General features: G+C 38.3%; 1 protein-coding gene and 2 non-coding genes across 4 annotated transcripts; 1 reads left to right on the top strand and 2 right to left on the bottom strand.

Moving 5' to 3' along the window:
- Nucleotides 1-1,351: 1,351 nt before the first annotated feature.
- RAB3GAP1 (RAB3 GTPase activating protein catalytic subunit 1) lies at nt 1,352-79,913 on the bottom strand. 2 transcript variants are annotated; one of them, XM_049773625.1, is made up of 25 exons: nt 79,885-79,913; nt 79,740-79,795; nt 76,754-76,829; nt 62,861-62,993; nt 59,164-59,242; nt 54,995-55,114; nt 54,010-54,175; nt 52,107-52,206; nt 46,259-46,340; nt 45,390-45,458; nt 39,182-39,255; nt 37,323-37,415; nt 36,325-36,494; nt 33,422-33,511; nt 32,449-32,621; nt 30,322-30,376; nt 29,719-30,087; nt 23,157-23,294; nt 19,694-19,921; nt 13,771-13,867; nt 13,567-13,670; nt 13,294-13,409; nt 7,019-7,121; nt 3,064-3,084; nt 1,352-2,230 (listed from the first exon to the last, which is right to left on the bottom strand). In XM_049773625.1, exons 1-25 carry the CDS (start codon nt 79,900-79,902, stop codon nt 1,994-1,996), a joined length of 2,967 nt encoding a protein of 988 aa, XP_049629582.1. In that variant the 5' UTR covers nt 79,903-79,913; the 3' UTR covers nt 1,352-1,993. The 2 variants fall into 2 exon arrangements, with proteins under 2 accessions (XP_049629582.1, XP_049629583.1); XM_049773626.1 differs by lacking the exon at nt 3,064-3,084.
- LOC126010689 (U6 spliceosomal RNA) lies at nt 24,235-24,341 on the bottom strand. The gene has a single exon (XR_007496704.1). It is a non-coding gene; the product is annotated as a U6 spliceosomal RNA (small nuclear RNA).
- On the top strand, nt 27,367-27,495 carry LOC126010173 (small nucleolar RNA SNORA51). Its single transcript, XR_007496303.1, has one exon. It is a non-coding gene; the product is annotated as a small nucleolar RNA SNORA51 (small nucleolar RNA).
- Nucleotides 79,914-121,896: the final 41,983 nt, after the last annotated feature.

The raw sequence follows: 121,896 nt of genomic DNA, 5'->3' as shown, positions 1-121,896 counted from the left end.
ACGGGCCCTATTTTCCCAATTCTTTAACAGTGTTGACCTATCTTCTGCTCCTAACCTAGAAATTCCTAGAATTATTTTTGATTCCTAAAGAATGAATGAAAAGCCTCATACACACTAGTACAGCATTTGATGAATAAATGAGAGTGAACTTACACAATAAATATTCAATGTCCATATCATAGTCAACTATATTCTTCATTTGATAGCTATGTAAAGGTCACTTATTTTATCTGGCAGGAAGGCCTGTCAGGGCAGACTTCATGTAATTCTAATTTTTTAAATTCACTGCCTAGACCAGGACTTGATGTAATGTACTTAAAAACACTATAATGAAAGTAAAATTAAATGGGTCAATTTCCTTCCAAAATAGATGCAGAAAGTGTTCCTGGGATCCCTGCAAAAGCAGCAGGCTGCAAATATTTAGGAAGAGTAGAAACAACAGAAAACTGATAAAAACAAAATGTCCAGCAGAGGACAGGAAGTTAGTAAGAGAAAGCAGCACTTTTTCTGTTTATTAGATTCTTAACATCTTTCTTAAAGTCCAGCTTCTTTTGGCTAAGGTTTTACTTTTTGGTTATTAACTTTCTCATCAGAAAACAGACAAAATAATATCCTTGAATGTACATCTTCCGCTTGGAAGTAAATCCATCCTGAGCCCGCAAGTTTATGGCTTACCAGCAGCAATTAGAGTCCAGCAACTGAGAGAAAAGCACGAGGAAGACCTAAGGCCGTCAGCCAGGGCTGCCTCGACTTCAAAGATATATAAGTACATGTGAATACACATAAATCTTAAATTTCTTTTTACAAAAATAATGTAACAGAACTACACAGCTTTAAAGATACACAGGCAAGGTCAAAGTGTATGCTACAAATTAGCCATTGTTGAAGTCTAGGTCAAAGTTTGAATTTTAGACCTGAAAATATTTGATTATTGAATGAAGACCACATAGCAACATGTAATAGATCTCAATAATCACATAAACAGAATTACGTTGCTATTATCTTTAGCTAGATGTCACACATCCCATCAATTATTTTAAAATACAAAAGTAAGTATTGGCCTGGAATAAACTTTCAATTCATTACACTAGCACATGTGTATATATATATATATATATATATATATATATATATATATATATATATATATGTATATATATTTACAAGAAGTACAGTATAGGTACTACCAGTTATTAGTCTTTTAACAAGTTTTTTTTTTGGCTTCATTAAGCAGAACTCCTAGTTAGCAACCACCAAACATGGTACACGCACAACAAGGGTGAACAACGCCTTATCTTTTTACATGGCAATCAAAAAACAACAACAAAAGAAGCAAACATTACAATGAAAGTTTTATATTTATATAATAGTTTTTTTATAATATTTAATAGTTTAATCAGAAGATATACATGTGTCTGTATCACATTTACAGGAAAGAACATGAAAACTTAGACTCTCTCTTAGGATATTCAAAATGCACATCAAATTTTAGTTGGTACAATAGAAAGAACCAATAGCTGATTGAAGATACCATGTCACTTAGTATTTTAAAAACACAGATTCTGGGATGAGAAGCTACCACCAAAATATCCAGAAATCTGAATTAACAGGTAACTAGAGCTGGCATACTACTAAATATGACAATTAAATGTTTACTAAGACTACAAATGCAAGGCAACAGCCTAAGAGATAGTCGAGGAAGAGTATAAAACGAATAATTCTGCCAGAATGCGTGAAGCTTCACTAGATTTTTCTGCTGTTTACTATTCCTGGATCCTGCTTTCACATTAAGTCACGTTTAAAGGACAGAAATCTTTCAACAATCCCAGTCTATTTCTTTCTACCCCACCAGATGCGTTAGAGCCCAAGCTTGGTTCTAGAGAATCTTTCAATGCTGGTATGATTCTGGATCATTTAATTGCATAGCCCCTTCAGGTTCTGGCATGCATAACCTCCCTCCCACCTTGGGTGGCCACAGTGGTGGTAACCAGAGTCAGAAGAAGGAGGTATCCGATGAGAAGGCACCTGCAAGGCGGAAATCCTCTTTGGTTAGCACACTGTACATGCGCTGGGGGAGAGCCCGTGAATAGGGCGCCGGTCGGGGCACAGTGGTGCGCAGGATGAGTTCCCGACCTGCAGGAGGAGGGAAGTCGGACACAGCGCTCTGTCTTCGCTCTTCCGATGGGCCAGATCTCTTTGATTCCTCCTCCGGTGGAACCATGGCTGCAGCCTTGAATAGAATCAAAGGCTAAATTCAAAAGCAAGTCAAATGCTAAGCCTCAGATCAGTTAAAGAACAGATGAGTAGACATGATAAATACATATGAATGTTCTACATTAGTCAATAATTCAGTCAACTGTTATGAGAAAAAAAATCTCAACAAGAAAAATGTAAAAAGCAGTGGCACAAGCAGCCAGAGACTACAAATAAATTAGTAGAGTCAGAGGGATAATGACTGTCAATCTGCTCTGAGAAATGGGGGCTGGACAAAGACATCTGATGAGGAGAGAAATGGTGCTATCATTATGGTTTTCATATGTTTCTCCTAGTAATGACCCATGTCCAAGTCAGATGTTCTCAGTAAAGAGCCACTTCTCTCCACAATTTGAAAAGATGTTTTTTATTTATTCTTATTTTTCTTACTAATGTTCAGTTGCTAGATTAAAACTGATAATACTAGCTTTGTTTGCTTGGAGGTCAAATGTGATACAGATGTGACAAGAGATCCATGTTGCAATGGCCACAAAATAGAAGTTCTCAATAGTAAAAGCATCATTATTTTTCCCACAAAAATGGTAATGAAATACATATCCTAGTAGAACCTTCATTTTGAACTCTTGATTACTATACTTTGATTTCTCAATCACCAATTCTTTGAAAGTACCATTAATTTGGGAAAAAGTATTTGGGCATGAAAATACGAAAATCATGGTACGCAAGAAAGCATTGAGCAAGTAAGATAAGCCAAATCCAGGCTGTTCAAGAGGTAAAGGTTAATCTTAATGACCATATGAAGTTAGAAAGATGGGAAGAAACAATGAGGGACAAAGGCTATGTTGTTACCTCATCAGAAGATTCAGTCAGCTTGAGAAAGGGTGAGAAAAGAAACAGTGATGAAAAGGAAACAAGCAAGATGGTTTAAAAAGAGCTAGACAGGAAATTTAAAAATTATTTCAGAGACAGCATGAACTACATCAGGGAAAATGATCCTTTCAAAAGAATACCAAGACGAACACACTACATACAACACAGCCAGCCATCAAATGGAGCAGCCATGTCTCACGGCTCCTGCATCTGAGGGTTCCCAGGTGACTCAAGTTCAGTGTCATTTGCCTGAGGAAATGAGTCCACAAAAATCTAGTTCATATGAAAGTCAGATGCTAAAAAAGTGCTTATGATTAAACAAAAAGATAACTTCAATGATTTTCAGAATGGGAAGTCAGAATTATTCAATTTATAGTAAGGCTGAAGCACAAACAAATCAATTTTTCCATTTGTTAAATTCCATTTAAAGATATTTAACATATAAAACTTATTAAAATGTATACTATTAATGTAAAATTTAAATATAATTACATGCAATAAAAATTAGTGCTAGTTCACATAATTTACAAATGTTGACATTTTAATAAAATATCAACTCTAAAAAATAAATTAATTAAAAATATCAACTCTGAAAAAAATTACAAAAATGAACCTGAGAAGTTTAACTTTAGTCGAACATTTAGGGACTGAGTTTTATTTTATTTTATTTTATTTTTGGTTTTTGGGCCACACCCGGAGGCGCTCAGGGCTATTCCTTGCTCTGTGCTCAGAAATCGGTCCTGGCAGGCTCCGAGACCATATGAATGCAGAGATTCGAACCACCATCCGTCCTGGGTCTGCTAGATGCAAGGCAAACGCCCTACTTCCATGCTATCTCTCCAGCACTAGAAACTGAGTTTTAAAATGAACCATCGAGGCAACTGTAATATGTTTACATAGTCTAACAATTACCTGAAATAATTGCTTAAAAGATTTGATAGTATGAAATATTTCAAAACTCAATCATGAAAAACTCTGCAATTGTGAAATTAACACACAAACCCAACTGTACTATGAACAGCCTTGTAATCATGGTGTTCAAACAAAGTAATTATAAAAAAAAGTGTGAACGATAAAAAAAATTACATGACTGGGACAAATGTGCAAGTTTAAAGAAAATCAAGTATGCAATAGGATCACTGAAAAAGAACTTATTAATGTAGAATTATACTATATGAAAAAATAAAAATAAATCAATTATATAATATCCTATTTTATAAAAAGATACATTATTTGTTTATTCTAAACATTAACCATTAACAGTGGCAATCAGAGCTAATAAGGCTATTATTCATTTAATTTATATACATTTTTTTATCATCCAAATTTTTACTTCAGCCTTGAAGGCCGAGGAGGGAAGGCTAATTTTTACTTTAGGGAAAATAATAGTGTGTAAATATTCAAAATAAGTAAATGTTCTCAGGACTAGACATAAAAATCTTCCTTTATTATATACTTAACATATGTTTTGAAAAATAAGGGAGGAAAGATTTTGCAATATGAGTGAAATTCGGATAGCTTCCAACAAAGAAATGTCCTTAGAGGCTTCTAGCTGTTGAGCTAGTGAAGATGTCACGGATGTAAAAGCAAACTCAACTCTTGGTTTCATGCCAATAACAAAATCAAAATAAATCAAAGTATCTATTGTTTCTAAAGCTCTAATAAGGAAAATGATGTATTAAAGTTTTTACTTAAAATTATCCCTTTTGGGGGCTGAAGTGATAGTGCAGGATAGGGCATTTGTCTTTTAGGCAGCTAACCCAGGATGGACCTCGGTTCGATCCCCTGGAGTTCCATACGGTCCTCCAAGCCAGAAGTGATTTCTGAGCGCATAACCAGGAGTAACTCCCAAGTGGCACCAGGTGTGGCTCCCAAAATAAAAATTGTCTCTTTTTTTGTGCACACCTGGCAATGCTCAGGGATTCCTGGCTCTGCACTCAGGAATCACTCCTGGTGATGCCTTACCTGTTGTACTATCTTTCTAGCATCTCACTTAAAATTCTTATATTTAGGAAGTCATTCCGTAAGTAACTTAATGTTAAGTTCTTTTTGGGGGAGAAGCTGAGGGTTGATTGGGGTTACATGCAGTGGTGTAGTCATTTGCAGAATCAGGGATAGAACTGGAATCAAACTACATGCAAGACAAGCAAGTTAGACCCTGTACTCTCTTTCTCAAGCCTCAGCTTTCAGTTCTTGCTAAAAATTCAATAAGTATATTTGATTATAAATTTGCAAATATTAACTAGATGTGCTTCTGATGAACTCAAGGGAGTTAATAAAGCTGTTACTCCATGTTTTAGACCCACCTATGAAAAAGTTTTTTTATCTCACTTGATTCTGAGAATGATTTTCAAAATTGTCATAGGGGCATATGGATTAAGACATTTTCCTTGTAAGCACCCAACCTTGGAGAACCCTGAGCACCCTCAGATGTTCTCTTAGCAATACTTGGGTAATCCAGGTAATCCCTGGCACTGTGAAAACCAATTATCACCTCATTCTAGGTTGCTAGCATGGAACTGATGGCCCCGGTGGGATGAAAACTTCCCTTTGCCTCCTGAGTATCACCTGAGAGAAACCAAGTCACTACCACTAACCAAAAAAATTTCAGATGATGAACCTTTGAGCCAGAGAGAGAGAGACAGAGAGACAGAGCTCAACAAGTTGAGTACATGCTTTCCTTACAGAGAGCAGATCCCTGGGTTCAACCCTGGCAATGCACGATCCCCTTAGTACCACCAGGAACATCCTGAAGCATAAAGCCAGGAGCAGCTATCAAGTAAAACCTGGTGTGGCCTCAAAACAAGAAACAAAGCTGGGACATCCTCTGGTGATCACACTAAAAAGAAGGCTCCAATGTGGTAATCAATCACTTCAGATATTACGAAGCCCTGATAGGAAACTCTGCAGCAAGCCCTCTTTACCAATACAGAGTAGCAACTCAAAATATTACTAATACCACTTTCATGGAAATCAGATTCAATCTTCATAATGTTCTTTATAATTTTTAAAACATTACTTTCATTATATTTTAGTGTCATAATTTGTCCAACTGGGTTTATATCTGTAATAAAACCTAAATTTCTAATTTGAAAATATGAACTCTTGTTTATTCTGTTTTCCTAAGAAATCTCTAATGTTAGATTTCTCCACTATTATAGAACTGATTAGTTTTCCTCACTTCACAAGCTATGAATTCAGTTATAAAACTGGTAAAGTTGAACTTCATTTTATTTTATTTTATTTTATTTTTGGTTTTTGGGCCACACCTAATGGTGCTCAGTGATTACTCCTGGCTGCTGCTGCTGGTGGTGGTGTGGGAACCACATGGAGTGCTAGGGATCAAACCCAGGTCAAAGTTGTGCAAGGCAAGAGCCCCAGCCAATGTACTCTCTCTCTCTCTCTGAATCCAACTAACGTTGAATTTTAATTTGAACATGCTCACCCCCATTTTTTGCTAGACAACAGCACCGGCCACTGCTAACAGAGTCCCCCCCCCCCCCCATCAGATTCTGTAACCATATGTTTTACACCTTTCAAATTTCTAAAAATTACTTACCATTTTACTTAAATAAGTAAGAAAACAAGTGGATTTCAAAGTCTCAGAAGTCACTAGTATCTGAGTGCAAATCTTTTACCCCACATTTTATTCAATTAACAGCTGTCCCAGCAGCCAAGTGGAGGAATCAAAACAGCCTCTTGGGGCCAGAGGTAGGGCATTTGCCTGCATGCAGAAGGACGGTGGTTCGAATCCTGGCATCCCATATGGTCCCCTGAGCCTGCCAGGTGAGATTTTTCTGAGTGTAGACCCAGGAGGAATCCCTGAGCGCTGCCGGGTATGACCCAAAAACCAAAAAAATAAAAAAAGAAACAGCTTCTTACTGGGTAGAGATCTGGAGAGCTTGTGATCCAGTAAACAGGGGCTCACACTTACCCGCTGGGCATTTGCAAACAGCTTGCGAATGATCCTGCCAGCATGTCCTCTTCCGGCACCCAGGACCAACACTTCAGGCTGCTCTAAAAGGCAACTCACGAACCTAGGAAAGAGAAGTAATCAAAGGACAGGGAGTAGGGAAACTGATTAGTTCACATGTGTCACTCCTTCCCAATAAATTTAATGACAAGCCCTGTAAACTGATACCAACTAAACCTCCAAAATTGGAGTGGAAATTTTGTAACAGGATAGATTGACACTCAAGAATTAAAAACCACTCAGCCCAACAGTTTCACTTCCTTTTTCACAAAAAATTTTCGAAGTGGTGTTTGTTCTGAACACCTATCTCGCTTGTTTCCTTAATTGCTTATTTATTCTCAGGAGAAGCTGATGTTCTTTCACATATATTTTCATATATATTTCATATACATATATATATATATACCTCTTTCTCTTCTCAGACATCTAAGTAAGTTTTGTTCAATTAGCACTATCTTGCTGCACAAAAATAACAGTAACAACAAACTTTTCAAAGTTTATTCTGTGAAATGTAACAAAACACTCTATTCCCTACCTTAGTTTTGATAAATGGTATAGTAAAGAGAAAACAAAATGCATTTGAAAACAAAACCAACTTTTATTTATGTACATTAATAATGATCCATATTTCTCTTGATTTTTTGTTTGATTTTGAGCCACATCTGGCAGCACTCAGGGGTTACTCCTGGCTCTGCTCAGAAATCGCTCCTGGCAGGCATGGGGGAAGGCAAACGCCCTACCTCTGTACTATCTCTCCAGCCCTTTTGATTTTTTTTAAGTTGTGTGTCTGCATGTGCCTGCATGTTTGTGTGCTGCAGCACTTAAAATGTATGTTTTTCTGAAATAAAGTTGCAATTTTTAAATTATGCTATTATTAACTGAATACACAAGCTGCATTGCTATATGCATACAGTGTATGCTAGAACTAAAATCAGAGGCAGAGTCACTGTATCATGAGCACTGCATGCTCACTAATCTATACTATTGTTTTTATTTTGTTTTAGGGCCACACCCAGCAGTGCTCAGAGTTGTTATTCCTGGCTCTGCAAGTCTCAGGAATTACTCCTAGCTGCCTTGGAGGAACACATGAGGTGCTAGATATCGAACCTGAGTCAACTACATATAAGTCAAATACCTTACCCAATGGTACTATTGTTCCCTTCCTTCCATACTGCTGTTTTATAAATAAATCCCTTATTTATTTATTTTTTGTTTTGTTTTTTTTTTTGGTTTTGGGCCACACCCGGCGATGCTCAGGGGTGACTCCTGGCTGTCTGCTCAGAAATAGCTCCTGGCAGGCACAGGGGACCATATGGGACACCGGGATTCGAACCAACCACCTTTGGTCCTGGATTGGCTACTTGCAAGGCAAACGCCACTGTGCTATCTCTCCGGGCCCACAAATCCCTTATTTAGACCTTATTCCTACTACTTAAAAGGAAGCAATTTTGGGGCCGGAGAGATAGCATGGAGGTAAGGCACTTGCCTTTCATGCAGGAGGTCATCGGGTCAAATCCCGGCATCCCATATGGTCCCCCGTGCCTGCCAAGAGCAATTTCTGAGCCTGGAGCCAGGAATAACCCCTGAGCACTGCCGGGTGTGACCCAAAAACCACAAAAAAAAAAAAAAAAAAAAAAGGAAGCAATTTTAAACAATAATATAGGCTGGAAAAAATTTTTTCAATTGAAAGATATGAAATTCAAATAAAAACTTATGAAAGGGATAACTAAAGCCTTGTCATATATTATTTAGCATCAATAATGCCAGATATTGTGGAAAAGCTGATGAAAATATTCTAGTTTTGACAAATACAAATTGAATTATTACATATTTTAAATAACAATGTCATTTCAAGGGCCTTGGGCCACATAGTGGTGGTATTCATCCTGTTAGTCTCTGATTACTGGCAGTCTCAAAAGAGTGCCCTGGTCACTTGCCTCATGTGGCAGAAACCAATTGGCCATATTTCCAACATATTAACAAGTGGCATGTAATGTGCACTTTTGTTATCACAAATCTTGTGGGTTTCATCAGATAAGGGGCTAATATCTAAGATATACTAGGTACTGACAGAACTTAACAAGGAAAAAACCCCATCTAACCTCATCAAAAAATGGGGAGAAGAAATGAACAGACATTTCCTCCAAGAAGAAATACAAATGGCCAAAAGACACATGAAAAAATGCTCCACATCACTAATCATCAGGGAGATGCAAATCAAGACAATGAGGTTCCATCTCACGTCTCAGATACTGGCACACATCACAAAGAACAAGAACAATATGTGGTGGCAGGGATGTTGGGAGAAAGGGACTCTCATTCACTGCTGGTGGGAATGCTGTCTAGTCCAGCCTTTGTGGACAACAATATGAATATTCCTCAAAACACTGGATGTTGAGCTACCATAAGATCCAGCTATACCACTCCTAGGGATATACCGTAGAAACACAAAACACAATACAAAAATGCCTTCTGCAGACCTATATTGATTGCAGCACTATTTGCCAGGAGCCCTTATAACAGGCAGAGAAATTAGCTAAAAAGCAGGGCCTTGTGACAAGCACTTTTTTTTAAGAGTGGGAAAAGGATTTCAGATCCAAATCCAATTTCGTTTATTGAAACTCAAGGTCCAGCTTATATACTTTTTGCGCGCAGTTCCGCTTGTAAATATATCTATAGGGAATAGGTACATTGAACAGGCCAGATTGTCCAGGTAACAGGACCCACTGGCAAGTGGGATAAAATGTACAGACAATCAGATTCATTTCCATCAGGTCGGGGTGCACTGATAATGGAACCCATCTCCGGCAGGTCAGAATTCCAGATAACGAGGACTTCGTAATTTAGACTCAGTTTCCCAGGACCAAAATTCTGTGCCTTCTTTGTTTCTGTACAAGCCTTAAATATTAAATGTTTATTTATTCCTCAAGGCTGCCTGCTTTTAGCACAATTCTCTGCTTGTTATGCCTTTCTGTGCCTTACAAGCCTTAAATCTTAAATGTTTATATTTATTTCTCAAGGCTGCCTGCTTTTAGCAAAGTTCTGTGCCTGTTAATCAAGGCCTTGAATTTCAGCTAAGTTTTCTGCCTATTATAAGGGCTCCTGGCAGCTATTTACAATAGCCAGAATCTGAAAACAACCCAGATGCCTGACAACAAATGAATGCCCAAAGACACTGTGTTACATATACACAATGGAATACAATGCTACTGTCAGGAAAAATGAAATTATAAAATTTTCCTATATGGATGGACATGGAAACTATTATGCTGAGTAAAATAAGTCAGAGGGGGAGAGAGACACAAAATAGTCTCATCTATTGGGTTGGTTTTTTTTTTTTCTTTTTTGGTTTTTCGGGCCACACCCATTTGATGCTCAGGGGTTTCTCCTAGCTAAGCGCTCAGAAATTGCCCCTGGCTTGTGGGGACCATATGGACGCTGGGGGATCGAACCACCATCCTTCCTTGGCTAGCACTTGCAAGGCAGACACCTTACCTCTAACACCACTTCATCTATGGGTTTTAAGAAAAATAAAAGACATTTTATTGTAATAACACCCAGAGACAAAAGAGATAAGGGATGGAAGGACGGACCACAATATGAAGCTTACCACAAAGAGTGATGAGTGCAGTTAGAGAAATAATCCACTAACAACTATCATGACAATATAGTAAGCAAGAGAAGTAGTATGGCTGTCTTAAATACAGGCAAGGGTTGGGGGAGGAGCCATTGGTGGTGGGAATGTTGCACTAGTGAAAGGGGGTGTTCATTTTTTATAACTGAAACCTATCTACAAACATGTTTGTAATCATGGTGCTTAAATAAAAAAAATAAATACATAAAAATAAACCAAACAAATCATGTAAGGTTTTGTTTGGTTGGTTTTGGGAGCCATAGCTGGCATCACTCAGGGGTTACTACTGGCTCTGTGCTCAGAAATCACTCCTGGCAGGCTTGGGGGACCAAATGGGATGCTGGGGATAGAACCCAGGTTGGCCATGTGCAAGACACTTGATGTGCTATTACTTCACTCCTCACACCATCAAATCTTATTTAAAGTGAAATGGGGGTAGGGGATAGGAAAGATGGTTAGGGGAAACCCTGGTGGATAGAAGATGACACTGGTGGTGAGACTGATAATGGAACATAGTATGTCTAAAATCCAACTATAAATCACTTTGTAAATCATGGAACTTTATAAAAAACTTTGAGGGAGGAGGATATGGGAGGTAGGATTGGAACAGAGGTGTAGGGAGGATAATTCGGTGATGGGAATCCCCCTGATATTATGTTAATATGTACCTAAAATATTGTCAACAATATGCAAGCCACTATGATCAAAATAAAAAAAATACAAAATAAAAATTTAACTGGGGAATGGAGAGATGGCAAAGAACTTGTCTTGCATGTAGCCCTTGCTAGCACAGAATTGAGATCCTTGGCATCACATAGACTCCCCAAGCACTGTGAGGAGTTACTCCTGAGCAGAGCCAATAAGAAGCCTAAGCACCCCAAGATGCTCAGCCCCCTAATAATGAAATAAAATAAATATTAAGTTAGTGGAAATAATGAGCAAAAATACAGTTTCAGAACAGTCTGACTATGGTAATGAAACAGTGAGAGAAAACAACAAAGTGGGGCACTTTAACAAAAAGTGGATATGCTCTGCCATAAGAAACTATAGATAGCATATTTCCAAGAGCAAATAAGGTTATTCTTATGGGACATAAAAGTCCTTGTAGACTTGTTTCTAAAAGTGGGGGGAAAATGGGACTGAAGCAATAGCACAGCAAGTAGGATGTTTTGCCTTGCATGCTGGCCCATCTGAGTTTGATCCTTGGCATCCCAATATGGTCTCCTGAGTCTGCCAGGAGTAACCCCTGAGCACCACCACTGTGCCTCCCCCACCCCCAACAAAAACAAAAAAATGTGGAGTAATGAACACACCGGGCCATCCTCAGAAAAGCAGAAGAGGACCCCCCCCCCCCCCAGAGGTAGCACAGCAGGAGGGTGTTTGCCTTGCACACAGCTAACCCAGGATGGATGGTGGTTCAAATCCCAACATCCCATATGGTCCCCTGAGCCTACCAGTAGCAATTTCTGACCTCAGAGCCAGGAGTAATCCCTGAGCGCTGCTGTGTGTGACCCAAAAACAAAAACAAAAACAAAACAAAAAGAAATTCAGAAGAGGTCAAATCCAATGACAATTTTTTCTATCTCCACTCAACATGTTACTGAATAATACAAGCGCACCAGAAAAGAATCTCATCATTTAGGGGATGGAGATGGTACAGCCTTGCATGAGGATGACTCGTATTTTATCCCCAGCATTCTATATGACACCCTGAAAACCTCCAGAAGTGATCCGTAAGTGCATAGTCAGGAATAAGATCTGAACACAGCTTAGTATGGCCCTCAAACAAAAACAAAAACAAAAATAATCACTTGATTAAAATTTTTCTCAACTCACTTTTTTCTCGAAAGAGATGCAAACCAAGCCATGAAAAAGCATGGGTACATCAGCTGCACAACTAAAAGCTGGCAATCTTGGGAGGAGAGGGCAGACCAATACCAGCCCTGCAGAAGACATACCTGCTGCATCCATCACCCACAATTACCACTTCACCAATGACCCTGCCTCATTACTCTTACCTACAGCTCTCTGCAGAGACACCAATATGACCAGGTATTCCAGTATTTGGGCGGATATCACCGACACTTTCTTGGAGTGAGTGTAGGGTACCCTCTCCCCACATTCTCTTTCTTCCAGGAGACCTGGCAGCTGAGAACATGCCCCACAAGTGCCACATTATCAGATTTAGTGCTGATATTGCAAATGCAAATAGTGTATTTGTTTCGTGCTATCATTCCCATAGAGTATTCCTAATTAGATGCCACTATGTAGGTCACTTAATGTTTGGAAACAAATGAAATAAAAGAATGGTCAGCTAGCAACAAGAACTTACTAAACCTTCTTCTGTCAATGTCTTAATGACCTCATTGAAGATACAATTATTTTCACAAATTTGCTTGTTGCTGTACTTCTTTATTTTTTTAATTTTCTTTCTTCTCTTCCTTTTTTTTCTATTCTTTTAAAAATAATTTTGCTCTCCCTTATCTGGAAACAAATATGGTACAGTCAACTATGTCAACTATGTAGTGTATGGTCTTTAAATAAAGTAAAAGACTGGTGCTTTACAGATGAAAACAAAAGGAGTTATTCAAATAGAAATTACCTTTCAAGATCTTCCTTTTCCTCCCCTTGTTCACATTTCTCAGTTCCAAACTTGGCTTTCAGTGATCGGGATCTTGCAATGATCGCTTCCACATTAGTAATTTGATGGATGATTTCCTAACAGTGCAAAAGGAAAAGAAACATTGACTGAAAATTGCAGAGGAGAGGGAGAGGATCTAGTCCTATATGAGTGCAATTTTAAAGTAGTTGTTGCCAACTAGGCAGAAAATAAAGAACACTTTGAGGAAAGATATTGATACTACTCTCAACTTACTTCCAACTTCTTATCTTCTGGATTGGGGAAGTGCAAAACTTTACTGGAATGGGATATAATCTGCTTTATGATCTTCTTAACTGAAGAAATGTTTTCTAGATTTTCTATTTTGAAAAAAGATCAAAGCCATTGTTAAATAAGATAGGTAATAATACATGGTTTTGTTTGAAAATGAACTAAAAACAAATCAAGTAAGATATTTACCTTCTTCCTTTACCTTGAGTACAGCTGCATGGATTACACAAGGTAACAGGTGTCGAGCAAGATCTGCAGGTTTCTGGACAGCTAAATAGTGTAGCACCTGAAGGAGGCAAAGTCATACAAATGGTCAACACAGGATGTTAAGTCAAGCAGCTTTTTGCAAAAACAACAAATCTCTGAATCACTGGACTCACAGATATAATAAAAGGAAAGAGGAACAGAGTCTAGAAAGAAAGATAGTAAACAGATAAGACACTTGCCTTGCACACACTAACTGGGCTTTAATACCCAGAACCGCTTATTGTCTTCTGAGCCTGCCAGGAGTAATTACTGAGTGCAGAGTCAGAAGTAGTCCCTAACACCCTTACTGCTTGTGCCACTGCTCTGGCCCTGATGTGTTAAATATTTCTTAGAAACTCCTGTAGTCTTTGTTTTACATTTAGGTGTTAGCGTGCTAATATTTAGCACATAAATTTAAAAAAATTCTAAAATTTTATATCATAAAGCATCCTTATTTATCTCACTTAGTGATTTTTCTGTTTTATCAACTTGGTGTCAGGATCAGAACAATCAGGATCATACCACCTGTAAAATATTGATTATTGTGTTCTCCCCATGACTTCTTTAAAAACTTTAGGAGTGAAACTGCTAAGTCCAAAGATACAGACCATTTTAATAAGGTTTTTGAGATTTTATTAGTGAATCTTTTACAATAAGTAAACATGTTGTGATCAGGAGTGTGTAGACACCCAGAGTGCCTTCCTTGAAGGCAAGAACCATGACTTTGGATCCATGGCACTGCCATTTGTCAGCCCCAGTGCTATAAAGTCCAGACACCAGCATCCTGCAACCAGAAATGTATGAGTACTACAACTAAACCATCTGACCCTTGGTCTTTACAATAACAACAATAAAGAAAAGGGAGGGTGGTTTCTCTAAAAACAATCTAATAAATATAAATATTTAAATAATACATGTAGGGGTCAGGAGATCATAGAAGTTACGATGTCTGTCCAGCAGGGACAGATGTCATGCCAGGGCATGAGCAGCACCACACACTCAGTAAACCGTTTCTATTTATTTTGGGGGGAGGGCACACTTGGCAGTGCTCAGGTGTTATCCTGGCTCTGAACTCAGGAATCACTCCTGGCAGTGCTCAGACAACAATACAGGATACCAGGGATTGAATTTACATTGTCTGTCTGTACCCAGCCCGCTCTCCTCTCTCTCTGGACCCAGGTCTAGTATTAAATACCAGAGTATTGCCAGGAATGGTTCTCAGAGCTCCCTGAACATGGTTTGAAAACCTCAACCTCAGAATATTAAAATAAAAATATTTGTAAAAAAATAAAACAGCGGCTGAACTCTGTTAGAACTCAGATGCCAACACCCCTCTCTGCCTGTCTTTTATGCTGTGCTCCATTTTCGGCCTGATTTCATCCTGTGTGAGGCTCATCTACGGACAGCTCGCCTTCCCTGGAGCCTTCCCTAGAGGTGACCCAGAAAAGGGAAGCCACTGAACTCTGCTGGAACTCAGATGCCAGCACTCCTATCTGCCTGTCTTCTGTGCTGTGCTCCATTTTCGGCCTGATTTCATCCTGTGTGTGGCTCACCTGAGGATGGCTCACCTTCCCTGGAGGTGAGTTTACAAGCCCAGAAAGGGTGGAGCCAGAGGAGCACAGCCCGCACGGCCTTGCATGTCATTTAGCCAATTAATACAACCATAACACGAAAAAAAAAACCACAATATAAGTGTGACAATGGGGAAACAATGCAGGCCAGCGCCAGACATAGAGAATGACAATGGCAACTCTGATGACTTGAACATGACCAACCAACTAGTCAGTCTCTCAGATAAGGAGTTTAGAGTCGCAATATGGAAGATGTTCAAAGAACTCAAAGAAAGTATAGAAGAGAACACTAATAAGAATCAAGAGAATATGAAAATAGAAATCAGAAAACTCCAAACTGAAATTTCAGGTCAAACAACAGGTCAGAAAAACTCAGTAGATGAATTGAAGAAAATTGAGCTTTCCCATGGGTTAACAGCAGCTGAGGATAGAATTAGTACACTGGAAGATGAGATGAATAACAATTCCATACAGTAGAAGAAATTGGAAAAAAGCCTTAAAGCAAATGATCAAACAATGGAAAAATTACTCAAAGAATGGGAACAGATGGAAATAGAAGTCTATGATAAGCTCAACAGAAACAACTTAAGAATCATTGGAGACCTAGAGACCCAGGAAGAATCAACGGTCAAGAACATCATTAAAGAGAAACTTCCAGAGCTAATGAATATATGCGATCAAATCCTGCATGCCCAAAGAATATCAACTAAAAGAGACCCCAGAAAAAACACCCCAAGACACATCCTAGTCACAATGACAAATCCCACAGATAGAGACAGAATTCTGAAAGCAGCAAGATCGAAAAGAGAAATTACATTCAAGGGAACATCCTTTAGATTTACTGCAGAACTGTCACAGGAAACACTCAAGGCCAGAAGGCAGTGGTGGGACATAGTGACAAAACTCAATGAAATAAATGCTTCGCCTAGAATACTGCACCCAGCAAAACTCATTTTCAGGTTTGAAGGAACAATAACATGGTTTCACAGACAAACAACAGCTCAGAAACTTTACAGACTCAAAACCATTCTTTTTCTTTCTTTTTTTTTGGTTTTTGGGCCACACCCACGGTGCTCAGGAGTTACTCCTCACTGTCTGCTCAGAAATAGCTCCTGGCAGGCATGGGGAACCATATGGGCACCGGGAATTGAACCAACCACCTTTGGTCCTGGATCGGCTGCTTGCAAGGCAAACGCCACTGTGCTATCTCTCCAGGCCCTCAAAACCAATACCATGCTGTTTTGATAACTAATGCTTTGTAGTAACCCTAACCCCAACCCTAACTCCAACCCCAACCCTAACCCTAACCCCAACCCTAACCCCAACCCCAACCCCAAATATACAAAGAAAACTATAAAACTCTGCTCCAAGAAATAAGAGAGGACACGCGGAAATGGAAGCACATACCCTGCTCATGGATTGGCAGGATTAACATCATTAAAATGGCAATACTCCCCAAAGCATTGTACAGATTTAATAAGATCCCTTTAAAGATACCCTGACATTCTTCAAAGAAGTGGATCAGGCACTTTTGAAATTCGTTTGGAACAATAAACACCCTAGAATAGCTAAAGCAATCATTGGGAAAAAGAATATGGGAGGAATTACTTTCCCCAACTTTAAACTGTACTACAAAGCAGTAGTTATCAAAACAGCATGGTACTGGAATAAAGACAGGCCCTCAGATCAGTGGAATAGGCTTGAATACTCAGAGAATGTTCTGCAGACATACAATCACCTAATTTTTGATAAAGGAGCAAGAAATCCTAAATGGAGCAAAGAAAGCCTCTTCAACAAGTGGTGTTAGCATAACTGGCTAGCCACTTGCAAAAAATTGAACTTAGACCCCCAGCTAATATCATGTACGAAGGTTAAATTCAAATGGATGAAAGACCTCGATATCAGACCCGAAACCATAAGATATATAGGTAAAAAAAAAAAAAAAAAAACCCCATAAGATATATAGGTAAAACACTCCAGGACATTGAGACTAAAGACATCTTCAGGGAGGAAACTGCACTCTCCAAGCAAGTGAAAGCAGACATTAACAGAATGGAATATATTAAACTGAGAAGCTTCTGTACCTCAAAAGAAATAGCGCCCAGGATACAAGAGCCCCCCCACTGAGTGGGAGAAACTATTCACCCAATACCCATCAGACAAGGGGCTAATCTCCAAAATATACAAGGCACTGACAGAAATTTACAAGAGTAAAACATCTAATCCCATCAAAAAATGGGGAGAAGAAATGGATAGACACTTTGACAAAGAAGAAATACAAATGGCCAAAAGACACATGAAAAAATGCTCCACATCACTAATCATCAGGGAGATGCAAATCAATACAACTATGAGGTACCACCTCATACCCCAGAGATTGGCACACATCACAAAGAATGAGAACAAGCAGTGTTGGCAGGGATGTGAAGAGAAAGGAACTCTTATCCACTGCTGGTGGGAATGCTGTCTAGTTCAACCTTTATGGAAAGCGATATGGAGATTCCTCCAGAAACTGGAAATCAAGCTCCCATACGACCCAGCTATACCACTCCTAGGAATATACCCTAGGAACACAAAAATACAATACAAAAATCCCTTCCTTACACCTATATTCATTGCAGCACTATTTACCATAGCAAGACTCTGGAAACAGCCAAGATACCCTTCAACAGATGAATGGCTAAAGAAACTGTGGTACATATACACAATGAAATATTATGCAGCTGTCAGGAAAGATGAAGTCATGAAATTTTCCTATACATGCATGTACATGGAACCTATTATGCTAAGTGAAATAAGTCAGAGAGAGAGAGAAAGATGCAGAATGGCCTCACTCATCTATGGGTTTTAAGAAAAATGAAAGACATTCTTGCAATAATAACTTTCAGACACAAAAGAGAAAAGAGCTGGAAGTTACAGCACCTCATGAAGCTCACCACAAACAGGGATGAGTTTAGTTAGAGAAATAACTAAGTTTCAAACTATCCTAATAATGAGAATGTACAAGGGAAATAGAAAGCCTGTCTAGAGTACAGGCGGGGGTTGGGTGGGGAGGAGGGAGATTTGGGACATTGGTGATGGGAATGTTGCATTGGTGATGGGTGTTCTTTACATGAGTGAAACCCAAACACAATCATGTATGTAATAAAGTTGTTTAAATAAAAAAAATTTTTAAAAATGGCAGAATGCAAAATTCTCTCAGCTGTTTACTGAGCTAACTGGTTTCATAGGCCCCTTACCTCACTGTCTTCCCAGCACACATTTGAGACTTATTCTTAAGGGAATGTGATGATAATTCCTGGCTGGGTCTTCTGAGATTCTATTACTAAGAGTGGTGAGTGCAGTTAGAGAAATGACTACATTAAACAACTATCATGACAATGGTAATGAGTGAGAGTAATAGAAGGCCTGTCTGGAATACAGACAGGAGGTTGGGGAGGAAGTAGATGGGGGGCATTGATGGTGGGAAGGTTGCACTGGTGAAGGAGGGGTTTCTTTTTTATAACTGAAACTCAACTACAAACACGTTTGTTATCATGGTGCTTAATTATTGAAAAATCAAAAAAAAAAACAGCTTATCTAATTATTTAGTCTATTTGTAATTCATTTTAAATCTTAAAATGTAAATAGCAGACCTAAAAAGATATATTAAAATTTCAATGTGTTTTTTTTTTTTTTTTTTTTTTTGGTTTTTGGGTCACACCCAGCGGTGCTCAGGGGTTACTCCTGGCTGTCTGCTCAGAAATAGCTCCTAGCAGGCACGGAGGACCATATGGGACACCGGGATTTGAACCAACCACCTTTGGTCCTGGATCGGCTGCTTGCAAGGCAAATGCAGCTGTGCTATCTCTCCGGGCCCAAAATTTCAATGTTTTTAAGGCCAGAGTGATAGCACTGCCTCGCACAAAGCAGACCTGGATTCGATCCCAGCATCACATATGATTCCCCAGACCTGCCATGAGTAATTTCTGAGTGCAGAGCCAGGAGTAAACCCTACGCACCACTGGGTGTGGCCCCAAAACAGAAGCAATTTTATGCTTTTCTTTTCAAGTATGTTCAAAATTTTCATGTCTAGGTTAGTTAAAAAATTATAGTAGACAGGGCTAAAGGGAAAATACAGTGGCTAGACCAGTTTGCCTTGTACATTGTCAACCAGATTTCAATTACCAGCATTCCACATAGTCCCCTGAGGTCACCAGGAGTGGCTAAGCACTAAAGGGTGTGACACTAAAACAAAAATAATAGAATTAGAACAAAAACTGGTATTTTAGTATTAGATACTACAATTCAGTTACCTTTTCTGCTTCCCGTGTATCATCGAAGAGTCTTCTTTGCCTTCTAGCAGGAATTGGCTTAGCTGTTTCCCATGCTTCTACCCACATATTGCTTGGAATCTTCATTCTGGCACTTAGTTCTCCTTTCACAACTGTGTTGCCCTTTTCATCAACCACTTCCTCTTCAATATAATCCCGGGGTGAGTACCATCTCACAAAATCTTCCAAGGAACAGCCTGGATTAGCTGCCTAAGTATAACAAAAATCAATCTAAAATCAGCAATTATTGACAAACACATGTATAAAATCATACATTTTCTTTACAAAATCTAAGCAATGATATGGGGTAGGGTATAGCCTTTATGACAAATTTTGCACAAAGGTGCAAAAAGTGGGGGATATTTTTTGCTTGCTGTTTCATAGAAGAAAAAAATTTTTTTTTATTTTTGGGAGGGGGGTTGGGTCACATCCAGTGACGCTCAGGGGTTACTACTGGTTATGCGCTCAGAAATCGCTCCTGGCTTGGGACATCGGGGGATCGAACCCCGGATAGAATCGATATCTGTCCTAAGTCAGTGTGTGCAGGGTGCCCTACCACTTGCACCACCACTCTGGCCCCGAACATTTTTATATGATGAATTTTAGAATAAAAACTTGATGGAAGATAAAATTTTCCTAAACAAGTTATAAGCTATTACATATTTCAAATTAAAGTATAATAACAATCCAATATTTAGAAAAGTATCAAGCCAAGTAAACTAAAATATGCAACTTGACCAGAATAATAATATAGTGATGTAAAGCTCTACTCTTTTTTTACTGCAAGAAATCAATACTGGTACTGCAATAAATATCAGCTAACCTCAAATTTTTTCTATCCAGCCATCATTAATGTGCTTATGAAACAAATAACCATCAGATGAATTTTTTTGAGTGTGCTGTTAAGAAATTGGAACACATACAATTGACTTTCAGGATTCTAAAACCATACCAATTTAAATTTTACTTAGTGGGTAATTCTTTTTTTTTTTTTTTTTGGTTTTTGGGCCACACCCGGCGGTGCTCAGGGGTTACTCCTGGCTATCTGCTCAGAAATAGCTCCTGGCAGGCACGGGGACCATATGGGACACCGGGATTCGAACCAACCACCTTTGGTCCTGGATCGGCTGCTTGCAAGGCAAACGCTGCTGTGCTATCTCTCCGGGCCCACTTAGTGGGTAATTCTATAGAACAATTATTTTGTACACCAAATTCTTTAAGTTCATTTCCTCCTGTATGTGCATCTGTAAGCACACTGGAGCAGGACAAGAACAGATGAGAATGAAGGCTGATGGGGTCAGATGAACATCAATTGTTGAGGACACCAGTGCTTCCTACTGTGCCCACATAGCCTAATCCAATGCTTTTCCTATCTCTCTGATTTAGCATATGATCTGAAGTTAAAGTGGTTCTTCTTTATTTACTGTACCAACTATGTATTTTAAAACAACATATCTCCGTCTCCTAGACAGACATTTGAATACTGCTCTTCAGAGAAGATTTATCAAAGGATTTTTTCCTTTTAGTTTAAAGACAGGGAAAATAATCTGGGAATGAAAAAGCTTCCTTTTGTTTTTAACTCAATTCTAATAACAGGGAAGATGGAAGTAGTTTAGGGTTTTCCTGGGTTGTTTACATAGCAAAACAGTAGGACTGACATGGGAACCATCATGGGCAGCAGACTATAGGGGAAAGTGTAGACCTTGCAAATGAAGGGAGAGGAACTGGAATCCAAGCTCCCTGAATCTGAGGAGTGGGGGGTAAAATTCACCAGGAGAGGAAGGAGGTTTAGGAGAATAAAGGTTGAAAAGGGCACTTGCCTTGCACATGGCCAAATCAGATTCAATACCCAGCATCCCAAATGGTGCCCTGAGAAATGCCAGGACAGATTCCTAAGTACAAAGCCAGGAGTAACCTCTAAGCATCAGTGGGTGTGCTCCCAAAACAAAAAACAAAGAAAAAAAAAAACAGTTTATTAAAAGAATACACTGTTATAATTAATTAATAAAACTGAGGACTGTAAAGACTTGCAAAGCATGGTCTTGGAAAATCTTTAATTGTGGATCTCTTGGCTGCTTAAGCAGGAACTTTCTGCTTTCTATAGATTAATTCTGGGAGATGAGTAAGCAAGAGACTTGTAGCTAATTCCGGGAAGTGAGTTGTATATAAAATGTTCTGAACAAATCATGAGAAAAGAATAAAGAAACCAATCCTAGGAAGGGAGTGACTAGGCCAATTCTAGGAATTTAAGCAGCAGAACTGAGCGACAATGGGGCACTTAGAGAATCTCCTGAGCCCAATTATCTTGGTAAGGACAGCACAGCTGACTATTCTACCGGGGTCTCTGACTATCAGTATTTTAGATATAGAAATTTAGCTAATCATGTTTTTGTGTTTGTTTTTTGTTTTGGAGCCTATCTAGCAATACTCAGGGATTACTCCTGGCTCTGCCCTTGGGAATCATTGAACTTTTTCAGGAGATTTATGCTAAACCACTTTAGAAGACAACTGAGAAAAGTATCAACAAGGGCCTACACACTTGAGCTTTTGCTCTGTTCTACTTTAATTTAATTTAATTAATTAATTCTTGTTTGGTTTTGGGTCACACCTATTGGTGCTCAGGGGATACTCCTGGCTCTGCATTCGAGTATTACTCTTGGCAGGCTTAGTGGGCCATATGGATTGCTGGGGATTGAACCAGGATTGGCTGCATGCAAAGTAAGCACCATACCTGCTGTATCCCTCTGTTCTGTTTTTAATACTGATAAAGTTACCTCTGAATTTACATGAGTCATTAAAAAAAAAAGTCCTGACTTCATTCCTGTATTAATAAGTCAAATGTTACCATTCTCTAGACACAAGCCTATATGAAAATCTACAATATTCTCCTATTGGCAGCAATTATCTATTCATTCTGAATGCCACTGCCTCAGAGAAATCAGAACATAATCAGTAGAGTAAATCATGTTTCTGACCTTGCATTGATGAGAACTCAAAATACAATTCTGATTTGTTTGCCTCAATCTCAGTATTCAGTAGCCGAAGATAAATACTGAATTTCTTACTTACTAACCATAGCCCAAGTCACAAAGTCACTCAAAGACTTGTTGAAACAATCTATGCTAAATCCTGAAGATTTCCTGAAAGCCTTGCAGTAAATATTTTAATTTATTAAGCACACCAAGAAAGAATCCCAACGAAGAAATCCCAAGGAAGAAACATTAAAGTGCACAACTCTCAAAGATTGTTTTTTTGTTTTTTGTCTTTAAACTTATTTTTGACTACCACCTTTAAAGAATGGAGGTAGGATATTGTAAGGACTAATAAAAATCAGCATTTTTAATACAAAGACATTCAGCATTTACACAACTTTACAAAGTGGTTTTCACAGCTTCATCCCAGAATAGATTAAAATAGATCCCAAAGCTTTGACACTCTGACCCACCTTGAAAGACTCCATGTCTGAGAGCAGACAGGCACTCTGCATGCGAGCTCGGAGGTGAGCCCCTTCTGCTGATGTACCTAATTTAGCCAGAACCTCTGACTGCTCTTCTAGCAGATCTTCTGTCATAGGTGCTGGTTCCTGTGGAGCACAAAAGGACAAAGCCCAGAAATAGCTTTTTTTAGACAAAGCAAAACTATAAAACAGAATAAAGACAGCAATTATTTCAACCCCAACAGTCACAAGGTATGTTTTTGAAGTATTCACAACCTATATAAAAAGGTAACAAATGAAGAAGACATGACTCTCAGCATCCCTGCGCCCCAGTAGGTACAATTAGGATTTCCTCGATCAAGACTGATAACAAAATACAGAGGAATTTGGGGGCACTTAGACATTTTCCTTCCTACTAATAAGAACTAAAGTCCTAATAATATATATGCATGGATATCTATGTTATATACGTTGTTTTATATATTTTCATATATATGTAATATGTAATATAAATATAAATATATATATATATAAAGTATTATATATAAAACCCAGCAATGCTCAGGGGTAACTCCTGGATCTGCACTCAGGAATTACTCCTGGTTGTGCATGGGGTACCATATGGGATGCCAGGGATCAAACCTGTGATAAGTCATGTGCATAAATAATACTGATATTTTATGGGTAATATATAATGATATAATATGTAATACTGATAAATCAGAATAATACTGATATATATATATAAATAAGGACATGCAAACTTGAATTCCAATAAAAAGCCTCCAAATAAATTTTACTTTGGGAGATTTATTTTGCACTTATGTTAAAAATACTCTACCAATTTCTCTAAGCAGTTGACTTTTTTTTTTGTCTTGGAAATAAAAGACACTAATTATTTTCCAAAGTTTTTTTTTTTAAGTTTTCATTTTTAATTGAAATGACTGGAAATAACATACATTTTCATGACACCCATACTACAGTGTTTGGAGTCACAGTAAGATACACAGAATTACATCCGTAATTATGATAAAGACCAACATTTCAGGCAGTAATTTTTGTTACATGGCAAACAAAATCAAGAAAGAAAAATATGGAACACGTCACGAATTTGCATGTCATCCTTGTGCAGGGGTCATGTTAATCTGCTCTGTATCGTTCCACTTTCAGTTTATGTGCTGCTGAAGCAAGCACTCCAAAGTTTATTTTTATTTATATCTTTCTGGTGATGCTTGGGGTTTAGGCCATACCTGGCAGTGCTAAGAACTTAAATTGGGATCTGCTGCCTGAAACCAAGTGCCTTCCATCCTGTATCCTTAAAGCCCTGGTAATCCCAAAGTTTAAAGCTGCTAAAGCTAATCAAAGGAAGATATAACTAGAGAATCATAAAGACAAATGATTTTTCATAGCAGAAAACATTTCAAAACTATTTGGAGGGGCTAAAAGTAATAGTCTGATAATTGATTCTACTACATTTTATACTTGAAATAAGATCTTAACCCCACGTAACATTGCATGCCTGTTAAAACCAGCAAAACAAAAGTTTTCCCCTAGATATTTGGAAAAGACATAGCAGAGATATTTAAAGCAACTTGTCAGTAAATAGATTTTCATTAGACTGGAAGAGCTGACTCTAAATCCCATGTATTATAGATGCCCGGCTGAATCTGAGCCCCATCTACTTGGTCCTGCAGCAATTCTCCATCTAATAATAAACACAAAACCTAAACCAGACACTTTGATTGCTGAAGAGAATATAAATGATCTTGTCCAGACAACACTTTGGCTATAATTCATGGCAAGCATTTATGACCAGAGCCTTATATCCAAGTAATTCCAAATATTCCACAAATATCATTGTAGATTATTTCAAACAAGACTGGAAAGAATGTTTCATAGTAGGAAAACGGTCTCATCTAGGGCAAATGGGAGGGAACTACTGTAATAATAATAATTACCTTTTTGCTTATGGATTTGAGTTTTTGCTTCCTTTAAAAAGTATCTAGTTTCCTTTTCTTTTTTTGTTTGTTTGTATGTTTTTGGGCAACACCTGGTGATGCTCAGGGGTTGCTCCTGGCTCTACACTCAGAAATGATTCCGGGCTCTAAAAGCAATGTGCCTGTTTTGCAATCTCAACTCCATAACCTTAGGTAAAGTTTTCTGTAACTCAGTGATGAGAGAAAAATCCTAGCATGTGCTCAACAAGTGTTACCAATTCAAGACAAAATACATAGATTACATTGAAAGCGCCATACTCTACTTTCTCTGGACATCAACATACTTTAGTTACTAAGTTTAATGCTATATAAATTTCTAATGAAACAGAGCAGAGGGCTTTATACTTTTTTACTAAGAAGTCCTGAAATCATAGGAAGGAAAGAAAGAAAATCAAGATGTTTAAATAAAATATTAATTAAAAAAAAGAAAAATGTCTGCCACAAAGACAGGAATAGGGGACTTACAGAGAAGGATAATAAGGAAAATGGGGTCATAGGTAGAGGGAAATGTACACTGGTGAAGGGTATTGGACACTGTATGACTGAAACTCAATCAAGAACAACTTTATAATGCTGTCTCTCACAGTGATTCAATTAAAGAATTAATTTTTTAGAAAAAATACTAAAGCAAAATAATGTAGCATTAAGCAGTTAAAAAAGACTGTGATCTCATAAAGTACACTTTGCAAAGAAAGAAAATTAAGCATGCACAATAAAATTCAAAATCTATGTTGAAATTCATCAAACTGAAGGAAACTGGTAATTCAACAAATTCATACCAATTAAAAGAGATTTTCATGTATAATGTATTTATGAAAAACATCCCACTGCAGAGTATGAAATATCACAAAATTTTTAAGGTTTAGAAAGTACAGAAAAGCACTCCATGACATTGAGACTAAAGGTATCTTTAAAGAGGGAACAATACTCTCCAAACAAGTGAAAGCAGAAATAAATAGATGGGACTATATTAAGCTGAGAAGCTTCTGCACCTCAAAGGAAATAGTGCCCAGAATACAAGAGCCACCCACTGAGTGGGAGAAACTATTCACCCAATACCTATCAGATAAGGGGTTAATCTACAAAATATACAAGGCACTGACAGAACTTTACAAGAAAAGAACACCTAATCCCATCAAAAAATGGGGAAAAGAAATGAACAGACACTTTGACAAAAAAGAAATACAAATGGCTAAAAGGCACACAAAAAAATGCTCCACATCACTAATCATCAGGGAGGTGCAAATCAAAACAACTATGAGGTACCACCTCATGCCACAGAGATTGGCACACATCAGGAAAAATGATAACAAGCAGTGCTGGCGGGGATGTGGAGAGAAAAGAACTCTTATTCACTGCTGGTGGGAATGCCGTCTGGTCCCACCTTTGTGGAAAGTGATATGGAGATTTCTCCAAAAGCTGAAAGTTGAGCTCCCATACGATCCAGCTATACCACTCCTAGGGATATATCCTAGGAACATAAAAATACAATACAAAAATCCCTTTCTCACACCTATATTCATTGCAGCATTGTTTACAATAGCCAGACTCTGGAAACAGCCTAGATGCCCCTCAATAGATGAATGGTTAAAGAAACTATGGTACATATACACAATGGAATATTATGCAGCCATCAGAAGAGATGAAGTCATGAAATTTTCCTATATATGGATGTACATGGAATCTATTATGCTGAGTGAAATAAGTCAGAGGGAGAGAGATAAACACAGAATGATCTCCCTCATATATAGGTTTTGAGAAAAATGAAAAACATTTGTGTAATGATTCTCAGAGACAAAATAGAGGTGGACTGGAGAGTCTAGCTCCTGACATGAAGCTCACACAACAGGGATCATTTAGTGCAGTCACAGAAATAATTACACTGAGAACTATCATAACAAAATGTGACTGAATAAAGGAAGTAGAAAGCCTGTCTAGAGTACAGGCCGGTGTGGGTGGGGAGGAAGGACACTTGGGATACTGGTCATGGGAATGTTGCACTGGTGAAGGATATATAATATTTATATATATTTATATATATATAAAATTAAAGAATTTAAAAAAAATTAACTTAAAAAAAAGACAGGTTTTGGACACTGCATGACTGAAACTCCATCCTGAGCAGCTTTGTAACTTTGTAACTTTGCACCTCACAGTGATTCCATAAATAAAAATATATTTTAAATTAAAAAAAATCAAAAACGTCAAAAAAAAAAAAAAAAGGCCTCCCAATTCTTACCACAGGCTGTGCTCTTTACACTGTATAGAAAGAGGAGGTACAGTAAATGCACCCCATATACACTTCAACCCAGCCCCTTTGCCTGGTCTGTATTGGGAATTGGGGGACAAAAAAAAAGTACAGAAAAGCAGTACAATAAATCTTCAGAGGAATAAAATTTGAGCTTTCAGGCAGGGGATGTGGCTTATAATTTGAAAGCATTTAGAAAAACATTTCAGACATGAGAAAGGCTTTGAAATAAATCTAATAGAACATCAAAATACAAAACTATTAATATATGTGGAACTGATAAACTGATTCTCAATTTACACAAAAAGTAAAATATAGTCCCAACAATCCAGATCATCTTCAAGAATAAAATCAGAAGACTAGTACAAGATAGACGAATAAAGCTATAATAGCATATTATTAGTACAAGGACAAACTAATGGAACAAGATTAACAGACCAATATAAATATAGTTACATGATTTCTTTTTGGTTTTTGGGCCACACCCAGCTGCACTCAGGGTTTACTCCTGGTTCTGCACTAAGAAATCGCCTCTGGCAGGCTGAGGGGACCAGATGGGATGCCGGGAATGAACCTGGGTCCATCCTATGTTGGCCACGTGCAAGGCAAATGCTCTACCGCTGTGTTATCACTCTGGCCCCAGTTACATGATTTCTTTTTTTTTTTTTTTTTTTGGTTTTTCGGGCCACACCCCTTTGATGCTCAGGGGTTACTCCCGGCTAAGCGCTCAGAAATTGCCCCTGGCTTTGGGGGGACCATATGGGACACCGGGGGATCGAATCTTGGTTCTTCGTTGGCTAGCACTTGCAAGGCAGACACCTTACCTCTAGCACCACCTCGCTGGCCCCTCAACTTTATATTCATAAAGATTAAAAAAAAAAAGAATCTCAACTTCTTTCTCATGCAAACATGGCACAGTACTGTACAACAGTTAAAAACAACAATAATTTATAGAACTATATCATATGCATACACACATATGTTAATGCATAGAAATTATAACCCTTACAGAGTAATATTACAATATAAAAATATTTATATTACAGCAGTAAGGCACTTTGACTGATATGCAGCCAACCTGGGTTTGATCCCCCGGCATGAAATGTAGTCCCTGAGCACCACCAGAAATAATTCCTGTGTGCAGAGCCAAGAAGAACACATTAATATTAAGAACACATTAATATTGCCAGGTACAGTCAAATAAGTTATAGAGATTGCATCTAGGAATAAGAGTTCAATTAGTGAGTGGTAACTTTTACTTTTTTTGGATTTGATCTATCACAATAAACACTCTCAGACATTACTCATACGAAAACAATCCAATCAAACTAATATTCCTGAATCATTGTTGTTCTATTCCTTACTAGTAAAAATGGACTCTAACCTACAATTTTTTTTGTTTTGTTTTGGTTTGATTTTTGGGTCACACCCAGCAGTGCTCAGGGGCTACTCCTGGCTCTACGCTCAGAAATCATTCCTGGCAGGCTCAGGGAACCATATGGGATGCCAGGATTCGAACATCTGTCCTTCTGCATGCAAGGCAAACGCCCTACCTCCAAGCTATCTCTCTGGCCAGAGGGACGATTTTGAAAAATACAATTTTCAAAAAATAACAATATTATTATGAATTTTAAAAGAACTTACTTTTGTTCTTTCCCCTCCATAGTTTGAATTTTTTTAAAAATACACAACTATTCACCACGCAGTTTATTTCATTTTACTCAATTTCTTTGAGGGGTTTTGGTAAGACCTAGATAGTTCAGTGGCTATCCAAGGCTCTCTGCTCGGGGGATATGTAGTTCTAGCAACTCAAATTAGGGTAGGTAAAACGCAAGATAAGTGTCTGGCCCCATACCATTCAATTTCTTATTTAAAAAGAAGGCTAATATTATCAATTTAAACAAAACATTTTTTATCTTCAGAAATAGTGACCCTAGGGCCCGGAGAGATAGCACAGCGGTGTTTGCTTTGCAAGCAGCCGATCCAGGACCAAAGGTGATTGGTTCGAATCCCGGTGTCCCATATGGACCCCGTGCCTGCCAGGAGCTATTTCTGAGCAGAGAGCCAGGAGTAACCCCTGAGCACTGCCGGGTGTGGCCCAAAAACCAAAAAAAAAAAAAAGAAATAGTGATCCTAAATTAACCACCAATATTTTAGATTTCAAATCTGTAAGGAATTTGAAAGAATTCCCCATACAGTCATTACAGAAACTAATATAGTTTCTCAAAAAAAAAAAAAAAAAAAAGAATTCACACACAATGCAATTGTGTCCAATTGTACAATGAATTTTTTCAAATTAGAACTTAAAGACCAGACTGTGACCTACCTGGGTTATAGGAATGTACAGAGGTTCTCCATTATGTAGCAATGTGAGTTTCCCATGTTGACGAAGGCACCCTTCTGGCTTTAAGTTTGCCATCTCCTTAGGTCCTTTCTTGACACTCTCTTGTCCATTTCCCTTCAGATCTTCAGTATCACTTAGGCATTCAAAAAACTCTTCTTCACTGTCACTCCAAGAATCCCAAGACTTTCCCACTTCTCCCTTTTCTTTATCTGTGTCTTTTAGATTATCAAGCCTCATTTGATCTCCAGCTCTTCCAGCACCCCCTGAGTATGTTGGAAAAACATTATCTGAAGCATTTGCCTTTCTTCCATCATCACGGGTCCTCTTTCTTTCAATACAACAATTTAACATCTTTAAGAAAACATATAACATTTATATTTAGTTACAGTAAAATAAAAAATCTATTTATAATTTAAATATTTAACTTTAATACTTAGACCTTTCTTCAGACCTTATTATAAAAAGAGACTATAAATTAGTGAAAGCACAATAAGATGAGCCTATAAATTATTACATTTCATACTTTAGAATAAAATTGAATTAAATCAGTAGCCAATTTGAACACTGTCATTGGGAAATCTTTACCTGTAGTTTCTGATGCAGTAAACAACATCTTAGATCTGGGGGTCCACTTGCTAACCTACCAAAGGAAAAGGAAACAAGAGATTTTAATAAAATTGCTTTAGATGTGCCTATTTTTATACCATAAAGTCTAAGCCAGACCGCAGGGAAATAAAAAGAGAACTTTTTTATTTCATAATTACTTATAGCAATTTTGTAAAGCAGTGATAGCTCTCAAGTAAATAGAATATAAAGATAAAAGTTCTCTAAAATCAGGGGTCATGTAGATAGCATAAGAGGCTAGAGCATATGCTTTGTGTATGCAGGAAGATTGTGTCTGATCACTGGCATCACAGTTACCTAAATATCAAGCTACAAATAGCTCCTGAACACTTGGTAGGTATGGCCACAAAAAAAAAACAAACCAAAAAAGGAAATCTTTTACTCTACCATAGAAAATAGCACACATACAGCAGCATTTCTTTGTTTTCATTTCTTTTCCTTTTTTTTTTTTTTTTTTTTTGGGGGGGAGGGGGGACGGGGTTGTTTTTGGGCCATACCTGATGGTGCTCAGAAATTACTACTGGCAGGTGCTGGGGAGGGGGGGAACACAGTTGAAAATCAAAGCCGGGTCAGCTGTACAAGGCAAACACCTTCCCTATTGGCCTATCACTCTGACCCCTTTATTTTATTTATTTTTTTAAGTGAAACAAGTTTATTCAGGAAATAAAGGGAGGAAAGAAGAGAGGTAGACAAAGAGAGAACAGGAACAGGGTCTTTTCCAGAGTAGGAAAAACAGTACATACATTTGAATTTCACATCGTGAAAAACAGACTATACATCCTTTTTTTTTTTTTTTTTTTGGTTTTTTGGGCCACACCCGTTTGATGCTCAGAGGTTACTTCTGGCTAAGCACTCAGAAATTGCCCCTGGCTTGGGGGGACCATATGGGATGCCGGGGGATCAAACCACTGTCCTTCCTTGGCTAGCGCTTGCAAGGCAGATGCCTTACCTCTAGCGCCACCTCGCCGGCCCCTATACATCCATTTTTCAATTGTAAAGATGGACTTTCAACATAAAAAATTTAAGTTGCCCATCTCTATTTTATCAAGGGGAAGCTAGGATTTTCTTCAGTTCAAAACCAGTAGAGCTCTTGGTAAGCAAAGAAACTCACATTGAGTAGTATATAACTACATTCAGTAGTTATAGAGCAAACTGGTTATAAGGAGAAAATCCAGCTAAGCAGAGACTAAAATATAAAAGACTAATATACATTTTTCTTTGTTCTTTTTTTTTTTCTTTCTTTTGCAGTGCTGAAGATAAAACCCAGGGCCTCACACATGAAAGGTATTGCCCTACTACAGGGCCAAAGATTTGGTATTTAAAGTAAACCCATCTAACCAATCACTGTTCTGTTTTACTAATATACTGATGGAAGAATAGCAACATATACAATATGACATAAGGTGTATAATAACTAAGCTCTTCTACTTAAGTGAAATGTCAATATAAATTATGCCAAAATTTTCTATCACTCTTAGTATCTAAGGTTAAATAAATCTCTAAAGAGATTTTACCTATAACTACAAAAATAAACTATAAAAGATTATAAAATATACAGAAGTATAAAAAAATGAATAATTATATGCCTGGAAAAAACTATGAACAGCTAGCTATATTGTTTCCACTATTTTCCAATATCTATATTTGGATAGCTAAAAATTTGTAATACCAGGGGCAAGAGAGATTGTACAGAAGTTAAGGTGCTTGTCTTGCACATGACCCATACCAGTTTAAACCTAACACAGCAATATGGTGCCCTGAGCACTAGCAGGAGAAATCCCTGAGTTCAGAGCCAGGAGTAAATATTGATCACTCTTGGGTGTGGCCCAAATACTCTCTCATTCCTCATCTCAAATGCAATGCCATCATATATCTTTTAACCATTCCTTTAATTTGATCCTTAGGCTAGATTTCCTTTACCCTTCTTCCAAATATAGATTTCCTACAGAGAATACCTCTATACCTCCGAATTCACTATGTCCAGCTTACCTTCTTAGGTAAGCTTAGATTTCCTAAACAAGGTGAATTAATGACTCTAAACACTTAAAACAAAATCTCTGTCTATACACTGGACACTGAAATCATTACCCTGGAATCATAAAGTTGTTTTCCCATCTGAAACGCATTTCAAGAACAAATTCCTGCCAGAGGTGTGCCACTCCTTTCAATCCCCCATGGTAGAAGTTGATCATACAAAGGCACAAAGCCAACTTATATGTTAAACTGTCAGATGGTGCAGATTTGAATTGATTGTAGAGAGTCTAAATTTGACAAAATAGAGACAAAGCAAAATGTATTAACATATTTATATCTATAATCAGAAATGGTACAGAGATTTTAAAACTTAAACCCTGCCTACCAAAAGTAAGAAAGGTCTAATAAATTGCTGCCAAAATGCACTTTAACGTTCAATTTCAAAATTTTTAAAAGACTATAGAAAGGATAGAGTTTTGCAAGACTAAGCTTTTACTTTCTTTGTGGAATTTTTCCAAACGTTCCATGCTGCTTAATATTTTACTTCACTTTATACATGGTTGCTGCACTAAAGAATTTCCCATTCATAATAAATTCATAATAAAACTAATTTTGAAATACAGAGTATTTGTTGCAAAATTTAACAAGATTTCAATAAAAGTCTAAGATGAGGAAAAAATGTAAAATATATCTACACTTTTTTTTGGGGGGGGGGGGCCCACACCCGGCAGTACTCAGGGGTTACTCCTGGCTGTCTACTCAGAAATAGCTCCTGGCAGGCACGGGGGACCATATGGGACACCGGGATTCGAACCAACCACCTTAGGTCCTGGATTGGCTGCTTGCAAGGCAAACACCGCTGTGTTTCTCCAGGCCCATATCTACACTTTTAAAAACTGATTCCATAAAAGTATTTGCAATCCAAAATACATAAAACATGTCTAGACTCTTTAGTAGGCCATTATATGTGTATAAGGCAATGTTGTCTAAGGTGTTTCTAAATTCATAAGCATTTTACTATCAAACTAGATATATAGCAAGCTTCTATAAATTTAATACATCATAGATATTTTGCTTTTGAACTTACATAATCCTCGCCATCTGATGGAGGGTTACTGTTGTCTATGTAGGGTGTTCCATCTAATGGTTTCTCAGAAGCAGCATCAGGAAATAAGAACTTAGATGAAAAAAAGAATATCACATTTTAAAAAATAAATTTCCTATTTTGTCAAAGTTTTTTCCCTCACCACCCTCCCTCACCTATGTTGTTAAATTTTTTAACCCTAGTTTTTATGACTATAAAACTGTATCTGTGATTTTTTTTAACTTATGTAGACACCAGGTACCTTTATGCTTTTACCAATAAAATTCTGGGAATGTCCTTGTTTCTTTTTTCTTCAAAAATATCCAATACAGTGTTTCAATGACTAGCCAAATTCAGAACTCAAGCTTTTTTAAAAACCTGTTTCTGTGAGCCAAAAAGAATACAAAATCTCTTTTCTATTGTTTTAGGAGTTTTCTATGCCATTGGCTCGTTTTAAAAGTTTTATTATGAAAGTTTTATCATAAATAATCTATTATAAAATAAAATTTAATTATATGTATAATCATAAGACTCTGCAAGTGTTTATATATGAAATCTTTCTTTTCTTTTGGCCCACAGCCAGCAATTTTAAGGGCTTACACCTGGCTCTGCACTCAGAAATCACTCCTAGTAGGGTCCAGAATGATAGCACAGTGGTAGGGTGTTTGTCTTGCTCACTGCCAACCCAGGATGGACCCAGTTAGATCCTCAGCATCCCATAGGGCCCCCCCAAGCCTGACGGAGCGATTTCTGAGTGCAGAGACAGGAGTAATACCTGAGCACCAACAGTTGTTACCCTAACACCCCCCCCCCCAAAAAAAAAGAAAGAAATCACTCCTAGTAGTGCTCAGAAATGCAGAGATCAAACCTAGGTCAGGTCTTGAGCAAAGCAAGCATCCTACCTCCTGTGCTATCTCTCCAGCCCCTAAAAATACTGTTTCAGATAAATTATTTTACTAGAAACCACAAGAAAATGCATTTTAAACTTTAAATGACTGGTATCCTTTTTCTAAAATAACTGTGTGTATGTGTGGTCAAGCACTGGTTAAGAAAAATATGTGACAATCAAAAAAATAAAAAGAAAAAAAGAAAAAAGAAAAAAAAGAAAATATATGACATTCTAATCTTGTAACAGGAATAAAATCTGAGGAGTCTTCTCTATAGAAATTTATTTTAAGTCCTTTTATCACTGTTCCACGTTTTTTTTAAGTGTATGGTATTACTAACTTATAATTCCTCTTCATTTTATTCTTTTTATTTTGTTATAAAACATATTCAAGCTTTTGAAAAATCAGAGGTAATAATATGCACCAAATGCCACTACTAGCCACACATTCACACATACTACAAATATTATTTTCATACTTATGAGCTAATCTCACTATGTATGTCTTACAGAAACTCAACCTAAAAATCTGATGGAGTTTTGTTTCAAATAAATGACAAGGATAAAACTAATATCAAGTCTCCAAAACCAGTATTTTTTTCCCTCCCTCCCTCCGTCTCTCTTAGCAACAATCAGTGGCACTAGTGGTTACGCGTGGAGGTGCTGGGGGACCATGCCATACTGAGGATTGAACACAGGTCTGCAAAAGCAAGGCAAAGGTAGGTGAAGGTGCACACCTGCCAGAGGTGTTACCTAGTGTGTACAGTCCCCAGTATCCTTTTCATTGCACTCTGCTCTTGAAATTTTTCTCCATGATTATCTTAATGCACCAAGTCTCAGACATATACTTATAGGTAAATTTATGGTAAAAATTACTATTTTCTGGGGCCGGAGAGATAGCACACTGGTGGTGTTTGCCTTGCACACAGCCGATACAGGACGGACGGTGGTTCGAATCCCAGCATCCCATATGGTCCCCCAAGCCTGCCAGGAGCGATTTCTGAACACAGAGCCAGGAGAAACCCCTGAGTGCCGTCAGGTGTGGCCCCCCAAACCAAAAAGAATTACTATCTTCTATCAGTTTCATAATATGCCACATAGTGTGTTGTAGAAGTCCTTTAGTCCTCAAAATAATCTTACCAGGTTAAATCAATTGCATTTATAAGATGAAGAAACTGTTATAAAATGATTTGTTCCTAATCATATGTCAGAATTACACTTTGGTGTATGTGAGTCCCACATTATTTATTTCATCACTCTACACATATAAGCCATCTAGCCTCCAAAGCCTTCTTTGGGCTTTCTTTTCTTTTTCTTTTACATTTTTTTTCTCTTTTTGGTTTTGGGGCCACACCCAGCAGTGATCAGAAATAGCTCCTGGCAGGCTCAAGGAATCATATGGGATGCTGAGGATCGAGCCCAGGTCCGTCCCAGGTTAACCACGTGCCAAATGCCCTACTGCTATGTTACTGCTCTGTACCCCTGAACATTTTTTTTCCCTTTGGAAAATCAGTTTTAAAAATATAATTCTGATCATGTTGACCTACTTAAGACAGTATTAAGATGTGGGATAAAGTTTAGGGCTTCAGCACCTCAAGTTACCTGACATTTCTCCATGATCATGTTTGGCCCTTTGAACTAATTTGCAACACATTAAATTCTTCAGCTCCTTTCTTAGGCTACTATTCCTTGGCTTCTAAAACCCTGTCCTCAAGATGCAGTTAAATGTCTCTCTTTATCAAATCTTCCTGATACTTACTACCTCCTGCTTCCTACTTCTGGATTCCTATTTCTTACAAAGATAGATGCATCTTCTGCTGTGTTCTCACATGCCAGGTGGGACTGAAACTATTGTTTACTTACCTTCTTCCCACTATACTGACAAAATTTCTCTGAATGTGAAGACTATTTGTTTCACTCATTTTAGTTCATTTCACTCATTTCACCAATCTAATGCCTGCACATTGAAAGGACTGACTATATAATGAATATGAGTACGCAGAGACATGTCTTTAGTTACCAAAAGAATAGTATTAAGGACATCATTATTCAGTGGTGACTCTTCTGCACCTCTGTGTTTTCTTATCTTCTTCTTTGCAGTATGGACCATGTTTGAAACTGACAATTTATGAATCGGAACCGGTGCTGGCTCTGTCAACTTTGACAAAGCATGAGTTATATCACCAGTGTCTATAAAAAAGAATAGAAATGAATGGAAATTATATCACTATTAGGTTAGACATTAGGAATAAACTGACGATGATACAGCTAGAGACTCCACTAGTATTATAAGTAATCACAAAAAATTCACTGGTATTACAAAAAATAAAGATCACAAAAATTAGCAGTTATTAGCTTTATATGCCCAAATACTAACAAAAAGTGTAGCAAATGATTTCTTCCCAGACTTCAAAGATCACTTCCTTTTTTTTTTTGGTTTTTGGGTCACATTCAGTGACGCTAAGGGGTTACTCCTGCTACCTACACAGAAATCGCTCCTGGCTTAGGGGACCATATGGGACACTGAGGATCAAACCCAGGCCCATCCTGGGTCACCTGCGTGCGTGCAAGGCAAATGGCCTCCTGCTGCACTATCGCTCCGGCCCATCAAGATCACTTCTAATTTGGTTATCAAACTAACATTTTATTTTAATATTTTATTTTTTTTGAACTAACTGCAACAATGATCAGGGGTTATTCCTGAGCTGTGCTCAGGAGTGACCCCAGTATTGGTGTGGATATAATATACAGTGTGAAGAAAGTGGTGGGGGCCAGAGGCAGGGATGAATAAAACCAGTCTGGAGGCAAGGCAAGTACTTGAATTCCTCTAGTCCTCAAAGATATTTTCTAAATACACCTAATGTTTTAAGACTAGGATTTGGCTTGAGGAGAAACAGAAAGCTATCTAGTCCACCAAAACTAACTTCTCCAAATTAATTCAAATAAGAAAACTAACCAAAATATGCTATACAATATGTAGAGAATGGTTTAGACATTTGAAAATAACTTTTAAGTTACCTCTCCCTTCTTCCTCAAATGTGGATCGTCCAAGAATCTCATCGGTTGATTCCTTTCGACGGCAAATTTTAAAAAATTCAGTGACAAAATCACCTAAATTGAAAAAATTGTTATTCATTTTACCCTTAAATCATCCTATAAAGCACATGTTATTTCACAAATGCTATTAACTAAGGTATGTTAGAAAGATAAAACCATTCAGTACTCCTACCCCAGACAAAACTTAATCCTATTTTGAAGGTAGCCTTGCTCTTTATTTCTGTCCCAGAATATAATTTGCCTTAATAATCTCTAAAAACAATGATCTGCAAAAACTACTGTACCTAATAGTACTGACTAATTACTATGTGCTTCAATAGGACAAATAATAATCTATTTTCATTTAATTATTTAAGTAATATTACTATATTTATGCTGTAATCTATTACCCTAACTGCTACTCACTGGAATTCTGAATTCCTTAAAAATATAATTTTAAAAGATTAAGAAATCACAGAGAGAAAGTGCACCCTATCAATATAATAGTCATGTCTACATTAGTCCAGCTTCACAGATGCAAAAGACATGTAAACCAAATTGTGAAAAATTATGGGTAAACTGGTCACACAACTGAAAGCTGGCAGTATCTGAAGGGCGGGCCAAGTCCCTGATCTGCTAAAGCAACACCAGCTGCACCCATCACCCACAAGCACCACTTTGTCAATGGCCCTGCCTCATCATTCTCATCTGCAAAGACACCAATCTGATCGAAACTCCAAGTATGCCGGTATCTGGGCTGATAAAAGTAGGCCATTTATGGAGCGAGTATAGGCACTCCTCCTTCCGCCTTCTCATAGTTTTGGAAGGCCTGGCAGCCTAGATCATGCCCCACAAAAGCAGCAGTAAATAGCAATAATGCTTGGAATTCCTGGACAACTCCTGCTTTATTTTTAATACTGTCATTCCCATGGGAATAGACCAATTTAGACCCAATGGGTACTTGACGCTATCTGCCGAAACAGAAGAGAAACCTTAATAAACCTTCTGACAAAGACTTAATGATGTCATTGTGAGATACAATAAATTTCACCAATTTTCTTGTTGCTATACTCTTTTTTTTTTTTTTTAGTAATTTCACTCCCACTTACCTAGGAAAAAAATGTTTTATGATCAACTATGAGATATAAATGGTCTTTAAATAAAGCAATTTATGTAAAAAAAAAAAAAAAAAACAAAAGAAATCATGAAAAATAAAGTACTTCAGTTTCTATTGTATATTAGTAGCATGCATTCCTTTATTATAACAGAAAAAATTACTGTATTTTCACAACAGGGTTAACTCAGTGGAGTACCTACCATAAAACCACAAAGTCACGTTTGATTCCCAACATCATCCCACATATCAAGAGCAATCTAGATGGCACTAACATCTGGGATCCCTCAAGACTACCAACAAAGCATGAGATCTCAGGCACATAAAAAACAAAGTGTGCTGGGAACCAGAATAATAGAACAGCAGGGAGGGTTTAACCATGACATCCTATATGGTGTGATTTCTGAGTGCAGAGCCAGGAATAACCCGAGGGAGGTTATTTTCCATTTAATTAATTAATTTGATGAAAATTGGTGTACATTGGATGACTGAAACACAACTACAAATATTTTCGTAACAACTGTGCTTAAATAAATTACTATCAAAAAAGAAATAAATGGGAACATTGATGGTGGGGAATAATTAAACTTTAACTTAGGAAAAGAAATAAATGCAAACTACATTAAAAAATTAATGCTTTTTGCATAAATTAAATAAAATATAAAGAATATATTTAATATTCTGGTTTGGAAGGAAGGTTTTTAGAAAGGATCATAAAAGATCTTACCTAGCAAACACTGAGGATTATCAGCTTTTCGAACTCTAACAGACCAATGAGGAGCCTGAAGAGGATCCAGATCCCTAAAATTAAAACAATTAACATAAGATTCTAATTATAATAATCCCAGGATTCATAAATTTATCAGTCTAATTTAAACATATATAATAAAACAATCTACTCGGCCTCCTAAACTTGCTGATGATTTTCAAATACATAAAAATATCTAGTAAAAACAAATTTTTTAATTTAAAAAGTATGGGAGGTGTTAGGAATGAAACTCAGTGTCTACCCATATGTGAGACATGTGTTCGCTCTACTATTGAGCCACATCCATAACTCCTACAAAATTTAATCCTGAAAAGTCAAAGCACTTTAAAACTTAAAGACGTTGGACGATTAAGTCTACATTCCCACCCAGAGTAAATGAAAGTCCATTTTGACTTGCATCCACAACAGCACTGGTCTTGTTCTTGATGTGTGCTAGTCCGTGATGTGAGATGCTATCTCCTTATTGCTTTGATTTGCATCTCCCTGATGCTTAATGATGTGAAGTATTTTTTTCATGTGCTTTTTGGTCACCTGTATTTCTTCTTTGAGGAAGTTTCTGTTCCTCTCTTCTTCCCATTTTTTGACGGGGTCATATTTTTTTTCCTGTTAAACTCTACTAGTGTCTTAGATATCTTAAATAATAATTCCTTATCAGATGGGTATTGAGTAAATATTCCCAATCCATGGGCATTCTTTGTATCCTAGTCACTGTTTTCTTTGAGATGCAAAGCACTTTTCTGGAAAACAATATGGACATCTCCAAAAAATACTAAAAATTGAGCTCCAGGGCCAGAGAGATAGCATAGAGGTAAGGAATTTGCCTTGCATGCAGAAGGATGGTGGTTCGAATGCCGGCATCCCATATGGTCCCATGAGCCTGCCAAGAGCAACTTCTGAGTGTGGAGCCAGAAGTAACCCCTGAGCGCTGCTGGTTGTGACACACACACACACACACACACACACACACACACACACACACAAATAAAAATTGAGCTCCATATGGCTCAGTAATACTGCTCCTGGGAATATATACTATGGACCCCAAAAAAAATGCAGAAAAGGCATCTGCACTCCTATGTTCACAGCAGCACTATTCACAATAACCAGAATCTAGAAATAAATCAAGTGCCTGGGAACAGAAGACTGGATAAAGAAATTGTGGTACATCTCCACAATGGAACACTATGTAGCTGTGGATATGGAGAATATTATGCTGAGCAAAATAAATCAGAAGGAGAGGGATAGACATAGAATGATAGCACTCATTTTTGAAATTTATATATAAAAAGAAAGCATAGTAATGGTACCCAGACAACAAAAATGATGGCCAGGAGGACTGCTCCACGGTAGGTAGCTTGCCACAAAGGAGGGAGTTTAGTTATGGCAGAGAAGGGACCACTATGACATTGATAGTTGGAAATTATCACTCTGGACAAAAACTGGGTACTGAAAGAATGTAGAGTGACATGCATGATACCCCTTCAGTAACAATATTGAAATCTACAGTATCTAAAAGGAAAAAAATTGAGAAAGAGAGAGAAAATGTGTCTGCTATATAGAGGCAAGTGGAAAGAAGGTGGCAGGGAAATATTGGGGACATTGGTGCAGTGGTGGTGAGAAATGTGCATTGGTGAAGGAATAGGCACTGAAATACTAAATGACTAAAACATGAACAACTTTCTGACTGTGTATCTCATCGTGATTCCATTAAAAAAAGTTGGGCCTGAGAGATAGCATGGAGGTAAGGGCTTTTGCCTTACATCCAGAAGGATGGTGGTTTGAATCCTGGCATCCCATTATGGTCCCCCATGCCTGCCAGAGGCGTTTTGAGCACAGAGCCAGGAGTAACCCCTGAGCGCTGCTGGATGTGACCCAAAAACCATAAAAATATATATATATATTGGTTAAAATATTTAAAAAGGGGGGCCGGGCGGTGGCGCTGGAGGTAAGGTGCCTGCCTTGCCTGCGCTAGCCTAGGACGGACCGCGGTTCGATCCCCCGGCGTCCCATATGGTCCCCCAAGAAGCCAGGAGCAACTTCTGAGCGCATAGCCAGGAGTAACCCCTGAGCGTCACAGGGTGTGGCCCAAAAACAAAAACAAACAAAAAAAAATATTTAAAAAGTACAAGATAAAAAAACAAAAGAACAAAAGTAATAAAATATATACAAAAATTACTTTGAATAGGTTTTGTACACTAATATAAAATTATATTTTAAGAATTAATTAAAAAAGAATTAATTAAAATTAAATTAAAAGGAATTAGAATAAAAAGCATAATAATTTTACTTTTTATAGCATTAATAAAAAACCCAAAATTTACATATCAATAATACCTTACTATCAATTTAACAGAATTTCTGCAGCAATTTTTAAATGACAATACAAATATACATTTATTGGAATAAAATATATTCTATATAAGGTGAATAAAATAATATATTTTAGATCCCACAAATTGTAACAATTGTTACAAATTATTGTAACAATCTTTTAAATCTATAAATGATCTTATTAGGAAAAGTCATGTTCTTTTACTATTAATTAACAGTAGTCTTAAATATAAAAAGATTTATTCCTCCCTATTCTGCATTAAAAATTGAAATAACATTGTGTTACTATCTTCAGTCTTTCTCAATACTTACAACAATTTTAAAGTTTTTCTCACTGCACAACAATATACAATAGAGATGTTCTTATTTAAATTTAACTATCAAATTATTCTCATACATCCTAATGTACATCTTCTCTTCAATGCACTTCATGAAGATGCCTTCCATTAAAAAATTAACTGTGTACTGAATCCCAAATAAACTACTCATAGCTAATTTGCTAAAACCATTATCCCTGAACTAGTATTCATATCCTCAAAGTCAGAAATCTAAAAACACATCTCTAATATCTATTACTCAGTATTAAATATTATCCTTAAAATTAGAAAAATCAGGGGCTGGAGCAGTGGCACAGTGGTAGGGTACTTGCCGTGCATGTGGCTGACCTATGACAGACCAGGGTTCGATTCCCCAGTGTCCCATATGATCCCCTAAGCCAGGAGTGATTTCTGAGTGCAGAGCAGGAGTAACCCCTGAGCATCATCAGGTGTGGCCCAAAAAAACAAAAAACAAAAACAAAAAAAAAAGAAAAGAAAAGAAAAAAGAAAAATCAAATCTTCTGCCTGCTGTTTCAGGTAAAACCAACCTTTGGCTGGCATCACTGACCATATGAGAGATAAGAGGCCCTGCCTTCCAGCTGGCTCCCAGCAGCCTCTACACCTAACCAGGATTGTATAATGGCCCCACCCTACAGCTACTGAAGCATGCAACAGATTTACTCAACAGCTTACACACTGTCCAAGTTTGTCTTCTTGGCATTTGTTGTACACAGGCAGAGAAGAAAAAGAGCAACCTCAGCTTAAATCCTTCAGTATCTTCCAGAAGGGTCTATCTACAAAGACTCACCCCAGCAAAGCAAGAACACTAGAAAATCAATGTTGGGAAAACACATAGGAAACCAACAAAGTTCAATGAGCAGAAAAATATCACTGAAGATGTAAACAGCAGTAAATCCTCAGACATTATCTTTTTTAGCACTATGATGAGGAAGTTCAAGTTCAAAGAAATGATTGCATAAGTAGGCAGCAAAGAGCAAGAAAGAATGATCAAAATGAAAAAACTACTACAGTCAGAAATGAAGGATACTGTAGATGATATAAAAAGTCAGTAGAAGCTCTGAACAGTAGAATAACAGATGTTGAGCAAAACATTGAGGAGCTATAAGATGAGAATGAAGAAAACTGTAGGAAATAGCAGAAGGTGGAAAAAATCTGAAAAGAAATTAATAGCATACCAAAGAACTACAGGACAATATAAGAATTATCAAAATCACTGAAGAAGGCAAATATGATTGGAGAGAAAATAGTTAAAAAAAATCACTGGAGCACAATGTGTACTGCCAATCCAAGCATATGGCGCCCTCGTGCACAGATTGCATCCATCTCTTTTCTTGAGATGTGTACTTTCATGCTGGGATGTGCACTGGCACACAGGAGTGTTACTCTCTCTAACCTACCACTCCCCACCTTAGAACCTCCAAATAAAACCTGTTTTTATCATTGATTAGGATTTCCCAGAGTTAAGAATTATAGGCACCTGAGATCCAAGAAGTCCGAAGGGTCAAAAATAGAATCAAGTAAAAAAATTCCAAGACACACTATATTCAAAATCACAAAATCCAAAGATAGAGACAGAATACTGAAAACAAGATCTAAAAGGAAAGCCCCAAAGATAGTTTATCTATCAAATGATACTCTGCAAGATAGATGAATATGAAAAGATACAGTAAAAGACTCAACAAAATTAACACCTCATCAAGAATACTCTATGCATCTAGATTACCATTCATATTTGAAAGAATAATACAGAGAGCTTCATGAAGAGGCAAAAGCTTAGAAAATTCATATCTTGAAACCAATTTTGCAGGAAGCATTAAACGAGTTTCTCTAGGGGCTGGAGAAATAGTATAATAGGTAGGACCTATTATAGATAGGCCTGACATTGCACTGACCTGGGTTCAAACCTGAGCATTCCATATGGTTCAGGTACTACCAGGAGTAATTCCTAAATAGGAGTAATTAGTGAGAATTGCTGATTGTGGCCCTGCCCTGCCAAAAACAAAAAAACAAAAAAACAATTAAAATAAAAGCCCTTCTCTAAAGGGACATGACAAACCTCTCAACATGTGGCATTGAATATGGCGTTCAATAATGGTACATATGGTTGCTCTCTACTAGATTTAGAAAGGTATGGTTACTCCTAGCTTGCTAAAGAATTTTATACATTTCCAGTAATAAATTAATCTAAGTGTAGTGAAATCACTTAGCACTCATTCATCATAAATTGACTTTTATTGATTTATTTTCTGTAATTCCATCTGCCATTCTTTTAAGTTTTGTTAGAGTAAGTAATATGAAATTAATTTATCATTGCCTGCCAACAGGAACAGGCTTGTGATTGGGAGAGAACCTAGGGAATTGACAGGAGGGGGTCATAGGGAGGTGGGACTTGTATTAGAACACTGCATGCCTGAAATAACTCTATAAACTATAGTCATTTTTTGTGTGTGTTTGTTTGTTTGTGTCTCAACCAGCAGTACTCAAAGGTTATTTCTGGCTCTGCATTCAGAAATCACTCCTGGCAAGCTCGGTGGACTGTATGAGATGCCTGAGATAGAACCCAGGTTGTTTTTGAGCAAAGCAAGCACCTTACCCACTATACTATCTCTCCGACCCCTAAATCATGGTCTCTTAATAAGAATTAAAGGAATATCTAAAATATCCTAGTCCTAAAAGTCCAGGAATTGATTTCATTTGACCCAGAAACTCCACTTTTTGGAATATACCCCAAGAGCCCAAAAGCTAAAATGCGATAAAAGCATTTGCACCCCTATGTCTCTTGCAGCACTATCAGATGCAATAGCCAAAACACGGAAAAAAATCCAAGTGTTCAAGATTAGGTGACTGGATAAAGAAACTACACACATAAGAAAAGATAAAGTTTTGTAACTTACTGCTACATAGAGTGACACAGAGAGTACCATGCAGAATGAAGTTAGTCCAAGTGACACAAAATGACCTCTATTGAATAAGGGATATAAGGAAACATAATGAGTATCCAAAGACAACAGAAACAAAGAACGCAGAAAGTAGTCTTCAATAGTTAGGAGATAGGATGAGGGGGCAATGCCTATGAAAGAGAAGAGTTCAACTGGAAGGTGAGGTGGTGCTGAAAGGTAGTGAAAGGTGGTGCTGAAAGGTTGTATGAAAACCTATCAGCAAGATTCTTACCCTATCAGTAAGCCACAGTGCAAAAAATATATATCTATATAAAGATAGATGTATGTACGTGTGTGTAAAAAGCGCCTTTCATAGAAGCAGACTGGTAATTGGGACCATTAGTGGAAGAAAGTAGACACTGGGGAAGAAACACTGTATGTCTGAAACTCAACTATGAATAACTAATAACTTATTAGTGACTAAATAAAAACATTTAAGGAAAAATATAGAAAAATCAACCAACTATATCAGTTACTGACAGAAAAAAATGCTAACAAGTTGGCAGTTAATTTATTCTACTAGAAAAAAATTGAATGCATTTCTCTTAACATACTTACGAATAAACATCATTATCCACGATGATACCTTCAGTCAGGTCAGACCAGGTAGTAGCTAAATGGAGTTCACTAAAACAAACAAAACATAAAATATATCTCAAAGTTTGTAATACTTTATATAACAACTAATTCAGCAATTTGGCTGTTATAAATGACTCATAATTGAAAAATCAGAGATGTATGTACGGGTAAGTGCATCTAAATGTGTTACCTAAATCTTTATCAGTTGAAGAATGAATAATAGTAATTTTATCTATACATAGGCAAATTATTCAGCTCTAAAAAAGCAATGGAGAATTGACTGATAATCCCAGTGTCAAGGGGACCTGAGGCCACTCAATACGATATTACACCTACATCAAGGATCTAGGCTAGAGGGAACAGGAAGTGCTAATGATTGAACCCAGAGCCTCCACATGCCAGGCAGTTTCCCTATACCTTTGAGTTATTTACTAGCTGAAAATGTAAACTTTGTTTTGTTTTGTTTTGGGCCACTCCCAGCAAAGCTCAGGGGTTACTACTGGCTCTGCGCTCAAAAATTTCTCCTGCCAGGATCAGAGGACTATATGGGATGATGGGAATCGAACCCAGGGATCATTCCTGGCACTGTTCAGGGGAATATATGTGGTGCTGGGGATCAAATAAGGGTCAGCTACATTAAAGGAAAGTGCCTTACATCAATACTAGCTCTTTACCCCTATAGTCTCTTATTTCTTATTAAAGTAACAGGAAAAAAACAGATGACAGATTATTAGATGCATATATCTGGTAGACCAGGAGGCGGTGAAATTAATTCTAAAGGACAGGAAAGCCACTATCATAGTTAAAGAATAAAATCCCATAGTTCAAATAATAGATGAAATTCTCACCTAATAGGATCTTCACAAGCACCAAAAGGTAACTTGCCAAATTCCAAACCTCCAACTTCTCCTCCTACAAGAGCATCTATATCTAAAAAGAAAGAAAGGTTTCCCCCATTAGTAGCAAAAATAAAAAAGGAAAAAAGAATTTAACCTTGCTATGTTAGTCTTTTGAAAACATTATGAATTTTAAGTGGTAACATCAAAAATATATACAGCAAATCAACAAATTTTTAGGATCTAAAGACTTCTTCCCAAAAATATCATTGTAAAAATTCCTAATTGACACAGTGGTTCATTCAAATAGTAATTCTAATTTTACCCAAGAGAACATTATTCCTCTATATATTTTTGAATAACCTCTGAAAATATAAACTAAAAAAATTACACACATTTAAAATTTTTAATTGCCGAGACTGGAGAGAGTACAGAAAAATAGGTGCCTTACATGTGGCCAATCCCAGTCGGAATCCCCAGTATCACCTATGTTCCCCTGTGCTGGGCCAGGCATCATGCCTAAGCACAGAGCAAATAATAGTACTGAGCACCACCAAATATAGCCCCACAAACAGAACACAACCAAAAAAATTTAATCACCAACCTACATTCAACAGTTCTGGTGACAGAAGATGGAAACATTAAAGTTTAGAAAATAAACTAATAAATAAAATAAAGCCTAGAAAAGAATTTCCTTTTCATTGCTGATGGTATCTAAGGACACTGTTCCATTCACTAAGAAGAATAAGCACTTTTAAAAGACTCAAAAGGATTTATTTCTCTTTCAAATAATACAGATTATTGTTTTAAATTATTCACCAATACACTGGATTCTCAAAGTCTATTGCTCAGTTATGCACACTCTCCAGATTTGTTAAATCATGCTTGACAGCGATCTTAACTCCAACTAAATTATTAAAATAAGTGATTAAGTATGACTCACTTTCTTGACTCAGTACATTTGCAAGTCGTTGTTTTATTTTCTAACTAAAAAATGCTTACAACAACAAATATTACAATGATTGGTATATTTAAAATATAAATTTTTAAGAGCCTCAAAATGTATAAGCACATTATTACTACATAATAACTATACAAAGGTTTTAACTGACTTTATTTGGGGGGATGGTCACACCCAGCAGTGCTCAGGACTAATACCAAGCTCTGTGTTCATGTACTATACTCCTCCTGGTTGGCTCAGGAAACTATGTGGGATGCCTGGAATCAAACTCAAGTTGGCCATGTGCAAGGTAAATTTCCTACCAATTACTAATGCTCCAGTACCAACTGGCTTTAAAGTTGAGAAGCAATAGAAAGATCTAGAGTTTTTGAGATTCAGAAGTATCTAAATTCAAACTTTACCATGTAGTGCTTAAGCCTTGTGTGTGTTATTTATGTTCTCCAACAGTTAAATTCTCTAAGACATAAAATAACACTTAGATAAAGGTGAATTTTATGAAATGTACTATAAAGTGGAAAACACAGTCACTTGCCCTTCTTACACATTGAATCCCTTCCTTTTATAAGAAAAGGAATACTAAAAACCTATAAGGCTTTAAATCAGGGGTCTCAAACTCACGGGCCGTTTGTGGCCCTCCGTACAGCATTTTGTGGCCCTGCCCTAGAGGAATCTTTTTTTGTTTTGTTTTGTTTTGTTCTAGTTGTTTGGGTCACACCCCCCCAATGTTCAAGGCTTACTACTGACTTTGCACTCAAGGATCACCCCGACTTTGCCTCCTGCAGCCCGCTGGTAAATTGAGTTTGAGACCCCTCCTTTAAATCATTATTTACAGCAGCAACACCTAACATCAAACTCAAAGGTGAAAAGTAGAAAACCACCTCTAAGATCAGAAACAAAAAATGATTCTCAGACCAGACATATAGTGCAGAGAAAGGGAACACGGGAACATTGGTAGAGGGAAGTACACAGATGGTGGGATCTGGGCCAAACAGAGAGAGTTCAGGAGTGTGGCACCCTTATATGAAGCCAGCCATTCCTGGCTTGATCCCAGGCACTGCATGGTCCCCCAACAACCCTTTCTGCTAACCCTGGAAGCCCCGGGCACTGCTAGGGTTGTCCAAGTAATCCCCACCACCCAATCAATACTTTATCCTTGGGTCCTGGCATTAAACAGGCATTCTTCAGAGAAGACATACAGATGGCCAACAAGTACATGAAAAAATGTTCAATATCACTAATCAGGAAATTATAAAACCAAACCATAGACCAAGTGCATGATCCCTTGGGAATATATAAAACCAAGTCTACATGCATTGCAATCAAAGAGGAGTTACCCCAGTCATATAAAACAACAACAAAAACCAAAGGCAAACAGAAAACAAGTGAAAAATCTGCATAGAGATACTGAAAATAGATTAATATTACACTAATATTAATCAATATGGAATAAAAAGTGGCAGAATGGTGAAGGGGGTCACGTTTACAGCAAACTCCCACTTTCAAAATAACTTAGTCATAGAAATAAAATCTAGACCATGGTAGTTATAGTTAATACTACTGTACTTGAGAATCTGAAGGCCTCGGGAAGAAATCCTCAAACTTTTTAAACAGGGAGCCAGTTCACCGTCCCTCGGACTGCTGGAGGGTCTGATGATAGTTTAAATAAAAACTATGAACAAACTTCTATGCACGCTGCAAATATCTTACTTTGGAGTACACAAACAAAAAATGAGAACAAATCCAATATTTAAAATGAAGAACAAGTAAAGTTAAAACAACAAATTTACCACTATTTCAATGGGAACTATGGGCCTGCTTTTGGTGAACCTAGTTTGAGGACCCCTGCCAGACACTAAGAGGAGGACTCAAGGACGAAGAGAAGGAGGGGAGTCAGTGAGTGCAGTGCACATCCTACACATGCAGTAGCATAATCAACCAGTGGGCCAAACAAATGTCCTTGATAGGCAGCACGTGGCCCACAGGCCATAGTTTGAGGACCCCAGAGAGCAACAGTACAGTGGGCAGGACTTGCAGATGGCCAATCCTGGTTCGATCCCAGGTATCCCACATGGTCCCTTGAGCACTGAGAGGAGTGATTCTTGAGTGTAGAGCTAGAAATAACCCGAGCATCACTGGGTGTGGCACCAAAAAAGTGAAAGCTGTTAAGAGCATAGACTGTAAAACCTCACCACAAGAAAAAAACTTTATAACTGTATGAATCTGGACACTAGCTAGATTTACCGGATCATTACACAATACAAACATTTAATCGTTTTGTTGCATATCTGAAACTAGGAGTCAAATAAACCTCATTACTACTATAGATCAACTAAATAAGGAACACAACATACAAAAATAAAAACCTGTAACTATGGACCAGAACTTAGAGTCATGCCATAGATGGAGAAGAAACTCTTGCTGGATACAGGTATCAAATGCAAAGAGCTACAAAATTGATAATGACGTGAAAGCTCACCCCTAAAGATCTTACTAGAGGTTACTTCTAGTAGTAAATTGATAAATTAGCCTGAAGAAAAGAGAGTGACCAGGAAATCTACGGTTCTGGAAGCTATGCACATAGCACTAAAGGAACAGTGTGGAGGGGCAGTCTGTATTGTGAACAATGATCTTTGCCCTGCACAACTCAATCTTTTCATATCCTAAATACACAATAAAAGATGATTTCCTTAAATATTACAAAGCCCCCCAATTTTATGTCTTTACCTTTACTAAGAAAGGTCAATATATTGATCCCCATTTAAAAATATTGGCAATAGAATATTAGTAAAGATTGAGTTGGTATTAATAATTATATTGCTAATATTTTGCTTCTTTTTTTTGGGGGGGGAGCTCACACCCGGCTCAGGGATTAGTTACTCCTGGCTCTGCTCTTGGCAGGCACAGGGGACAATATGGGATGCCGGGATTCGAACCACTGTCCATTCTGAATCAGCTGCATGCAAGGCAAATGCCCTACTGCATGCAGTGCTATCTCTCTGGCCCCAAGATTTTGCTTCTGGCCTTTTAAGATTATCAACAGACCATACCACCTTGGAAAAACTTTTAAAACAGACTAATAAATAAAGTGGCTTTTAAAAAAAAGAAAAGGAGAGGGGCTGGGAAGGTGGCGCTAAAGGTAAGGTGACTGTCTTGCAAGCGCTAGCATAGAATGGACCATGGTTCAATCCCCCTGTGTCCCATATGGTCCCCCCAAGCCAGGAGCGATTTCTGAGCACATAGTCAGGAGTAACCCCTGAGTGTCAAAACAGGTGTGGCCCAAAAACCAAAAAAAAAAAAAAAAAAGGAAAGGAAAGGAGGATAAGAAACTACTTTCAAACTAGAGGATGATGACAGTTATTTAGTGAATATGGTTATATGGGAACTAAAATAATAAAAACCTTTAAAATCTTTTAAATAATATAAATTTCAGTTTACTTTTTAATTTCCTTGGATATAATTTAGAGAATACTCTTTTCTTATATATTACAAATTCAAATTGTTCAGTGTTACAAAATCACAGTATATATAACAAAATATAAGCATATACTATTTAAGTTTTAATATTATTCCAACATTAGCAATTTATTATTTCAATCCTATAAAAACTATATGGAGAAAAAATAATTTGTAGAGATTATTTCATTCTAATTTATTTCTCTTTAATAAAAGATTTAATAAAAGCCTCAATTATTTATAAATAATAAATTTATAAATGCAGTATATTTCTTATTAAATGTATTTGAAATGAGTTGTATGTGAGTAAAAATATCGAGAAACTATAATATCTCATAATGGGCTTTAAGTTCATAAGGCTGTGATTTTCTAAAACACAAAATCCTATTTTACTTAAGTTCTGGCAGTGTGAACTAATAATTATACCAATAATTAAGATTGTTGAATGCAGGGCCCGGAGAGATAGCACAGCGGCATTTGCCTTGCAAGCAGCCGATCCAGGAGCGGCATTTGCCTTGCAAGCAGCCGATCCAGGACCAAAGGTGGTTGGTTTGAATCCCGGTGTCCTATATGGTCCCCTGTGCCTGCCAGGAGCTATTTCGAGAGCAGACAGCCAGGAGTAACCCCTGAGCACCGCCGGGTGTTGCCCAAAAACCCCCCCAAAAAAAAAGATTGTTGAATGGATCACAATAGCTACGTAAGCAAACTGATTTAGATAAAAGTAAAAATTATTTTTAATAAATAGTATATTAATACAGTTTTTTTTCATTTTCAATATTTATCCTCTTGTCTATAAAAATTTAGTATATTCCATATTATATTCTTATTTTGATATAAAAATAGACATTTTAACCATTAACATGCTGCAGTTACAGCCCATGATGATTCATATATTTTTTGTAATACCAGTTGCCAAAAATAAATGATCGAAGACAGTGCAATACTGTCTCTAGAACAATCTACAGGGATTTATTTTTTTAAAGAAAAAATACAATAGGTTGTGGATGTAACTCTATGGGAAAACAAATCCTTGCAGAATAGGATCCTGGATTCTCTAGAAAAATATATAAGGCTGCTTTAAAGGAGGAAACAATGGGCCAGAAATGTACCCCTGTGTTCAATTCATAGCACCACACCATCAAAAGTGGAGGGGGGGGAGTGATAAAGGTATATAATATTTGAAACAGCAAATTTCAATTTTTGAATATTTTCTCCATTCAATTTCTTTTTTTTTTTTAGTTTTTGGGTCACACCAGGCAGTGCTCAGGGGTTATTCCTGGCTCCAGGCTCAGAAATTGCTCCTGGCAGGCACGGGGGACCATATGGGACGCCGGGATTTGAACCGATGACCTCCTGCATGAAAGGCAAACGCTTTACCTCCATGCTATCTCTCCGGCCCCTCCATTCAATTTCTACACTAAATACAGTTTTAATGAATTATCTCACCTGGAGGTTGTTGAGGCCAAAAATATTGCTGCCAATCCTGAAGTACGTAAGTAAACCGAATAGCAATACTAACTGGAGGCAGTGGTGTTAAAGGACATCCCTAAAGAAAACAAATGCAAACAGAACATTACATACATACATACATACATACATACATACATACATACATATATATACATACATACATACGTACATACTCAACAGCAAAATTTCAAACTATTAGAATGGAAATAACAGATTTTCAAAGATGAATTTCAAAGTGACAAGTAACAGTATACCTATTCTAGCCATGTAAAATTTATACTAAACCTAGTCATTAAAAAGTCACAGTCATAACCAATGTCACTTGGACACCTTACTAACCTCTACTTCAATCACATAAAAATGCAGAAAGATAATAAAAAAAATAGCAAGAATAAAACACATCTGTTGACTCCAGCAAAGTATAAGTGATAGATAGGGTTCAAGGTACACACATGCTGAGCTCCAGATGCACAAAAAACTGATAGCCTAGGACAGTGTAATGTTACGGACACATTAAGTAGAATGAAAAGATTAGTTTAGAGCTAACAAAGAGGGAAGGGCACTTTGGCTTATACACTGGCATATTAAATGCTATGGTGCTGTGGCTTTGTGCAAAGGGGAGAACATTCTACTGTCATGACCTGAATAAGCAGCCAAGTGTTTCTAAGACTAGATATTTATAATAACCCTCATTAGCACCATAGCAAGAGGTTCTAAGTGGAATTTTAAAACCCAGTTCTAAAATATGCCACAGGGTGGGAAACATAACACTGCAACAATACCACTACTGAAAATGAGAAAGCTAAAATTCACCTCATGATCCTGAAAAACAAAATAGTCCCCAAACATAAAACACTTTCCTTGGGGGTGGAGGGGTGGGGAAAGGAGACACCAGAGTTCTCAGAGGTTACTACTGGCTCTGCACTCAGGAATCATTTCTGGCATATGGGGGCCATATGGGATGTCGGGAATCCAACTGGATCAGTCAAGGCAAATGCCCTATCTACTGTACTATCCAGCCTGAAACGCTATTCTTTTGGGAGCTACACCAAGGGCTACTCAGGGCTTACTCCTGGTTCTGCACTCAGCAATTATTCCTGGATGGCGAGGAGGCCATAAGGGGTATCAGGGATCAAACCCAAGTCAGCCATATGCAAGTCAAATGTCCTACTCACTGTATTATCACTCCAGTGTAAAACACTATTCTAAAATAGAAGAACATCAAATTAGTTAAAATATTAAAACCAGAAAATATGATTTTATATAATTCTAAAGGCAAAAAATGGCCCCCATAAGAAATCTTTTCCTAATAAATAAAACTACATGAAAAAGAAACCACTAATGAATACCTGGCATAAATTCAAGTGGATGCTAAGGAATGATTGTATTTCTTTTTCAATTTGGAGTTGCACCTCAATTTGAGGTGCTCAGGGATTACTCCTGGCTCTGCACTCAGTGATCATTTCTGGAGGGCTCTTTGGACAGCATGGGGTGCTGGGGATCAAACCCATGTCTTCCATATGCAAGGTAACTATATAAATATTAACAAACTGAAAAAATTAAAATTAGTTGAACTAATTTTTGGGGGGGTTTGGGCCACACCCAGTGACGCTTAGGGGTTACTCCTGGCTTGGGGAACCATATGGGACACCAGGGGATGAAACCATGGTCTGTCCTAGGCTAGCGTGGGCAAGGCAGATGCCCCTAGTTTAATTTTTTAAGCATTAGTTCACTAAAATTCCAACTAAATATTTTTTCCTTTAAATCTACATAGTAATTTCCTCTAAGAAATTAAATTATCAATACCATTATGTTTTTATATGCTCAAATTGATACTTTTACTTGCAGAATAAAACTAGTTACATCAATGTAAACTCACAATTTTTGATTTGAAGACATCCAGCAGACCCGATAAATGAGTATACTGATTTGGTACTTTCCGAAGATGAACCATTTCAAAATCAGTTCGAACACCAGGACCTTGACATTCTCCTACATACATCCTTCGCCATTTGTGATGAATTTGAACGAAGAGTGGTACCTGGCTACAGGACATAATAAAGAGGAACAAACTCATTAGCATTAAGTAATTCCTAATTTCAACATTTTCCAACATAACATTACTTTTAAATATTTCTTCACCCAGACTTAGACTTACAATGAAGACACTCGCAGGTCCTTTTACTCCCTTTATTTCTTACACTAATAATAAACTGAAGAAACTCATCTTTGTAGTCAAAACTTTATTTTTAAAGGATTGAAAGTCATGAAAAAAGAATATGAAAATTTCCTTGAGAAAAAGCAAACATACTATGTAAACCCTTATAATGCTTTACTAAAACCTGGATTCATAGTTATTAAATTATACAAATCAATGTTTTTCCTTCAAAAATCATAATATAAAAGTTATTAATTCACTCTTTTTTTTTTTTTTTTTTGGTTTTTGGGCCACACCCGGCGTTGCTCAGGGGTTACTCCTGGCTGTCTGCTCAGAAATAGCTCCTGGCAGGCACGGGGGACCATATGGGACACCGGGATTCGAACCAACCACCTTAGGTCCTGGATCGGCTGCTTGCAAGGCAAACACCGTTGTGCTATCTCCCGAGCCCTATTAATTCACTCTTAAGATGGCATGTTCTAAGAGCCGGAGAGATAGCACAGAGGTAAGGCATTTGCCTTGCATGCAGCCAACCTGAGTCTGACCCGGTTCAATTCCAAGCATCCTATATGTTCCCCAAGCTTGACAGGAGCCATTTCTGAGCACTGAGCCATCAACGGGTGTGGCCCCCAAACCAGTCAATTAATAAATATTAAATTGCCTTAAAAATTAAAAAAAAAAAAAAAAAGACTGCATGTTCTCCTACCAGCCAGTGTTTCCCAAAGCAATAGAAACAGAACTCAGAAGAAGATTGCACTTAGATTCACTGAGAACAGCATCACTGTTTGCAGCAGGGGCTATCACCACGAACTCCCGAAGTCCATACCTATTGGAGAAAAATAGACAATACTGAAAAGAAGGGGAAATTTTAGAAAACAAAACTTCATTTAAAACAAACAAAAACCAACAAGAAAACATTCTCTAAAGAAAAAGTCACTTCAAGTCAACTCAGATCTACAAATGCATGTGTTTTTCACTGCACGTGTCTTTCCTTCAGTTCTATACAACGTCAATTTCTCCAGTAAAATACTTTCATTATTCATCCACTATTCCCTGCTGGATCCTTAACCCCATTCTTTACAAACTGCTGAAATCCATGATGAATAGTATATAACACTTTTGCCTTAAAAGGTTCCAGGGGCCAGAACAATAGAAGATGGTTAGGGCACTGGCCTTGATTCCTGAGTACCACTAGGCATAATTCCTCACTACAGAGCCAGGAGTTATCCCTGAGGATCTCCAGGTGTGGCACCCAAACAAATTAAACAAAAAATTTGTTTCCACCTGCCTTATACCTGGCTGACCTGGCACCACATCTGAACTCCCAAGCCCACCAAAAGATCCCTGAGTGTAGAACTGGAGATACACCCTAAATTTACATCAGGTGTGGCTCAATGAAAAGAAGAAAAAGGTAGTTTCCAAGATAAAAGATATAAAATTCAGCAATGAAATACTATTTTAACTAACTGATAATAAATCCATTAATTTGGAAAGATAAAGTTTAATAGATTAATGGCAGAAAATAATTATGAATCAAGATGTATTTATAGACTAACAATGAAGACATGGTTCAAGTTAAATATTCTAATAAATATTTTTATACATTCTTTTAGTTAGCAGCCCATATCAGGTAATAGTCACAAAATTATCAGACACATAACTATTATGAATTATTAGAATGAAAATTCATTAAGTTGTCAAATCTCCTAAAAAGAAATCACAAATTTGCGGCCAAATTTAAGTTACAAGGCCATGTTGGTAGTCATGGCTACTGAAGTTTACTAACCATTTCTCTTAATGCATTTCTATTTAGTATTTTAAAATAAAATAATTTATGAAAGACATTAGTTTTCCTCACTATCATCAACATATGTAGAATTATAAGTATCTTTTCCTAATAGCAGTAAAGATGACAACATTTTATGGTTCCAAAAATTAGCTAAAAAGGATGAATGAATATTTTCCATGCAGAAGCATGGGTTTGATCCCTGCACCACTCTTTTGAGCACAGGCACTGCTAAGACTTTCTTAAATCCAGTCCATAATCTTTTCATTGCTTAAATGACATCATGCCTCAAACAGTCTACCCCGAAATAAAAATAATTATGTCAATGCAACAGTAAATAATAGGAAAAACATCAGAGGTGTGGATTTTAACACCCAGAGATATTCAGGTGTTACACCTGAGTCTGAAGAATCATTTCTGGCAGTGTTCAGGGGACTATGTGGGGTGCTGGGGATTGAACCTGGGTTGGTCATGTGCAAGGCAAATGCACTATGAACTGTACTACTATTCCAACCCCTAAGCTTTAACTGGTTTTTGTTTGTTTTTTGTTTTGCTTTTTGGGCCACACCCTGTGACGCTCAGGGGTTACTCCTAGCTATGCGCTCAGAAATCGCTTCAGGCTCGGGGAACCATATGGGCCACCAGAGATCGAACCAAGGTCCATCCTGGATCGAACGTGTGCACACATAGGGTAGCACACCCTACCGCTGTGCTCAGCTTTAACTGTCTTTTAAAAAAAGAGTTTCTGTGACCATCGTAACAGTACAGCAGTTAGAGTGCTTGCCTTGCAAATGACCACCCCAGGTTCGATTCCTGGTACCCCATATAGTTCTCCTGCCCACCAGGAGTGATTCCTGTGCACAGAGACAAGAGTAAGATCTGGTATCAAAAGGTATGGCCCCAAAACTATATCTCCCTGCTCCAAAGATTTTTGCTCATTCCTTAAATGTATTTCAAGAAAGAAAATATAACAAGTGAACCTTTCCTCAAGGCAATCTCCAACATAAGAGTGAAATGACTGACATTTCCTTTGTTATTTATTCAGAATATTTCTATCTTGGGACTGGAACGGTGGTGATAAAGGTAAGGTGTCTGCCTTGCAAGCGCTAGCCTAGGACGGACTGTGGTTCAATCCCCTGGTCCCAAATCAGGAGCTATTTCTGAACGCATAACCAGGAGTAACCCTTGAGTGTCAAACAGGTGTGCCCCCCCCCAAAAAAAAGGGAAAATAAAGAATATTTCTATCTATACATGTACTTAGCCAACTCACAAAACATACACACACACACACACACACACACACACACACAAACACACACACCCTCTTTACAAAGTTAAACCCCTACTCCTTGGGACTTTGTTTCTAGTTTTATAATGTTATAATACTAAAATTCCACTTCTGGGTACATATCTCTGCAAAAGCAGAAATTCAAACTATAAAGCTCTTGCAGTGGGAAAAACCACCACCACCACCACTAAACAAAGACGATCCTACAGAATAGAATGTGAGGAAAATATTTACTCATCAGATGATCTGACAAGTGCTAATATTCAAGGTATATGAAGAACTCCAAAAACTCAGTAACATAAAAAGAAAGCCCATAAGAAAATGGGCACAAGAGATGTCACCATTTGTTACAAATAGGTGGAATTGGAGTTAGAAGATGTTTGTTATGCCAAAGCAAAATAAGTCAGGAGAAAGACAAGTATCCAACGATCTCAGTCACAGGTGATCTATTAAGCAAGCAAGCAAGCAAGGAAACAGAGAAAACCAAACTAAAACTAACCCTTGGATTCACACCATGGAATTGAGGTTGACAGAGTGGAAGGACACTGGGAACAGAAACAGGGGGGGGGGGGGGGGTGGGAGTGGTAAGTAGTAAGATGTGGAAGAATAGTCTCACCATGTTGATGGAGCCTGGTGTGACAACTTAGGTCACCTCAATTTCTTTAGAATCTGTCTTTAGTATACATTCTTCGTATTATAGCATCAGATGAAAAATTAGCTACTCCCCCCAAAAAACAAAGTTTAGTGACACCAGTAATTGAAAAAGACAGACCTTTTAAGTATGATGTATCTCTTTCATTTGTGTTCTGCACTTATAACAGAGGATTGATATTGTAACTAAGACAAGCAATCCATTTCAATTCAATTCTAACAAAAACATACTGTTTTCTATAACAATTTAAATGCCTTTTACTGTCATGAGAATTATCTTTAGGCACTTCCATCATTGTGACACCTTAGTGTAGAAAACAGAAACAGCACATTTAATGATTACTATGAATTTATCACTTAATTGAGTATGGTTCTTTATTATTAGTGAAGAAAAATAATTATTTTTGTGTGTGAGGTTTTTGGGTCACACCCGGCAGTGCTCAGGGGTTATTCCTGGCTCCAGGCTCAGAAATTGCTCCTGGCAGGCACGGGGGACCATATGGGACGCCGGGATTCGAATCGATGACCTCTTGCATGAAAGGCAAACGCCTTACCTCCATGCTATCTCTCCGGCCCCAAGAAAAATAAATTTTAGTTAAAGAAATTAAAAATGTGATGAAGGGAATAAAGGAAAGGAGAGAAGGGAAGCAGAAAGTGGGGAGGTGAAGGAGAGGAGGGAGGAAAGAAGGAAAGGAGGAAAAGAAGAGGAAAGAGACTGAGAATGAGAAAGTGAGAGTGAGAGAAAGCTAGAGAGAACACAAAGAGGGTTCTTGCACTGCCAGATGGCTAAGAGTTACTATGCCTAACTTGTACCATTAAAATTGTACAAATTACATTTAACACCTTTCTTCATGGAAATCGGAAATTATGTGCCTATCCTATCTGAGTCTTTAGCAAGATTCCCTCCTAAATATTACATTTGTATTGTACAATAAGTGTGCTTTGTGTAATTATTCCATCAGGAAATACTGAGAGTACATCAAACTTTGCGCTAAAGCAACTTTCCCTACAGTTGATGTTTCTCTGAATACAGACTTTATGATAAATAGCACAAAGGACAACTACATGCTGAGCTCTATATATCCTCCTAGCATATAACAAATTAGGGACAATCTCATACTAAGGTAACCTGAGTAAAATATATACATACCATCTTACTAAGCAATGTGCTCTTGGAGGAAAATCATTGTTCATACACAGCAAATCTTGCATAGACTGTGGTATAACATCTACAAAAAAAATTTGACAATAGAAAAATTAGTGTGTTAATAAAAAAATCAGAATTTTATATGATTTAAACAAGTCATATTATATGAAATTTCTTGCTAGCCCATGAAACTTAGCAATTGCTTAAATATTTAGATCTGGACTTAGAGCTAACATTTAGTGAATGGGGGAGGTCTCTTCATCTAATCTTTACCAAAAAAGCAATATATTTTAAAAGACTCTATGGGGGTGCTGGAGAGGCAGAGAGTACAGTGAATAAGGCACTTATCTTGCTAACCCTAGTTCAATCCCCGGCTTTCCATATAGTCCTCCAAGCACTGCCAGGAGTGATGCCAGGAGTGCAGAGCCAGAAACAACCCATGATCACAGCTGGGTGTTGTCCAAATATTTATTTTATTGTATAAAATAATATTTTATAAAAAAATTTCATCTAAATTCAAAATTATCAAAAATAACATAAAATAGCCATACATATTTATTATTCCTGTGTGTTAATATTTTATTTCTAATAATTTATGACTCAATTATTCATTTTTAACATATGACCTTGTTTTATTTATTGTTCGTGCCTATTCTTTCTTCAAAATTCTAGCCAGAGTCTTATGTACCCATATCATTTCATGGGTAGTCTTTGTTGGCCTCTGGCCATCTTGTGTTCTTATAAGACCAATAACCAGTTTTATGCCTATTATCAATATATCTTTAAGCAACTGAACTGTTATCTATTTTAAAGATACTAGTGTCAATAACCATTATATATAGCCACATACCGAGTGAATTCAAAGCATGAATAAAATAGTTCATTTTTATTTTGTAATATTTAGCAGTTATATTTGTTCATTTTTAATAGTCATTTGTTGATACTCCACTTAAAGAAGTCATTCCAATTAAGAAAAAAAAAATCAATGCTCCAATCTTTTGATGTCTCACAATTCAGGTTTAAAAATGTAACTTGAAAATAATAATTGTTGGCTTGCTGGTGACTTATAACTTTAAAATTAGTTACAGCCTCAGAACCAAATTGAAAACACACCTTACATCTACAGAAATAAAAAAAAAGAGTCTTAAACTTTTTTTTTTTTTTTTTTTGCGAGGGGGCTCTTAGCATTATTCAGAGATCTGGTGGACCCACAGTTTGGCGCTTGAGCCCAGTGATGGTGAGAACTACCAAAATTACAACCAAAGGTGCTCTGGGAACCACTTGAAAAAGGGGATCAAACTCGGCCATCCTTTGATCTATGCCCCACACCCAGCACTTTAACTATCTTAATTCCACCTATTCTCATGAAAAAGTAGAGACCACAATCTCAAAAACACTGAATCAAAACCTCCTTATACTAGCTTTTCCTAGATATTCCCATTTATCTTAAAATCACCTTTTTAAGATTTCCTTTATCTTAAATACATTTAAGTTAAAACAGCATTTAAACTTGACCTTCAATACTTCCTTTCACTGGAGCTGGAGCAGATAGGTAGGGTGCCTACATTGCAAATTGCAAGCCAGGTTTGGATAACCATCAACATCACATGGTCCCAGAGCACCAGGAGTGATTCCTGAGTACAGACCCAGGAGTTAGCCCTGAGCACAGCTGAGTGTGGCCCCAAAATAAAATAAAATAAAAACCCTTTCCTCCATTAATCAGCAAAACACATTAGAACTAGAAATGTCTGGCTATTCTTAGACTTCCTCCAGTTGCATATCTTTCTTTCTCTTTACTGTAAGCCTAGTTTCTTAAACCATAGTAGACCACAACTCCATAAAGCAATGTGGAGATGGCAAAAAAAATTGACAATAAAAGATTTCTGAACCACAATGATCTACAATCAATCCAAAATCAAGTGCATAATAAAACAGGTGCTTCTGGCAGTGCTTACCCATGATGCACTGCATAACTCAAGAAGGGGCAGCAAGTGGAAAAGGTTAAAGAGTCAAGCTCTAAGGTACAGATATTATTATTCTGGCTTAATTATTGTCAATTTATAAGCATACACACATTCAATGTTATCTGTCCTTTTTTATAAATCTGAATACATACTCTAATCATAGTCTTTGTAAGAAGTTTAATAGAAAACATAGTTGTATTCCTATATCAGAAAAGCCACAAATATTTCAGATCTATGCTTACAAATCATAATATGTTTTGATTCTTGATTATTTATTTTCTGAATGCAGGCATCTGACAGATCCAAAATTCTAACGGTTTAATACTATGCTCACTGTTAGATACTAGTATATCTCAGGACAAAGTATTATATATGATTTGACCTACTGAACACTAAACACACTGCTTATTAAATACTTAGCATAAGCCAGGTACATAACTTTCTCTGTTGCTTGGCATGATATATAATCTTTTTCTCCCCCATTATTATTATTACTTATACAATTATTTCTTCTATAAGAATATAAATTCCTTTAAAGTTAGGGTTCACCATTGACATAAAGACCTGGCACAGGCCTCAGAAGAATGGGCATTCTCCATTCACCCCTGATCTAGAGAAGACATCTACAAAACATCCAAGGTTGTCTATAACATCACCTGGAGGCAATCCTCTACCAGGGAAGACCCTACAGCTGCTCTGACATCGATCTACTCAAAAGAGACTTCCCTTAACACTGAGAAGACTTAACAAGAACAATGACCTGCTTACTGGACAGGGCTTGCTGTATTGCCCCTTAATTGTGAGGTGAAACTAGAGGATACTCCACACCAGCCTGACTTCAATGTAGGATGTGCAGATTCCAAGATCTTTAATACAGAAACCTGATGCCAACAATAGGACTGTGTGAAAAATAAAACTGTATTGGCACTACAGACAATGACTTGGATTGAATAAACTAGTTTGCCTGGAGCCTAGAGTTGGTCTTATGCCAGGAAACTTCAGGGGTAGTGGTCGCCTTGTATTTAGACCAAGGCTATTCCTTTCTATGACCCCCATATTTTGGTGGGCCTATGCAAACAATATTTGCCACTCTAACACCGTTTTTACCGTGCCCTTTTGACTAACCCTTAAAAAAAACCTCAAACTTTTGATGTTAACTTAAACTAATATGTATGTGCATGAATATATAAAAATACTATGCCTTCAAAGTTAAGGAGTCACATAAATCTCATGGCTTTAGGTTGCTTTGTATACTGCTAAGAAATGTTATAATGTACTACAATCTGGGGACTTGTGGACAAAGTAATTGTACATGGGTTCTGCCTATTTTTCTTAATGTTTTTTTGACTGTAAGTTCAATATTTAGGCATCAGCAAGGCAATTGTTCTTTCACTGTAACTTTACCTTGTCCTCTTTGCATCATTGTTCTCATAATTAAAAATAAAAAATTAAAATACAAAAATAAAACTAAAAAATATGGCAAATAAAAAAAAAGTTAGGGTTCACTAGGTTTGTAGTATACTTAACATATTTAGGTGCTAAATATTTTGATTTAATTAATTGAAATATGAATACTATGATTTTTCCTCTACATGATCATACTCTGCTTCAGAAGTGGTAAAGCAACTATGCATATGTAAAACATTTCCAGAGTAACTAGTGAAGAGAATTAATCACAATTCAAAATTAAAATTATTCTTAAGAGTCAATATTTAAAAGATCTAGTAAGAATTTACCTTCTAATAATTCATCCTTCCCTTCTTTATCAATGGACTCTTGCACAAGATAATGATGAGTGACTGAGAACTTAAAGTCAGCAAAGAAAATTTCATCTGATTTTTCTTCCCATGTGCCAGAAGTAAATATACCCTGTATTTAAGAGTAAAAGAAAAAACATCCATTGTTAAGTAGTCAGTAGTTAATTATGTTTATTAGCTATAGGGTTTTTTGTTTTGGTTTTTGGGCCATACCTGGCAGCAATGCAGGCAGTGCATAGGGGTCCATATGGAATGCTGGGGAATCAAATTTAAGTCAGTCACATGCAAAGCAAGCATCCTGGCAACTGTACTATCTCTCAGGTCCAGCTACAAAACATTTCTCCCTTCTGCACACTAAAAGTTTCATCCTACAGTTATTCTTCATATAAGAAAAGGAAAAGGAAATATGAACAAGAGAATGACACTAAGACATTACCTTGTAAATAATTTATCATAGTATTCCTTTAAAAAAGAAAATTCTGGGGGCAGGGGAGGTAATAAAAGGATTAGACCATCTGCTTTGCATATGACTGATCCAGATTCCATCCCTGGCACCATAAAGAATATTGAGCATTGCTAAGTAACATTGCTCAAGCAATACCAGAGACTCTTAAATTTCTTAGATATTATTACCATTGTAAAGCTATTTGGTCATGATAATATAATGCCACCATAAGGCAACAAAGACCAATCCTAAAACCTATCAAGAACAGAGTCCTAACCTAGATAGAAAATGACAACTCTGATAAATTCTGAGGGGTGTGTGTGTATATGTGTGTGTGTTTTAAAGTCTTCATGATCATATCTTACTTATAACAACCAAATATTTTATATTTGGTTTTTGTAAGGTATTTATAATAATGTTTGTATTATTATTATATATATAAATAATTTTTGTTGTGGAGGAATACACCTGGCAGTGTTCAGGAAGCTACTCGTGGTGATGCCTGGGACCATGCAGTGCCAAGGTTCAAACCTAGGCTTAGTCTGCTGAGCTATCTCTTAAATCCAGTATTCATTCCGAATTGAATATATCAATTATCATTTAAACATCAAAAATCTACAATAACTCCTCACTCCCCAGTCCCTAATAATCATAAAAGAGGGAAGATGGAAGGGAAAAAAGAAAGGAAAGAAAGAGAAGGAGGATGAAGAAAAGAGAAGAATAACATTATGTAACCCAATTCTGGATACTCTTGTCAATCAACAGCCATTTCAAGAAAAATCTGGCTGAATCAAATGAGAAGACAATCAGTTTTAGTCTCTAAATAAATTTTATAGAAGACACAAGAAAATGAAGACATATAACCTGTTCATGGATTGGGAGGATCAACATCATTAAAATGGCAATACTCCACAAAGCATTGTACAAATTTAATGCAATTCCCACGACATTCTTCAAAGAAGTGGATCCTGAAATTCATTTGGAACAATAAACACCGAAGAACAACTAAAGCAACACTTATGGAAAAAAAAAAAGATGGGAGGCATCACTTTCCTCAACTTTAAATTGTACTACAAAAAAATAATCATTAAAACAGCATAGATCTGGAATAAAGACAGACCCTCAGATCAGTGGAATAGACTTGAGTATTCAGAGAATGACTCCCAGATATACAATCAATTAATGTTTGACAAAGGGGCAAGAAATAAAAAAATGGAGCAAGGAAAGCCTCCACAACAATTGGTGCTGAGACAACTGGTCAGTCACATGCAAAAAAGTGAACTCAACCCTCCACCTAACACCATGTGTAAAGGTCAAATCAAAATGGATTAAAGAGCTTGATATCTGATCTGACACTCAGTATACAGAAGAAACCGTAGGCAAAACAGTCCATGACTTTGAAACTAAAGGCATCATCTAGGAGAAAACACCACTGTCCAAACAAGTGGAAGAAGAGACAAGCAAATGTGATTACATCAAACTGAGAAGTTTCTGCACTTCATACGAAACAGTGACTAAGGTAAAAAGGTCATCCAGGAAATGGAAGAAACTATTCACCCAATATCCATCAGAAAGAGGCTAATATCTAAGATATACAAGGAACTGACAGAATTTAACAAGAAAAAAACATCTAACCCCATCAAAACATGGGGAGAAGAAATGAACAGACATTTCTTCAAAGAAATACAGATGGTCAGGAGGCACGTGAAAAAAAATGTTCCATATCACTAATAATCAGGGAAATGCAAATCAAAATAACAATGATATATCATCGCACACCACAGAGACTGGAACACATCATAGTAAACAAGAACAACCTCTGCAGGCACAGATGTGGGAAGAGAAAGGAACTCTCACTCACTGCTGGAGGGAATGCCGTTTAGTTCAGCCTATCTGGAAAACAATATGGATAGGATATTTCTTAAAAACTGGACACTGAGCAATTTCTGAGCCTGGAGCCAGGAATAACCCCTGAGCACTGCCGGTGTGACCCAAAAACCACAAAAAAAAAAAAAAAAAAAAAAAAACTGGACACTGACCTCTCATGTGATCCAGCAATACCACTCTTACGACCACAAAAGCACAATACAATAATACCCATCAACATATAAGGGGCTAAAGAAACTGTGTTATATCTGTATAATGGAATACTATGCAGCTGTTAGAAAAATGAAGTCATGAAATTTTTCTATACATAGATGGACATAGAGACTATTAAGTTGAGTGAAGTAGAGGGAGAGAGATAACCACAGAATAATCTCACTCATCTGTGTGATTAAGAAAAATACAAGATAGGGGCCGGAACAGAGGCACAAGCGGTAAGCCGTCTGCTTTGCCCGAGCTAGCCTAGGACGGACGGAGGTTCCATCCACCAGCATCCCATATGAGCGATTTCTGAGCGCATAGCCAGGAGTAACCAGCATATATGTCTGAGGAAAATATAAAAGGTAGGATGAGAAGATGATCTTTTCTTGTAAAGCAGGGGTCTCAAACTCGCGGCCCTCCGTACAACATTTTGTGGCCCGCAGCCGGCCTACAAATATCACACATTAGTAAGAAAAAAAATCTCATTAAACATTAGCATACCCCGAGCAGTTCCGTTCGGGGTATGCAAATGCTTAATGAGATTTCTTGCGATTTTTTTTCTTACTAATGCGATTTTTTATTGCGAATATTCGGTAAGCGAAATCCCTTATGCAGCCCTGCCTCACCCCCACTTTGCCTCCTGCGGCCCCCAGGTAAATTGAGTTTGAGACCCCTGTTGTAAAGAGAAGATAATGGGCGCCGGGCGGTGGCGCTGGAGGTAAGGTGCCTGCGCTAGCCTAGGACGGACCACGGAGGAGTAACCCCTGAGCATCACAGGGTGTGGCCCAAAAACCAAAAAAAAAAAAAAAAGAGAAGATAATGGCAATTATGCAGGAAAAATGTACCAACAACCAATATTTTTCAATTTACTCAGTAAACTTCAGCATCTAAAGTATATTCTGAGCCAAAATTCTGGAGGACCCAAGACCTCTCAAGCACATGAAGATCAACCAATTAGTTGCGTCTTTTTCAACAGATGGTCCAGATAGCTTTCCACTCACAAGTCTCCTTTTCTCTCCCCCATAATCCTACCTTTAAATATTTATCTTCCTTATACACAATCCAGACACTGTTCCCTCCTCCATCTAAAATATTTACCAAAACCCAGAAACATCCAGAGGTTTCTAATCATGTGTTTATCAGAGAAATTTGACTATGATTTCTATATATGTATATTTAATTATAAATTATTTATTAATACATTATGCATATAATGCAAAGACTGTATTAAAAAGGGATAGAAAGTCCATATTCTGGCTTACAGCTACTTTGCATCTATTTAAGACACTTCCCTTACATTTACACCTCATTACTTTTATTTCCATCAGGTGTGATGTTTCATCTCTATCTAGATTATTCATTTTGTTATTTTCTATTTTGTCTAAGTAATTTTAATTATTTATTCATCAAAACTCACCCTAAGAGTTAACTCCTGAAAATAGACGATTTAATTTGCTTTATTTCATTATCCTTTTCCAGTATCTTTTTGTTTTTGTTTTTGTTTTGTTTTGGGGCCACACCTGGCGGTGCACAGGGGTTACTCCTGGCTGTCTGCTCAGAAATAGCTCCTGGCAGGCACGTGGGACCAATGGGACACCGGGATTCAAACCAACCACCTTTGGTCCTGGATCGGCTGCTTGCAAGGCAAACGCCGCTGTGCTATCTCTCCGGGATTTTCCAGTATCTTAAATTATTATAAGAACACTTAATTTTTGTTTTGGGGCCACACTCAAACGTGCTCAAGGGCTCATTCTTGGCTATGAACTCAAATATCACTTCTGGTGGGCTCCAGGGGCCATCTGGGGTGCTAGGGATCAAGTCTGAGCTGGTCACATGCAAGGCAAACAAACACAAGGCAAAACATGCCCCAGCCCCCAAGGGCACCTTATTCTAATCATTTACTTTATATACCTATTTTTCCAGTAAGCTGTGAAGATAAAGACTATATTTTATTCTTTTCAGTCTCGAATGTAAAAGTTCATGTATGATTATTACATATCTCTTTCAATATTTATGATGACCTCCATATGATGCAAGAGCACAATATTATCAAGAATACAGTATTATCAAAATACCTTATATATATTTTAGTCATATACTCTAACAACCTGAGACAGCACACAACTCAATCCAAACAATGTTTTCACAGGCCAGAGAGACAGTATAGGGCTTAAGGTGCTTGCCTTGCATGCAGCCATTCCAGATCACTGAAGTCCTTCAAGCACAACCAAGAACAAAACCTAGGTAAAGTGCCAGGAATAACCACCAGCACTTCCAGGTATTGCCCAAACCATTCCCCCAAGACAGTATTTTCTCTGACTTTAACTTGTACATCAGTGTCATCTATTTGTTTAGTTCTCACTGAAATTTATTTCCTTATTACATACATTTAACAGGAATTATTACATTTTCCATAACACCTAAGAAGCATGACATTTTTAGGACTGGCTAACTACCAGAATCAAATTTCACATTTCGGGGAGGTGGGGGATTGGGTCACACCCAGCAGCTCTCAGGGGTTACTCCTGGCTCCTGGAAGGCTCCTGGGGGACCATATGGAATGCTGGGATTCGAATCACCGTCCTTCTGTATGCAAGGCAAAGGCCCTACCTCCATGCTATCTTTCCGGCCCTCAAATTTCACATTTTAAACAACCTACCATGAAAAAATGATGTTCTATTGAAAATATATAAATTTGGACCCGGAGAGATAACACTGCTTGCCTTGCAAGCAGCCAATCCAGGACCTAAGGTGGTTGGTTCGAATCCTGGTGTCCCATATGGTCCCCCGTGCCTGCCAGGAGCTATTTCTGAGCAGACAGCCAGGAGTAACCCCTGAGCACCGCTGGGTGTGGCCCAAACCCCCCCCAAAAAATATATATGTATAAATTTAACGTTTTACAAATTAACAAAATGTTTCTTTTGGGGGGGACTCAGGAGGTACTCAGGGGTTACTCCTGGCTCTGCACTCAGAAACCACTTCTGGCAGGCTCAGAGGACCGTGTGGGATGCCAGGAATAGAACCTGAGTCGGTCCTGAGTCAGTTGCGTTTAAGTCAAACGTGCTAGCACTGTGCTATCACTCCAGCCCCCAAAATGTTTCTTCTAATCACAGGAGCAGCACTGTTAAAAAGGAGGAACATATAAGACATAAAATGGTGTCTCTCCCCCCACCTTTTTTGAACACAAAGAGTTATGGTTCTCAAACTATTAGCTTTATAATCAAGTAAGAGGTCTTAAAAAATGTACTGATTGCCTTGCACTGGGTCGACCTGAGCGTCCCAAATGATATTCCAAGCACTGCCACCGCAAGCACCACAGAGTGATCCCTGAGCAGAGCCAAAAGACATCCCTGAACATCGCGTAGTATGGCCCAAACCATTGGGGGGAGAGGGTTATACTAAAATCTAGGCTCCACAATTAACCAATTAAATCAGAATCTGAGACTGTTTCCTTAAATATCAGTTTTCCAAAGCTCCTAGTGATTCTTATATGCCATCAGAACAGAAAATGTGGTGTAGATAAAAATTGAAAGTTTTCATTAACTTGTGGAAGAAAACTTCTTGACCATTTGTAATATTGAAATATAAAAATTGAAAAGCTATCTATGTCCATGTAAAAGAAAGACAAATTGGACACTTTTCTAAACTAAACATCAAACTAATTCAAAATGGAATCCCAAGCCTAAATGTAGGACCAAGATCTAGAAGTAACATCAAGAAAATGAAGACAATATACAATAATATCAGGTATATGTGAGTATGGGAAAAACCATTTGTAAGTCATGTATTAAAATTACATATAGAAATCTTATAGTTAGGGGCTAGAGCGATAGCACAGTGGTAAGGTGTTTGCCTTATATGAGGCCAACACAGGATAGACCCCAGTTCAAATCCCGGCATCCCATATGGTCTCCTGAGCCTACCAGGAGCAACTTCTGAGTGGACAACCAGGAGGTTAACCCCTGAGAGTTGCCGTATGTGACCCCGCCCCATAAAGAAATGTTATACCTAAAGAATAAAAATGTTTAGGAAATACATATCAAAACCATGAGATATCACTAATCCATCACAGGAATATTACTTTGTTGCTGAAAGCAGGGAGTAAATGGGAAATGACTCTTATCTTATGGAGGTAATTAAGATGTTCTATAGTTGTGATTACACAAATCTGTTAATATTAAAAACTACTATATTATATGCCTTAAATTGGTCAATTACATGGTGCATAAATTAACTAAAATGTATCTACTTCTTTATTTACCTACTTGTCTGAAAAACATCCCAGGCTATTTCAAATGGAAATATATAGGAATCATTTAAAAGTAATATCCTTTTTTTTTTTTTGGTTTTTTGGGCCACACCTGGCGGTGCTCAGGGGTTACTCCTGGCTATCTGCTCAGAAATAGCTCCTGGCAGGCACGGGGGACCATATGGGACACCGGGATTCGAACCAACCACCTTTGGTCCTGGATCGGCTGCTTGCAAGGCAAACGCTGCTGTGCTATCTCTCCGGGCCCTATCTTTTTTAAAAGATACTCCTATACTCAGATGATGGCTTAAAATGCTGTAGAGTACATGCCTGTATACCCAAACCCCAACTTCAAGCCTGTACTGCATTGTCTCCCACCTCCCACAGCACCAATAGCTGTAGCCTCTGAGGCCCTCAACCCCACCAGGCCTAAGCATCAAACCATCTGAACCATCTGGTCCACATAGGCTGAATATAATAATGTTATAACGTAAAAATGTTCACTGTAGTCAGAGAAATGATTGCCTGAGTTGGAAATTTTGCCCACAGAACTGAGATTACATGGGATGGATGAGGAGGGAGAAACTTTGAGATTCTGGAAGGAGACAGGCACATCTCTGGAGATGGCTAATGTATTTGAATTATACATGCAAAAAAATGTATAATTAATTAGAGGCCAGAGCAATAACACAGTGTGTAGGGCATTTGCCTTGCACATGGCCAACTCAGTTTTGATCCCTGACCTTCCATATCGTCCCCCAAGCCTGCCAAGTCTGTCTGAGCCCAGAGCCAGAAGTAATCCTTGAGTGTCAGATGTGGCCCCAAAGCAAACAAAAAAAGTATAATTAACAACATTGTAAAATCTTAAACCTCAATTAAAATAGTACAACATAGTGCCAGAAAGGATATGCTTTAAGGCTGGTTTCTTGGATTTACCTACTAGCAAAGAAATATTTGCCAAGTTACTTTCATGTTTCAATTTTGTTGGTTTTTTTTTTTTTTTTTTTTTGGGGGGGTCACACCCAGCAGCACTCAGGTATTACTCCTGGCTCTGTGCTCAGAATCAACCCTGGCAGGCACAGAGGACCATATGGGATGCTGGAATTCGAACCACTGTCGATCCTGTGTTGGTCGTGTACAAGGCAAACACCCTACCACTGTGCTATTGCTGAGGCCCCTCATTTCAATTTTGATCATAAAAAAAGGTCATAGGAGGGGCCCGGAGAGATAGCACAGCAGCGTTTGCCTTGCAAGCAGCCGATCCAGGACCAAAGGTAGTTGGTTCGAATCCCGGTGTCCCATATGGTCCCCCGTGCCTGCCAGGAGCTATTTCTGAGCAGACAGCCAGGAGTAACCCCTGAGCACCGCCAGGTGTGACCCAAAAACAAAACAAAACAAAAAAAAGGTCATGGGGCCAGAGTAATATTACACTAGGTAGGATGTTTGCCTTGTACTACACTGACCTGAGTTTGATACTTGGTATCCTATATAGTTCCTCCTAGGAAGTCTGGCATCCATTACTACATACCACAGGCACTGCCATATCAATCACAAAACAAATATTTAGAGGTGTTGCATGGATTCTAATTTTTCAAAATTGTCACAGCAGTAACATACTAAATTAGATGTCAAAGTTGCAATAGAAGCCATTTTTCTGTTAGAGAACAGAAAAATCAACTAGCCAACAGCTTAGTAAACCTTCACATAACTTAATGACCTCTTGACAAATATAATAATTTCCACAAATTTTTTCTTGCTGTATTTTTTTAAAAATATACTTTCAGTTCCACTTAACCAATAAACAAGCAATGTATATAATTTTGTGCCTGCCAGTGGGGCAAGGCTTGGTAGTGGGTGGGAATTCAGGGACAATGGTGGAGGGAATTTTACACTAGTGATGGGTTTGCAGTTGGAACATAGAATGAAACATGTATTAGGAGCAACTAATGCAATCCAATTGTTTAAATAAAGTAATAAAAAAATTCATTTGATACAGAAGGATTAAAGGGAAGGGAGGAAAGTTGTGGTCCTTGGCAAAGTGAGGCGGGAGTGGTGTTGGAATTATGTGCATGAGAAAGCATTATTAATCATAGTGTAAACCACAGAATCTCAAGGTATAAATTGTAAAAGATAAAACTGAAAAAAAATTTTATTAGATTTAAAAGTAATACATAAATAATATTATAATTAACAGTTTTTATTGTTGCTTAAGTTGTCCATACAATATTTCTATTTTTACCAGTTAGTAAATTAAAACAATGATACAAACAGCTCTAAATTTCAACTGAAGAGGACCCTTTCTTTAGATACTTAGAATCAAAGATATTTAATAACATTCGATAAACCATTGTGCTCATGAAAAATATTTACTAAACAAATTTAGAAATGAGGAATTAAGAGTAGTAAAGGTATAGAAAGAAACAATAAGAAATTTAGACCTAATATGTGTAATAACTGAATTGGAAAATAGATGTGTTTAACAGAAAATTAGAAATAACATAAGAATAATGTACTCAAAGATAAATCAAGGAAAATAATGAAGAAATGGAACCAACCTTCCCCCACAATTTTGCATGATCCTCTAAAGCAGGAGCAACCCTGACCTCCAAGTCCGGCTTAGGCAGGTGTGTTCTAAGCCAGGAATAAACCCTAAGCACTGCCAGGTATGGTCCCAAAACCAAAATAAATAAAAACTGACAAGTTTATTCTAAAATTCATAATGGAAATAAAAGGCAGAAAACCTAGAACAGACAACCAACCTTGAAATAACAATTAGTCTCAAACATCACTAATCTCAAGCCATATAAAATTATTCATTGGCTCATAATTGGGCACAATTCTGTCTTTCAGAGTATATTTAGCAATTTCTAGAAAAATGCCCAAAATTTCAATAGTGTCAAGGTTAAGAAATCTTTAATTACTGTAGTCAAGATAATATAGTATCAACACCAAAAACAGTCATATTGATACCTGGAATAGAGAGCAGATTATAAAAAACTACCTCCTATATCAACTGTCCAAAGAAAGAAAAAAATAAACTTAGCGGAAAAAGTGTAACACAATATGTACATGTACAAGATGTACATTTTTTTTTTAAATTAAACCTTGGGGATGGTGGGGTGATAGTACAGAAGGTAGTGTGGTTGCCCTGCATGCAGCTGACCAGGGTTTTATCCTCAGTACCCCATAGGGTCCCCTTAGTAATCTCTGAGTACAGAACTTAGCCAAGTTGCCCCCCCAAAAACCCCTGAACCTTGACTAAGGTGTGTGTGTGTGTGTGTGTGTGTGTGTGTGTGTGTGTGTGTGTGTGTGTGTGTGGTTTTTGGGTCACACCCGGCAGTGCTCAAGGGTTATTCCTGGTTCCAGGCTCAGAAATTGCTCCTGGCAGGCACGGGGGACCATATGGGACGCCAGGATTCGAACCATGACCTCCTGCATGAAAGGCAAACGCCTTACCTCCATGCTATCTCTCCGGCCCCCCCTGAACCTTGACAACCTTACAACATACACAATTACTTCAAGATGAAATAATGGTCTTTATTAAATCAAACTCCTGAAAGAAAATAAGGAATATCTTCTCAACTTAGTAAATCTACGATAGACATTACATAGGCTTTTAAATATTTTTAATAACAAAATAAAAAGATTTAAGTAGGAGCATATAAAAGCAAATGGGCTTCTAAGTATTAGCAAATTATAGGCTGTTAAGGACTTTTTTTAAGGCAGAACAAAAAGCCAGTTTTCTTCCAGAATATGTATATCTTCTTTTTACTCTTTTTGAGTTGGGGCCAGACCTGGCAATGCTTAGTGCTTACTCCTGGCTCTGCACCCTGAAACTACTCCTGATAGTATACAGGGGACCATAACGGATGCTGCATCCAAGTGCAAAGCAAGCACCCTACCCACTGCACTACCTTTCTGACCCCTATATTGGTATTTATTCAGTCATTCTCTAAATGTCCTTCTATGCTGTAAAATCCATTTTAACATTTTCTTTAATCTTACTCACCAGTTACAATTTACCTTAAAATATGTTTACAGGGGCCAGAGCAATAGTACTTGCCTTGCACATGGCTCATCTGGATTTAATTCCCCACATCCCCTAAGGACCTCCAAGAGTAACCCAGAACCACCTGCTGTGGCCCCAAAACAAAAACAATCTGTTTATATTTGTGTCTCATTTATCTATTGCTATCTACATGGAAAAAAGATGTCTAGAGCTAATACTACATTATACTTTATTATGTGCCTCGAAGTATGCAAATTATAACTGCATTACAATATAAATTTCAAACTAGGAAGTTAGGATCTAAACTTTAGAATCCAAAGACTTAAGAACCTATTCCCTCTTGGGGGTTGGGGAAATGGGAGGAAGCATGGAAATATTGGTGGAGGGAAATCAATAACGGTCTTGGGATTGGTGTTGAAATACTGTATTTGGGGCAGGAGCAGTGGCGCAAGCAGTAAGACATCTGCCTTGTGTGCATTAGCCTAAGACTGATCGCTGTTCAATCCCCCAGTGTCCCATATGGTCTCCAAGCCAGGAGCAATTTCTGAGCACATAGAAAGAGTAACCCCTAAGCGTCACCAGGTGTGGCTCAAAAACCAAAAAAAAAAAAAAAAAAAAGAAAAGAAAAAGAAATACTGTATCCCTAAAACTCAGTAACTTTTTAAGTCAGAGTTCTTTAATTAAATTAAAACAATTTTTAAGTCTATGCCCTTTTAAAAAAATCTAGGTGCTCTGCCCTTCATCCAAAGCCTATATTTTCATCTTAACTAAGCACGTAGCTCAGTTGTACAGAACAAGCCATTTTTATATGAGGTAGCCCTGAACTCAATCTATAGTAACCAAAATTATGTAGATGATGTAAAATTTAACAAGCCAGATTTAGTACAGGGGTTAAGGTACCTGTTTCTGCATGCAGTGACCCTGGTTCAATCCCCAGCATAGCCTGTGGTCACTCAAGCACTGCTAGGAGTAATTCCTAGCAGAACCAAAACAAAGCCCTGCAGACAGCTTTTGGATAAGTGTGGTTCAAAAATTTAACATATAAATGACAAATAATTAATTATACTTGTTTCTCTCCCTCATGAAGATTATGTTTAATAACACTGCTCTCTGGGGCTGGAGCAAGTGGTAGGGCATTTACCTTGCATGTGGCTAACCACCTAGTACAAACCGTGGTTCAATCCCCCAGCGTCCCATATGGTCCCCTGAGCCAGGAGTGATTTCTGAGTGCATAGCCAGGAGTAACCCAAGGGTCACTGTGTGTGGCCCCAAAAGCAAAAAAATAAATAATAATAATTTTCCATTTCAGTTATATCAAAATTGTTTTGCCTTTCAGAGCAATAACGCAGTGTTACGGCATTTGCCTTGCATGCGGCTGACTCAGGACAGACCTCAGTTCAATCCTGGGAGTCCCATATGGTCCCCCAAGACAGGAGAGATTTCTGAGCACACAGCCATAAGTAACCCCTTAGCATCACCGGTGTGGCTCAGAAACCAAAAAAAAAAAAATTGTTTTGCCTTTAATCTTATGGGTTTTTATTGTGTTTATTTTGGTTTTTGATCCACACCTACCCATGCCTAGTCCTTAATCCTGGCCCTGTGCTCAGGGACTGCTCCTGGCAGGTTTAGGGGAGCATCAGGGATGTCAGATAGATCCTAGGTCAGCCATGTGCAAGCCAAAGAAGGGCTCTACCTGCTTTAACATCATCCCAAGCACAGCTAGACCAAGAAGTACCACACTGCCTGGCTGAGCACCTCAATGTCAAGAGTTGCCAAAAAGCTGAGATTCCTACAGAGGAACAAATTGCTACTAGTACTATACTTACAATAAAGATAATGAAAGATTTTATTTCATCTAACAAATAAAACATCTTCATATATCCAAATTACATTGCCAGTACTGCTAACTCCTTTAGTGAAATACAGAAACTCTGTTCTCAGAATGACTTTTTTCTCTAGGTGCATAACTTCCAAAGCAGTGTTCAGGGGGCCACAGGCCACTCCCATCAATAATAGTCCACCAAGTCAGACAGTTCAATTTTAGGGCCTGAGGATGCTGCTCAAGCTCTGCAGTTTTAAAGACCCAAGGGACACCCTGGTGATGGTGCTGGAAGGAGGGAAACAAAGGATTAGGAGAGGGCTATATAGTACTGGGGATCAAACCAGGGTCCTACACATGTTTCTGCATCTCTCTGATCCCTGTGCTACCTAGCCCCTTCAACAAATATCTAAGAAGAAATTTACAAAAAATATTGCCAATATTTTAAATTAAAATTAGAATTCTACCTCAATTTTGAAGTGTTTTTTATTCTTAAATATCCTCAAACCATTCATAAGATTAAAAAGGGAAGCTGAAGCAATAGAATAGCAGGTGGGCATATGCTTTGCATGCAGCTGACCCTTGGCATCCCATATTGTCTAGGTCTACCAAGTACTGTCAGGAGTAATTCCTGACAGAGCCAGGACTAATGCCCTGATCTAGTATGGTCCAAAAAACAAATAAGGGGCCCGAGAGATAGCATGGAGGTAAGGTGTTTGCCTTGCATGCAGAAGGACAGTGGTTTGAATACTGGCCAGGAGCGATTTCTGAGCATAGAGCCAAGAGTAACCTCTGAGCGCTGCAGGGTGTGACCCAAAACACAAAAAACAAAAACCCAAATAAATAAATAAATGATAAGGGGTGGATGGGAGAGAACAAATAATTGAAATCCCAAAGAGTAAAATAGCTGCTAACAGTTTTTAAAGACTAATACTGTTTCCTCATCAACTACATAAAATGTTCTATCCCAAAAGTTGATAAGATCTCAAGATTCTAAAGGCAAAAAAAGAAAACATGAGAAGAAATAAAACTCACAATGAACATTGTGATATAATATAATAACTTTATTATTTTAAAAAATAATTCGCAAATATCTTACATATTGTTTTCCACATATTCAAATCCAAGTTCTCCCAGGCGCCATTTTAAGTTATACAAAACTTTAAAAACATTTCATTAAAATGTACCCAAATAAAGCAAGGGGCATAGAAATAGAAGATTTAAGTACCGGTATTCATTTAGAGACACCAGCAAATAGATCTGACCTTTTCAAGTGGCTTTCCCAAGGAGTTTCCAATCAGCTTCCAATCATTTAAGACTTCTTCAACTTTGGAAATAAACCTAGTAATGAGAGAGAAAAAAAATAATATAAATATGTAACAAAGTTTTTTTTCTTGTTACACAACTTATTTTTAAAAGGGTATTTTTTATTAACTAGAAACACAATACAGGAGTCGGTGTACAAACCCTGTACTTTCTGATCTGGGTTCAATTCCCAGACCACAAAGCTCTGAAAAAGAACTATGTATAGTCCAGATCACCACTAGGGTAACCCCAACCTCATTCCATAGGGTCCAACCAATGCTACATCCTAGGGCCACAACACTATATCACTATTCAGTTAAGCTGACAAGGATTGCTGAATATCCCCTGAACATCACTTGGGAGGCCTCCCCTCCAAAAAAGAAGGGTACTCTTTGTATTTTAATATTATTTCAGAGAATACAGGGGGAAAAAAAATCTGGGGCCAAAGCAATAGCACAGTAGGTAGGGCATTTGTCTTGTTTGAGCCAACCTGGGTTCAATCCCCAACATCTCATATGATTCCCAGAGTTTGCAAGGAATAATTTCTAAGCAGAGTCAGGAGTAAAGCCTGAGCACCTTAGGTGGTCCAAAAACAACAACAAAAATGTAGAAAATCTTCCTTGGTCTCCAAATTCTTAGATTTCTACTTTGTCTACAATTTACCAAACAAAGGCATTGTTTTTCATATAATAAAAAAATTAAATGAACATGTTACATATGTAAAAACTGGCAAGACTATTATGATACTACAAGGATAAATCTAAAATCAATAATCTCAAAATAATTTATTTCTTTCAAAGATAATAGGGAATTCCTGATTTACCTCTAAGAAAATATCATTTGAGAATTTTGTTCATTAAAGTAAAACAAATTTAAGGGGACAGTTAAAATCCAGGTGATCTCTGACCAATATTTTCTACTGATTCTAAAAGTCTTCTAATCGGTGGTTATCTATCAGGGAAATTGTTAAAAAGCTAATTTAGAGGACACTGCAACACAGAATTAAAATGCAATTCTAGGGCCAGAGTGGTGATGCAGACGGTAGGGCATTTGCCTTGCACGTGCTAACCTAGGACAGACAGAGGTTCGATCCCCTGGCATCCCATATGGTCCCCTAAGCCAGGAGAGATTTCTGAGCGAATAGTCAGGAGTATCCTCTGAATATCACCAGGTGTGACCCAAAAGCCAAAGAAAAAAGTACAATTCTGAGGCACACCAAAAGGCTGAGAACATTAAAACCATGAAAAACATGAAAAACCATGTATCCAATCTAGATTCTTTTAGTTAACATAGGAGTCAGCCATAATCTGCTATTGAACATAATCTTCAACAGATAGCAGCAACTTCACTATCTTCCAAAGTTCACTTTGAAGGCTTCTCTGCTCAGGATGGTATCTTACCTTCCCAGGCCTAATGAACCACTTCCCAGATGTGATTATCTTTTCCATGAAAAACATGTAACCCACAACAGGATCACCTTTACTTTAATCACTATTCATTTCAGAGCTGCTGCTTGGTTTGATCTTGTTTAAAAACTACTGTTTTGTAGTGTTTTGTTTTGTTTTGTTTTGGGGGGGTCACATTCAGCAGCGCTCTGGGGTTATGCTCTATGCTGGCTCTATGCTCAGAAATTGCTCCTGGCAGGCCGGGGAACCATAGGGATGCCAGGATTCGAACCACCGTCCTTCTGCATGTAAGGCAAACGCCTTACTACCTCCATGCTATTTCTCTGGCCTCTTCTGTAGTTATTTTTGGCTCTCTTCCATTATAAGAAAATAGAAATGGCACAGAAGGAAGTCTGTGTAAACTGGCCAGTGTGGCCAGTGTAAACTCTCTTCTGGCCAGTCCATCTGGAATCTTGTTCGTTTTTCCCTACTACCACTCATGGCCACGACACCCACCAAAGTCTTCTCCCAAACTAGAGTTTAAAATAGTTAGCCAAATTAAAATAGAACACTAAAAAAATAATAAAATAGGAGAACACTAAACTAAAAGGAAAAATAAAATAGTTACACCAAGCTAATCAGTTGACTTCCATGCCTCTTTCCCAACACGCCCCTCCCCAGGAAAATAAAATAAAAAATAAGATAAAATAACACACCAGGCTAATCACTTGACTTCCATGCCTCTTTCCTACCTCCCTCATCTCCCCCCCCAAAAAACAAAGAAGCTTCCGCAACATCCAACAGAAAAACTTCTCTACCTAAGGTTATCTGCACCACACAGTGGGCCTCAAAAAACGAAATCCAGTCACCTGTCAACTTTGGTCTGTCCCTGACAGCCGTGCAGGAAGGGGAGTGGGACAGGGTCATGCAAAGCCAAAGCCAGGGACGCATGATTTCATCTGAGGCCTCCTTCCTTGGCTCGGGTGCAAATTTTGGTGGCTTTGATGATGGACAGGTTATTCCGGAAGCAATCTGGGGGCGGGGCTGGGCAGGAAGGGGCACCTCAAAGTGTGTGACTGTAGCCTTTCAGCGCCCCATTAAGTAGAAAGCCTTGTCTCAAATCAAATACAGGCTGGGAAGTGGGGTGGGGTAGGAGGGAAGATTTGGGGCATTGATGATGGGAATGTTGCATTGGTGAAGGGGGAGTGTTCTTTACATGACTGACACCCAACTACAATCATGTTTGCGATCAAGGTGTTCAAATTAAGGTATTTTTTTTTAAATATTAAAAAAACAAGACAGGAAATCTGTGCTGCCAGGCTCCCAGAGAGAAAACAAGCAACTTTTCTGGCGAGCCCGAGTCTCCGGGCTCTGATGATGCGCAGCCAGGCTCGCAGGCAAGCAGAGAAGGGTAATTGACAAAGACGGCTCCGCAAGACCCGGACTTGCCCGCACGGGCTGCGTCGCTTTTTGATGATCCTGAAAAAAGCGACGGGGAAACGCCGGGGCCCAGAGTGTTGCTGCCCCAGATGCGCCTCGCCCACTTCCCTCCCTCACTCACCTTTCCCATTCCGAGGCGGTGGTGAAGTCCGTGATCTCGAAGACCTCCGACTCGGGCTACGGGGAGGAAAAGAAAACAATGAAGGTTGAAATTGACGCGGAGGAGTGGAGCAAAGTCAGAGGTAGGGAGGTAACGACTGTCTCACCTCACTGTCGGCCGCCATCTTGAGGCGCGTCGGACGCGGAGGCTGCTAGGAAGAGCGCAGAGGACGATGGGAAGGGGGCGGAGAATAAGGAAACGGGTGTGGGCGTGGTTTGTTTAAAACCACGCCCATTGTTGAGGCCCCGCCCACACCAATGCCACCACCCACCCCTTCCATAAAAGTCAATTTGTGAAATTGTTATATCTCACAGTGGTGTTACTAAAGTAAGTCATTGAGAAATTATTCATCGAGTTGATGGTGATTAAGTCTTTTGTGTTATAGTTTTCACTCATTGTGCTTTTCCATTAAATTTACTGTGCTCCTAAATGGGTTTAGTACTGTGATATTTGGAGGAAAATGTTCCATTTGTATATCAGAAGAGTTCAAGTGTAGTGGCTTCCATGATTCTGAAAAAGAGGGGAATCTGTCTGCTCTATTATGAGAAAGCCGCAGTTTTCAGCCTAGAAGGTGATCTGTCTGGAATGATTGTGGGCTTAGCGCCTTTTCAAGCTAAGTTACGGAACTAGGCTGTTTAGATGTCAGAAAATGTCAGGCATAAAAGCCACCCATTTCTGCTTCTTGATTTTGTATCATGCTACTTTACAAATTGATTGTTTTGCCCAGATGCCCGACAACAAATGAGTGGCTAAAAATAACTGGTACATATACACAATGGAATACTATGTAGCTATTAGGAAAAATGAAGTCATAAAATTTGCCTATACATGGATGGAATGGAAACTATTATGTTCAGCTCATGATATGAAGCTTGCCACAAAGAGCAGTGAGTGCACGTAGAGCACTAACCTTACTGACTACCACTACAATGAGAGAGAGACAGAGAGAGAGAGAGAGAGAGAGAGAGAGAGAGAGAGAGAGAGAGAGAGAGAGAGAGAGAGAGAGAGAGAGAGAGAGAGAGAGAGAGAGAGAGAGAGAGAGAGAGAGAAGCTAATTCCTATCTCAGAGACAGGCAGTTGGGGGTGGGGGAGAGAAATGGGAGACTTCGGTGGTGGCAGATGTTCATGTCATACCATGAGGGAATGCTGGCTAAAAGACTTGGTTGGCTAATGATTTATGAACAACTTGGTGAATCATCTTGTTATAATTAAAAAAAATTTAGGGGCTGGAGCGGTAGCATAATAGGTGGGCATTTGCCTTGCACTTGGTAACGTGGGTTCAACCCCCAGCATGATCCCCCAAGCCTGCCAGGAGTAATTTCTGAGCAGAGAGCCAGGAGTGCCACTGAATGGGGCCCAAAAACAAACAAAAATAAATAAAATTATTAGAAGTATTAAAATTCAAAGTCTAGTTGAAAAACTGGAGATTATGATTCAATTGGAAAGAAAAGGGTGCTACCTTTAGTGGTGGTAAAGTGCTCTATCTTTGTATACCAATTATAATAAACTTTAATACTATTGAAACCATATTGCCAAAACTATAATAAATAATAATATGAAAAAAAGAATAGAGGAAATAAAAGGGAAAGGAAGTGAAAACAAGAGAAAAATACATAGATTCATCTAACTCTTAAAAGAGAGGCACAAGTAGTAGCAAAAACTCATGTACATAACGTCCTCAAAGTTGACAGCACTGGAACCTTTTGGAGAGGACGGGCTAAGTACCCCACCCTGCTGAAGCCCTGGCACCTACACACACAGACCCTCCCTACAAATGCTACTGCACCAATGACTCAGATAGTCCACTTTTCTATTAATCTCTTTAGGCCTCGTAGTTATCCAGAACTCTTGTTTGCCAGTTTTGTGGCTGACATCTCCAGGAACAATTTGGAGCCAGAGTGGACTGACTATAATTTTACTATTTATTTACAAGTAGGAATGCACCAAATTAGAAGTGAAATCATCATATAATTCACATAAGCTCAAAGACAAACCAAGAACAGAATGTTCAACTAAGACTATAAAGCTTAGTAGATCTTCAGATAATGAAATAATGTCTACATTTTGAAACTGGACCATTTTCACAAATTTTCTTTTAATTAAGTTTTTTTTTATAATTCTATTACCATTTAGCTGTACCACGCAATATTGAGTAAATTATTCATACCTACCAAGGGGCAGGCTTTGGAGAGATTGGGAAACTGGTGTCAAGGGTGGAGGGAATTGTATATGGGTGGTAGATATGGAGTTGGAATATAGAATGCCAGAAATAACTGTTGGTTTTAATTTTTGTTTTTAATTTTATATTATTGAAACAATTGTGATCTACAGACTCCTTAATATTTGAATTTCAGATATACAATGAGTCAGGGTCCTTGCCACTACCAGTGTCAACCTCCTTCCACCATTGGACCCAGAGTGCACTCTATTCCACCACCTTTTGCACTGTTTTATGAGCAACTCTGTAAACCAGGGGTCTCAAACTTGCGGCCTGTGGGCCGTTTGCGGCCTTCCATACATTTTGTGGCCCGCGGCCGGCCTTCAAATATCGCAGTATTCGAGATTATTCGCTTACCGAATAATCGCAATAAAAATCGCATTAGTAAGAAAAAAATCGCATTAAACATTCGCATACCCGTTCCGTTCGGGGTATGCAAATGTTTAATGCGATTTTTTGCTATTTTTTCTTACTAATGCGATTTTTTATTGTGAATATTTGGTAAGTGAATAATCGCGAATACTTTGTGCCTAGCACAGACGTCATTTCTGCTGAAGGGAGAGAAGTTTATTACAGAATTAGATTTTGTCATACCTTCATCATGTCTTCATCAAAACCTGCAGTGAAGAGAAGGATTGATGACGAGCACAGACAATTTCAGAAAAAGTGGGAGACGCAGTATTTCTTTGTTGAGCACAGGGACATCCCCACATGTCTTATTTGCTCAGAGAAAGTTGCAGTGCACAAGGAATACAACTTGAAATGCTATTATTCAACTAAACATGCTGAGGAATGTGCAAAATATCAAGGAAATGAGAGAGCCAAGTGGGTTGCCAGTCTTAAAGCATGTCTAATGAGGCAACAAGATTTCTTCAAGAAAGCAACCAAAGAGAATGTTGTCAGTCGAAGCTAGTTACATGGTTAGTGAGATGATTGCTAAGGCAGGGAAACCATTCACAGAAGGAGAGTTTGTTTTAAAAAATGCATGCTACAGGCTGCAAGTACTATCTGTCTGGAAAAGAAAGGTCAGTTTAGCAAAATCAGCCTTTCTGCCAACACTGTGGCAGAGCACAATTCTGACATGTCAAGTGACATTTATCATCAACTGTGTGAGAAAGCTAAATGTTTTTTGTGTTTTTTTTTTGTTTGGTTGGTTTTTTGGGCCACACCTGTTTGATGCTCAGGGGCTACTCCTGGCTAAGCGCTCAGAAATCGCCCCTGGCTTAGGGGGACCATATGGGATGCCGGGGGATCCAACCACAGTTGTGATCTTTCCTTGGCTAGCGCTTGCAAGGCAAACACCTTACCTCTAGCACCATCTTCCCGGCCCCAGAAAGCCATATGTTTTGATGCATGCTCAGTTGCTCTTGACGAGGGCACAGATATAACAGACACTGCGCAGCTCACAATTTATGTCCGTGGTGTTGATTGCAATTTTGAATTGACAGAGGAGCTGCTCACAATAATTTCAATGCATGGCCAGACCACCACTAATAAGATATTTTGGCATCTGTGTAATGCCATTGAGAATGCAGGTTTGCCATGGAAGAGGTTTTTGGAATAATAACTGATGGAGTGCCATCGATGACAGGGAGGACAAATGGACTGGTGGCACTTATTCAAAAAAAACTTGAAGAGGAGGGTGTAGAGAAGGCCTTTTCTCTTCACTGCATTATCCATCAGCAGGCCTTTTGCAGTAAATGCCTGCCGTGTGACAATGTGATGTCTGTTGTTATGAAATGTATCAACCAAATCAGATCCAGGGGCTTAAAGCACAGGAGGTTCTGTGCTTTTTTAGAGGAAATGGAGTCAGAATATGGAGATGTACTCTATTTCACCAAGGTATGTTGGCTCAGCAGGGGAAATGTCCTGAAAAGATTTCTTGAGTTGAGAGAAGAAGTGAAAGCCTCATGGAGAAGGATGGGAATGCTGTTTCTGAGTTGAGTGATCACAAATGGCTCATGGACTTAGCTTTTCTTGTTGACATCACACATAAGCTGAATGTACTAAACAAGATGTTACAAGGCCTGGGGCAGCTTATCAGTGCTGCCTATGACAATGTGAGAGCATTCTCCACAAAATTTGTGTGATGGAAATCCCAGCTCTCTCAGACAAACTTTTGCCATTTCCCAGCATGCAAGGAACTTGAGTATGCAGGCATACCATTCAGTGGTGATAAATATGTTGATACTATTTTTAAGCTAGAAAAGGAATTTGATCACAGATTTGCAGACTTCAAAAAGCAAAAAGCCACTTTCCAAATTTTTGTGGACCCCCTTTTCTTTTGATATGCAAGATGCCCCTCCTGTGCTTCAAATGGAGCTCATTGACTTGCAATGCAACTGTGATCTCAAAGCCAAGTTCAGAAAGATTAGTGGAAAAGCAGACATGCATGGGCAATTTTTGAGCAAATTGCCCCCCAGCTTCCCTGAGCTTTCCCAAATGTTCAAGCGCACCATGTGCCATTTTGGGAGCACATATTTGTGTGAAAAGTTATTCTCCACATTGAACTTCAAGAAGTCAAAGTACAGGTCTAGACTTAATGATGATCATCTTCAAGCCATACTGAGGGTCTCAACTGCTTCCTCTCTAAAGCCAAATGTGGTTCAGATTTGTGAGAAGAAGCGTTGTCAATTCTCTGGCAGCAAGGAATAGGCAAAAGATGCCATGTTCAGAAGAACTGTTGATGATCTTCGCTCAAGGTTCTATTCATGTTCAGAAGAAATAATTAAAACTGTTAATAATGATGTTTGAGGACTATTTTTTGTGTGTGAAATCCCTTATGCGGCCCTGCCTCACCCCAACTTTGCCTCCTGTGGCCCCCAGGTAAATTGAGTTTGAGATCCCTGCTGTAAACCATGGTGTCTAAAATAAAGAATTTTAATTAAAAAAAAAGAAGTATTGGGCCCGGAGAGATAGCACAACGGCATTTGCCTTGCAAGCAGCCAATCCAGGACCTAAGGTGGTTGGTTTGAATCCCGGTGTCCCATATGGTCCCCCGTGCCTGCCAGGAGCTATTTCTGAGCAGACAGCCAGGAGGAACACCTGAGCACTGTCGGGTGTGGCCCAAAAACCAAAAAAAAAAAAAAAAAAAAAAAGAAAAAAAAAAAGAAAAAAGTATTGAAGGGGAAAGTATTTTCTCAAAATGGCAATTCTATAAAGAGGAAATTACAGAATTAGTTGTCTTGTAATTTTGAAAATTGAATTTTTATGTTCTAATTGTTTATGTTATATTTATCGTATCATTTTTTCTAATGTCAGTGTAAAGCAGTCAATTAGCTTTTCTTACAAATGGTTATCTTCTTCTTTTTTTCTTTTTGTTTTTTGGGCCATACCCATTTAATGCTCAGGGGTTATTCCTGGCTAAGTGCTCAGAAATTGTATCAAAAAGAAAAGAGATGGGCCGGAGAGATAGCATGGAGGTAAGGCATTTGCCTTTCATGCAGAAGGTCATCGGTTCGAATCCCGGAGTCCCATATGGTCCCCCGTGCTTGCCAGGAGCAATTTCTGAGCATGGAGCCAGGAGTAACCCCTGAGCACTGCCAGGTGAGACCCAAAAACCAAAAAAAAAAAAAAAAAAAAAAAAAGAAAAGAGATAATGCTCTTTTTAAAAAAGATAACCCTTTGTGGGGCCTGAGAGGTGGCGCTAGAGGTAAGGTGTCTGCCTTGCAAGCGCTAGCCAAGGAAGGACCGCAGTTCAATCCCCTGGTGTCCCATATGATCCCCGAAAGCCAGGGGCAATTTCTGAACACTTAGCCAGGAATAACCCCTGAGCATCAAATGGGTGTGGCCAAAAAAACCAAAACAAAACAAAAAAGAAGATAACCCTTTGTAAGAAAAGCTAATTGACTGCTTTACACTGACAATAAAAAAAATGATACGATGAATATAACATAAACAATTAGAACATAAAAATTTAATTTTCAAAATTACAAGAGAACTAATTTTGTAATTTCCTCTTTATAGAATTGCCGGAGAGATAACATGGAGGTAAGGCATGCAGAAGGACGGTGGTTCGAATTCCAGAATTCCATAAGGTTCCCTGTGCCTGCCAGGGGTGATTTTTGAGTGTGGAGCCAGGAGTGACCCCTGAACGCTGCCGGGTGTGACCCAAAAACAAAAAGCAAACAAATAAACAAAAAATTAAAAAAGAAAAGAGAAAAGGAAATGCAGGTGTCAATATCACTATTAGCAAAGAGAGATCAATGGTAACCTTGACAAGAAGAATCTTGGGGGTTTTATAAATTATATATTTAAAGAATGGATAGAGGAAAAATATCCAATGAAAAAGAGGGGGAAATGGATAGAAAAATGAGGAGGAAAGGAAGGAAAGAACTAAAGCACATAGCCAAGAGGAAGACATGGCAAGATAGTAAATGTTGACTGCTGCTGGAAAAAAAAAAAAGCCGGTAGAAGAACAATATAGGGTCAAGTATGCTTAGTTATTGTTTATTGGTGTTTTGCATAGTTTAAGGCTGAGAACAGTGGCTATGTTTGCTGAGAATAATCTAGGAAAGAGGTTGATGATGAGGAGATAGAAGAGTTGGTCTTTTTATTTAAGTAAGAGGACAGAAATTACTAAATTGATGATCATTTACCACTAATTGGCACAGTTCTTATCACTCTCTGAAGAATGGCTGCAGGAAGTGCCATCCCCTGAGAACATATTGTGATCTGTGGCCCCAGAGTTGTGGAATTGCGTAGTGAGGTAGTGTCAGCACTTCAGAGCATAGAGAGCATCAAGAGCAGGATGGGATGAAGGATGTGTGGTGAGGTGTTTTTTGTTTTGTTTTGCTTTAGTTTTTAGCTTCATCTTCCTCCCTCCCTCCCTTCTTCCCTTCCTCCTTTTATCCCTCCCTCTATTCTTCCTTCACTCCCTCCCTCCCTTCATTTCTTCCTCTCTTTCTCGTCCTCTTCCTTCTTCCCTCTCTTCTTTCTTTTCTTCCTCCCTCTTTCCCTTCCTCCCTCCCTCCCTCCTTCCTCCCTCTCTCCTTCCCTCTTTGAGAAGGGAAAGAAGGGAAGGAAAAGTTAGTACAGATCTAGGAATGTTTTTATTATAAAAAGGAAAAAAGAAATCAGGAGATAGTACTGCAGCTAAGTATTCTATCTCAGTTCAGTTTTGGGCACCATGTGGCTTTCTTGAGGCCCCTCAAGCACCACCAATCTGATACTGCAGTCCCATAGGGCTCAAGCAGAACTGCATCTTGGGGTCCCAGCAGGATGAGAATCGCTAAGAATGGCATCCAGCCCCTTGCCTTAATTTTGCTTGGCATAGAGGGAAGTGGGGGAGGAAGAGGGAGGGAGAGAAAGGGGGGAGAGGGAGAAGAGAGAGAGAGAGAGAGAGAGAGAGAGAGAGAGAGAGAGAGAGAGAGAGAGAGAGAGAGAGAGAGAGAGAGAGAGAGAGGAAGGGAGAGGGAGAGAAAGAATCACTTCTAGTCCACTTAACTTTTTAAGATATCACCAACTGAAACAAATCCCAGGATTTTATGATCAGAAAAATCCAGATTCAGCCATTTAATTTTTATGTGACTTTGGGCAAACACTTAACTCCTCCAAAGCTCAATTTTTTTTTTTACAGTAAGACAAGGCTTGGAACACTTCTTATTGCTTAGGAGTATGACAAAGATGAAGTGTAAAGTTGTTAGCATAGAGTGCTAGCATGTAATCTGTGGTCAATTATGGTAATAGTATTTATAACGAATCTATTATGAAAACCACAAAGTGTTAGTCACAAATAAAGCATTATTTTGTCCCTCTTGCTTAAGAAGAAAATTTCCATGTATACTAAACATGCAGATAGTTCAGGCATGTTTAGTTAGCAAAATTGGAAACCAAAAACAATAGACTGCTGCATGGTGCTGAATTTTAAAAACTGTATTGAAGCAGTCTTATTAGGTTGCTAGGCAAAGTTTTCATCCAAGATATTTTTGGCACCTTGACCTCTCCCTAGAGAAACCTTTCAAATAAGTTATTTGTGAAAGCCAAGTGTAAGCTAGGATGCTAATGATGTAAAGTACCCTGGGGAGACGCACTTTTATTAGATTTTTCACTGCTTCACAAAGCAGACAAGATTTTGTTACTTAAGTATGAAGAGCTATTTTTGCTACACACCCCAAATCAAGGGCTTTTTTATGCCTGCACATTTCCTCTGTGGCATAATTTTCAGTTATTTCAAGGTGTTACCAATAATGGCCATGGGGAGAACCTTGGCACATAGGTAATTTATGAGATTAGAAGCCTGAGAAAAAATCACCCTTGCTTAGTCCTTAGTGGAATGTGAGAACAGAACAGTTTAATTGGGTCTCAGTGAGAAAGCAAACTATTTGTGAAAGGAGCAACAACAATAGACATCCTCTTCTATCTTCATGGCCTCTGTGAAGAGAGAATCAGAAATTTTCTATAACATAGCCACACCACAACTGCAACTGAAAGTACAGTTGAAAGCACATAAGAAACTTTTCAAATAAAAATCCACATTATTGTCAAAATCCTATATTTTAAAAATATTTAAAAGTTATGACAGGGCTAGAATAATAGTAAATAATAGTACAGCAGGTAGAGCACTTGCCTTACTTATGGCCAGCCAAGGTTTGATCCCTGGCACCACAGAGCCCTGGATAACTCGTGATAACTGCCAGATGAGACCTCCATACAAACAGAAGGTGATAGGGCAACATTTGTTCACTCTTCCAGTAACATTTATCAAGCAATAACTCTCATATGACTGTGGCCAATCCTATGAAAGGATTCAAAGAAAAATGACTACCCTCAGTGTGCTCACAGTATCTAAGAAACACACACACACACACACACACACACACACACACACACACACACACACACACACACACACAAAGACCTTAATTGAATTTTAAGGATTGGAGAGTTAGTAGGGAGATTGCCTTGCTATGTTGCTGAGTCTTGTTTGATCCTTGGTACCACATATGATTCCCTGAGCACTGCTAGGGTTCACTCCTGAGCAAAAAATCCAGGAATAGCTCCTATGCACTGCTGAATGTGGCACCCTCAAGACAAAAACAGATAAGAAAGAGAGAGTTGTTTTTGTTTTTTTGTTTTGTTTTGTTTTGTTTTTTGGGACACACCCGGTGGTACTCAGGGGTTACTCCTGGCTGTCTGCTCAGAAATAGCTCCTGGCAGGCACGGGGGACCATATGGGACACCGGGATTCAAACCAACCACCTTTGGTCCTGGATCGGCTGCTTGCAAGGCAAACACCGCTGTGCTATCTCTCCGGGCCCCAGAAAGAGAGAGTTTTAATTATCAATATTAAATTTTCTAAATTCAAAGAACTTTGGAAAAGGAATTATGTGATTATCCAACTTCATGAAACTGTAACATCAGTGGTAAAAAAATATTAAAGGACCAGATTACAAATATAAGGTAATATAATCAACATAAGCAGCCCACTATTTCTTAAACTAGAAAAGGACCTGCTCACAGAGCTGAGGAACTATCAGAGAATTTCAAGAGAATTGATTCATTCTTCATTCAACATCTCTTCGACAATAGATAAACATTTCATAAAAACTGCTGCTATATGTTTGGGTTCTAAAAATTGGGAAAGAAACCTTGGGAAATAGTACAAGGTTTAACTCTGATGCAAGTTTGATCTCTAACATAATATGCTATCCAAGCATATCATGTTAATATGCAGTGCCAAACACCACAAGCTGTAGGCCTAGTTAACCAAGGACTACCAGGAGTAGGTTTCTGTCCTCCTGAACCACCTGGGAATTCTGCCTCCCCCAAAAAAAGGAGACTGGAGCAACAATACAGCACACAGGGTGTTTGCCTTGCATGTGACTGACCTGGATTCAATTCCCTTGAGTCTGCCAAGAGTGCTTCCTGAGTGCAGAGTCAGAAGTAACCCCTGAGCACCACTGGGTGTAGCTCAAAATCCAAAAAGAAAAAAATACAAAACCAAAATAAAACAAGGTGCCTGCCTTCTGGAGATGGGGTATGGATAACAACTGAAGCATTTCTAGACCAGTGGTTTTCTCTGTCACAATCTACAAAAGTGCCCTACTGGTGTAAGAAACAGTTATTGTTGCTTAACTGGCACTGGTCTCCAACTATTGGCCTAGGCCAGTGGTCGGCAACCTGCGGCTAGTGAGCCACATGTGCTCTTTACACTTTTAATTTGGCTCTTCTGTGTACCGGTCGGCCACTCCAGGAGTCAGGACTCTGCTCCTAGTCTCTGTCAATGCTTGCCCTGTGTGCAGCCTCAGCCCTGGCTCCAAGACTGTAAGATGATACCCAGTATCAACCCTAAACAAAGGTATTCCTCCAACGTCATCCTTTCTTAAACCTCTTCCTTTGATATGTAAAAGTCCACTGAATATGTACTTTTGTCTCTCTCTCTCTCTTGACCTGAAGCCTCCTGGTATTGGGAATTGGTTTTAATAAAGAGAGAGGTGTTCTAGCTTTTTGGGCTTGAGGCAGAGAGTACAAGGTAAAAGGCCATGGACTCCATGATCATCCTTTCCTGGCTAGCTTAGTTTATTATTTCTTTCCTGCTATCCTGCTTCTTCAGATCAGGTTGGGTGGGATTTAGAAATACAGTGCCTGGAGTGATCTTAAAATACATATTTTATTTTATTTTGCATAAGAGTGGGCATCTTCCATGAAGGGATTCTCAACTCAGAATTTTCTTTTCCGTGGATTCTCATGTTCAGAGTACTCATGATTAAAGTTGTGAGCTAATGCCCTTAAATGCTGTTTTTCATATTGATTATGACTTCCTGCATAATATAAGTGCCAATCAAAACTTTTTTGCAAGAGTGGAAACATTTCAATATCTCCTTCTCAGACACAGCTATCCCAGAATCAGATTCTTTTTTGAACACATTCATCTTATGTCTCACTGTAAAAACTACTTGTGAAACTCCACTGCAGAGAAATATTAAATTCATAGAGAAAATGAACAATGTCTGCCAAATACAGAATCTTAGTTACCTATTTCTTGTCCAACTGGGGCTGTACAAAGTCAGAGTTCTGCTCTCACAGGAGCTGCACTACTTCTTCCCTCTTGCCAACAAGGCGAGAGAGCACCCTTCTCCTGAACAGCCACTTCACTTCTTCATGGAGAAGATGCTAGTAGGGGGCATCCATACTCTCACCCAGGGTGGTGAATAGCCTGGATTTGATCACAATTGTGAATTTTACAAATTATCTTTACTGTGTCATCTGTTACAGAGTTTAGTTCAGCAGAGAGTTTTTTTTTAATCCAATCTATCATACAATGAGTGGATACAATGTATGGGTGTGCAACTTCTGTTTCTTGTGACTACACAAAAACACTGAGCCATGCACAGTGCATCATCTGTACATACATCAACACAATAGATTATTATTCTGAGTGAAATGAGTCAGAAGGAGAGGTGTAGACACAGAATAATCATTTTTGGCATATAAGAATAACAAATGGCAATATGGTAATAATATCTAGAGAAAATAGGGATGAGGGACAGGAGGACTAGTCCATGATAGGAAGCTTGCCATAAAATGTCGTGAGTTCAGTTAGAATAGAGAAAGGTACATTATGACATTGATAGTTGGAACATATCACTCTGGACAAGAACTGGATGCTGAAAATGGATAAGTGACATGCATGGCATCCTTTAATTAACAATATTGCAAACCACGGTGTCATAAAGGAAATTTTGTAAACCTCAGTGTCCTAAAAGAAAATAGAGATAGAGAGAAAAAAGCAAAATGCCTGCCCCTGACATAGGCAGAGGAGGGTGAAGGGGAAGGAAACAAGGGACATTGGTGGTGGGGAAAGTGCACTGGTGCAGGGTGGTGTACATTTTATGATTGAAACTCAAGTATGAATAATTTTGTAACAAATATGCTTAAATAAAAATTATTTTTAAAATGTTTCAGGCACTCTATCATAATTCCTTTATGATACATCATATGCCTTTAACAAAGTGCCGTTTTTGTTTTTGTGTGTATTTTAGTTTGGTTTCTTGCAGCACACAATAAAGTGTCAATAGATTTTTTTCCTTTCAGTGAAATAACTACTTTTCTCTGGAACACTGTCCTTGCTTTTAAAGATTGTTAAAAGGTTTTTCTCTTTTACCTGTTTCATCTCCATATTGTAGGGTTTCAAATTTTCAGCACATTTTGGTTATCAAGGGAAACGTTTTGAAACGTTTTGCTTACTTGCTATTATAAATCAAAGCATTTTTCGAGAAAAATGATCAGTGGATTCAAAAACTGTATTTCATGGTGGATGTTACTTCACATCTAAATCAGCTTAATCAAACTACAGGGGAAAGAAAACACAATTTTTTCGATGTTAGAAGAAGTTATTTTGTTTGAAAACAAATTATCTGTTTTTGCTCAAGATTTTGACAGAGAAACTTTGATTCACCTTCCAAGCCTGTTGAAACATCGCCAAGAAAATAATTCTGATATTGACATTACCTATTTTAAAACAGCACTTTTAAATATGAGGGGAGCTTTTCTCAAGAGGTTTCAGGATTTCAGAAACATCAAAGAGACGTTGGCCTTTGTTAAAAAAACCTCTGGATGCCACTATAACAGAATTAAATTTTTCTCCCTTTAATATCGACATTGGCAACTTTGAAATGCAATTTCTGGATTTAAAAAACAAAGAACTGTGGAGCTTGAAATTTGAACATCTTTGTGCTAATTTAGAAAGATTGGAGAAACACAAATGTGAACTTAGTTCACAGCACAAGTGGTCTGCTTTGAAAGACCTGGAGAAGGAAGATATGTTCATTTTTAACACCTGGAACAGTATTCCTGACTCATATAATCAACTAAAAAAACTAGCGTTTGCTGTTCTTTCCTTGTTCTGGTCTACATATTTATGCGAACAATCATTTTCAAGCATGAATCTTATCAAGAGTAAATTGAGGGCCCGGAGATATAGCACAGCGGTGTTTGCCTTGCAAGCAGCCGATCCAGGACCAAAGGTGGTTGGTTCGAATCCCGGTGTCCCATATGGTCCCCCGTGCCTGCCAGGAGCTATTTCTGAGCAGACAGCCAGGATTAACTCCTGAGCACCCCCCCCCAAAAAAAAAGAGTAAATTGAGAAACTGTCTCATCAATGAGAGCTTGGAATCGTGCCTAAAATTAAAAACAACAACATAAAAACCTGACTTACTCAAACTATCCAAGGAAATGCAAGGCCAATGTTCATATTAGTGTTTGTGACTTTGTCAGTCATTGTCAGGATGTAATTTTCTCTACATTATAAGGCTAATTTTATGGAATTTAACATTATCGATAAATAATATCATTCTAAAGTTTTTGTTTTATTAGTTGTGTTATTTGTATCCTCCTGACCTATGTGGATACTTGCATGCAGAATATTCTCAATAAAAACTTATTGAAACTGAAAACAGTGTACCATCCTATGTATTTTTGGTTTTAAAAACGTGGCTCTCAGGGCTGGAGAGATAGCATGGAGGTAAGGCCTTTGCCTCTCATGCAGAAGATTGGTGGTTCGAATCCTGGCATCCCATATGGTCCCCTGAGCCTGTCAGAAGCGATTTCTGAGCATAGAGCCAGGAGTAACCCCTGAGCGCTGCCAAAAACAAAACAAAACAAAACAAATCAAAATTGTGGCTCTGAAAATAAATTTCAATCGTGGTTTTGGCGAGATTTGGCTCTGTTGAAAAAAAGAAAAGGTTGCCGACCACTGGCCTAGGCAATGAAGCCAGGAACATCTGGTTTCATTTCTTAGGTTTGCAACTTTGCTTGTTGTCTGGTATATTCAGCTAGGTCAATACTGGTACCCCTTTCCACACATTCCCTTCATGAAAATTCGAGTTGTGACACTTCTTCTTTGTGAAAAACTTAACCAAGTATTTGTTTTGTCAGAGTATTTGTCTTTTGATTTTTGTTTGGGGTTGCACCCAATAATGGTCATGGGGTCTCGTGGCTTTGCACTCAAAATTTACTCCTGGAGACTCAGGAGACCAAATGGGATACAAAGGATAGAACTGGGGTCAGCCATGTGTATGGCAAGTGCTCTATAAGCAGTACTATCTCACTCCAGCCCCCTGAGCATTTGGATTTTATGACAAAAACAAAAAGAAAAAATAGCTTTCAGTATTTGTTTGCAGTGGTCTTTCTAAAGTCAGCATTCAGGAGAAGCAAGAGTAGCCCTGCCTAACTCCTTCCTAGAAATGTACCTATGTGCTGCTGTATCCTGCCATTTCTGGTTTGCTACATGGGGCTATGATTTTAGACCTCAAGTGTTAATTGGTGGAATTATATAGGTTATTTTTCATATCTAAAAATGCTAAAAAATTATTCCCTAAAAGAGAACAGTAATTGATTGCCCCTTTTATATTATTTTAGTGAAATGGTTTTATAGAAATGCCCTGCTTTCAAAGAGTGAGAAAAACTTGTAGATAGTGTGACTTTTTAAAAATTTTTTTAAATTGAATCACTGTGAGATACACAGTTATAACAGAGTTGTTCATGATTGAGTTTCAGTCATACAATGTCCTACAGCCTTCACCAGTGTGTATTTCCACCAATGTCCTCAATTCCTCTCCCTACCTTCCCCTTTGCCTGCCTTTATGCCTTTTCTTCTCTTTCTCTCTGTCTTTAACTTTCTCTTTCTTTTCCTTTTAGACACTGTGGTTTGAAATATTGTTACTGAAGAAGTATCATAAATATCACTTTACCTCTTTTCAGCACCCAGTTCTTGTCCAGAGTGATACTTTCCAACTATCATTGCCTAATTATTCCTTTTTCTGCCTTAACTACACTCTCCTGCTTTTTTTGACAAGCTTCTTACCTAGAATGGCCCTCCTGGCCCTCATATCTATTGTCTTAGGAAATTTTTTTGGGGAGTCTACACCCGGTAATGCTCAGGAGTTATTCCTGGCTATGCACTCAGAAATCGCTCCTGGCTTGGGGGATCATATGGGATGCTGGGATGGAACCCAGGTCTGTCCTGGGTCAGCTGCATGCAAGGCAAACACTCTACCGCTGAGCTATCTCTCCAGCCTCGAGTCTTTGGGAATTATTAACATCCTATTATCTATCTATCTATCTATCTATCTATCTATCTATCTATCTATCTATCTATCTATCTATCTATCTATCTATCTATGGGTGCCCCTGCCTGCAGGGACACCAATTAAGATGTGGTTGTTCTTTCTTGGAGGGAGATTGAACAAACACAAAGACAAACACAGAGACAGACAAGAGTGGGAAAAAGATTCCAGCCAAATCCGAATCCAATTCCATTTACTAAAATTCAAGGCCCGGCTTATATACTTTTTATGGGCACAGTTCTGCTCATAAATTTATCAATTGGGGATAGATAAATTGAACAGGACAAATAACAGGACCCATTGGCAGATGAGATGGAATGTGCAGATAATGAGTTCTGTCTCCATCAGGCCGGGATGTACTGATAATGGAACCTATCTCCAGCAGGTGGGATGTACAAATAAGGGGACCTTATAGATTAGACTTAGTTTCCCAGGACCAAAGTTCTGTGCCTTTTTTGTTTCTGAAGAAGCCTTAGATCTTAAATGTTTACATTTAATTCTCAAGGCTGTCTGCTTTTATTATAGTTCTGTGTTTGTTGCCCTTTAAGCCTTAGATCTTAAATGTTTACATTTAATTCTCAAGGCTGCCTGCTTTTATCATCATTCTGTGTTTCTCACAAGGCTCTGCTTTTTAGCTATGTTTTCTGCCTGTTCTTAAGGCCTCCCGTTATATATATATATATATATATATATATATATATATATATAATTTCCCACAAATGAGTGCAATCATTCTAATCTATTCCACTCTCCATATACATCTATGTATAAGCAGATTTCATGTCTTCATTTTTACCTAGTAACTACATAGCATCCCATCGCAGACAAGGATTTGCACTCATATGTTCATTGCATCAACTGTAGAATAAAAATAAAAAATAAAAATATCTAAGAGTTGGGTGAGAGAGCCCCAAGCATTGTGTTGCTAACCTCTCAGACAGATGGGTCTGATGAAGCAGGGTAGCGGTAGAGAAATAATACACCAATCCAATAACTTAAAGTTTTATTGGAGGTCATCTATTTTTGCTTTATGACCTTTCTCTACCATGTGCTCATTCTCTCCAATAGTGTGACATTTAAAAGTAATCTTTTTTCATACATAATATCTGCTACTTAATATGTGAAAAATGTTCTTATAAATGATTAACACATATTATTTTATATATTATTTCATATTAATTTAGTTTGTTCTCATAACACACTTAGGAAGTGGTCGACTGGTTCCTGAATATAAGCTCTGGACCTCTTCTTCATGGCTGTATCATATTACATCTGCTTTTTTCAGCAACCGTTCTTGTTTACATTTTTGTTTGTAATTTCTGAATTATACCTCAAATTTATTTAGTAGGAGGGGGGATCAGTACTACTGATCAGACTACTACTCCTATACCTTATGCTCTGTGTTCATTCCTAATGGTGCTCATGATACCATAGTGGTGCCAAGGATCAAAGCCAGAACTCCTGCACAAAAAACATGTGCTTAACTCTCAAAGCTATTTCTGCAGTATGGTATTTCCTCCATTTTTATTGTCTTTGTTGTTGGCATGATGGGGATTTGTTGTGATCTTTCTCAGCATATGAAATAGTGCTGGGAAATGAACTCATATCTCATGCTTGCATGTCAGGTGCTCTAACATATGAGCTGTCTCCAGATCCCCTGTTTTAGTTTTATTTTGTCTTGTTTGTTATAGTGTATTATTTAGTATATCATACAAGGCTCTTTCCATCTTTTTTAAAATTAACTTTATTTGAACACTGTGGGTTACAAGGTTGTTTATAATATAGCTTTTTTCAGTTATAAAGTTATTTATGTTTGAATTGTACATGGATAGATATGGAAAGTTTTATGCTGAGTGAAATGAGTCAGAGGGAAGGAGATAGACATAGAATGATCATACTCATTTGCGGAATATTAAAAAGATAGTATGGTAATACTACTCAGAAACAATGGAGATGAACCAGGAGAACAGTACTTGGTAGGAAGCTTGCTACAAATAGTAGGGGTGTGCAGTTAGGGCAGAGAAGGGTCCACTGTGACAATGACAGTTGGAAACGATCACTCTGGACAAGCAGATAAAGTGATATGCATGATATCTCTTCAATAGCAATATTGCAAAAAAAGCCCACCTCACTTTCTATGAGCTATGAGAACATTCACTTTAATGAAATTTATTGCAGTGCCAATACTCCCATTTCAGAAATTTCTTTTCTGTCTGGGTCTGCCATCATTCTTGGACTCCCATGTTCTCCCTCAACCTACTGACATGTCGATTTGACTTTCTTCCTTTCTTTCATTTCCCCACTATATCTAGTGCCTTTTCAATGGAAAATAAGAGATTTTGGTCCAAGTGCTCCCAAGAACATTGTATTTCTTAAAAACAATAGGTCCCAGTAACAGTCTGCCTGAAAAAAAAAAAAACTAGCTCTTCTCACATACTTAGCATGCAAAAGATGCAGTTCATATTGAAATCCCTGCTGCCTCAGCAGAAAAGCTCTTTTTGAACTGTGAAATTCTTTCATTGTTATCCACTGAATACATTAGGTTGCCCAGGCATTTCAAAATTATTCATAATGTTATCTTAGAGCTAACACTGAATTCAGATTTTTAATTTGTCTTGCCACTTATACTCCTCTTTACGAGCCCATCTTGTTTGCTGCTATTGTTTGGTTAAACAATTTCTCCTCCTCTGTACTTATTCAGAATGTATAAAAATAGTTTTGTGCTTGTCTTGCATGTTTCTGACTCTAGTTCAATTCCAGACCACAGAAGAGATCCCTAAGCACAAAAACAGTGGTAGTTCATGGGCACCACCGGGTATGGCACAAAGTAAATCAAAATAAAATAAAATAGCTTGGTTGAGAACCATAAATTTGGGGGGGGGGTCACATCCGGCAGCACTCAGGGGTTACTCCTGGCTCCACACTCAGAAATCGCTCCTGGCAGTCTCCGGGGACCATATGGGATGCTGGGATTCGAACCACCGTCCTTCTGCATGAAAGGCAAACGCCTTACCTCCATGCTATCTCTCTGGCCCCAAGAGAACCATAAATTTTCCTGTCATGTTCACAATGCCACACCATAAAATTCTCCCCTGGGTATATATTAATTCTAGAAACATTCACTTAGTACTACATGCAGAAATATAAGCACAATACAGAATGCAAAGTTAATTAAAGCATTTTATTTGGCTTTAAAAGATTAAAATCCCTAAAAAAGGATAAAATAATTATAAAACAAGGTTCACTATTAAGTGTCACAACTGCAATATAAAATGACATGACAATAGAGCAGATTGGATCAGAGAGGCTGGGGAAACTGGGAGGTTCAAAGCCCTCTGGAAGCTGGCTGAAATGAGGTGGTCCACTGAACATTATTTCTGCCAGAGGGAGGACCTAACCATTGTCTCTTTTATGTACCTTTTCTTGTGAGGGCCAGAGAAATAGTACAATAGACAAGCATTTGCTTTGCATGAGACCAATTCTGTTCTATCTTTGTTATCCCATATGGTTCCCCCAAGTAATGATTCCTGAGTACAGACCCAGAAGTAAGCCCTTAGTACCACCTGGTGTGACAAAACAACAACCACCACCAAAAACACAACATCATGAACACACACATACATACACACAAAGGTGTACGTAACCCTAAGATAGAGCATTTATACTCTTTTAAACTATTATTAGCTTAATCAATTATTGGTTTAGAACCAGAAAAGGTTTCTGAAATTATTTTATACAAGCCTTTCTTTTTATAAACAAGAAACCTTTGATCCAACTCATCTAGCTAAATGTGTAAGGGCTCAGTAATCCTAACTCCTACTATAATAATATGATTCTATTTCTCTTTTTCTGTCTCTTTTTTATCCTTATCTAGCATTCCCTATTTTTATTTTTTTATGTGGGGTGACCATATCCAGAGGTGCTCTAGCCAGCTAGTTTCTCAGGGGTCACTTCTAGGACCATATTGTACCAGGGAACAAAATCAGGACTCAAACAAGCAGCATATGTGTTTCAGCTTTTAAGACTATCTTCTGGCGTCTCTGTTCTATCTCTTGAAATATCAGCTGTCAGGCCAGAGGTGTAGAGCAGGAGTTAAGGTGTTTGCCTTGCACTCTGTTAACCCTGTTTAATCCCAGCATCATATCTGTCCCCCCACTAAGGAGTTCAAAATACTGTGGAAAAGTTTAAGCTCTTTTAATTCACCCAGTTGTTTTTTTTTCCGTTTGTTTGTTTTTTGGGGGGGCCACACCCAGGGGTGCTCAGGGGTTACTCCTAGCTCTGCATTCAGAAATCACTCCTGCCTTCATCCTGTGTCAGCTGAATGCAAGGCAAACACTTTACCACTGTGCTACCACTCTGGCCACAAGAAATCTATAACTGGCTGTGATCAATTAATTGTAAATACCACTGCACTCAGACCAGCCATTTTACCCAGGCTTTGTAATTCAAGGGCCATTGTCCCACCCAGATGGGCTGAGTGGATTTCATACCAAGTCTATGAGTTTAGGACTCATAGTAGAGTAGCCCTAGTTAAAGATTTTCATGCTTTTTTAATTTTAATGGGGGTTCAGGTAATTACCTGTTTGGGTCTCAGATTGTAAAAGATCATATCAATTTGGGGCCAGAGGAATAGTTTAGCGGTAGGGCGGTTGCCTTGCATGCAGCTAACTCAGGACTAACCTTGATTTAATCCCTAGTGTCCCATATGGTCCCACAAGCCAGGAGCGATTTCTAAGTGCAGAGCCAGGAGTAACCCCTGAGAGTCACTGGGTGTGGCCCAAAAACCAAAAACAAACAAACAAAAAAAGATCCTATCAATTAGACAGAGGAAAGCCAATTAAAATGATCAGACCCTAGAGCAGCAAAGTATCCTCTATATCTTTGGGTTGGCAGAAAAGTTTTCAGTTTTAAAATGTACTCTCTCTGGGATATTGACACAGAAGTTAAATTCTAAGAGCACTGTAATATGAGTCTAGAGTATCTATTGACTTCTCTTGACAAAACTATTAGAACAATTCTGCATATTCACTTAATTTGAAAATAAGATGCTAAATATTCTTACACCTAGCAGGACAAAATCTTATTTTTCTTTAAATTAAAAACATTAAATCTGATCTATAGGTAAACAAGTTGTCTTTGGATATACACAATCAAGTATTATAGTTGGGAAACATCCTCTAAAAATACCAAAAAACATTAAAAATACAACATCATGGGCCCGAAGAGTTAGCACAGTGGCGTTTGCCTTGCAAGCAGCCGATCCAGGACCCCTGAGCACCGCCGGGTGTGGCCCAAAAACCAAATATATATATATATATATATATAACATCATGTATTTTACCAGAACTGTGGAAACTAATAATGTGGTTTGAAAAGATAATCATAGTAATTGACAATATATTAAACCACTAGTTTAGACACAACTTACCTGTTTACAATGGGGCATAGAGCAAAAGAGGGCAATTAAAATCTATAAAGGTAGAATACCCAGTTTAATGAGTAATATAGTGATCAATAAAAATAGGATCCAGAGAGTAACCTAGGGGAAAGTTCAAAAAGATGGGTTTCCTTCCTCATCCAGAAACTGAGGCATTAAGGGGCTACAGGACAATAATGGTAATTTTAGGGATGACTCAGGTGCAGGAGACTCTAAGAGTAGCTTCTTATCTTTGGGTCACCACCTGGCTTCATGAAGCGTTGAAAAAGCTACAAGCTTTTTTGAGTCTCAGTGATCTGACTTCTAATGAGGCATAATGGGACCTAGAGTTTCTTGAATGGGCTATCATCTGTGGAAAATAAGCATAGCCTTTTTATTGGATGAGTAGAATACTCGCTACCCATTCTTTGTCAAATTGCACCCAAATAGGTAAATTGTTTTCTGAGCCTGTGCACCTAGCCATTTTATTTTCTCTTGTTTATTAGGACTTAGGTATTATATGAAGAAATTTTGAACAGAAAATAAAGCTGAAACAACAGAGTTTTACAAATAAAAGATATTGGCATAAAAAAAGTGTTGTTTGGCAGCTGTGTGGGGCTGTCCTTGGGGTAAATTAAAAAAAATTAAGGGGAATAATATTAGGGTTAAAAAAAATCAAGCTGGGGCATACCCTTGTTTTGTTTTTTGAGAATTGTCTTTTGAGGGTCTTGTGAGCATGTTCAATGATACCTTGTCTCTGAGGACTATAGGGAATACCAGTGATATGTTTGATTTGCCATTCATTATAGATGATTGAAAAGTTTTACTAGTGTAGGCTGGGCCATTATTAATCTTGATGGTATGGGGAATACTCATGACAGAAAGATATTAATAGTTGGTATAGAAATGACAATTGTGGGGCCAGAGAGATAGTACAGCAGTAGGGTGTTTGCCTTGCACATGGCCAATTCAGGATGGATGGTGGTTTGAATACCAGCATCCCACATGGTCCCCCATGTCTGTCAGGAGTGATTTCTGAACACAGATTCAGGAGTAACCCCTGAGCACCGCTGGGAGTGGCCCAAAAACCAAAAAAAAGGAGAGAGAGAGAGAGAGAGAGAGAGAGAGAGAGAGAGAGAGAGAGAGAGAGAGAGAGAGAGGACAATTGCTGTTTTCCTTGTATAAATCAGTCAATTACTCCAGCATGGATAGTGATTTCCTTAGGAGTCAGACTACTTCTCTCTAGGAGTAGGCCTACAGTGTCTGTAGGAATTGACCCTTTTATACCAGATTTTAATTTGTAGGGGCACTGGGCTGGTGACACAATAGTTTTAGAGCAGGGAATAGTCAAGGCAGAACTCCCTGTGGAGACATTTGCAACAAATCTGTTGCTTATGGCTCTATAAGCTCAGGTTGGGAGTGTCCCCTGATTCTGAGGGCCTTGGAGTTGGTTCCTACTCCAGTATCCTGAGACAGAATTCTTGGGACACTCTTTTACCCATTGCATTGTGAACCAGGTCTGGGTGGTGGATTCAAGGGGACAGAGGCCAGGAGGGCTTCTGCATTCCTTGTGAAAATGGCACAATTTACCACATTTAAAACATTTATCCTGAGCCTTCTCCAGTTTTTTAAGATGGGATTACCAGAGGCATAGTAAAAATCTCTTGCCCAATGGTTTCCCCTGCTGTACCTCGGGCAAGGTCCCAATGATACTTTCAAAGGCAGGAGGAAGGTGGAGAGGGTCTTTACATTCTCTACAGAGATGGCCTGATTTACCACAATTGAAACTTTTATTTTGAGCTTGCCCCTACACTGCTTAGGCCTCAAAAGCATTAGCATATGCCTGATGTTAATAGAACCAACATTTCAACAAGTATCCCCAAAGCATCCTCTTTTCTCTGATGAGTGCAGGATAACCTGACAATTCTTGCCAGCATTCTCAAAAGCCAATTCTTTCAGCATTTGTTTTTGAGTCTCTTTACATTTAACCTGTCTCTAAATTGTATTTATCTGTTTCCCAATAAATTCTGAGTGACTCAGAAACTCCCTGAAATGTTTTTGTATAACTTCCTTTAAATTCAGCATCTGCATCAATTTTTCCCAAGCCCAAAATGCTGTGTCATGGACTTATGCTAAAGTAGAACAAGGCAAGGAAGCTTGCTATTTTGTGTTTTCCCACTTTCCCTCACCTATTAGCATCTCAAATGTCAATTAAACCCCTGAAAAATTTCACCCAGAATGACCTAACGTGGAGTTTTGTCTTGGCCTTGTCACTGTACTGGATTTTCCATTGTATATATTGAGAAGGGCTTAGGCAGGTTTTATCAACCATATTAAAATCCTGAGGAGTCAAGGGAGGGAGGGAGGCCAAAAAAAGAGAAAAAAATCCTGGGGAGTCCAAAGTAGACTTTCATCCGAGCATGTAAGGTTGTAGCATAAAGACATAGTTTTGTACATAGCACAGACCTTTTTCAAAGTGATTGAATCAATCCATTTTCAAGCCTTCATAAGGAGGCTGATTATCCTCCAGATGGATGGGGAAGAAGCTATGAAGCTCATGAGGCCTAGGTAGAATAGACCATTAATGGACCAATAAGGATTTTAACCATAAGCTTTGATTGGAACTACATCTAGGATAGTCACTATAGGCAAGCGGTGGGGGAAATGGGGAGCAGTTCTACTGAGCCATTTCAGACTGAGTCTGAAGAGGCAGCAGCAGGCTCATCATATACAGCTTCTTCAACTGATGTATTTGGGTTTAGATTATACTTGGAAGATGACGGGTCTCTCCTGTTTGATGCCAGTAATGAATGGCAAGTTATTGGACCTGAGAAGGTTTTTAGATTGAGAACGTGTCTCCACTGGTAAGGCACCCTTTTTCTTTCAGAGCATGTGCATGGGAGAATCTTTTTTTTTTGGGGGGGGGGTTCTGGTTTTTGGGTCACACCCAGCAGTGCTCAGGGGTTACTCCTGGCTCTACACTCAGAATTTGCTCCTGGCAAGCTTGGGGGGGCCATATGGGATGCTGGGATTCGAACCACTATCCTTCTGCTTGCAAGGCGAATGCTCTACCTCCATGCTATCTCCCTGGCCCCGGGAGAATATTTCTTTTTGGGTGTGTGACCCAGGGAGGAACTGAGGGGGTAGTATTCTCTAGCAGTGCAATTCACAAATTGGATGATGGAATTAACAATATCCCAAGTTACCAAAAATTGTGTGGGATTCTGAAGCCCCTGCTATTGTACCATGTAAATATTGTCCTTAACCCTTTTTTAAACTTTGTTCTTTAAGGTACTGTCATTGGAGAACCAATAATTAATTTCAGAAACAAGGCAGGACTGGAGCTATTTTCAGGAAATATGGTTTACCATTCTGCTTGGAAAATGTAGAATCATATCAATGAAGGGTGTGGCATATTCAGTCCAGCATAAGAAATGTTGTAAAAGTGGAAGCAGAGATAAACAGATGGGAATATATTAAGCTGAGAAGCTCCTGCACCTTAAAGGAAATAGTGCCCAGGATACAAGAGCCACCCACTGAGTGGGAGAAACTATTCACCCAAAACCCATCAGATAAGGGGCTAATATCCAAAATATACAAGGCACTAACAGAACTTTACAAGAAAAAAACATCTAATCCTATCAAAAAATGGGGAGAAGAAATGAACAGACACTGTCAAAGAAGAAATACAAATGACCAAAAGGCACTTGAAAAAATGCTCCACATCACTAATCATCAGAGAGATGTAAATCTAAACAACTATGAGGTACTATCTCATGCCACAGAGATTGGCGCACATCACAAAGAATGAGAACAAGCAGTGCTGGCGGGGATGTGGAGAAAAAGAAATTCTTATTCACTGCTGGTGGGAATGCTGTCTAGTCCAACCTTTATGGAAAGTGATATGGAAATTCCTCCAAAAACTGGAAATTGAACTCCCATATGATTGAGCTATACCACTCCTAGGGATATACCCTAGGAACACAAAAATACAATACAAAAGTCTCTTCCTCACACCTATAATCATTGAAGCGCTATTTACAATAACCAGACTCTGGAAACAACCAAGATGCCCTTCAACAGATGAATGGCTAAAGAAACTGTGGTACATATACACAATGTAATATTATGCAGCCGTCAGGAGAGATGAAGCCATGACATTTTCCTATACGTGGATGTACATAGAACCTATTATGCTGAGTAAAATAAGTCAGAGGGAGGAGAGAGATAGACGCAGAAAACTCTCACTCATCTATGGATTTTAAGAAAAATAAAAGACTTTTTTGTCACGTGATGCAGCTAGATGTCTCCATTATAGGGAAAGCTAGCCCACCAGACATGTCTATTGGCTTTCTTGGTGCATTTTTTTTTCCCCAAGAAATTTTTAGTCAGCAGACCCATTGGACATTAATCATAACCTCTACGTGGATCACTGGCTATATTTCTGTTATACATGACATGGTGGTGACATTAAATATCTCTTTTCTTATCATTTGGCTTTGTCTCTCTTGCAAAACTACAGACCAAAATTCGGCCTCAGTCAATGTGTACTCAGGGAAATTTTCAGTACCAAAAGCTGCCAAAGTTCCACGCTGGCTAAGTATATTAGCAACTTAAAGATGAGTCCAGCCAGCTACCTGTAACCTGTTTTTCTGGTCTCAGCTTCTAGGTGGTAAACAATAGTTTCTGTCTTTCTTGCATTTTACTATTCCAGAAGGCTGCAAAATTGTAGCAAAACCAGTTTCTCTTCCTTTGTTTTAAGAAGCTCCTTTCTAAACCAGAACACCCCCTTCTCATGTTTCACCTTACATTGCTAGCTCTGGATTCTTTCCACTGTAACAGATACTTTATTGATATGTATATTCGAAGGTCCTTTACCGTTGTGTTGTTCCTCCTAAAGATTCTCCCTTTTTTTGTTATCGCGGAAATACCTTGCATACCAGAGTTGTGCTTATATGTCATCAGCCTGCAAAGTGAAATTGTCTCACTTCTGTTGCAGACGCGGGTTCTTATACAATGTATTTTGTGTGGTCTCATTATTTCATATTTCATATTCATCCATTCGTGTGCCCGCTTTCATGAAGGATTTCGTCCCCATCAGATGCAAGACGCCTACAGCAATTTTTGCAATAATTCTCAGAGAAAAAAGAGAAGAGGGCTGGAAGGTCCAGCTCACGACATGAAGCTTATCACAAAGAGTGATGAGTGCAGTTAGAGAAATAACTACACTGAGAACTATCATAACAATGCGAATGAATGAGGGAAGTAGAAAGCCCGTCTTGAGTACAGGTAAGGGGTGGTGGTGGGGAGGAGGGAGATTTGGGACATTGGTGATGGGAATGTTGCACTGGTGAAGGGGGTGTTCTTTACATGACTGAAGACCAACTATAATCAAATTTGTAATCAAGGTGTTTAAATAAAGATATAAAAAATGTTGTAAATGCACCAAAACAGCATGAAGCAATTCAGGAGATTCATGTATGCTGAGCTCTGAAAAAGTGCATGGCATATTTAGTATGAAAGGACCAATATGGCAATGATCCTGAAGGGGACTGTTTTGTCCTCCCTTTTTTGCTGCAAATGGCGTGCTCCACTCCCCAGTTTTGTTATCTCTCCGGTGCTCCAGAAAACTTGTTACCCCACTCACAGTCTTTGTCCCTGTGTTGAGGTCCCTATTCCCAGGTTCCGGTTTGGGCACCAGATGTAGATGATTACTAGTGATGTCAGATCCCAGGTGAACAAAGTGCTTACAAACTCCAAACCAATCACAAGCTATTTCAAGTTCTCTTTATTTTTAGTGGGAATGGGATATTTTTAGGGTACCAGCTTGCATGTTTTTTAGGAAAATAGGATGTGTGCTCTATGTGTTTAACTACACCACCCACCCAAATAACACCCACTGAAGCCCAAATTCCTAGTTTTATCTGTTGACTTAATATTATTCTTATGAAAATTTAACAAGTATCTCAAACTTAAATAAAGTCCAAGACATAACTCTTTCTTTTATTTTTTTGCCTCATTTCCTTTTCTACTCTCTACAGTTTAGTAAGAAGCACCACCATTTTAAAATTTGTTCAAGTTCCAAATTTAAGAGTCAGACTTCTCTGATTCCTTTCTGTCACCTTTTATGTGCTATCTTCTCAGTGTATATTCTGTTAATTATACTTCAAAAATACATTTTAATGTGTCCACTATAGAAATGAAACAAATCACTACTTGCAAAACAAATTGTTCCCTGATTCACAAAACAGAAATTTCACCAAGCCATAATGAGCAAAAAACATTGTCTAATTTAGAACCGTATGTTCCAAAACAAGTGTACAGTCATAGTAATTTCACATAGATTTATTCATGTTTTCCAAAGATAAGGCTTCCATCTGTTCTAGAAATATATCTAGCTTGCAAATTCCTTGTTTACATCTTATGATTAACTTCAGCAACTCAAAAGTATATTATTTTGGAGACCTGAGTGATAGCACAGCAGGTAAGGAGCTACCTTGCATGAGCTTGACCCAGGTTCAATCCTGTCATCTTTTTTTTTCTTTTTCTTTCAATCCTGTCATCTTATATGGTCCCTTGAGTCTGCTGGGGCAATTTATGAGCACAAAACCATGAGTTACCCCAGAACGCTGCTGTATGTGGCCCCCAAACAACAAAAAAAGTTTTTTTTAAAGTACATTATTTTGGGACAAAGTGATAGCATGGCAGATAGGGCATTTGCCTTGCATGCAGTTAACACTGGTTCAATTCCTTGCCTCCCCTATGGACACCTAAACCTTCCAGGACTGATTCCTGAACATTGAGCCAGAATTAACCCCTGAGCACTGGGTACATTCAGTGTGCCACTCCAATACAACAACAAGTACATTATTTATTCCAAATACTGCCCCCTCTTGAGACACATCTCTCATTTGTTCAGCAATGTTAACAACTCTACCTTATTTCTTCTTTGTATTCAGAGTTTTACCTGATGTTCTTTGTATGGGGTCATCAACCATTTTTCACTCACTCTTCATTGCTGCCACCATAGTTGGCTTCTAACTGTGATCTCTCTTTGGATCACCATAGTCTTTTTAACCAAACTCTCTAGTTTACATCTCTTAGTGCCTGCTCCAGTACTTTCTTTTGACTGTTAAAAAGTTCTAAAAAGGAACTCTCGTCAAAAGGTAGAGTGGAGGAGTAATAGTCTTTTTCATTAATTTTATGCTATTTCTTACTTTTTTCTTGCCCCTATCTAATTGTGTATTATTTTATTCTTATTTTTATAGCTTTTCTTTCTTTTTCTTTTGTTTTGTTTTTGGGCCACACCTGGCAGTGCTCAGGGGTTACTCCTGGCTGTCTGCTCAGAAATAGCTCCTGGCAGGCACGGGGGACCATATGGGACACTGGGATTTGAACCAACCACCTTTGGTCCTGGATCAGCTACTTGCAAGGCAAACGCCGCTGTGCTATCTCTCCGGGCCCTTTTTATAGCTTTTCTAATGAATCTATGAAGATCAATGGTTTTAGTGTTTTATTATTTTCTAATATACTTATTAGGGACATATAAATTTTCCTTTAAGAATGCTTTTTCTGTATCCACCGAATTTTGGCTCCTATCTACAGACCTCTGACATTCTTAGCACATTTGCTGGAGAATGAATGGGCAGTCTGGGTGTAGCTCACCTGCTAAATTTAGTTTCAGTTACCAGATAAATGAAAAAGGCATTGGAAGAGGAAAGGTTTTCATGGACGATCTCATGCTTATATTAGAAGCAGAGTAAAAGAGATTGAGATGAGAGCAAGGCTCCATAGAAACTAGCTAGGAGTTCACTGTTGTATGGTCAGAACTCTCAATTTAATGTGGCTTCTTCAAATGCTAGACAGGAAGTGTGTCAGAGTAGTTGAGTACTTAATAACTATAGAGCAAATATAATTTTTAGCCCATTATGAGGAGTTTCACTTAACAACTTTACCTTTTTTAGTTTGGTTTTGTTTTTGAGCCACACTTGACAGTGCTCAGGGGTTATTCCTGGTGAACTTCACCTTATTTTAAAACCAAACAAACAAACAAACAAACAAATCAAACCAGTCCTTTATTCTGTAAACTTTTGCTTTACCTGCATCTCTTCCTGTGGAAATTATTGCACAAAGCTTTTTATCAGGATGCCCAACCAGTGTTCAAGTAAAATCCTTTTTATAAAATGGAACTGAATTTAGAACCTAAAGCAAGATCTTTCTGTGAAATTGCTGGAGATGAGTCTTATCAAAGCACATTATGTTTCTTTTGGCAAAAAAAAAGCATGCTGAATCATTGCTTGACATTTATCATGGTACAAAAATCTTCAAATGATAAAGTAATCACTGAACATCAAAATACAATCTTGCAAACATCGGCAACGATATTCTCTAAGGAAGCAAAAATAATGGGTAATCTATTCCATCTACTACTTCATTGTGCTTAAATATTCTGCGATAATCCTATAAAATTATATTAAATGTAATCACAAAGAAATTTGTAACACAGTACACAGTATTCTTCCAGTTTCATTTCAAGTGCAGCAATTACCCAATCAGTTCTTAGTCTGCATTTATTGTATGTGTGGATGTGCACATGTGTATCTAATACCATCGTATAAGTGTAGCTGAATTTATACTAAAAAATAAAATGCAATGTGATTTTATGTATGTTTATATGGAAAAGGGTATGATTAATCTTTTCATGTCAAATATATTGTAAACTACCACATAGCAGGTGCCTCTTTTTGGCCCTGCCAATGGTGATGACTCCACCAAAATTCTTTTTAGAATACTATACTTTTTTTTTTGTTTTTGTTTTTTTTTGGGTCACACCCGGCGTTGCTCAGGGGTTACTCCTGGCTGTCTTGCTCAGAAATAGCTCCTGGCAGGCACTGGATCGGCTGCTTGCAAGGCAAACACCGCTGTGCTATCTCTCCGGGCCCAGAATACTATTTTATGCTATCCTATGCTTATGCTTATGCTATGCTAGACTATACTAACTATATTATACAATACTATAAAATATCATTCCTATATTGTGCTATGCAGTGCCATTCCATATTATATACTGTACTGCACTACATTAACCTATACTCTACTACACAATAATAACAATACTAGAAACAAATTTTGTGAGCCACGGAAGACTGTGGGATGCTGCCTAAGCAACGTAGCAAACTGGTAGCAGTAATTGTCTGCAGAGAGAATGAAAATGAACTTCGTCTTGCATACTTCCTTGTAACTCTTAAATTTGTTAGTTTGTTTTGGGCCACTCCAGGAAGAGGAGACAATTTATGATTATTTTAAAATGAAATGACTCCATTCCTACCGAATGCAATATAGCTCTCCGAGAGAGTTTCTTGAAAAAATCGTGTTCACTATATCATCTCAAAAGTGTTTGGTTACTCTGACACCTCTATTTTGAGATGCAACTGTGTCATAAAAAATAAGCTTCTGTGCGTATCTGCTGCATCCATGGGTATGTCTATCCTGGATTTACCCACTTCCCACTATTCTTCCAAGCCCATCACACTCATTTCTGCTTGCAGAAATGATAAATACTACCCTCTACTTTTTAGATAAATGCATGGAAAATTTACTGTCTTTTCATCTGTTCATGGAGAAATAAGTTGGTTTTTTATTTTTTGGGGCCACACCTGGCAGCACTCAGGGGCTACTCCTGGCTCTATGCTCAGAAGTCACCCTTGGCAGGCACGGGGGATCATATGGGATGCCAGGATTCGAACCACCGTCCTTCTGCATGCAAGGCAAACACCTTACCTCCATGCTATCTCTCCAGCCCCGAGAAAAAAGTTTTTATCAAGTTTTTTTGTGAGTCCTTAAAATATAGAAAACTCATTGCAATGTTTTAGGAATAATGGGTGACCTTTGACTTCCATTCCTTGACCAATACAAAGAACAAATTTTGTTTTCCAATATAAGAGGTTTTTGACACTAATATTTTGCTTAATTCTGAGAACTATCTATTCTAGTGCTAACTCAGTGTCTCATAGTGGGGGAAGTCTCTAAGGTTTTTACCATGCAACTGTTTTAACTTGTTGATGCAGTCAGCAATGAACATACAGGCTAGGCTATACTACTGACCTAGATTTCTAAGCATCATGGGAAACAAGAATTTGGTAAATATCAACCTTGAGAAGAGAAGGAATATTATATGTAAAGAAAACAGCATTTAAGTACTTGGGAGTCATGGTAGTCTCTAGATGGGAAATTGATGCTTTTTCCACCAGAAGAGGGGAGAAAGATGGGGGGAGAGAGAGGAGAGAGAGAGAGAGAGAGAGAGAGAGAGAGAGAGAGAGAGAGAGAGAGAGAGAGAGAGAGAGAGAGAGAGAGAGAGAGAGAGAGAGAGAGAGAGAGAGAGAGATATGACTGTTTGCAAAGACAGCAAGCTTACAAACCTATGGGGCTTGGAGGGACCATGAAATAACTCGGAATGAGTTCTTGAAGAAATGGAGGTTGAGAGCATTGTGTCAATAGCCACCAGCTTCAAGGACAGTCTCATGAATGTCTTCCTCTTGCTCTGGTGTGATCTTCTATGTGTGGGAAATTTATATTGTGAGAAAGATAGAGAATGAACCATGAACAAAGGAAACAGAATTGGGCAGAGAAAGAGAGTGAGCCATGAGGAGACACATAGGGGAAAACAGGGAGTAAGATATAATAGGAAACAAGGAATAGTTAAGAAATGTGCAGGTGAGAAGATGGTTCAGAAGGAGGTGAGTGGCCTCCCTCTGTTTTTTTTTTTTGTTTGTTTGTTTTTTGTTTTTCCCCTAGTAACATCTGTAGAGTGGCAGATTTCTAGAGAGGAGGGAACAATGTAGGAAGGTCAATTCTTACTCTCTGGCAACCCTTAACTATGTCCCTATATTTTTATTTTACCTTTTTGGTCCCTTTTTCACCCATAAAAAGTATCATTCATTTTTTTTTTGACCCATGGTTTTGTTTTAAGTTAATGGGTAGTGGCTCCCTGTTGGGAAGTGAGGATTGTGAAGACAAAGCCAGTATCTCACTCATAGGTTGTGGAATTTAGCAGGCTAACTGTGGGGAACGACAGAAACTATTGTTTGCTATCATATTATCAAAGGACATTCTATTCCTACTTTATTCAAAACTTGAGCCAACAGGAGTTAATATATGGTAGAAGAAGTTTAGTCCTGGTCTTCCTTGGAAAGAACAAATTAAAAATCACTCTTGTGATGCTAGACACTGTATCTACCAATGTTGGGATTAAGAACCAGAGGGAGGTTGACTGAAGAGCATATCTGATCAAGCAGGAAATAAAGAGGAATGGAAAGCAGAAGCCTCTGAATACTCAAGAGCAAGTGACAGGGTTAAATCCCAAGGTTGCAGAGTTGAGATTGATTTAAAAAAAAATGTTTCTGGAGCACTCTTTACAACTCAGTGTGTGAGAAGCACGCAAAGTCCTAGTCCAGCTTCCAGGGAACTTGGACCAATAACGAATGGGTTGTGAAAAATCTAACAGGATTGCAAGAACTGGATGGAAAGATAGTAGAAAGCTCCTGTTGCTTTCCTTGCAAACAACTGACCTGGGTTTGATCCCTAGCATTGCCTATCTCTGTCTCCCTGATTCCTTGCCAGGAGTAGACACTGAGCAAAGCAGTGCAAGGACTATACACACCCACAAGCATATTTTGAAGAAATTGTCCTAAAACAATGCCAGAAATTATTCTGAGCATTTTCTCTTAGAGGTTGGTTGGTGTCTGAGCAACAGGACTAAGAGGAAGTATGTGCAGACTGGGCTGATTGTACTTAGAACTGCCTTATTGCTTCTGCAGATTAGATGCCAGCAAAGAGGCCTTTCCCAAAGTTTCCTCCATGATCTCTACCTCGGCCCTTATTCTGCACATAAAACAGCATCAACATCCTAGGGAATAGTTGCAAAAGTGAACTTTCAAATTAAAAGCTAATCTGTAAACGTTGAAAATTTGCATATATTATGATAGGGGAGACAGGTAATATATCTGTAAACAGAGATATAAAACACCCACTGAGGAAACTAATATACAGTGTTACATATTCTTAAGTAACCATATGTGTAAAGCAAAGAAGCTAAAGGGGCATATCTTCCTTGACCACACTGGATTCAAAGAGGAATAATACTCAGGTACTGCCATCATAGTGCAGTGAAGATTTTATGCATTGAGTGAGTTAATTTTAGGATGAAGCTGAATTAAGGAGTATATTCTCCCTAATTATAGGGACTCAACCTTTTGGGCAGCTCTGGGTTCATGTCCTAATGACCCTGCCACTGAACCAAGGCTAGAATCATGTCTATGGATGCCTGCAGATATAGATTTCCCAGTAGAGCAATTGTGGTAAAACAAGGGAATTTTGGCTTTTTTCTGATCAAGAAAACTGTTTCTGCCTGGGGGGTATTCTGCTGCAGAGGACAGGAGGGCCTAGACCTCAGAGGCTATGATGGTGCCATGGACAAGTAAGAGAAGCCAGGTGTCAACCCACCTTTTGGGGCATGGATACAGGGCACTAAACCAGGAGAAAAGGGGGTGAATATCTTTGAGTCCCAAAGCCTGCCATTACCTTTATTTATGGACATATCTGTATGGAAGAGTCTTTACACTTATCTAATCTTTTGCAGCTATAAAATGCTACCTCCTCTATTTTCACTCTCTGACAGGGTGTCTGTTCAGTGCTTCAGTGGATTTTTCTAAGGTCAAGTCACACAGTTCATAGCAGATGATAAATCATATCACTCCTGGTGCATAGGCTGTGATGAGCCCAGGAACATATGAGCTTAGACCAAACATTTTGATAGGATTCTTCCCACTTGCTGTGGAAGTTGAATAGGATTGATCACTACTACCATTACTAAAAGTCTACCACTGTTGCCCTTTCTTCTCAAGAACCCTTTCCTCAGAATAAATTATCTCAGAAGAGCCTGCACGCTCCTGATTCCTCTTCCCTAACATTTTGGTAGGTGTTCTGTTTCCTCCCCAGTTTGAAATCCGTCTCTCACTGTTCTACAAGTAAAGAATCAGATATCACTAAAGAAGATCCTGACTTAACTGCAATACAAAATCAAAAGATTTTGTAAAAATACTTTCTGTAAAAACAAAGTTCTCATTGACTGGGATAATACTGCTCAATAAACTCAAACTTAGTAGACTTCGTTCATTGTTATCTTTTTTGAATTTGTACAGTAACCAGATAGTCTATCTTCCCAATGTTCTCACATGTGACCCAATGCTGCCCTATCTAATCTTACTTGTCTAAAAGTAGGATACTGATACACACAAAGTGTTTTTGGGTGATAACTACCGGCCTGATGGATTGGGAACATTAATATGATAAGGGTCATTGAGGTAGCAGATGGTAGAAAGCACCCAGGAATCTTACCTTAGTAAAGATTTTTGGGATAAAATAGTTTTTATTTAAATTTGTGAGCCAGGAGAGATGAAGTCATGAAATTTTCCTATACATCAATGTACATGGAATCTATTATGCTGAATGAAATAAGTCAGAAGGAGAGAGATAGACACAGAATAGTTTTACTCATCTATGGGTTTTAAGGGGAAAAAGACATTATTGTAATAATGCCCAGAGACAATAGAGATGAGGGCTGAAAAGACTGGCTCTTGACGTGAAGCTCACCACATAGAGTGGTGAGTTTCGTTAGAGATGACTACACTATCATGACAATGTTAATGAGTGAGAGAAGTAGAATCTCATCTAGAATACAGGCAGTGGTTAAGAAAGAAAGGATATGGGGGGCATTGATGGTAGTAAGGTTGCACTGCTATTTTTGTGACTGAAACCCAACTACAATCATGTGTGTAATCCTGGTGCTTAAATAAATAAATAAATAAATAAATAAATAAATAAATAAAAATTATGAGCCAGGCTGAAAATAAGTCACTCCACAAATTGAGTAGTGTCTGGAGATTCAATAGAGGAGAACCTTTTTCATAAAGATTAACAGAAAGAAATTAAGTTACCTCAGGAATGTGAGCTCCAGCCAAGGTAAAAACTAAGCAAATATGTGGACTTTCTGGTTCTATCTAGATGTCTATAAAATTATTACCAGGTACAAGATGTGGGGAAGAAGGAAAAGTATGATTCAGGGTTTCTAGGAAACTTTTGGGAAGTCACTTTCCACTAAAATCTACTTTGATTTTCTTCAAGTTCTTTGTATCTTGCTTCACAACCATTAAAAATTAAAATAAAAGAATGTTTTCTAACCCGATCTGAAAATGGGGAGAAGAAATAAACAAACATTTCTTCAGAGAATAAATACAAATGCTCAAAAGGGCACATGAAAAATGCTCCACATTGCTAATCATCAGGGATATGCAAATCAAAACATCTCATACAAAGACTGACTTCTCTTCTCTCTCTCTCTCTCTCTCTCTCTCTCTCTCTCTCTCTCTCTCACACACACACACACACACACACACACACACACACACATACACACACAAAGAATAACCAGTGGTGGCACAGATACAGGGACAAAGGGATTCTCATTCACTGTTGGTGAGAATGTAGACTGGTCCAGACTTTTTGTAAAACAATATAGATATTTCTCAAAACAAACAAACAACAAACAAACAAACAACCCTAGAAACTGAGCTTTCATTTTATCCAGCAACACTACACCTAGTAATATACCCTAGGAACCCAAAAACACCGGGCAGAAAAGCCCTCTGTATTCCTATGTTTGTCACAACACTATTTACAATAGCCAAGTGCCTGACAACAGAAGAATGGCTAAAGAAACTGGTATATATACACAATAAAATACTATGCAGCTATTAGGAAAAATGATGTCATGAAATTTGCTTATACATGGCTGGATAAAGAGATTATTACGCTGAGTGAAATGAGTCAGAGGGAGAGGTATAGACACAGAAGGATCTCAATATAAGTAAGATAAAATATAGTATTGTAATGATATCCAGAAACAATAGAGATGATGGTCAGGAGGACCAGTCCATTGTAGGAATCTTGCCACAAATACTGGAGCAGTGCAGTGAGGACAGAGAAAGGACCACTATGACAAAGTTGGAATTGATCACTGGACAAAAATGGTGTGCTAAAAGAAAATAAGGTGATATACAGGATACATATCCCTTCATTAACAACAGTGCAAATCAGTATCAAAAGAAAAGGGGGGGAAGAGAAAAAGGAAGTAAAATGTCTGCGAAGAGGCAGGGGGATCTTCAAGAAGAAATATTCAAGATACCAAGGAATGCAGGAAGCTAGTGCTGAAACGTACGTAGAAAGTAGAGGCCTCAGTGGCTGAGGGCCAGAGGAAGAAGCTCTAAATTTGCTTCAGGGGTGATGGTTTATTCTTGAAGATACTAAGGATCAAAGGGAAGGCAGATGAAAGAATTTTCAAAATGCTGGTTGAGGAATCCTGACCACGTGGTCTAATCTGAGAATGTGGCACAGTCCAGGGTGAGTAATTGTGCTCTAATTCTAGATCAATGTCAGAACGGATGTGGCACCTAATCCCCAAGCCATCATTTTCTCCTCCAGAAAGTGGAGATCCTAGTTCTCACTAAGTCTCAAAAGAAATTCAGAGTATTTAAGACTTCACATCCTTTGAAGCAGGAACGAAGAATGAGGTAGATAATATGCTGTTTCCCTAGTCCTGCTGTCAAAGATTTGGAGCTCAGTTGGTATTCTGCTCCCACCAGCCCTATTTAAGTCATGGGCCATGGACTGAGCATTTGGGAAGAGTGGCAAATATATGACAGATCATTCTTTCCAAGGCCATTAGCCATGCGGTGACTCCTATTTTATCAAATGATTTTGAGACTTTCAAATTCTGCAGATTACAAACATTTTCAAAATTTAGGCCACTGGTACTGAATGTCAGATTTTTCTCTCTTTAGTCTTTAGTTTGGTATTGTTAAGAAGATAGATTTTAAACAACATCAAACAACATTTAAACAACATCTGCTTTAGGAGAAGCAGAAAGTTTGTCTTTAAAAAATAATGCAGTGCCTTTTTTATTTTTTTTTTCCACCTTGATTTGTATGAAAAGAAAACACCCAAGAAATTCACTGTATCTGACTGCTGGTTCCTTTTAAAATTTCAGGCACTCATGGCATTTGCTGACTGTATCTGAGGCTACACCGCCATCACCTGGCCAGGCTTGGTATTGTGACTGATGAGCTCGATAAAGTTGGACTCACCCAGGATCCCCTGTCCTCAGGTCTTTTTTTTTTTTTTTTTTTTTTTTTTTTTTTTATCATGCAAGGAAGTTGTTTTGGACTCAGGTCTGAGCATAACCTTGAATGGTGATATTAAGTAGTAAAGGGGAGCAGAAAAGCAATCAGTTCCTACCATTATATGATGCACTTAGACAAATTATATCTTGCTAAGAAAACCACATCTGAATACAGGCAAACATTTAGGCCCACTGGCAGGGATGACTGTCTCTGTGCTTTTGTCCACATTTTCTTCCCCAAAGAAATGGTACTTATATTAAAAGACAAAAGAGATCTTGAAATTAAAAAGGTACCTTGAAAAAAAAGTGTAAAGTGCACCAAATACCTATCTATATCTTTAAATTTTAAATTTAAAATTAAATTTTAATTTAGGTGTTCTCTAGACCCATAACTTTTGAAAGACTCAAAAGGCAAGCAGGAGAGTTCCTGCACACTGATGAAAATTTTCTACCTTCTGGTGCAATTCTAAACTAACCCTCCCCACTAGGAGTTTTGGGATGAGATTTTTGGGCTCTTATTGCTGAGTAGGTTCCTGGGGGCCATAGAGATGATCATTCTCTAATGACTTGGGCGGTGTTTACCTTGCCCCACCTGTTCTGATTAATGTGTCAAGAAAAGACCATGCAACAGAGCCAGGACTTCCAAAACAATTCTCTATGATAAATCAGATAAATGGGACAAAACAAAGACACCAGAACTTGGAGGACAAATTCTGTGATCTGTGGGGGAAGAGAAGGGATATTAGGTGAGAGGAACATGCTCCCTCGGTGGCACGTGTCTGGGAGTATGGCTTATCTGCTTACCTCATAATTCACTTTTTTTTCAAAATCATCTGAAGATTAGTTATTGGATTATCTATGAAGGATGGATTTGGGCTACAAAAGGCCCTTATAGATCAGAATCCATGAAGGGAGGACCATGAACATGATTTTCCATTTCTTTCCTTTCCTTTGAGAATGAAGGTCAGCTGCCAGGTGACTTACTGAGAACCAGGTATGTGTGGCATAGCATGGGCTGTTAAGACTTCTCTAGTGTACTAGTTGAGGAAGTGTACAGAGAGGAGTTTTCTCTGAGACTATGACAGCCTAGCACCTAAGTGCCAGTGCTGTAGTGGAGTCTTAGGGATGGACCACTCATGCATCACTCAGACACTTGTTCTTATTGTGCTAAGGGAACATCAAGGAGATGTGGCTAAATTCTTGAAATTCCCAGCCCCCAGCCCCATTGACCCTGGATTTCTTTTCTTGAACAAAGCCTTGGCTTTGACAGTTTGTGCCCTATATAGGGAAAGGTTGGAGGGATTAAAAGGAGGACCTGGCAAGAAGTGATCAGGTCCTGAGGCCCATGGCCTTAGCAGTAGGCTACTTCTCTTGTAGATCTTAGAGAACTACCTGCCCCAGGACACAGTAGACCCCTGGCTTCACTAGCACTGGTTCTGTAGCTGCCTTGATCTTGTACTTCCCAAATTAAATATATCAAATCTCTATTATTTACAAGTCTCCCATCCTTTAGTATTTCAGTGTGGTATACAAAGGGACTAAGTCACCACACCTTTCCCTTTCATTCTCACTTGATAATCACCTGCCCTTGGTGGACAAGTTATAAAATGTAGATTTAATTGTAAAAACAAGAAGATTTTAAATGATGTTCAAATTCCAGATTTAAAGATGATGGTGAGTGGCATTGCATGATAGATTTGAACCTGCCTGTCTGTAATCTTCAAAATGTCTTTCTACATACATGAAGTCTGTTGTGGAGTTGGGGAGCTGGCTCTTTGGAGCGAACCATGAGACATGCAAGCCTAGGCATTGAGTTTAGAGTCTAGAACAGTGCAGCAACCATCGCCTCTCCACCTCTCTTGAAGTGAATATTTATACTGATTTTCTGATTTGTGTCCCACCTCCTCATTTCTATCACACGGTAAGTTTAAGAGGATGCATTACATAGAGACAAAACTACTCTGATCAGGTGGGTATTGAAATGACTCAAATAATATCCACCAGTCATTTTTCATGCAAAAAATTGATCTGTGTCTAGCTAAGTGTTTTCATTTGCCCAGGTCCATTATGGAGAGAAGCCTGCATGTTGAGGTCACCCTACTCTGCACTCAACACAGATAGTCCTAGCAGTTATCTATTCATTGACAGAGAATCTCCATCAGGCATAAGCCCTCAGATATATATCAACAAAGTAGTGAGGTACATAAAGTGGGATAGTGTTAGCCTCCTTAAAAAATGGTATTTTGAACAAGTGGTGTTGGCACAACTGGCTAGCCACTTGCAAAAAAGCGAACTTAGACCCCCAGCTAACATCATGTACGAAGGTAAAATCCAAATGGATTAAAGACCTCAATATCAGGCCTGATACCATAAGGTATATAGAACAACACGTAGGTAAAACACTCCATGACACTGAGACTAAAGGCATCTTCAAAGAGGAAACTGTACTCTCCAAGCAAGTGAAAGCAGAGATTAACAGATGGGAATATATTAAGCAGAGAAGCTTCTGCACCTTAAAGGAAATAGTGCCCAGGATACAAGAGCCACCCACTGAGTGGGAGAAACTATTCACCCAATACCCATCAGACAAGGGGCTAATCTCCAAAATATACAAGGCACTGACAGAAATTTACAAGAAAAAAACATCTAACCCCATCAAAAAATGGGGAGAAGAAATGGACAGACACTTTGTCAAAGAAGAAATACAAATGGCCAAAAGGCACATGAAAAAATGCTCCACATCACTAATCATCAGGGAGATGCATTTCAAAACAACTATGAGGTACCACCTCACACCACAGAGATTGGCACACATCACAAAGAATGAGAACAAGCAGTGTTGGCGGGGATGCGGCGAGAAAGGAACTTTTATCCACTGCTAGTGGGAATGCCAACTAGTTCAACCTTTCTGGAGAGCGATATAGAGATTCCTCCAAAAACTGGAAATTGAGCTCCCATATGATCCAACTATACCACTCCTAGGAATATACCCTCGGAACACAAAAGTACAATACAAACCCCCCTTTCTTACACCTGTATTTATTGCAGCACTATTTACCATAGCCAGACTCTGGAAACAACCAAGATGCCCTTCAACAGATGAATGGCTAAATAAACTGTGGTGTATATACACAATGTAATATTATGCAGCCGTCAGGAGAGATGAAGTCATGAAATTTTCCTATACACGGATGTCCATAAAATCTATTATGCTGAGTGAAATAAGTCAGAGAGAGAGAAAGACGCAGAATGGTCTCACTCATCTATGGGTTTTAAGAAAAATGAAAGACATTTCTCAACACTTTTCAGAGACAAAAGAGAGGAGGGCTGGACATTACAGCCCACCTCATGAACCTCACCACAAAGAGTGATGAGTTTAGTTAGAGAAATAACTACATTGCAAACTATCCTAACAATGAGAATATATGAGGGAAATAGAAAGCCTGTCTAGAGTACAGGTGGTGGTAGGGAGGGGAGGAGGCATATTTGGGACATTGGTGATGGGAATGTTGCACTGGTGATGGGGGGGGAATGTCATCTTATATGACTGAAACCCAACCACAATCATGTTTGTAACCAAGGTGTTTAAATAAAAATATTAAAAAATGGTATTTTGAAAACTGGGTAGCTAAGTACAAAAAAAGAACAAGAGGAAGAAGGAGAAGAAGGAGGAGGAGAAGAAGAAAGAGAAGAAGGGGAGGAAGAAGAAGAAGGAGAAGGATGAGAAGGAAGAGGAGGAGGAGATAAAGGAGGAAGAGGAGAAGAAGAAAAACTGGGTTCATATCTCAACTTTACACAACTTTTTTTTTCTTTAATCCTCCATTCAATCAGCTATACAGTATGAAGACATTTTCTTGCATCAGTAATGGAAACCTTGGCAGAATACAGTGCATTATTTATATCTGAACCTTTTTTTTGTACCCCTTCCCCCTCTTTTTTATGCTTTCTATTGATTTTCATTTATTTATTTATTTTTTTATTTAAACACCTTGATTACATACATGATTTTGTTTGGGTTTCAGTCATTTAAAGAACACCACCCATCACCAGTGCAACATTCCCATCACCAATGTCCCACTTCTCCCTCCTCCCCACCCGACAACTTTTAATTTTATTTTTAATAATTTCTTTATTTAAACACCATGTGACAAACATGTTTGTAGTTAGTTTTCAGCCATAAAATGCACACCCCACTTCAGCAATATCCCTTGTTTTTCTCATCTCACAGCCCCTATCTCTGTGAGACAGGCATTGTATTTCCCTATCATGGTTATTGTAGTTATTAGTGTAATTATTTCTCTAACTACACTTACCACTCTTTGTGATGTTACATCCACATAAGGAAACATGCACCAGACATGGCTTTTGTCTTCCTGGTGCAGTGTCTAATTTTCCTCCCAAGAATTATCTGCCAAAAGGCCCATTCAGAGAAGTCAATTATAGACCCTTTGCATGGATTATTGGCTATAATTGTAACATGGCTGTGACATTACATTTTCTCTTTACTATTATTTATTTGAATTTTGTCTCTTTTGCCACTACAGAAATTCGGCCTTAGCTATCTTGCAGTCATTAAAGGAATTTCAGTACCAAAGCAAGCTGCTAGAAGTTCCCTGCTGACTTAGCATATTTACAACTTAAAGTCCAGCCAGCGCTCTCTTTTTGTCAGCTTTCCACTTCCAAAGGCAAAGTCAAAACATAACATCTTCAAGACAATGGTCTTCTCTCCCTGCTTTTGAGCTTCAAAGCAAAATGATTTCTGTCTTGGGAACTCTCCCTGTCACTTTGAATACCTGCTTGAAAACAGGTTTGGTCAGTGTAGAATTGGATATTTCACTAGGTATAATTATTGTATCCCTTTCTTTAGTGTTATTCTCTTTCTATTACCAGATCATAGGAAGTGAGTCTTAGCCCCTAGCTAGAATACTATTTCCCTCAGGTTAAGAATATTTGTTATCAGGAGTAAACCAGGATTCCTGCCATCCTTTAATTTATATCAGTAATGATACCTAGGGCCAGGAACTTTTTTGATATGTAAGAATTTTGTCTTCCTTTTATCCTCTAAGTCCTAACTGAAACCTATTCTATTCTAAGGTTACTAAACACCCTAAGCTATGTGTTTGTTCTGAAATCAAACAATGTACATTGCATTCTTTTCATCTTACGACTGTCTCTTTCTCTCT

This window comes from Suncus etruscus, chromosome 5, assembly GCF_024139225.1.
Source record: "Suncus etruscus isolate mSunEtr1 chromosome 5, mSunEtr1.pri.cur, whole genome shotgun sequence".
In the NCBI taxonomy this organism is placed as follows: Eukaryota; Metazoa; Chordata; class Mammalia; order Eulipotyphla; family Soricidae; genus Suncus; species Suncus etruscus.
Note: the sequence above shows the minus strand (reverse complement) of the source record. Positions and strands in the feature narration are given on the sequence as shown.

Bases quoted from the DNA above. Each gene is read 5' to 3' on its own strand.
- RAB3GAP1 (XM_049773625.1), bottom strand. The intron at 23,295-29,718 runs GTAGGTCACAGT...TGTGCTCCACAG, and splicing joins TGTACATTCCTATAACCCAG to GAACCAGCACCTATGACAGA. The intron at 2,231-3,063 runs GTAACAACATAG...ATTCTATTCAAG, and splicing joins TGACTGAATCTTCTGATGAG to GCTGCAGCCATGGTTCCACC.